Source organism: Oncorhynchus nerka, linkage group LG1, assembly GCF_034236695.1.
Source record: "Oncorhynchus nerka isolate Pitt River linkage group LG1, Oner_Uvic_2.0, whole genome shotgun sequence".
In the NCBI taxonomy this organism is placed as follows: Eukaryota; Metazoa; Chordata; class Actinopteri; order Salmoniformes; family Salmonidae; genus Oncorhynchus; species Oncorhynchus nerka.
The window spans coordinates 28422115-28545129 of NC_088396.1; the positions used below are offsets into that span (position 1 = coordinate 28422115).

The 123015-nt window shown below is 44.4% G+C and overlaps 8 protein-coding genes, 2 long non-coding RNA genes and 1 pseudogene across 25 annotated transcripts in view; 8 read left to right on the forward strand and 3 right to left on the reverse strand.

Moving 5' to 3' along the window:
* Nucleotides 1–1285, forward strand: part of LOC115128625 (2-Hydroxyacid oxidase 2-like) — a 4999-nt gene extending 3714 nt beyond the window's left edge. For both annotated transcript variants that reach the window (XM_065017754.1, XM_029658653.2), the window contains 3 exons: nt 605–763; nt 852–921; nt 1054–1285. In XM_065017754.1, coding sequence (XP_064873826.1) covers nt 605–763; nt 852–921; nt 1054–1109 — 285 coding nt within the window. In that variant the 3' untranslated portion in view covers nt 1110–1285. The remainder of the gene's footprint in view (nt 1–604; nt 764–851; nt 922–1053) is intronic.
* A 14017-nt stretch (nt 1286–15302) lies between these two features.
* Nucleotides 15303–30012, forward strand: LOC115128646 (kelch-like protein 9). Of its 3 annotated transcripts, none has more exons than XM_029658704.2 (9): nt 15303–15480; nt 16235–16288; nt 16488–16821; nt 26037–26169; nt 26477–26673; nt 26831–27653; nt 27760–27873; nt 28927–29135; nt 29367–30012. In XM_029658704.2, the coding sequence occupies exons 1-9, from the start codon at nt 15425–15427 to the stop codon at nt 29652–29654; spliced, it is 2208 nt and encodes a 735-aa protein (XP_029514564.2). In that variant the 5' UTR covers nt 15303–15424; the 3' UTR covers nt 29655–30012. The 3 variants fall into 3 exon arrangements, with proteins under 3 accessions (XP_029514564.2, XP_029514574.2, XP_064873836.1); XM_029658714.2 differs by having other exon boundaries at nt 15304–15480; nt 16212–16288; XM_065017764.1 differs by lacking the exons at nt 15303–15480; nt 16235–16288 and adding an exon at nt 19505–20337 and having other exon boundaries at nt 16759–16821.
* A 5698-nt stretch (nt 30013–35710) lies between these two features.
* On the forward strand, nt 35711–37069 carry LOC115104662 (3 beta-hydroxysteroid dehydrogenase/Delta 5-->4-isomerase-like; annotated as a pseudogene).
* A 108-nt stretch (nt 37070–37177) lies between these two features.
* LOC115128659 (phospholipase A1 member A-like) lies at nt 37178–44123 on the forward strand. 5 transcript variants are annotated; one of them, XM_029658725.2, is made up of 12 exons: nt 37178–37268; nt 37659–37731; nt 37970–38186; nt 38371–38548; nt 38671–38779; nt 39867–39968; nt 40205–40297; nt 41021–41206; nt 41871–41960; nt 42145–42253; nt 42397–42552; nt 42651–44123. In XM_029658725.2, exons 1-12 carry the CDS (start codon nt 37257–37259, stop codon nt 42739–42741), a joined length of 1416 nt encoding a protein of 471 aa, XP_029514585.1. In that variant the 5' UTR covers nt 37178–37256; the 3' UTR covers nt 42742–44123. The 5 variants fall into 5 exon arrangements, with proteins under 5 accessions (XP_029514585.1, XP_029514609.1, XP_064873842.1 ...); XM_029658749.2 differs by having other exon boundaries at nt 41039–41206; XM_029658742.2 differs by having other exon boundaries at nt 37183–37260.
* On the reverse strand, nt 43332–49378 carry LOC115128682 (popeye domain-containing 2-like). 2 transcript variants are annotated; one of them, XM_029658770.2, is made up of 4 exons: nt 48372–49374; nt 46498–46606; nt 45913–46393; nt 43332–44250 (listed from the first exon to the last, which is right to left on the reverse strand). In XM_029658770.2, exons 1-4 carry the CDS (start codon nt 48866–48868, stop codon nt 44168–44170), a joined length of 1170 nt encoding a protein of 389 aa, XP_029514630.2. In that variant the 5' UTR covers nt 48869–49374; the 3' UTR covers nt 43332–44167. The 2 variants fall into 2 exon arrangements, with proteins under 2 accessions (XP_029514630.2, XP_029514620.2); XM_029658760.2 differs by having other exon boundaries at nt 44161–44250; nt 45773–46393; nt 48372–49378.
* Nucleotides 49379–52764: 3386 nt separating this feature from the next.
* Nucleotides 52765–60432, reverse strand: LOC115128691 (uncharacterized). The gene is made up of 2 exons (XR_010463833.1): nt 60344–60432; nt 52765–52963 (listed from the first exon to the last, which is right to left on the reverse strand). It is a non-coding gene; the product is annotated as an uncharacterized LOC115128691 (long non-coding RNA).
* A 13968-nt stretch (nt 60433–74400) lies between these two features.
* Nucleotides 74401–80979, forward strand: LOC115128703 (potassium/sodium hyperpolarization-activated cyclic nucleotide-gated channel 1-like). The gene is made up of 10 exons (XM_029658803.2): nt 74401–74672; nt 74921–75107; nt 75825–75929; nt 76047–76190; nt 76388–76549; nt 76635–76728; nt 76832–76959; nt 77123–77269; nt 79076–79313; nt 79619–80979. The coding sequence occupies exons 1-10, from the start codon at nt 74488–74490 to the stop codon at nt 79792–79794; spliced, it is 1566 nt and encodes a 521-aa protein (XP_029514663.1). The 5' UTR covers nt 74401–74487; the 3' UTR covers nt 79795–80979.
* LOC115128713 (uncharacterized) lies at nt 80084–83831 on the reverse strand. Its single transcript, XM_029658815.2, has 3 exons — nt 83345–83831; nt 82665–83178; nt 80084–80998 (listed from the first exon to the last, which is right to left on the reverse strand). The coding sequence occupies exons 2-3, from the start codon at nt 83109–83111 to the stop codon at nt 80285–80287; spliced, it is 1161 nt and encodes a 386-aa protein (XP_029514675.1). The 5' UTR covers nt 83112–83178; nt 83345–83831; the 3' UTR covers nt 80084–80284.
* Nucleotides 83832–83941: 110 nt separating this feature from the next.
* LOC115131071 (uncharacterized) lies at nt 83942–88358 on the forward strand. Of its 3 annotated transcripts, XR_010463832.1 has the most exons (6): nt 83945–84143; nt 85625–85766; nt 86665–86731; nt 87171–87351; nt 87524–87612; nt 87747–88358. It is a non-coding gene; the product is annotated as an uncharacterized LOC115131071 (long non-coding RNA). The 3 variants fall into 3 exon arrangements; XR_003863880.2 differs by having other exon boundaries at nt 83942–84143; nt 86665–87351; XR_010463831.1 differs by lacking the exon at nt 83945–84143 and adding an exon at nt 84532–84674 and having other exon boundaries at nt 86665–87351.
* A 2314-nt stretch (nt 88359–90672) lies between these two features.
* On the forward strand, nt 90673–98578 carry LOC115128718 (uncharacterized). Of its 4 annotated transcripts, none has more exons than XM_029658843.2 (4): nt 90673–91106; nt 91320–91762; nt 91874–92155; nt 93591–98578. In XM_029658843.2, exons 1-4 carry the CDS (start codon nt 90770–90772, stop codon nt 94074–94076), a joined length of 1548 nt encoding a protein of 515 aa, XP_029514703.1. In that variant the 5' UTR covers nt 90673–90769; the 3' UTR covers nt 94077–98578. The 4 variants fall into 4 exon arrangements, with proteins under 4 accessions (XP_029514703.1, XP_029514713.1, XP_029514689.1 ...); XM_029658853.2 differs by having other exon boundaries at nt 91877–92155; XM_029658829.2 differs by having other exon boundaries at nt 91320–92155.
* A 159-nt stretch (nt 98579–98737) lies between these two features.
* On the forward strand, nt 98738–117951 carry LOC115128734 (serine/threonine-protein kinase LATS2-like). Of its 3 annotated transcripts, XM_029658867.2 has the most exons (10): nt 98738–98971; nt 99099–99279; nt 103685–104354; nt 108682–108814; nt 111033–112567; nt 112934–113176; nt 113314–113653; nt 113762–113944; nt 114050–114156; nt 114276–117951. In XM_029658867.2, the coding sequence occupies exons 3-10, from the start codon at nt 104001–104003 to the stop codon at nt 114804–114806; spliced, it is 3426 nt and encodes a 1141-aa protein (XP_029514727.2). In that variant the 5' UTR covers nt 98738–98971; nt 99099–99279; nt 103685–104000; the 3' UTR covers nt 114807–117951. The 3 variants fall into 3 exon arrangements, with proteins under 3 accessions (XP_029514727.2, XP_029514735.2, XP_064873872.1); XM_029658875.2 differs by lacking the exon at nt 99099–99279; XM_065017800.1 differs by lacking the exon at nt 98738–98971 and having other exon boundaries at nt 99055–99279.
* Nucleotides 117952–123015: the final 5064 nt, after the last annotated feature.

The following is a 123015-nucleotide window of genomic DNA, read 5'->3' on the forward strand; positions in this document are numbered from 1 at the left end:
CAAGGTTGCGAGTTCAAACCCCCGAGCTGACAAGGTACAAATCTGTCGTTCTGCCCCTGAACAGGCAGTTAACCTGTTCCCAGGCTGTCATTGGCTGTCATTGAAAATAAGAATGTGTTCTTAACTGACTTGCCTGGTTAAATAAAGGTAAAATTTAAAAAATTTAAAAACATTCAAGAGATAGAAGTGCCCAAAGGTTTTTGCAAAAACCCACCATACCATGAGACGTCCGTGTCCTCATCACTGGAAAAGATAAACAGTTGAGTTTGTTATCATTGAAAATCTTAAAAACAGGGTTGTCAAACTGTTCTATACTTTTTTTAATTTCCTAGCCTAGACCCTATTTTACATAATTTGAAGTGTTTGTGTTGTGCCAGCCATCAGTTTAGATACAGCATGCTCTCGAATACAGGGTGGGTGTCATGTTATGGCTGATAAATGTACTAAAAGGGAATACAATATAAATATTAACTTTCAAATGGTACCACAAAGATGGTTGGAGGTCCACACATCATAGAATGTTGATTTGAATATCAGTTGTTTTAAATGATACTTAATATTCCATAGGAAGTTTCCTCTGCTCGTTTCTCTCTCTACCACCCAGATAGATGCCCTGTCTGAGATTGTGGACACAGTGCAGGGGCGGATCGAGGTATATCTGGACGGGGGTGTCCGCACTGGTAGTGACGTGCTGAAGGCTGTAGCTCTGGGAGCCAAGTGTGTGTTCATCGGCAGGCCGGCCGTGTGGGGCCTCGCCTATAAGGTAACAATTAACATTGTGTGTGATCAACCTATTAACTTGAGATACTGAGCACAACAAAGTGTCTTGCTGCCTGTGTTTGTTCCTTCAGGGTGAAGAGGGGTTGAAGGAGGTACTACATATCCTCAACAATGAGTTCCGTCTGTCAATGGCTCTGTCTGGTGAGTAAGGAACCAAACTTCTTACATAATCATGTTTTTTCCAGTCTGAGATTAAAACCCCTTGCTTACCTATCTTTATCTCAACCTCATAACATTGCAACACTAATGTTTTGTTGGTCTTTCCTCCCTTAGGGTGCAGGAACGTGGCTGAGATCAACAGGAACCTCATCCAGTTCTCCAAACTGTGATTTAACAGCAGGGGGCGCCAGAACCAGTTTGATGAATAACGACGAAAGCAATACAGCGCTATCCATTCAATCAATAGAACTTGGAATTTGGGACAACAAAAGGAAACCTCTCATGTGAATCATAATGAACTGAAACTGAATCTGACATCAATCAAATAAATCCTGAAATCATAATACATTTGAATAGTTTTATCCAATGTGGCTGCCTTAGTTCTTGTGAAAAAATAACCAGAGATATTTAAATATAAGCATCTTCCATATGATATAACCAACAAAATACGTTTTAAACTCAGCTATTCCTAACTCTCAATGGCTACTGGCCCCCTGTCAACCCATCTTTGAGTGAGAGACGCCTGATATTTTGTCTCTGATGAACAGGGGTGGCAGAGAATATGGTGACTAAAGTACAGTGCCTTCAGAAAATATTCATACCCCTTGACTTATTACACATTTTGTTGTGTTACATCCTGAATTCAAAATGGAATAAATATATTTTCTCTCACCCATCTACACAATAATAACAAAGTGAAAACATGCCTTTAGATTTATTTTTGAAAATGTATTGAAAACTAAACAAAGAAATTGTAAGGAACGACACTGTAGAAGAGAAGCAGGTACGGGGAGTTGACATTTAATTAGGAATGGACATGTAACAGGACAGGAACAGCGTCAGAACTGGGAAACGCAAAGACAGATGACAGTCAATGCAGCACCGGGGAACTGACAAATATAGGGGAGGTAATAAACAGGTGATTGAGTCCAGGTGAGTCCAATAATCGCTGATGCACGTGATGAGGGAAGGCAGGTGTGCGTAATGATGGTGGCAGGAGTGCATAATGCAGGGCATCCTGGCGCCCTCGAGTGCCAGGGGGAGAGGGGAGCAGGTGTGATAGTACCACCCCCCCTCAAGGGGAACCACCCAGCGTCCCACCTGGGCGAGCCTGATGGGCCGGCCGAGACACGACGCTGGACAAGCCAGCTTGGGGTAGAATCCCGATGAACCAGCAGAGGCGTGGGAGCCTGGCGGGCCAGCTGAGGCATAGGAGCCTGTCTATCCCGCTGAGGCGTAGAAGCCTGGCGGGCCAGCTGAGGCATAGGAGCCTGTCTATCCCGCTGAGGCATAGGAGCCTGTCTATCCGGCTGAGGCGTGGGAGCCTGGCGGGCAAGCTGAGGCATAGGAGCCTGTCTATCCCGCTGAAGCGTAGGAGCCCGATGATCCGGCTGAGGCGTAGCAGCCTGGCGGGCCAGCTGAGGCATAGGAGCCTGTCTATCCCGCTGAAGCGTAGGAGCCCGATGATCCGGCTGAGGCGTAGCAGCCTGGCGGGCCAGCTGAGGCATAGGAGCCTGTCTATCCCGCTGAAGCGTAGGAGCCCGATGATCCGGCTGAGGCGTAGCAGCCTGGCGGGCCAGCTGAGGCATAGGAGCCTGTCTATCCCGCTGAAGCGTAGGAGCCCGATGATCCGGCTGAGGCGTAGCAGCCTGGCGGGCCAGCTGAGGCATAGGAGCCTGTCTATCCCGCTGAGGCGTAGGAGCCCGATGATCCGGCTGAGGCGTAGCAGCCTGGTGGGCCAGCTGAGGCATAGGAGCCTGTCTATCCCGCTGAGGCGTAGGAGCCCGATGATCCGGCTGAGGCGTTGGAGCCCGATGATCCGGCTGAGGCGTGGGAGCCTGGCGGGCCAGCTGAGGCATAGAAGCCTGTCTATCCCGCTGAGGCGTAGGAGCCCGATGATCCGGCTGAGGCGTAGCAGCCTGGTGGGCCAGCTGAGGCATAGGAGCCTGTCTATCCCGCTGAGGCGTAGCAGCCTGGTAGGCCAGCTGATGCATAGGAGCCTGTCTATCCCGCTGAGGCGTAGGAGCCCGATGATCCGGCTGAGGCGTAGCAGCCTGGTGGGCCAGCTGAGGCATAGGAGCCTGTCTATCCCGCTGAGGCGTAGGAGCCCGATGATCCGGCTGAGGCGTTGGAGCCCGATGATCCGGCTGAGGCGTGGGAGCCTGGCGGGCCAGCTGAGGCATAGGAGCCTGTCTATCCCGCTGAGGCGTAGGAGCCCGATGATCCGGCTGAGGCGTAGCAGCCTGGCGGGCCAGCTGAGGCATAGGAGCCTGTCTATCCCGCTGAGGCGTAGCAGCCTGATGATCCGGCTGAGGCGTAGCAGCCTGGTGGGCCAGCTGAGGCATAGGAGCCTGTCTATCCCGCTGAGGCGTAGGAGCCCGATGATCCGGCTGAGGCGTAGGAGCCCGATGATCCGGCTGAGGCGTTGGAGCCCGATGATCCGGCTGAGGCGTGGGAGCCTGGCGGGCCAGCTGAGGCATAGGAGCCTGTCTATCCCGCTGAGGCGTAGGAGCCCGATGATCCGGCTGAGGCGTTGGAGCCCGATGATCCGGCTGAGGCGTAGCAGCCTGGTGGGCCAGCTGAGGCATAGGAGCCTGTCTATCCCGCTGAGGCGTAGGAGCCCGATGATCCGGCTGAGGCGTTGGAGCCCGATGATCCGGCTGAGGCGTGGGAGCCTGGCGGGCCAGCTGAGGCATAGGAGCCTGTCTATCCCGCTGAGGCGTAGGAGCCCGATGATCCGGCTGAGGCGTTGGAGCCCGCGATCCGGCTGAGGCGTGGGAGCCTGGCGGGCCAGCTGAGGCATAGGAGCCTGTCTATCCCGCTGAGGCGTAGGAGCCCGATGATCCGGCTGAGGCGTTGGAGCCCGATGATCCGGCTGAGGCGTTGGAGCCCGATGATCCGGCTGAGGCGTAGCAGCCTGGTGGGCCAGCTGAGGCATAGGAGCCTGTCTATCCCGCTGAGGCGTAGGAGCCCGATGATCCGGCTGAGGCGTTGGAGCCCGATGATCCGGCTGAGGCGTGGGAGCCTGGCGGGCCAGCTGAGGCATAGGAGCCTGTCTATCCCGCTGAGGCGTAGGAGCCCGATGATCCGGCTGAGGCGTTGGAGCCCGATGATCCGGCTGAGGCGTGGGAGCCTGGCGGGCCAGCTGAGGCATAGGAGCCTGTCTATCCCGCTGAGGCGTAGGGAGCCCGATGATCCGGCTGAGGCGTTGGAGCCCGATGATCCGGCTGAGGCGTGGGAGCCTGGCGGGCCAGCTGAGGCATAGGAGCCTGTCTATCCCGCTGAGGCGTAGGAGCCCGATGATCCGGCTGAGGCGTAGCAGCCTGGCGGGCCAGCTGAGGCATAGGAGCCTGTCTATCCCGCTGAGGCGTAGGAGCCCGATGATCCGGTTGAGGCGTAGGAGCCCGATGATCCGGCTGAGGCGTGGGAGCCTGGCGGGCCAGCTGAGGCATAGGAGCCTGTCTATCCCGCTGAGGCGTAGGAGCCCGATGATCCGGCTGAGGCGTAGCAGCCTGGCGGGCCAGCTGATGCATAGGAGCCTGTCTATCCCGCTGAAGCGTAGGAGCCCGATGATCCGGCTGAGGCGTAGCAGCCTGGCGGGCCAGCTGAGGCATAGGAGCCTGTCTATCCCGCTGAAGCGTAGGAGCCCGATGATCCGGCTGAGGCGTAGGAGCCTGGCGGGCCAGCTGAGGCATAGGAGCCTGTCTATCCCGCTGAGGCGTAGCAGCCTGGCGGGCCAGCTGAGGCATAGGAGCCTGTCTATCCCGCTGAGGCGTAGGAGCCCGATGATCCGGCTGAGGCGTAGGAGCCCGATGATCCGGCTGAGGCGTGGGAGCCTGGCGGGCCAGCTGAGGCATAGGAGCCTGTCTATCCCGCTGAGGCGTAGGAGCCCGATGATCCGGCTGAGGCGTAGGAGCCCGATGATCCGGCTGAGGCGTGGGAGCCTTGCGGGCCAGCTGAGGCATAGGAGCCTGTCTATCCCGCTGAGGCGTAGGAGCCCGATGATCCGGCTGAGGCGTAGCAGCCTGGCGGGCCAGCTGATGCATAGGAGCCTGTCTATCCCGCTGAAGCGTAGGAGCCCGATGATCCGGCTGAGGCGTAGCAGCCTGGCGGGCCAGCTGAGGCATAGGAGCCTGTCTATCCCGCTGAAGCGTAGGAGCCCGATGATCCGGCTGAGGCGTAGGAGCCTGGCGGGCCAGCTGAGGCATAGGAGCCTGTCTATCCCGCTGAGGCGTAGCAGCCTGGCGGGCCAGCTGAGGCATAGGAGCCTGTCTATCCCGCTGAGGCGTAGGAGCCCGATGATCCGGCTGAGGCGTAGGAGCCCGATGATCCGGCTGAGGCGTGGGAGCCTGGCGGGCCAGCTGAGGCATAGGAGCCTGTCTATCCCGCTGAGGAGTAGGAGCCCGATGATCCGGCTGAGGCGTAGCAGCCTGGCGGGCCAGCTGATGCATAGGAGCCTGTCTATCCCGCTGAAGCGTAGGAGCCCGATGATCCGGCTGAGGCGTAGCAGCCTGGCGGGCCAGCTGAGGCATAGGAGCCTGTCTATCCGGCTGAGGCGTAGCAGCCTGATGATCCGGCTGAGGCGTAGCAGCCTGGCGGGCCAGCTGAGGCATAGGAGCCTGTCTATCCCGCTGAGGCGTAGGAGCCCGATGATCCGGCTGAGGCGTGGGAGCCTGGCGGGCCAGCTGAGGCATAGGAGCCTGTCTATCCCGCTGAGGCGTAGGAGCCCGATGATCCGGCTGAGGCGTAGCAGCCTGGCGGGCCAGCTGAGGCATAGGAGCCTGTCTATCCGGCTGAGGCGTAGCAGCCTGATGATCCGGCTGAGGCGTAGCAGCCTGGCGGGCCAGCTGAGGCATAGGAGCCTGTCTATCCGGCTGAGGCGTAGCAGCCTGATGATCCGGCTGAGGCGTAGCAGCCTGGCGGGCCAGCTGAGGCATAGGAGCCTGTCTATCCGGCTGAGGCGTAGCAGCCTGATGATCCGGCTGAGGCGTAGCAGCCTGGCGGGCCAGCTGAGGCATAGGAGCCTGTCTATCCCGCTGAAGCGTAGGAGCCCGATGATCCGGCTGAGGCGTAGCAGCCTGGCGGGCCAGCTGAGGAATAGGAGCCTGTCTATCCCGCTGAAGCGTAGGAGCCCGATGATCCGGCTGAGGCGTAGCAGCCTGGCGGGCCAGCTGAGGCATAGGAGCCTGTCTATCCCGCTGAGGCGTAGCAGCCTGGCGGGCCAGCTGAGGCATAGGAGCCTGTCTATCCCGCTGAGGCGTAGGAGCCCGATGATCCGGCTGAGGCGTAGCAGCCTGGCGGGCCAGCTGATGCATAGGAGCCTGTCTATCCCGCTGAAGCGTAGGAGCCCGATGATCCGGCTGAGGCGTAGCAGCCTGGCGGGCCAGCTGAGGCATAGGAGCCTGTCTATCCCGCTGAAGCGTAGGAGCCCGATGATCCGGCTGAGGCGTAGGAGCCTGGCGGGCCAGCTGAGGAATAGGAGCCTGTCTATCCCGCTGAAGCGTAGGAGCCCGATGATCCGGCTGAGGCGTAGCAGCCCGATGATCCGGCTGAGGCGTAGCAGCCTGGCGGGCCAGCTGAGGCGTAGCAGCCTGTCTATCCCGCTGAAGCGTAGCAGCCTGATGATCCGGCTGAGGCGTAGCAGCCTGGCGGGCCAGCTGAGGCGTAGCAGCCTGTCTATCCCGCTGAAGCGTAGCAGCCTGATGATCCGGCTGAGGCGTAGCAGCCTGGCGGGCCAGCTGAGGCATAGGAGCCTGTCTATCCCGCTGAGGCGTAGGAGCCCGATGATCCGGCTGAGGCGTAGCAGCCTGGCGGGCCAGCTGATGCATAGGAGCCTGTCTATCCCGCTGAAGCGTAGGAGCCCGATGATCCGGCTGAGGCGTAGCAGCCTGGCGGGCCAGCTGAGGCATAGGAGCCTGTCTATCCCGCTGAAGCGTAGGAGCCCGATGATCCGGCTGAGGCGTAGGAGCCTGGCGGGCCAGCTGAGGAATAGGAGCCTGTCTATCCCGCTGAAGCGTAGGAGCCCGATGATCCGGCTGAGGCGTAGCAGCCCGATGATCCGGCTGAGGCGTAGCAGCCTGGCGGGCCAGCTGAGGAATAGGAGCCTGTCTATCCCGCTGAAGCGTAGGAGCCCGATGATCCGGCTGAGGCGTAGCAGCCTGGCGGGCCAGCTGAGGCGTAGCAGCCTGTCTATCCCGCTGAAGCGTAGCAGCCTGATGATCCGGCTGAGGCGTAGGAGCCTGTCTATCCCGCTGAGGCGTAGGAGCCCGATGATCCGGCTGAGGCGTAGCAGCCTGGCGGGCCAGCTGAGGCATAGGAGCCTGTCTATCCCGCTGAGGTGTAGGAGCCCGATGATCCGGCTGAGGCGTAGCAGCCTGACGAGCCAGCTGGGCGTAAAAACCTGATGATCTGGCTGAGGCCTGACGTGGGATATGCGCCAGCTGTGAGTCTTTCTAGGAAGTCTGTAAGGGCTTGGCACACCTGAATTGTACAATATTTACCCAGTATTCTTATCAAAATTCTTCAGGCAGATTAAAGCCAAAACTTTAACTTGCCCAGTCAGGAACATTCACTGTCTTCTTGGTAAGCAACTCCAGTATATACTCCAGTTATTGTCCAGCTGAAAGGTGAATAAATATCCCAGTGTCTGGTGGAAAGCAGACTGAACCAGGTTTTCCTCTAGGATTTTGAATTTGCTTAGCTCCATTCCGTAAATCTTTTATCCTGAAAAACGCTGAATGTGTTGTATTGGATTTTCCCCAGACATAACATTTTGTATTCAGGAAAAAAAACGAATTGCTTTGCAACATTTTTTGCAGTATTACTTTAGTGCCTTGTTGCAAACAGGATGTATGTTTTGGAATATTTTGATTCTGTACAGTCTTCCTTCTTTTCACTCTGTCAATTAGGTTAGCATCCATCCTCCAGTTTTCTCCTATCACAGCCATTAAACTGTTTTAAAGTCACCATTGGCCTCATAGTGAAATCCCTGAGCAGTATCCTTCCTCTCCGGCAACTGAGTTCAGAAGGGCGCCTGTGTCTTTGTAGTGACTGGGTGTATTGATACACTATCCAAAGTGCAATTAATAACTTCACCATGCTTAATTTGTTTTTAAAAATTCTACAAATATGATTCCACTTTGATATTATGTGGTATTGTGTGCAGGCCAGTGACAAAAAAATCTAAAATTAATCAATTTTAAATTCAGGCTGTAACACAACAAAATGTGGAAAATGTCAAGGGTTGTGAATACTTTCTGAACGCACTGTAAGTGAATTGTGAAGGTGAATTTGCTTTTAGATCAGTGGCCAACAGAGATCCATCAGTCAAAAAAGGTTGAGGGTGAAATGATTGATCCCTTCTGGTTTGATTGTAATAACTGTTCTGGCTGGTGAGGTGGAAGCGAGAGGAGTGTAGTTGGTTGATAGAGTGATGTAACAGGGCTGTTTGGCATTCCAGTTCCTAATCCTCTGAGAACAACAGCGTGATTTGATTCAGAACCCTGGAGACACAATGAGATGAGAACTACTGTAAAACCACTTTGAGAATAAAATATATTTTAAAAAACTTTCTGCTTCCTGTCATTCATTTAGTTTTATTTGATGCTAAAATATTTGATGGTGTATGTTATTTGTTTCCTCTGACAATTTAATTGACATTTCTTTAGATATGACATCATAGTAACATGAGATCATAATGGGATTCTAAAAAATAATTGTAAGAAACTGTAGTGCCACATTTGACACTTGACACTAGAGAAATATAGTCCCCTTCTAGCAGCAGAGGAGAATAGCTGCTGAAAAATGAGCTCCTGTATATATTGAGATTTAAATGTTTTTTTAGAGTGAAGTACATCAAAAAAATCAAGAGAAAACTGCAAGACTCAATAGAAGACAAAACAAGGAACAAACCAAAAAGACAGGCTTTTGAAAAAGTAACTATTTTTCATAAAATTGTACAGTTATCTTAGCTAGCTGAATTGCTAGCTGAATTGTTTACTTGTTGCTAGGGACTCTCCTGGAAGAAGCTAGCTAGCTTACAAAGAATAACAACAAAAATATCTAGTTAACAGAAGAAAGGAAGACAAAATAAGGACAGAAGAAAAAGGAAAAGAAAAGGACAACAAAGTGAAACCTCTAAAGAAACAAGAGACCATAATACAAGAAACAGCACTATAGAGAGAGAGAAGAAATACACAACATTACTTTATAAGGACTGAATTCTAACATAATTCTGCCAAGCTTGATACAGCTTCAACTAGCACCGACGTGTCAAGTGAGAGGTGTCAAAGCCCATTAGCCCTACAATGGCAGGAGAGTCACACAGTCTACCCCAACCAAATGGAGAGGCCTTAGAAGCTCCCTCCTGCTGTTCAGAGGTAATTAAAATACAGTACACTGTGCATGTAAAGAATAATAAGGCAAGAAAAGATTACAAAATGAAGCTCCTTATGGAAAATCAAGAGACACTTTTTGCTGACTATTACAAAAATGGGAACATCAGCAACCTTATCTTCCACACAAACCATCCCCTGGCATGGCACAGTGCTATATTAGCACACTACCCCCTTGTTATGAGAGCGGGGATTAACGAGGGGTGGAAACTCAGAATACTTGATAACGAGGACTCTGAGTCAAGTAATATAAATATTTATAAGTCCGGAACAGTAATGGCACAGGGTAATCACAAACAGTTTCAGCTGGACTTTCACCTAATCAAAGAATTAGCCCAGCAGGAGAAGCTCTCCCTTGATAAAGATACCCCCCCACACCGAGCGGGTCAGACCAGACCTCTTCATTATGTAACCCCACAGACGAGCAACCCCCAGCAGAGAGTCAACCTCCCAGCACAGATTACCACTCCCTCATTGAAATGAAGGACAAATTCACCCAGCTGGAGATAAGGCAGGTGGAGCTGGAACAGCAGGTGATTACACTTCAGTCAGCACAGACCCAGACAACAGTCCAGCACAACAACAGCCCCTTAACCAGACCCGGAGAGCTGGAGGTGGACAGAGACATATCTGCACTTTGGACAGTGGTGAGACAAATACAACAGGAGAAAGAGGAGCAGAACAGAGCACTAGAGGAGAGTGTCAGACTGCTGGTGGAGGAGAGGTTGAGGGGGATGGAGGAGAGGTTGAGGGGGATGGAGGAGAGGGTGAGGGAGATGGAGGAGAGGTTGAGGGGGACGGCGTGCGACAGAGAACAACCCACTAGAGAGGTGGCTACCCCCACAGAGAAGCCAGCAGAACAGCCCACCTCAGCACCCAACAAAAGTCTCGACACCACAGCAGAACAGTCCACACCAGACCCTGACCATAGAGTCGACATCACAGCAGAACAGACAAATGAAGAACCCCAAGCCCAGCGGCTCTCACCCCCTCTGAGCACCCCCCCTGTCAGCCTGCCTGATAGCCCCTCTGACAACCCCCCCACACCCACTGAGGACAAACACAAGACACAGATTGTACTACTTATGGACTCAAATGGGAAATATATAGAAGAAAAAAAACTTTTTCCCAAACACAGTGTGTCTAAAATCTGGTGTCCAAACACCCAGCGCGCCCTAGACCTTCTGTCTGAGGCCAAACTAGGGTCACCCAGCCACATAATAATACACACAGGCACAAACGACCTGAGAGCACAACAAGAAAGAGTGGCCACAGCACTGAAGGGAGTAATTCAAAAGGCTTCTTCTACTTTCCCCAACGCACAAGTGGTTATCTCCACCCTGCTACCACGAAAAGACTTCCACCCTGCCACAATACAGCGGGTAAATGTAAGTATTTCCGTGATTGTGCCTCAAAACCAAATGTTTTCCTGGCACACCACTCCACCCTGGACTTGAACAGCCTCTATGACCAGGTCCACCTCTACAAGGCAGCAGTGCCCACCTTTGCCCGAACTCTAAAGGACATCGCTCTCAAACGTATCCCCAACACTTCACACAGGAGCAACAGATCAATAGACACCCCACCCAGACCGGCGAGACACCCTCCCAGACCTGCAGGACCCCCTGGACCTACACATAGAGGACCCACGCCAAGAGGAATTACATCCAGACCACCGCACACCCAGACACATCCACACCCCCACCCCAACCAATCAACACCCCCCACGTCAACCATGCCCACACCCCATTTAGGCCCCCTCATATCAGACCTATGCCACTCCTACCCACCCCATGCACCCCACCCCGCAAAGAGGGCCTCAACATGGAAGCCACACATACGCCCAGGTAGTGAGCGGGCAAACAGTCCCAACCCCCACTCTCACACTCGCCCAAGCCAATGGCATGTACCAGATGCTCAGCAGGCTCTGCTCACACTTACTGGCCTGAGGCCAAACCACGACCAACAACATTGGACACTCTATGGAACAAAAAGCATTCACTATATCATCCTGGAATATCCAAGGCCTGAGGTCATCTGCCTTTGGCCTGAAGAGCAGAAACCCGGACTTCACCAAAGAAATCGGTAACACAGACATTGTCATCCTGCAAGAAACCTGGTATAGAGGAGACAGACCCACTGGTTGCCCTCTAGGTTACAGAGAGCTGGTAGTCCCATCCACCAAACTACCAGGTGTGAAACAGGGAAGGGACTCAGGGGGTATGCTAATTTGGTATAGAGCAGACCTAACTCACTCCATTAAATTAATCAAAACAGGAACATTCTACATTTGGCTAGAAATTCAAAAGGAAATTATCCTAACAGAGAAAATGTCCTCCTGTGTGCTACCTATATCCCCCCACTAGAATCCCCATATTTTAATGAAGACAGCTTCTCCATCCTGGAGGGCGAAATCAATCATTTCCAGGCCCAGGGACATGTACTAGTCTGTGGCGACCTAAATGCCAGAACCGGACAAGAACCTGACACCCTCAGCACACAGGGGGACAAACATCTGCCTGGAGGTGACAGCATCCCCTCCCACATATGCCCCCCTAGGCACAACTATGACAACATAACCAACAAAAACGGGTCACAACTCCTGCAGCTCTGTCGCACGCTGGGTATGTACATAGTCAACGGTAGGCTTCGAGGGGACTCCTATGGTAGGTACACCTATAGCTCATCTCTTGGCAGTAGTACTGTAGACTACTTTATCACTGACCTCAACCCAGAATCTCTCAGAGCGTTCACAGTCAGCCCACTGACACCCCTATCAGACCACAGCAAAATCACAGTCTACTTAAACAGAGCAATACTCAATCATGAGGCATCAAAGCCAAAGGAACTGAGTAACATTAAGAAATGCTTAAGATGGAAGGAATGCAGTTTGGAAACCTACCAAAAAACAATTAGGCAACAACAAATTCAATCCCTTTTAGACAATTTCCTGGGTAAAACGTTCCACTGTAATAGTGAAGGTGTAAACCTGGCAGTAGAAAATCTTAACAGTATATTTGACCTCTCAGCTTCCCTATCAAATCTAAAAATCTCAAATAGAAAACCGAAGAAAATTAACAATAATGACAAATGGTTTGATGAAGAATGCAAAAATCTAAGAAAGAAATTGAGAAACCTGTCCAACCAAAAACATAGAGACCCGGAAAACCTGAGTCTACGCCTTCACTATGGTGAATCACTAAAACAATACAGAAATACACTACGGAAAAAGAAGGAACAGCATGTCAGAAATCAGCTCAATGCAATTGAAGAATCCATAGACTCTAACCACTTCTGGGAAAATTGGAAAACACTAAACAAACAACAACACGAAGAATTATCTATCCAAAATGGAGATGTATGGGTAAACCACTTCTCCAATCTTTTTGGTTCTTTAATAACAAAGAACAAAGAGCAAAAACATATACATGATCAAATACAGATCTTAGAATCAACTATTAAAGACTACCAGAACCCACTGGATTCTCCAATTACATTGAATGAGTTACAGGACAAAATAAAAACCCTTCAACCCAAAAAGGCCTGTGGTGTCGATGGTATCCTCAATGAAATGATCAAATATACAGACAACAAATTCCAATTGGCTATACTAAAACTCTTTAACATCATACTTAGCTCTGGCATCTTCCCCAATATTTGGAACCAAGGACTGATCACCCCAATCCACAAAAGTGGAGACAAATTTGACCCCAATAACTACTGTGGAATATGTGTCAACAGTAACCTTGGGAAAATCCTCTGCATTATTATTAACAGCAGACTCGTACATTTCCTCAATGAAAACAATGTACTGAGCAAATGTCAAATTGGCTTTTTACCAAATTACCGTACAACAGACCATGTATTCACCCTGCACACCTAATTGACAACCAAACAAACCAAAACAAAGGCAAAGTCTTCTCATGCTTTGTTGATTTCAAAAAGCCTTCGACTCAATCTGGCATGAGGGTCTGCTATACAAACTGATGGAAAGTGGTGTTGGGGGTAAAACATACGACATTATAAAATCCATGTACACAAACAACAAGTGTGCGGTTAAAATTGGCAAAAAACACACATTTCTTCACACAGGTCGTGGGGTTAGACAGGGATGCAGCTTAAGCCCCACCCTCTTCAACATATATATCAACGAATTGGCGCGGGCACTAGAACAGTCTGCAGCACCCGGTCTCCCCTGCTAGAATCCGAAGTCAAATGTCTGCTGTTTGCTGATGATCTGGTGCTTCTGTCACCAACCAAGGAGGGCCTACAGCAGCACCTAGATCTTATGCACAGATTCTGTCAGACCTGGGCCCTGACAGTAAATCTCAGTAAGACCAAAATAATGGTGTTCCAAAAAGGTCCAGTCACCAGGACCACAAATACAAATTCCATCTAGACACTGTTGCCCTAGAGCACACAAAAAACTATACATACCTTGGCCTAAACATCAGCGCCACAGGTAACTTCCACAAAGCTGTGAACGATCTGAGAGACAAGGCAAGAAGGGCATTCTATGCCATCAAAAGAAACATACATTTCAACATACCAATTAGGATTTGGCTAAAAATATTTGAATCAGTCATAGAGCCCATTGCCCTTTATGGTTGTGAGGTCTGGGGTCCGCTCACCAACCAAGACTTCACAAAATGGGACAAACACCAAATTGAGACTCTGCACGCAGAATTCTGCAAAAATATCCTCCGTGTACAACGTAAAACACCAAATAATGCATGCAGAGCAGAATTAGGCCGATACCCACTAATTATCAAAATCCAGAAAAGAGCTGTTAAATTCTACAACCACCTAAAAGGAAGCGATTCACAAACCTTCCATAACAAAGCCATCACCTACAGAGAGATGAACCTGGAGAAGAGTCCCTAAGCAAGCTGGTCCTGGGGCTCTGTTCACAAACACAAACACACCCTACAGAGCCCCAGGACAACAGCACAATTAGACCCAACCAAATCATGAGAAAACAAAAAGATAATTACTTAACACATTGGAAAGAATTAACAAAAAACAGAGCAAACTAGAATGCTATTTGGCCCTACACAGAGAGTACACAGCGGCAGAATACCTGACCACTGTGACTGACCCAAAATTAAGGAAAGCTTTGACTATGTACAGACTCAGTGAGCATAGCCTTGCTATTGAGAAAGGCCGCCGTAGGCAGACATGGCTCTCAAGAGAAGACAGGCTATGTGCTCACTGCCCACAAAATGAGGTGGAAACTGAGCTGCACTTCCTAACCTCCTGCCCAATGTATGACCATATTAGAGAGACATATTTCCCCAGATTACACAGATCCACAAAGAATTAAAAACAAATCCAATTTTGAAAAACTCCCATATCTTTTGGGTGAAGTTCCACAGTGTGCCATCACAGCAGCAATATTTGTGACCTGTTGCCACGAGAAAAGGGCAACCAGTGAAGAACAAACACCATTGTAAATACAACCCACATTTATGCTTATTCATTTTATCTTGTGTCCTTTAACTATTTGTACATTGTATATATATATATAATATGACATTTGTAATGTCTTTACTGTTTTGAAACTTCTGTATGTGTAATGTTTACTATTAATTTTTGTTGTTTTTCACTTTATATATTCACTTTGTATGTTGTCTACCTCACTTGCTTTGGCAATGTTAACACATGTGTCCCATGCCAATAAAGCCCTTGAATTGAATTGAATTGAAATATAGGAGACTCTAGGGACTGAAGGGATGAGCAAAAACCCACTAGGCACACACTGGTTGAATCAGTTGTTTCCATGTCATTTCAATGAAATTACGTTGGACCAACGTGGTATAGATGTTTATTTAAAGTATGTGCCCAGTGGGAAGTCATTGTATGCTTCTGTCTTTACAACAAATAATGTGTAAAAATAAGAGTGGGGAGGGCTAGAACAAAAAGAGAGAAAGAGAACTGACACAGGAAGTGGCTGAGGTCTTGGTTAGCTGTGAGAAACTGACTGTGTTGCTGCTTACCCCATTCTATATAACGTTTCCACTCTGCATCCAGCTGCTGCAAGGAGACATTTAGTGATCTGTAAAGAATTTAATAGATTGCTGTATGTTGGTTATATGTCAGAAGAAGGCCTTTCGGTTAAGGAGAACCTGTTGAAAAGAATAGTTTCGAGGTAGGTTCCTTCCTTTGCTATCATTTATGTTAATGCGGGTGTAAAGTTTGTACACTTGATCTAGAGTACAGTCTTGCACAGAAACTAACTGCCATGACCCAAAATAAAGAATAGAAATACAAATGATGAATACGAAGTGAAGCATAAGTTCAGTATTCAGAGGCTACTGAGTTAGATCTTATAAACACTACTGTTATCCACTTGAAACATCAACCAATGTGGAAGTATTGAAGCAACACCACAGCACGATAAATCGAATAACATTTAATTGGTCGCGAACACGTGTTTATCACAGGTGGAGTGAAATGCTTATGTTTATAGCTCCAACAGTGCAGTATACTTAACAATAGAAAACAATACACACATTTCCCCAAAATTAAAGAAATTAAGAAATATGAGATGCTGCAACATAATCAAGTTGAGGACAACATTAAAATAGAGAAGTTAATGAGTTAAGTTACAGGAGTTCAATGTATTAACATTTACAGCAAATACACATAGTATAGTAACAATATTATCAGGAAAGCCCCACATCTGCATATGTTCCCTGGGCCTGTTGATTAAGTGAGTCATACTGCCTACCAGACAACCTACATATAAAACAAAGACATACTCAACAGTTTCATTTCCCATTTTGTAGCTTGTTCAGAGTGAAGAGGCTCTGAAAAAGAAAACAGCAAATGATTTGGTACTGACAGACCAGACATCTATTTAATACTGCCCTGTTTTAGTGCTGTCTTGTGCATCTGTTTAGGAACCTTTCACAGCGGTGCAACAGGAAATCCAGCGACACACCAACTGATATGGGGTAGGCTGATCACATTTTGGGGTCATTTTTAGGTAATTTAATAGTAGAGTATAGTGACTAAATACTGTATATTTCATAACAATCAATATTAGACTGTACTTGCTTCAGTAAACTGCAATGTGAGCTGCCAAGCAGTGGACTAAACTACTACAGTAGCCGAAGATGGTACAGCAAGGACCCCTGTTATTTTGTGTTCCAGGGGCAGTGGTGAGGAGAAGGAGAGTGGGCCGGGAAGGCTTCACAGGAGACTGTCTCGTCTGGGGAGCAGAGGCTCTCTTAGAGAGCCCCCCAGACTTCCACCCCAACCTGTCCAACCCCCAGCACCATCTCCTGCCCCAGCTCCGGCCCCAGCTCCGGCCCCAGCTGACAGACCCACTCCCCCAACACCAAACCCTCCAACCCCTCCAGACCCAGCACCTAAACCATTGGAGCTTCCCCCGAAACCCCCTGATATCAACCTGAAGCCAAGCCTCCCTCCAAGGCCTCTAACCAGGATATTCAGCAGCAATGAGCATGGCACCGCAGTCCTACAGGTACAACCCAACCACACCACTCATACACCAGCCAGAGTTATGAAAGGGTTATTGGGGTTATTACTTAGCTGAGAAAGTTGTCAAGATGTATTAGGATCCTAGGACAATTATTTTTGTAATCTATCTGAATGGTGTCCAACACATGCATATATCAATAGGATACATGGGGAGATAGTTATTCCGTTTTGTACTGTCAAAACTGTGATTATATGTAGAAGCCAGGCAGCATAGTTTAAATTAAGCCTTTAAAATCGATAGATCAAGAATATCCCTAAACAAACGGGAGAGAGCGAGCGGCCTGTAATACACAACAGCGAACCAATCTGTGAGTAAAGTGACACTGAGACTCGAATCCGACATGCCTTGGCTTTCCTTAGCGGTAAAGACAAAGAACAACTTGGAGATGCAAATTAGAGCAACGAACAGCTGAATGATACCCAGGAAAACATAGCTAAAATGCTCTCAATGCTCACCAAAAAAATGAAGTAGATTTGCTTGAAATTAAAGTAGATTCTATCGTGTCAGATATGCAAATACAGAAGAGGCACGTGGACAAAGAAGACAACAAAATTGGCCTTCTGGAAACAAAGGTGTAAACTTTAGAAGATTAACTGGTTCAGCTAGAAAACAGAGACTAAATAATATGTTGTCCCTACTGGAAGATGAGGAAAAAGGGGACCTTTCCAGCTACGTGATCAAGCTGATATTGGAGGAGCTTGGTGTGGATGAATCACCAGAGAATCTGGAGCAATCCTATCGGATCTGCATGAAGCAGAAGAACTCTAAATACCCTCGCATGGTAATCTTTAAGCTGTGGAACTATCATACCAAAGTCAATATTCTGCAGGCACAGGGAGGAAAGGAGATCAAGGTCCAGGGCCAGTCCATTCGATTCGCCCAGGACGTGTGTGCTAGGCTTAGGAAAAAACACAAGCAATTAATTCCAATCAGACAGTCACTGGAGGAAAAAGAAATCAAGTCTCAACTCCGATTACCGGCAGTACCGTGAACAGGCTGCAGGAAACATTTCCAGTTGATGAGAGAGAGACCAGTGCCCTGAGGAGAAACAGAAGTGGAATAAACAGATAAGCACACTACAGTAGGTTACATACATTGATGCCCAAGACCAGCTTATCGTAAGTTGAGACAATATTCATTCCCCCTCCACCCAATACAATGAAATACATGGACACTGAAAAGACTATAAAAGTTAATAATTGTCAATAATTGTTCTATGGATGTGTGTGTGTGTGTGTGTGTGTGTGTGTGTGTGTGTGTGTGTGTGTGTGTGTGTGTGTGTGTGTGTGTGCAAGAGGGTGTGAGTGGGTGTATGTGTGGGTATGTGTTTGTCGGTGGAGGCTGCTGAGGGGAGAACGGCTCATAATAATCGCTGAAATGGAGTAAATGGAATTGTATCAAAAACATATTTTTAATGTGTTTGATACCATTCCATTCACTCCATTCCATCCATTACACGCCATTCCAGGCATTATTATAAGCCGTCTTCCCCTCAGCAGCCTCAACTGGTGTCCCATATGAATGGGCGAGTGAAGGAGGGCGCATATGAATATGTGTAGGAAGGATGTGTGCGGAGGCATCGAATATATGTTGTGTGTGAATGAAGGAGAACGGATGAGTAAGCAGACGCATAGTAAAGAATTCTAGTAATTAAATGTATAGAGGTGTGAATGTGTTTGAGAAGAAGGGTGGGGGGAAGACTGAGGTTGGGATAAACTGGGTGGGTAAGGGAGGGCAAGGAGGGAAGTGGTGACAAGCTTCGCTTGGGGGGGAAAGGGGCTAAATATGGGAGGTGGGAATAAGCTTGACTTGGGTGGGATAAAGAGAATTGGATATGGATTGGGAGAAAGAGAAGAAAGGAATTATACTACAATGTCATTGTATTTGTTGTTTTTTATAACATATAAACCTGTTGTAAAATTAATTAGAGTTCTGGATAGATTAGGAAAGGATGTCGAATCCTTATTATTCCTTGTTTGTAATTACAACTCAGATGTAATGGTGGTTATTGGTGAGAATGGAGAGGGGCCATATCCAGGAGATTGGGTGACTGGGAGGGCATCAGATACTTCTCTGAGGTGTGTGTGGGGCCTCCACTCATCCCATTTCAGTCTCTCGGAGGACCCACTCACCCTAAGTAGACCCCCACCAACCATAATTTAATTTATAACGTAATACAAACCAACCCCAGTACTTACGTAAAGTGGCAGTCTTTCTTCAAATGTATGTACAATGTATGTATCCACAGTTTTTTGGGGGTAACATTAGGAGAGGAGTCTGCGCAAAAAATATATACTTTGCTTTATGTTTTAACATTTTATTTCTGCTCAGCCCGCATGCCCACACACTCTGTATATGTAATGTATACAATAACTATGTGTTTATACTATGATCCTCCCATTCTATGGAATGCCCACCGCCTTCATATGTCATGTCTGATAAAATGTTTTAATTGGTTCTTAAATGATAGACAGAACAGATAAGGTTAACTTTGATTATATACTAGTAAAGAGCAGCATGTAATGCCCACGGGCTCAATGATGGGGAAAAAAGCATATGGTTCTCCAACACTGTTTGTTGCGTCCGTTTGCTGTTTACTCCTGCATAAATAAAGTGTGCGCCTGTTCACAACTCTCTGCTCTCCTGCACCTGACTTTGCTACCAGTACGCACACCCGTGACAGAATACTACACCATCCATGGAGTCAGCGGGAGCAGGTACACCGGGTAGAGGAGTCGAGGAACTCTCCAGCGCCTCGACCAGCACAACCAGGGGTATCTCTACCCATCCCTCCTGGATCCAATCCCAGCGGGATGAGTCACTCCCTTCCCAGGGAGTATGATGGGACGGCAGCACGGTGCCAGGGGTTCCTATTACAGCTGGACCTATACCTGGCCACCGTTCACCCAGCTCCCTCGGGAAGGGAGAGGGTGTCCTCGTCTCATGAGAGCTCTGGAGTGGGGAAACGCCGTGTGGGGAGAAGGAGATGCGGCGTTGGACCACTTTGAGGAGTTCACCCGCCACTTCCGGGCAGTCTTTGACCATCCGCCCGAGGGTAGAGTGGTGGGGGAGCGGCTCTTCCACCTGAGGCAGGGGACGAGCAGTGCCCAGGAGTTCGCCCTAGAATTCCGGACGTTGGCTGCCAGAGCAGGATGGAACGACAGGGCCCTTATCGACCACTACCGATGCAGCCTGCGCAAGGTCGCCCGGCGGGAGCTGGCCTGCAGGGATGCCACCATCACCTTTGACCAACTGGTGGATCTGTCCATCCTGTTGGATAACCTGCTAGTCACCCGCAGACGTCCATAGAGGCCTCGGTCGGTTCCATCTTCCAGCACCCCCGCTCCGGTGCCCATGGAGCTGGGAGGGGCTGAGCTTAGGGAGGCTGGAGCCTTCACATGCACCAACTGTGGCCGCAGAGGGCACACTGCCGGTCGGTGCCGGGTTGGTCCCTCTGGGAGTCGAGGCAGCAGGCAGGGCTCTCTGGCATCACCCCAGGTGAGTAGGCACCACTCTCATCCAGAGCCCTCTGTTGACCACCTGTTTGTTCATGTTTGTTTTCCTGAGTTTTCCCCGCATTCCCAGCATAAAGCGCTCGTCGATTCAGGCACGGCTGGGAATTTTATTGACAGAGTGTTCGCCCTTACTTTAGGGATTCCCATTGTTCCTGTGGTTAGACCTTTCCCGGCACACGCTCTAGATATTCGACCATTAGGGTCCGGGTTAATTAGGGAAGCCACCATCTCCCTGGCCATGGTGACGCAGGGGAGTCACGAGGCGAGAATCAGTCTCTTCCTCATGGACTCTCCTGCGTTTCTCATGGTACTAGGCCTTCCCAGGTTGGCTCGTCATGACCCCACCATTTCATGGCAACAGAGGGCTCTAACGGGGTGGTCGAGAGAGTGCTCTGGGAGGTGTATAGAGGTTTCCGTTGGTGCTACCATAGTGGAAAGTCCAGACCAGGTCTCCACCGTACGCATCCCCCCATAAAATGCTGATTTAGCTCTCGCCTTCTCCAAACAGAAAGCGACTCAATTACTACCCCATCGACAGGGGGATTGTGCAATAAATCTCCTGGTAGACGCTGCACTTCCCAGGAGTCACATGTATCCCCTGTCGCAAGCGGAGAACGCGGCTATGGAGACATATGTCTCTGAATCCCTGTGTCAGGGGTATATTCGGCCCTCCACTTCACCAGTCTCCTCGAGTTTCTTTTTCGTGAAGAAGGAGGGAGGTCTGCGCCTGTGCATTGACTAATGAGGTCTCATTCAAAACACGTGGCAGTACAGTTACCCGAGTGGAACGAGTGGAAGACAGCGTTCAGTACCACCACAGGGCATTATGAGTACCTTGTCATGCCATACGGGTTAATGAATGTTCCATCAGTCTTCCAATCCTTTGTAGACAAGATTTTCAGGGACCTGCACGGGCAGGGTGTAGTGGTGTATATCGATGACATTCTGATATACTCCGCTACACGTGCCGAGCATGTGTCCTTGGTGCGCAGGGTACTTGGACGACTGTTGGAGCATGACCTGTACGTCAAGGCTGAGAAATGCCTGTTCTTCCAGCAGGCCGTCTCCTTCCTAGGGTATCGTGTTTCCACATCAGGGGTGGAGATGGAGAGTGACCGCATTGCAGCCGTGCGTAATTGACCGGTGCAGCGGTTTTTAGTGTTTGCCAATTACTACCGGAGATTTATCCGGGGTTTTGGCCAGGTGGCTGCTCCCATTACCTCACTGCTGAAGGAGGGTCCTGTATGTTTGCAGTGGTCGGCTGAGGCGGAAATGGCTTTTGGGCACCTAAGGGCTCTGTTTACCTCGGCTCCCGTGCTGGCCCATCCGGATCCCTCTTTGGCGTTCATAGTGGAGGTGGACCCGTCCGAGGCTGGGATAGGAGCCTTGCTCTCTCAGCGCTCGGGCACGCCACCAAAGCTCCGCCCGGCAGAGCAGAACTATGATGTGGGGGCCCGGGAGTTGTTGGCTGTGGGTAAAGCGTTGAAGGTGTGGAGACATTGGCTTGAGGGGGCTAAACACCCTTTTCTCATCTGGACTGACCACCGCAACCTGGAGTACGTCCGGGCTGCGAGGAGACTGAATCCTTGTCAGGCAAGGTGGGCCATGTTTTTACTCGTTTTGTGTGTACCCTGTCCTACAGACCAGGTTCCCAAAATGTGAAGGCAGATGCACTGTCCCGGCTGTATGACACAGAGGAGCGGCTCACGGATCACACTCCCATACTCCCGGACTCCTGCCTGGTAGCGCCGGTCGTGTGGGAGCTGGACGCGGACATTGAGCAGGCGTTACTTACAGAGCCCTCTCCCCTCCAGTGTCCAGCTGTACATTCCGTCTGCTGTCCGCGACCGGCTGATCTACTGGGCCCACACGTCACCCTCCTCTGGTCATCCTGGTATCGGTCGGACAGTGCGCTGTCTTAGTGGGAAGTACTGGTGGCCCACTTTGGCTAAGAACGTGAGGGTTTCTGTTTCCTCCTGCTCGGTGTGCGCCCAGTGCAAGGCTCCTAGGCACCCTTACCCGTTCCACAACGGCTGTGGTCACACCTGTTGGTAGATTTCCTGACCGATCTTCCTCCCTCACAGGGTAACACCGCGATCCTGGTCATTATGGATTGTTTTTCTAAGTCCTGTCATCTCCTCCCTTTGCCCGGTCTCCCTATGGCCCTACCGACTGCGGAGGCCTTGTTTACACACGTCTTCCGGCACTACGGGGTGCCTGAGGATATAGTGTCTGATCGGGTCCCCAGTTCACGTCGAGGGTCTGGAAGGCGTTCATGGAATGTCTGGGGGTCTCGGTCAGCCTTACCTCAGGTTTTCACCCTGAGAGTAACGGGCAGGTGGAGAGAGCAAACCAGGATGTGGGTAGATTTCTGAGGTCCTATTGCCAGGACCGGCTTGGGGAGTGGGCAGCATTCATGCCCTGGGCAGAGATGGCCCAGAACTCACTCCGCCACTCCTCCACTAACCTCACCCCCTTCCAGTGTGTATTGGGGTATCAGCCGGTTCTGGCTTCTTGACGTCAGATTCAGACCGAGGCCCTTGCGGTGGATGACTAGTTCCGGCATGTGGAGGAAACATGGGACGCCGCCCATCTCCACCTTCAGTGCGCTGTGCTGCGCCAGAATGTTGGCGCAGACCGTCACCACACTGAGGCCCTTCGCCTGCCCTGCCGGAAGTTGGGCCCGCAGTTTGTGGGGCCATTCAAAGTCCTGAGGAGGGTGAACGAGGTGTGTTACAGGTTACAGCTTCCCCCCGATTACCGTATTAACCCCTCGTTCCATGTGTCTCTCCTCAAGTCGGTGGTGGCTGGTCCGCTCCAGGAGTCTGAAGTGCGGGAGCTTCCTCCGCCCCCTCTGGACATCGAGGGGGCCCCGGCGTACCCCGTGCGTTCCATCCTGGATTTGAGGCGTCGGGCGAGGGGCCTTCAGTACCTCATGGAGTGGGATGGGTACGGTCCGGAGGAGAGGTGCTGGGTTCCGGTGGCGGACGTCTTGGACCCTAAACTGCTGCGGGAGTTCCACCATCTCCAGCCGGATTGCCCTGCGCCTCGCCCTCCGGGTCGTCCCCGAGGACCGGTGTCGGCGAGCTGCTGGAGCCGCGCGTCAAGGGTCGGCTCCTCTCCTTGTTCGGGCGGCGTTCGGCGGTCGAAGTCACTGGCCTTCTAGCCTTCGCCGCTCCATTTTTTGTTTTTCCATTTGTTTTGTATGTTCCCCGCACACCTGGTTTACATTCCATAATCACATTGTGTATATATGTTCCTCTGTTCCCCCCGTGTCCTTGTGTGGTATTGTTTTGTGTTACGTGTTTTATGTTTGACTGGCATTTGAACCGCTTGCAGAAGGAATTAGACAGGACCCAAACGTAGCAAGTGTCAGTATTGGTAAATATAAATGAATATAAACTCATAAACTAATCTCATTTGCAGATGATCTCCTGATATACCTGACCAATATTGAAAACTCAATGCACCCTTTGCTGAAGATATTTACAGACGACTCAAAAATCTCAGGATATAAAATGAATGTGGATAAAACAAAATAATGGCAGTAGGAAAAAGAAAAAGAATAACTCTCAATCTACAGCTATTCTTTAAGTGGACCACAAAAAATATGAAATACTTAGGATGCTTAATAAGTGACAACAAACAACAAATATATAAAGATAACTTCATTCCATTACTCAACAATATGAAAGCAGATCTAATTAAATGGAATAAACTTCCCAGAAATCTTACAGGTAGAATAAACCTCTTTAGAATGGCATGGCTACCAACGTTTTTGTATTTATTTTCAGTAATACCAATTACCCCACTGAAGACATTCTTTAAAAAAGTACACTCGGTCATAACATACTTTATCTTGTCATCTCCCGTCTGGATTACTGCAACTCGCTGTTGGCTGGGCTCCCTGCCTGTGCCATTAAACCCCTACAACTCATCCAGAACGCCGCAGCCCGTCTGGTGTTCAACCTTCCCAAGTTCTCTCACGTCACCCCGCTCCTCCGCTCTCTCCACTGGCTTCCAGTTGAAGCTCGCATCCGCTACAAGACCATGGTGCTTGCCTACGGAGCTGTGAGGGGAACGGCACCTCAGTACCTCCAGGCTCTGATCAGGCCTTACACCCAAACAAGGGCACTGCGTTCATCCACCTCTGGCCTGCTCGCCTCCCTACCACTGAGGAAGTACAGTTCCCGCTCAGCCCAGTCAAAACTGTTCGCTGCTCTGGCCCCCCAATGGTGGAACAAACTCCCTCACGACGCCAGGACAGCGGAGTCAATCACCACCTTCCGGAGACACCTGAAACCCCACCTCTTTAAGGAATACCTAGGATAGGATAAAGTAATCCTTCTCACCCCCCTTAAAAGATTTAGATGCACTATTGTAAAGTGGCTGTTCCACTGGATGTCATAAGGTGAATGCACCAATTTGTAAGTCGCTCTGGATAAGAGCGTCTGCTAAATGACTTAAATGTAAAATGTTTATGTGCAAATAAAATTCATAGAATAAAAAGTAAATCTTTCTCCTATCTATTTTCAAAGGATAAAGCAAAGAACATGAACACATTTGTAGTTAAGAACATTATAACAATATGGAAGTGAATTAAAAGTATTCTACAGGAACAATATCACTCCCTAAAAACACAACCTTATGGAACAATCCTTGGATAGTTTTTCAGAATTCACCGATAAATTGGTCCACCTGGAAAGGACTTGGTAATAGGAAATACATTTATTTTCATGACAGAATTAAAAAGTAGTTTCAAATAAAAGTTCAAAGTTGGAGGGAATATTAGTTGAGTCAGAAAATAATGTCCATACGACAGGGAAGATATACAAAACCTTGTAGGGAGCTCATCCAAATACAATCTCTTAGAAAATAAATAGTATCTATTGGAACCAAGATTTAAGAAGAATGGAGGTTGGCACAAGTTGGAGGGAAAGTTGGAGCATAACTATCTAAATTACAGTTAACTAAAATGTACACTTAATCCAGTATAAACAAAATTCACAAATTCTAAATTGGCTGTCAGAAGTATTACAATGTAAACTTACTTGCATATTACAAGACATGGCATATGAGGGTGTAGTGAGATACCCAATGGCCTGGACGATTCTCTTCTCATCACTCATCTAAAAACTTAGAAATCAATCAACCTGCTATCATTGACACAATGAAGATCAGTCAATACGGAACATTTCAAGAACTTTGAAGGTTTTTTCAAGTGCAGTTGCAAAAACTATCGAGCGCTATGACGAAACTGGCTCTCGTGAGGACCGCCACAGAAAAGAAAGACGCAGAGTTACCTCTGCTGCAGAGGATAAGTTCATTAGTTACCAGCCTCAGGAATTGCGGCCCAAATAAATGCTTCACAGAGTTCAAGTAACAGACACATCTCAACATCAACTGTTCAGAGGAGACTGCATGAATCAGGTCTTCATGGTCGAATTTCTGCAAAGAAACCACTACTAATGGACACCAATAAGAAGAAGAGACTAGCTTGGGTCAAGAAACATGAGCAATGGACATTAGACCGGTGGAAATCTGTCCTTTGGTCTGATGAGTCCAAATGTGAGATTTTTGGCTCAAACCGCCGTGTCTTCGTGAGACGCAGAGTAGGTGAACGGATGATATTTGCATGTGTAGTGACCATAGATGTCAAATTAATGTTGTTCTTCCTTTCAGGGGTTTCAGTTGTTCAGAGGTGATGAGACTCTGTGTGATGTCATCCTAGTGCCTGGGGACAGCAGTGACACCTTCCCAGTACACAGAGTCCTTATGGCCTCCGCCTGCGACTACTTCAAAGCCATGTTCACAGGTTAGTGTGTGATAAATAACATTCAATGAGGTTTTTCAATATGTGCAATATGTTAATATATTTCAATATGCCACTAATGTGATTATTTGACAATGTGTGATCGAGAACAGTCATCGAGTAAGTAAGTCATATTTTGAGTCTTTTAGGGCTAAGCCTATGAAAAGTCTCTCTCTTACTGTATTTGCTCTCATCACGTCCCCTCAGACCATTTTCAAACTATGTTTGAAAATTCCTGCACTCTTACATCCTTAACTGTAACAGCATTCACCCTCTATATCTCTCACTTTTCCTCTTTTCCTCTCTCTAGGGGGTATGAGAGAGCAGGAGATGAGGGAGATTAAGCTCCATGGTGTGAGCAAGACGGGTCTGAAGAACATCATAGAGTTCATCTACACATCCCGGCTGAGTCTGAGTATGGCCAACCTGCAGGACACTCTGGAGGCTGCCAACTTTTTACAAGTCCTCCCTGTCCTCAGCTTCTGCAACGAGCTGCTCAGCACTGAGGTGAGTTGATCAGGTTACTTACTGGCACTGAAACAATGAACAGGTGGATGTACTGGATGGGTGTATTGAAGAGATAGTGAAAAGCATGGCCAATGTAAAGACAGGAGACCTGTCACAAGTTAATCCAGTCGTGTCTGTTTTCCTGTGTGTGTGGTAGATCACTATTGATAACTGTGTGGAGGTGGAGCGCATTGCCGGGGACTTGCTCCTGGAGGACGTGCAGGCCCACATTGGGAAGTTTGTCTGTCAGAATCTGTCAGTGTTGCTGCAGTCTGGCCGCTACCTGCTGCTCTCCGAGCACAGCCTAGCCAACGCCCTGGCCAGCGATAGCCTCAAGGGCTTCTCTGAGATGGAGCTGTACCGCATCGCCCGCTCCTGGCTGGACCACGACCCTCCCACCCGCCGCACCGCCGCCTACTCCCTGATGCGCCACGTCCGCTTCCCCCTCATGACCCCCACGGAGCTGCTCGAGATCTCCCAGGAGGACGAGGGGCACGACGACGGCGGGGCAGCCATGATGCGCTCGGACACGGCCTGCGTAAACCTCCTGCTAGAGGCCAGCAACTACCAGATGATGCCCTTCCTCCAACCTTCCTTACAGACAGAGCGCACGCGCATCCGGTCCGACGCCACACACCTGCTGGCGCTGGGTGGGGTGATGCGGCAACAGCTGGTGGTGAGCAGGGAGCTGAGGTTGTACGATGAGGAGAGCGGCCACTGGAGGGCGCTGAGGCCCATGGAGGTTCCATGCTACCAGCACGGCGTGGCTCTGCTCGGGGGCTTCCTCTACATTGTGGGCGGCCAGAGCACCTACGACACCAAGGGCAAGACGGCGGTGGACAGCGTCTACCGCTATGACCCGCGCTTCGACCGTTGGCTGCAGGTAGCCTCGCTCAATGAGAAGAGAACCTTCTTCCACCTGAGCGCCCTGAAGGGGAAGCTGTATGCTGTTGGGGGCAGGAATGCCTCAGGAGAGATCGGTGGGGCACTAGTGTACTGGAGATGTTTTTACTGCAATCTGTTACAGAGAAATAGTGATCTTTAAGGTGCATATCGAGTGAATTTACGTTTGTTTTACTCTTTTAGACACAGTGGAGTGCTACAACCTCAGAAAGAACGAGTGGATGTTCGTGTCACCCATGATCGACCCCCACTACGGGCATGCTGGGACAGTCCATGGTGACCTGATGTATGTCTCAGGTAAGTTTCTCAGACCACTGAGAGTTAGAATACAAACTCACCAAACAGTTAAAACCTACAACGTGAAGGCTTGAATTGACTGTGATTGCTGTCCTGATGCAATCAGCTCAGTCAGACCGGATAGGTTTTCAGTTAATGTATTCAGGCAAACAAAGAATGTGTTGTTGACCTGCTTTAATCCACTCCCGCCGCTTAACAGCTTTGATAGACTTTAACATAACATAGTAGCTCTGAACCGTTACCATTCTCATCTTGGTCGATTTCTATGATGGTCTCCTAGCAACCTTGGAGTAGAAACCAATTTCTCATGTTGGTAACAGAAGTTGTAGATATGGGATTGAGGGCCAGGAAACACAAAGACCTTTAGTTGAAATGGGTCAGAGAGTAGGTTAACCACAGCTCTCTGAAGAGCAATTGTGTCGATTTTATGCTCACGGAGACGACCAGAAAACAGCCTATTCTGAACAGATGCTTTAAAAAGTCCAAGCAGAAAATGTATAATTTTTAATCTGCATTCATTTCAGCATCCAAGTGTTACTACAAAGCAGTGGCTAAGTAGTTTGAGCCCAAGGGTGAGTGGGGATGGTATGGCAAAGAGTAGGTGGATTCCATCGGAGGTGTGGGGACATGTTGAAGATGGTGTAATGGAATAATGGTCACAGCTCTCTGCAGCTCACAGCACCAGACCACATCCTTCCTGTTTCTGTTTTTCACACTAGGGCCCTACTGCTTCTGCCCCACTCTATGCTGGTGGTTGATCATGTGGGTAGAAGAGCACCCGACCACTGCCTCACAGTTCAGCCCCCTACACCGTCACTCTTTCCTTCTCAATGTCCATCCTTTACATATGCTACAGTACCAAAGTTACACTGCCCTCCCCTTGAACTCTCTCTGACTGTGGTGTATTCCACGTCAGATGAAAATGTCATGGATGGATTGAAATATGTGTCTTATTAAAACCATAGGATATTAGTTTGTACACATAAAACTGTATTTTAGTAAACATGTTTCCATGGTATCTAATAAACCAATGTCAATCCACTGATCCAACAGGTGGCATCACACAGGACACATTCCAGAAGGAGCTGTCATGTTATGACCCTGAGACTGACACATGGAGTCACCGTGCCGACATGATGGAACTGCGTGGCCTCCACTGCATGTGCACGGTGGGCGACCGGCTCTACGTGATGGGAGGGAACCACTTCCGGGGCAGCAGCGACTACGATGACGTACTGGACTGTGAGTTCTACAGCCCTGAGGTAAGGCATGGCACAGGCCTTAGTTTTGGTCCCAACAATATGATAAGCAATTTGACCACTTTCTCAATACCATACCCTTATCCTAACTGTTCTGACTTTGATGGTCACATGTCCGGAAGTTTTAGGAGCTTTCTAGGGAGAAATTATTAGGGGAGAAAAGCAGAATTCTGTGAGGCAGCTAGCCAATCAGAGCTCCGATCTTATTATGATGTGTTTTATATCTTCCCCCAGGTGGACCAGTGGACGGTGGTGGCAGCCATGCCATGGGGCCAGAGTGATGTGGGGGTGGCCGTGTTCCAGGGCCAGATCTATGTAGTGGGGGGCTATTCCTGGAACAGCCGCTGCATGGTGGACATTGTGCAGCGCTATGACCCAGAGAAGGATGAGTGGGACCGGGTGTTCAACGTACTAGAACCACTGGGAGGGATCCGGGCCTGCACCATGACTGTGCACCTACCCGAGGGTGCCGTGGACGACGGACAGATGCATGAGTACCCGCTGGACACTGCCAAGAACTGAGAGCTGAGAGCAAGGACATATGGCTTTAGCCTCTGTGTTTGTGATGCTGAAAAATTTGACCTTTTTGCAAGCTTGGACTGTGGGAGAAGTGGAACGAACGTCTGCAGTAGAATTTCTCTAATATATCCGTACATTTGGTTGACTGACTGTTCTTTTGTAATCTTTGTGTCTTTTTCGTTTGAATTATTTTCGTATCTGAATGACTTCTGCGTTGCTCTTTAATGTGAAACACCTCTCAAAAAGCTCCTTTTCATGGATAATGTGTTTTTTACTTTGACAATGTATTTTCAAACTATAAGTTATGGAGTATTTTGTATTGTATATGAATGACTAATGAAAATAAAATGCATACTATTAATTATCATATTTTTCAATACTAAACAGACATCACACAATCTAACAAGTCAACCCACTAACTAGTCTAGGATCTCCGCCCTTCTTGGTTACTGTTGCAACCTCGGACAACCTTTTCCTGGGAAGCCCAATTCCCCATTAAACCATTGGCAAAATCCCCTCACAATGATCTCAAACTGTGTTTCTAATACACACTGGAATTGAACTCAGACTACCCATTGCTAACCAGGAAACTCTTAGGCATGTTGTGGTGGACTGTCATTACAATTGCTTCATGGGAACATAGTACAATTATGTTTGTAATATAACTACCGATGTAGGATCTTAAATTGATCACTATTTTATTGCTAATAATTTTACTGTACAGCAGCTAATGCAAACTTGTAGTGTGTTTGAGGTTTAAAAAGTATTTTAAAGTTTGTAATTTCCAATTTCAAATGACGGACTTGATTTGCCCGAACAAAAAATGTATCAACCCCTACAAAAAAATTCCATTAATTAGAATTCACATATTAATTCACATTTCCTGTTGCTGTAGCAAACTGGCTCAAATTAAGATCTTACACTGTATGGCTGAATGACTCTGAATTCACTGCCAGCAGGCAGTCAAAGCCATAACAACTTTTGGAGCTAACTGGTGCTCTCAAATCGCATCCCGATGTCTAGAGCAGATGGGAGTTGTATTCATAACTTTGCTAACTTAGCTAGCTAACACATTCTTAGAAAACAAGGGCTGCAGTCCAAACATAAGTTTTTACCCTCTCAGCCCTCTTGCCTGTCACTTTCCCTAGCGTCAATCCCCATCGAAACCAGATGCAGTTCGACTACAATATTAAGTTGAGGTCCAATTCACAAAAATTGCCCCCTCGATTTAGCTTGACGGAGCAAGTGAAGAACTTTGATAATTTTGGAGGTTGATATGACCCACAATTCAATGCAAACTGTAGTCACGTGTCAAACTCCGGTGGCCGCAAAGTGTAAAATTTAATCAACAGAGCTGCATTTTCAGGATGTCAGTTAATATGATGATACTAGCTTGCTAAAAGATATAGATGACATTGATTTTAGAGTTGGGAAATTGGCTTAGTCTCATCGTGAGGAGCCTATAATACATAACTAGCGTCATAAACATATTTTGGGGAATTATATTTTGGGGGGGAATAAATTACCACACTATTCAACGAATTAGCCAGCAATGGTTAACTGTAGCTTGCTCGGTACATCAATACATTTAGATGGATTGTTTTTAAGCACCAAGGATGTCGCCTCTCCGATCATCGCTTGGGCAAGGGACATTTAGTAAGGTACACTCGACTGTGACGATGTAAAAGGTCATTCAAGGGCTGAGGGTTTAGGGCCGAGGGCTGTCGACTTTGAGTTTGGACTGCAGCCAAGTTATATTAAATAGCTAGCTAGCTAGCGTTAGCAACGTTTGGTGGCCAATGAGACTGAGAGCTAGCTAACCAGCTGAGCTGGCAAACGATGTAACAAAAGTATAACTTCATCTACAGGCTCTGTATTTCAGTCCTCACTGGCTTTCATGCGATTTAAACGTAAGCTTTTCCAAGGTTTCGGGACTTGACAACAGTTCCTATCCATTGGAGCGGTGTGATTGTTTGCCCAAAGTTCTGGGGCGGGGCATAGTGAAGGGTCAGTTGAGTTGAAGTGATGCAGGTGGAATATGGAGGCTTTTGCATGTTTTAAAAAAAAATTTTTTTTTTTTTTTTTTATTTTTTAATTAACAACAAATCAATACATAAAGCACATGAGGGAACACAAGCATACATAGATTACAAACAATGGACAATCGAGCTAGGGGGTACAATATCACATTACAATTACACAAGGACCTTAAGGGACATGCATATACTTACTGTAAGTCGCTCTGGATAAGAGCGTCTGCTAAATGACTTAAATGTAATGTAAATGTACAATTCTAACAGCTTTTTTGTTAGTAGAGCATTTAACCGTCTTAAAATACAGTTCAATTTCTTTTTGTAGGATACGAAAATGTGGTTTTCTGTTTGTAAATTTACATTTGTGTATATGAAATTTGGCCAAAAGAATAATGAAATTAATTACATAAAAATGATTCCGCTTATTTCTATTGTATGTAAAGAATCCAAACAGTACATCTCTCCACAATAGTGTAAAATCTTCATAAATGTGTTCAATTATAAACCTACTGATGTCTTGCCACAGTTTTCTTACATGCATACAATGCCAAAAAAGATGCACAACTGTTTCTGGGTGGTCATTACAAAAGGAGCAATTTGAGTTGATGTTTTCCTTAAACTTCTTCATATAGTGGTTGGCAGGATAGTATTTATGAATAATTTTAAAGGAAACTTCCTTAATTTTGTTAACAAGTAGGTATGTTTGTGGCAACATCCAAACTTTTTTCCAACAGATATTATCAATAAATCCATTCCAGTAAGGCATGACATAAGGTATAGATACAACATCCTGCTGAAACAAGGATCGTATCGCTCTGTTGTTGAATGGACCAAAAGAGAAACAAATCTTTCCTACTGATGAGTCAACAGGGTCAATAGAAGGTAGGCTCTGATGGTCAGGTCTTGACACGTTCCTGAATAACATAGCAACACCTGAGGGAATGGCATCTAAAACAATTGCAAAATCTTTAGGTGTTACAGGGACCTTGTAAAGTGATACGAATTATTTATAACTGAGTAAAAGACCCTCTGCATTTACCAGTTGGCTCACCAATAGGATATTATTTCTGAACCAATATTCTAAAAACAGAGAGGTATTTCTATACAATATATCCCGATTATTCCATATATAATATCTGTGTGGAGAAAAATTGTGTTTATAAATTAAGGACCATGACAAGAAAACCTGCCGATGAAAAGCAGAAAGTTTCACTGGAACTTTGTCAATATTATAATTGCAAAACAACATGAAGTTAAGGCCACCAAAAGTAGAGAAGACATGATGAGGAATACAATTCCAGATAGAAGTGGGTCTTCTTAGGAATTGTTTTATCCAATTGATCTTGAAAGTATTATTTAAAGTAGTAAAATCCAGAAAATTCAGTCCACCATTCTCATAAGTGTTCATTACAACAGTTTTCCTAATGTAATGGGTACGGTTTCTCCAAAGAAAGTTGAAAAGCATCTGGTCTATCTCCTTGCTTATTTTACGGTCAAGATATAAAGATAGAGCACCATATGTTAGTCTAGAGATACCTTCAGCCTTGGTTATTAGGACTCTACCTTTTAAAGATAAGTCCCTCTGTAGCCATTGATTTAGTTTCTTCTGGGGTTTTTTAATAAGAGGGTTAAAATTTAGTAAGCCTCTAGACTTCTGATCCTTTGTAATGGTTATGCCTAAATATGTAAGTTCTTCTTTTACTGGAATACCATAATATGAAGGTGTCACACAATCTTTGACAGCCATGAGTTCACATTTCTTAATGTTAAGATATAGACCAGACGCTTTGGAAAAGGATTGTATCACATTGATCGATATGGGAATTTGGTTAGCGTCTTTCAGAAAAAGTGTAGTATCGTCAGCCAGCTGGCTTATAATAATTTCTTTACCAGCTATGGAAATACCTTGTACAGGACTATTATTTAAAGAATTTGCAAGAAGTTGGGTGATTAATAAAAACAGGTACGGAGAGATAGGACAACCTTGCCTAATTCCTCTCTTTAACTCAAATCTAGGTGAGGTGCCATATTTCAATTTGATAGAGCTGTTACCATTTGCATAGAGAGTCTTAATAGCCTTACAGAAAAAATCCCCAAAGCCAAGTCTCTCAAGGGAGTGGAAGAGAAACTGATGCTCTACTGTGTCAAATGCTTTATAAAAATCTAAAAATAATATGAAGCTATCCTCAGTTATTAGGTCTGAGTAGTCAAGTACGTCTAATAGTAGTCTGACATTGTTAGAAATATGTCTGTTCCTCATGAAGCCAGACTGTGTTTCATCAATGATTGCATCCAAAACTTCTTTAATTATTTTTGCAAGTAGTGAGGCTAATATCTTATAGTCATTATTAAGAAGACAAATTGGATGCCAGTTATCGATGAGCAGCACTTCTTTTTTAGGCTTAGGTATCCGTGTTATTAACCCCTGACTCATTGTAGGAGGGAGAGGCTTTTGCATGTTTCAGCTCTAGCCTTGTCACAGTGACGTCATCCTTCATCCTCCAGAGAGAGCAGAGAGAGAGGCCCTGGCACCAGACCAAGGACGACTAACGTTTTTGACATGTTTACAGACACCTTAATGCATACTTTTAAATTATGCCATTTAAAAAAAAAAGTGTATATACACAGTGCCTTCGGAAAGTATTCAGACCCTTGACTTGTTCCACATTTTGTTACATTATAGCCTTATACTAAAATTGATTAAATTGTTTATTTTTTTCTCATCAATCTACACACAATAGCCCATATTGACAAAGCAAAAACAGGTTATATAAATATTTGCAAATATATATATTTTTTTAATCAAACGGAAATATCACATTTACCTAAGTATTCAGTATTGTGCCTTGACACAATCCTGTCTCGTAGCTCTACAGACAATTGCTTCGACCTCATGGCTTGGTTTTTGCTCTGACACACACTGTCAGCTCTGGGACCTTATATAGACAGGTGTGTGCCTTTCCAAACATGTCCAATCGATTGAATTTACCACAGGTGGACTCCAATCAAGTTGTAGAAACATCCCAAGGATGATCAATGGAATCAGGATGCACCTGAGCTCAATTTCGAGTCTCAGCAAACGGTCTGAATGTAAATAAGGTGTTTCTGTTTTTTATTTTTAATAAAATTGAATTTTATCCATTTTAGAATAAGGCTGTAACGTAACAAAATGTGGAAAAAGTCAAGGGGTTTGTACATTTTCCAAAGGCACTGTATATATAAAAACATTTTCCTTAAAGTATTAAAGTATTTTTTTAGTACTCTTACTGTCCACACTACAACAATCAAATACTTAAATACATGTAATTTTGTCCTTGAAACATTTAATTGAAGTTCCATTAATTCCTATGGAGGACTGTGTCTGGACAGTGGCTTCAAAGCTTCTCAGTGGCAAATACATACTGTCAGCAATCCGGGGTTTATATAAGACATGTCCAGTGTGTAACCCTGGAATCTTAATATGTTCAAAACCCTACAAAACCAGCTGCAATCACATACATTTGGCAGTTTCTGAGAGGATGAAACCACTTCAACATATGCTACACAGATATAGAATAAATTACACTGTTAGGGTGAATATACTGCAGATGCTTTATAGACCACGGTGATAATCAGTGGCCAAGACTGTCAAAATAAACCCAGCCACTAAATCTGCAGCGTATTGACTCTACTCTGACGAGAATCAGTTCATCACTGTGTCAATGGGAGAGCAAAGCAAATCGTTAGTCATCTGGAAGATGTCGTCTTGACTTTCAAGTCCTTGCAAACTGTTTTCCTTGGCTGGTTTGGGGCCAGCAGCCTTGGTAGCCATCCTTGGCAGATACTGGTTGAATAAAATTTCCCTGCCCGCTCTCCCTCTTTTGCGTCTGCCTGCCTCTAGAACTTGCCTCACTTCTCGCCCCAGAGTGGCAGAGTTACCGTCACTTCCAGCACATTCCCTCAGGCTAGAAAAAGACGTTGTCGCAGAGGGGGATAATAGAGTGGGGCGAAAGGTTTGGAGTGGGGACCAAGTCCGGAGCATTGGTCATGTCCGACCACAACTCATACAGTCTCTGGAAGGTAAATACTGTACCAGCTCTCCTTTTGTTCTCGATTCCTACCATGGTTGGTGTAAATATTGATATTTTAACATTTTTTATTTGGCTTGTTTCTTCTCTGATTCGTTTTTGCTTTTCTGTTTGTTGTTAGAGGTCAGAGGTGACATTGTGGTGAGTGTGTTTGAGGGGGACATCAGGGACAGTAAGCTGCTGAGGACAGCGTGTAAGGGAGCATCGGAGGTCTACCACACTGCGTCCCTAATAGATGTCATCGAGAAGGTGGACTACAGCAAGATCCACGGAGTCAACGTCAAAGGTATGGTCAAGTTTCACTGAAGCATTGGGTTGGGATTGGCAGCAGTCCTGAGTGAAATGTCCGATACTTTCAAATACTTGAGCTGCACTTGAAAACTGAATTGACCCTGCTAATATACTCATTAATCTAATTTCTTCCTCAGGAACCCAGCTCCTTCTGTAGACTTACGTCCAGGAAAGCATGGCATCCTTCATCTACACCAGCAGCATTGAGGTGGCCGGCCCCAATGCCAACGGAGACCCCATCATCAACGGTGACGAGAACACACCCTACACGTGCTCCATAAAGTTCCCCTTACTGCAGGACCAAAAAGGAAGCTGAGCGGGTCACACTGCAAGCCCAGTGCGAGGGGCTCCACCTGCATCCTCCTAATGTACATCTACGGAGAGTGCTGGCGATTTCTGCTGGGCCACATGAGCGACGGGATTCCGAACAGGGACGTATTGTACCGTACCTCCCACCCGGAGGCCCAGGTGAACCATGTGTATGCGGGGAATGCAGCGCTGGCCCACCTCCAGGACGCCCGCGCCCGCCCTGTGAGACCCCCAGCGGAGAGGCCCCATCGGAGGGAACTTCTGCTACATCTCAGACGACACACCGCCCATCAGCTATTTTGACTTCAACCGTGTTGTGTTGTCGCCGTTGGGCTTCAGGTACCCGCCCATAAACCGGCAGCTCCTCAACATGCTGAACATGCCCTTTAGCTTCACCTATCGGAGGTCTCAGAGGGACATGGGGTACGTCCCCCGGTATAGCTGGGAGGAGGTACGCAAGTGGACCATGGATTGGTTAGCATCCCAGTTACCCAAAGAAAGAAAGTGAATAAAGGCTAAATAACTGCCCAAGGCGCTGCCTGTAAGACTGTTCCTATAACTGACCATCCCCTGGTCATGCTTATAATCATTATCACAGTGGTCTGTAAATGTGTATATTAAAGTTGCGTGACAGATTACAGTTGCAGGTCCATCTCTAGGTTCACATGGACTAGTATAAAGGTAGAATTGGTAATCCAATGCTGAAATGTAGCTTATCACCATGTAACACAGTGAGTGTCACCCCCAGATGGCCAGAGTCCAGCATGAAAACAAACAGGCATTGATCATCGGTGAGGTCATGGATCCACTGCCAGTGCCCTCCAAGCCCCCATACAGACTAAGCACTTGACCAAGCACTGGGTCCTAAGCAAAACACCGACCAACGACTGGAGCAGGAGGGGTACATGGGTATGTGGGTATGTTTTCATAAGCCTAGTTTACTGTGCCAGCTGAGTTTTACGAGAAAGCAGGGAAGGAAATTCCTCCAACCCCCCATCTCTGTACTGTAATCAGATGTTGTAACTTAATATTTCAATGCCAGGCATTGTGAAATAACGTATTTTGTTCGACTTAATTCTCTTAAGGAGATTCCTGCCCTGTTTGAGGTTACTGTTGACCAGTAGAGGATTGAATGGCATTTCTAGATCCAAAGTGAACTACAGTACTATTAAATAGTCATTGCATAACTTCAAACACTGTTGGGAGGGAAAATAGGTTTTCCAAAGCTAAGGATCTGAGGCACTGTTCACCAACCTAAGCGGTAAAGCTACAGAACAAGTTACCAATCGTGACATTCTTCTTTCAAGAGAATGGGCTGGAAACTGAAAACAGCGGTAACTTTTCTCAGTATTTTAGCATTCTACATCACGTCCACAGCAGGTAAGTACCACTCATCTCTATTGCAGAAGCTTCTTCCTAATACATGTTCATGTAATGAATAAACACTATCCTTGCTCTAAGCATATTTATTATAGCATATTCCACTTCACTGTGTGTAAATAACTCTGTTGTGAAACATGATTTTTTTGTGCAAATGGTGCATCTGTCATTGTTGTTGTTGGTGATGGTGGTGTTGTTGTCGTCAAGATTCTTTATGGATATTTCTCCTCTGAACCAGCAAGGGAGGATGAGGAGTCCAGATCAGAATGTGCTGACTTCAACAACACGACCTGGCTGGAGTACCGTCAGCAGGGCAGCAAGCTACAGGTGCAATACCTGCTTCTGACACGCAAGAATACAGACTGTGCCAGCCTCTTCAGTCAGGAGTCCCTCAGCAACAACAACTCCTACTTCAACTCCTCCCTACCCACCAATATCATTGTCCATGGATACAGGTAAGGAGAAGGGGAGGGAGGTCAAAAACATGACACAGTCATTTCATACTCTCTTTACAGAGGTGAGAGAGATAGAGAGAGAAGTTATGCTGATGGGCACATATAAAGTGCAAGGGGATCTACAAATAAAACGTATAAGCTATCTCCCTCCCTCCCCCTTCCTTCCTCCCTCCCTCCCTCCCAGGGCTCTGGGCAGTAAGCCGTCCTGGGTGAAACAGCTGGCCCAGGCTCTGCTGCGGGCGCAGGATGCCAATGTGGTGGTGGTGGACTGGGTCTATGGGGCCTCCTTCGCCTACAACCTGGTGGTGGAGAACTACAAGGAGGTGGCCGTCCAGATATCTGTCCTCATTAACCAGCTCCAGGTCAGGGCCTAATCATTTGTTTATGTTTACATACTAATAAATGCAATCTCAATGTTCACTGACCAACAGCAAATTAATTTAAAAGTAATGAAAATAACGTAGAACTGATGTCTGTCTCACAGAACCATGGATGCAAACTGGAGTCATTTCACTTCATTGGGGTTAGCCTCGGGGCACACGTGTCTGGATTCGTGGGGACCCTGTTCAAGGGGGAGATAGGGAGAATCACAGGTGAGCTCCATCTGTGTCTGACCCGGTAACAGTTTCACAGGGCCCCTACTGTCTGCAGAACAAGGCTCTACAGGGCCAGACAACGACTGGTCACCACAAAGCAGGGCAGTCACTCACTCTTTCATCTCTGCCAATTGGACTGAATGAGGCTTTCAGAGAAAGAGAGAGCACTCTCCAGAAAACAACAACAGCAGACATTGAAAAGCGCTGTGTTTGTGAACGATGGAGACGTTACCCTTCTGAGGACACACAACGGCACAACAATGCATACAATTGTCTGTCTTCACATTATCTCTGGTGTTTTTGTCTGAGTAGAGGCATTCAGCCCTGTGATGTGAAGTAGTCTGAATGTTTAGGTGCAGCAAGTCACAGCCGTGTGTGTGTGTGTGTGTGTGTGTGTGTGTGTGTGTGTGTGTGTGTGTGTGTGTGTGTGTGTGTGTGTGTGTGTGTGTGTGTGTGTGTGTGTGTGTGTGTGTGTGTGTGTGTGTGGATCAGAAGTGTGTGGGGACCAGAAGTCCCCACAAGAAAAGTAAACAAACAACAATTTGACCAACTGGGAACATTTTGTTTGTCCCCACGAGGTCAAATGCTATTTCTAGGGGGATTAGGGTTAAGGTTAGAATTAGTGCTAGGGTTAGGGTTAGGAACTAGGGTTAAGTTTTAGGGTTAGGGTTAAGAGCTAGGGTTAGGGTTAAGGTTAGGTTTTTGGGTTAATGTTAAGGTTAGGGTTAGGGGTTAGAGAAAATATTATTTTGAATGGGATTGAATTATGTCCCAATAAAGTTAGCTGTACAAGACTGTGTGTGTGTGCCATATGCCCCGTCTTTTTGCTGTAAAACTGCCCCATAGCAAAATGAGTAGAATTGCAGGAAATTAACTCTAAAACCGCTAGCAAGAGGAGGACCACTTAAATGTTTTACTCGCACGGCTCTGTATGGATGTGTGTACGCAGACCTACGAGCCACCGTGGCCCCTCACAAAGAGTTCAAACTTTTTGTGAACCCCAACCCCATCAAAGTTTCCCATCCCTGCTGTAGCCTATCACTCACTCAGTCATTCACTGCTCTGTCTGTATCTCCTCCTGTAGGTCTGGACCCAGCTGGACCCATGTTTAAGGGAGCCGACACGTTTGACCGTCTTGACCCCTCAGATGCACTGTTTGTAGAGGCCATCCACACAGACTCTGACTGTAAGAGAACACACAAACAATGTTATTGCAAAGAGATTTCTGCAATTATCTTTCCACCTAGCTTGCTGGTTATTGGGCTAGGTAGCTAGCTTGGATGCTAGTGTGTTCTGTTTTGTTGTAGGTCTAGTTCCTCTGCAATTCTGTCATAGTCACTACACAAAGGTTGGCTGCACCCCAACAACACTGCTTACCTGACAATCTCCTGATATCAGCCTTTTGTCTATATTTTCTCTCAGACTTTGGTATCTCCATCCCTGTTGGCCATGCTGACTTCTTCCTGAATGGCGGGATGGACCAGGCAGGTTGCGCTCGCTCAAGGTTTGAGTCAAGTAAGTGTGTGCTTTTGCCAACAAAATGTTTAATTGGTGTAATGTTATTTAAATTGAGAAGCACATCCTACTACAATTGGCATAGAGGCCTGTGCAGAGGCGTCATAGGGGGCACAGGGGCACATGTTCCCTCAGATTTATTTTTTAAATTTGTTTGGTTGTTTCTCTGTAATACTACTAGCCCACCTAGCAATTTTATGAAGTTGGATTTAGCTAGCCCAGATAGATTCACAATCTCCCAACCTGATAACTATCTATCTTAGCTGGCATGCCTGCTGGCAAGGTTGGTAGACTTTAGAAAAGCAATAAATAACTAAATGTACTGACTAAGACTCACATTCCTTTCAATCTTTTACCCAGATTTTAGCAGAGATGAAGAGAATGATATTTAGTTTCTTAAAAAATAAGAACCACCAGTCAGATGGATACAAACACCTCAAGAGGTATGCTTAAATATGCAACAAAAATAGACATGTTTTTTTTTATATAGAATCAATTATAACAATTATGTCTCTAAATTGCAGGAAAATCTGTTTCAGGTGTTTGAAAAAATGCTATATTCTACAGCGTCCATGATACCCCTGTGCCTGTGTATGATAGTATGATATGCCTACATAAACTTCAGACATGTCATTATCAACTAAGCACTAACATCCACTGCTAGCAAGCAGATATATTTGGTGGTAAACTGATGGCTACCTGAGCCTCTTCGTTTGTTGTCAGTTCTTGTCTACTTTCCAGTGTATGGCTATGTGATCTGTGACCACATGAGGGCGCTCCACGTCTACATAAGCGCACTGAACGGGACCTGCCCATTGACTGGCATCCCTTGTTCCAGCTATGAGGAATTCCTCAAGGGGCGCTGTTTAGGCTGCCAAGGTGTCTTCAATGGCACATGTCCACAAATAGGTAGGGTTATCAACATGACACAATTTCCTGAAAACTAAACCAACCTGTTGTCTGTGAGTACTTTGATGATTGGGGCGGCAGGGTAGCCTCGTGGTTAGAGCATTGGACTAGTAACCGGAAGGTTGCAAGTTCAAACCCCTGAGCTGACAAGGTACAAATCTGTCGTTCTGCCCCTGAACAGGCAGTTAACCCACTGTTCCTAGGCCATCATTGAAAATAAGATTTTTTTCTTAAATGACTTGCCTAGTTAAATAAAGGTAAAAAATAAAAAATTGGAATGTAAAAAATATAAATAAGCCACTTCATACATGTATAGTAGGCTATATGTCAATTATTTTCATCACGTTCATATTTTGATATTTTGAATAGGCCTAATCATATTAAAAGTTCCCAGCACACTTTCCATTTTCACCTTAATCAGATTTCACTCAATGAGAGATAGGGCTTCTGTCTGACCTAGCTAGTGTCACGTCTGGTCTGGTGTCCACTTACAGTATCACTGTGGCCACTGGCACTGCAGATACAGTTACAGACGTACAGTATACAGACAAAGAGATTAATGTAGTCTGGAGGCCTTTCATCTGTCATAGATGCGATAGGAAGGGCTACTTTACATCTCACTCTCTCTGTCTCTTGTACATCCATGTGTCCTTGTCTGTTTCAGGGTTATTGGAGAACAGCGGTATGACAGCCTCTCCTCTTCCTCAACAAGAGAAGCTTTTCCTCCTGACAACCTCTGCACCTCCTTTCTGTGGTGAGTAGCTGCATCTAGCCTTCCTCTCGTGATCTCGGACTGACTGTCCAGCCGGAGATTGTTGAATTTTCATGACACATCACCACTACTTTCACCCCACAGTTGAATGCTTAAATAAAGCAATATTTGAAGTGATGATGATGAACTTATTTTCCGTCCCCCTCCGCCACCCTCTCCCCCTCAGCCCATCACATCCTGGTGCAGCTAGAGGTATCCCCCCTGGACAAGACTGCTGAGGTGCAGGTGACCCTAAGAACCAGCGGACTTCCTGAAACAGAGCACAGACTCAGGCTGTAGGTATAACAACCTCTAACCTCACTGTTAGAGACAAAACAAATATTTAGACAGCAGCATGAATCACAGCTGTTCACTTTATGATACGTAAACATGGATTATATTCTCAGTAACAGTCATGCTGTGTGTGTGTGTATTCTAGAGAGACAGACGGTACAGTTTACAGGAGGGTGATAGCCCACCTGGTGCCACTGTGTGAGATAGACTCCATCCAGCTGAAGAACACTGGAGCACGCTTCTACAGACAGGGAGACATCCACTTTGTGTCTGTCTGTATATCAGAGTTCCCCTCTGTCAGGTATGTGTCCTTTCATCTATTTAAAACACACACACACAGTCTGTGTGTGCGTACCTGTGCGTGCATATGACACTGTTTCTCATCATTTTCTCTTTCAGAGAAGTGGAGTCGTTGTGTGTGAAGAAGATTGACATTAGACGAGGATCTCCGTGGAACCATGATTTTGTGCAGCTGTGTGGGAATGACTGAGAACCCTTATGTCCTGAACACACACAACCTGTGCACCAACATCTTTTTCTTTCGCTGTGTCAACTTCCCAATAGTTCTGAACTGGCATCCTCTCCTCGTCTCCTTTCCTTTGTCATCAATGATGTGGAATGCTTTGAGCAGTAAGGAGGAAGCCTATCCTGTCCTTATCATTAGGCATGAAGGAAAGGAAATGAGGAGAGTTTTACTGGGACGTAGTCTGTTTCCAGCTCACACAGAAACACACACACATGCAGCCAATAGCTCCTGTTGGAAATATACATACAAACACACTCACATGTTACTGATGGACCACCTACAGCCAGACTACGCTACAATTTTCTTCTGGTTACATTTGTTCTGTATTTTCTAATAGCGTTAGTATCGCTGTACATAATCATTCCGATGCAGCTGAATGTCACTTTCTTAATAAGAGCTTCTGTTGAAGCAAAACAGCTCTGAGAAGCAGGGGTGAGCAATGTGTTCAAATTGTGATGAGTTTGAATACCTCGTCATGATAAACTTGAAGACTTAATCTTATTCGGACTGAGGATGGAGGAGAGAGGAGACATAGATGAAAAATTGACAGTCAATGTATTTTCACCAAGAACTTTATGGAGAAAGATTGGCCCCATGAAAATACATGTTTATCACATTATGTATATGTAGGCCCACATTTTTTTGGGGGGGGGGACAACAAAAACAAAATAGTAGAGTCCCTGTTCTATGTTTTCTGACTAAATGTACTAAATGTACTAAATGTGTGTGAGACATCTCACCTTTACAAGCACGTAGACAAAATGCAGAAGTGTGTGTCTGCCTGTTAAATTTGGAATCATGATTTGAAAATATGTATGCAGGAAGAGAAAACCCTTTTAGCATGCTCTCAGTCAAACATTATTCTCTCAGATTATGTCTGCACAAACAAACAAGATTAACGTGCCCCTAGCTAGCCAACCCAACCCCGGCTGTTAAAACATCTAATGCACATGATTAGTTTAATGTGGAATCATAATAGCATAATCCTATCTCCACTTCAAAAGGCTTTCCATCCAGATGAATGGGAGATGTGAGTGACATAATAAAAAGACTATATGATTCTTTTCTGTGACATTAACTAATAAATTCAGTTAACAACATAATTATGTTCAGTGTCCAGAGTCTCACTCTCTCCTTTATTGTCATGCACAGATGACATCACAGGAGTGAGATAATGTTAGGTGAGAGACTGGGATGTGGTGTTGGGTGGGCCTGATTCCACCCAGGACAGTGGTGATAGTTATATCCCAGGTTGTCTTTCCTGCAGTTCCACTGGTCTTCTCAGGAAAATGCTGTAGATATGCATAAACATTTTGTGATAGTGTTATAAGCTGCACAGCATGACTGTAATAAAGACAACCTGGAACTGTTTGCACTTTTGGTAAAACTATCACAGCTTAGGGGTGTCCGTGGGAGCCAGAGGAGCTCTTCCTCTCTGGTATCGCATTGGTAGAGTCCCAGCGGTTTCCCCTCCTGTGGAATAAACAGAGAACATCTGTCAAAAAACAAGCATAACTGTTACTACGACAACCTTCCTTATGGCAGGCAAGCAGATCATATTCACCTTGTCCAAGTACAGAGAGTATTTCATTTTCACCTAAATGCTATGTATCACGCATTACAGCTGAACATATAGTATGGTGTAAGGTTGCAACATGATCTCACAACGAACGTTCCCATTGGTCGAATTACACCGGCATAGTCCTCACATTCCTGACAACAGGTTAACAGTGAGAGATGGAGGAACTACTGACCTGTGATGTCACAATGACATGGAGTGATAGGCTGTTCTCTGAGCCTGGCTGGTCTCTGCTTTCACATGACCCACATCCCTCGCCCTTCTCTCAGCCCCTGTCAAACCCTCACCCCTCTCATTCCCTTGCTTGCCGTAGCCACTGTCTAACTGACCATAGCCTGCATCTGAAGGTCAGCAGCAGCCTTTACAATGACAGCAGAGCCAGAGCCCTCCACCAAGCACCCAGCAGCTGTCCTGGAATCCAACCCCCTTCCTGCCCCCCTCTCCCTCCTCCGCCCGAAGCACGATCTGCCCTCGGTTGGGTCAGGGAGGATTTTGGGATAGGGGGAAAGGGAGGGGGTAGTGGGTAGGCATGTGGATTAATGGCATGGCACTGGATCTCTGTCTGACAGGATATCCCCAGTTTCCAGCAGGCTCTAATCATTGCTTCTGTCAGAGAAAAACACACAGATGATTGCCAGCCTCCCACCCTGCTGTCTCCCTGTCCTGGTCCAAACTACAAACCTCCAACATATATACAGATGGTACCCCCATCTGTTTGAACCAACATAAGCTATCAGAGTCACCCTCAGGTAAACTGTTGTGTACAACACTGTCTTTCATCTGGCCAAGCTTTGGAATCCAGCCAGAAAGTACAGTCTAACTAACCTAGCTAAACAAACACACTCTCCATACACACTCTACAGTACATCCAGCTACCAAGAGGGCATGCCACATACCGGAAGAGGAGTGGTGGAGAGGCTGTAATATACGGTACATACATATACAGTATAACGTAGAGAATTAGACCAGCAAGAGTTTTGGGGTTAGAGCTCCTGAGGCTTCAGATCTCCATTGAGATGGAGTGGAGGTAAACTGAATAACAACAATCCTCAGAGACAGAGTGGGTACCCAAGAGGTGAGGTGTCCCAGTTCTGCCAACTCTTTGGTCAATCTAATGTTCTTCCCTTCAGGCTCATTCATTTTGAACAAGAAATGTATTAAGATTACTAACTCACTCTCTAAACATTCATATAATTTTTAAAAAAACGAAGGAGCAAGCAGGGCATAGCCTCTGCATAAGATAGATGGAATATGTGTGAAAACAAACAGAAAATAATTGCAAAGATGTAATGAGGTTCTTTAACACAGGGCATTGCCATTTTAAAACTGGATTAGTGAGAGTGTGGACACAGCAAGCAAAACACGCACCCCCCCCCCTCCCCAGCCCACCCTCTCACTGCACACAGGTGTACTTACATGTAGCTTAAGTAGTGGCCCAGTGTGTTAGCTCCAGCAACCTGCCCTCTACCTCAAATAATCCCTCTCACTCCCATAATCCATTAAGGACCCGGTCATATCAGCGAAGTCCTCCAGGACCAGGCTGGTGGAGTCCTCACCAGAGAGCATCTCCATGTCTGAAGGCCAGGGCTGGCGCTGGGGGTGTGAGCCTTGGGGTTGGCGGGGGCTTGCAGTTGATGGGTTGGGGGACTTCTCTTGTATCTGCAGCCGTGGGGTCGGGGGTGTTGGAGGCTCTGACTTCTGGTAGGCAGGCACCGGGACCACATCCACCACTGCTGCCTCCTGCTGCTCCACTGGGTCTACCCGGTCCCTTGCACTACCACTGCCACTACAGACCTCACCCTCGCTGCCCGGGGGTGAGGGGGCCAGGACATGGTAGAGACTGGGCAGGCGGATGTCGAGGCGCACACCGCTCTTGGCAAAGAGCTTATCATTGAGTGAGTAGAGCTTGTTGGCAATGTCGCTGCCCAGCATGACGGAGAAGAGGCGGGTGATGTAGCGATCCTTGGACAGCAGCATGTAAAGGCGGCGCCGGCACCACGAGATGTAGCGGCAGTCCGTCTCCGCCGTCAGGGTCACCTGGTGGTTAGGAATGTCAAAAGTCAGGGGTAAGTGTGAAGGACTTACCCCTGGCTTCAGAAATGAATGAATGAATGAATGAATGAAGAGAATCTGTCCGGTACCTGAAAGTTCCCCTCCTCATTGGGTCTGAGAGACTCCCACTCAGGAGAGTCCAGGAACTGGAGTGGGAAGATGTAATGGAGGAACTGTCCTTCTAGAGACACACGGATCCTACCAGGGAGAGCAGGAAAGGGCAAGGTTAGTAAGAGAGGAGTGGGGGAAAGTATGGATAGGTGATAATGAGAGAAGAAAGGGAATACACACATCACTAGGTTTGATCCAAAACCTTGAAACAAGTTAACATGAATATCTATGTCCTTAACCTCAACACTCAGGGAAGTAATCCAAGTTCGACATAGACAGAGGAAAACATCTATTCTTGGTTTATAAATCACAGACATTCCAACAGTGCTCTTTCATGTCTGATTAATGTTGATGGTATTCATTTGAATCAATTGAAACTAGGAATTGCTTGTCATAAACAGATGTCATCTTATGACACCAAATGTTATTTGCATATGATAATATGAAGTTATAAACTTGACTTGCACTCACATAGCTGTCAGTACCATTAATGAACCATTCATTTTAGAGGCAGTATATGAGGAGTTAGTTAACTGTGTTGGTACACAACCTAAGGAGAGCAAATCTTTTGGATATCACAACACTTTAGCAGCTGCCAGACCTGGGTCAAATACATCGTATACTTCCAAAATCTTGAACAGCACTTGATTTAATTTGCCCGGTACAATGGAATTTATGTAATAGTCCCACATGATCTAAATCAAGCACACCTCAAGTACTTGAAAATAAAGTGTTTGACATTATGTATTTGACCCAGCTGTCTGCCGCTAAGGGGAGCAAGTACACTACAGTGAGTCAGCAACATGAATCCTCTGTGTTTTACAACGTCTGGGGCTGACATTTTAACCATACCCTCCCAATCCCAACACACTTGATACACACACTAAACCTGATATTAGTCAAAAAGCTAAGAAGTGATGGAGTCACTGCTGAGGACCAGTGTTGGGGAGTAGTGAATTACATTTAGTTCAACTAGTAATTGCATTACATTTTGCAGTAGCATGGTGGTAGTTGAACTAAATTAAAATCTTGGTAGTGTTTTCAGTAAGTAATACATTTTTTGCCATGTAGTGGTGTAGCTAACTACTGGGAATTACACAGTACTTTATTTTAGCTCAAATAGAATATGGGTGAAGTAGTCAAGAATGTCCTTTCTTTTTCAATATCAGACATGCCTAATTCTCACATGAAACACTTTGTGCCTAATATTAACTTTTTGTGTTTAATAGGCTAAATTACACATTATGTTAACATCTGACTCCAGAGTGATCTGTTCTTGCAATTTGTAGTCTATGACATTTCAGATTTAGATATGATCATTTTTCAGGAGTAGTTTGGATGTAGTGAACTAGTAACTTCAGTTAAGTAAGATATGTTTTTCTTAAGGGTAGCTGTAGTGTAGTTTAACTTCTTCCAGTGTGAGGTAATTGGTAGCTTGGTAAACTATATTTTCAGAGTAAATTCTCCAACACTGCTGAGGACACATGACCTCTTAAAAGTGTTCTGTATTTAATTATATTGTTGGTAAGTGATATATCTCACTCAGGTTTCCATAAGCCATAGTCTAAGCCATTGTTTTTTTTGGACAGACAGATCAAGAGATAAAATGCTAAGAGAAGAACATTCACTGGGAACACTAACTCTACTACCTGACAATTGCAATCTACCTACAGCAATGTAACTAAACTACAGTTGGCTATGTTCCTCCAGCAACTCAACTAAAACAAGACTCAGGTCTGTTCCAATATCTCCAGTAACATACTACCAAGAACAAACAAAGTAACGTACTATTGATCATGCATTCTAAGTGGTATGATACAGACATTAGAACTGACACCCTCCTCTCGCTCACCTCCCTGACAGCAGAAAGGATAGCTGGTTGATGGGCGTCTTGCCCTCCACTGCGTACGTCTCCTCTACTCTTAGGGCCAGCACCTTGTTCTCACAGGCCCCCACAATGTCTTTGAACACCTGTACGGGCACGTCCAGGGGCAGGTAGATGGCTGAGTAGAGGGCCAACAGCTCCTCGCTGGCCAAACCATCCTGTTGCAGCCTGTATATGAGGTGGCAGATCTGGAACACGCAGGCCACCAGCAGCAGCAGGTTCCAGGTGAACACATCCACCCCACACATGGTCATCCAGCCCCACAGGGCCAGGCAGGTGAAGGCAGGCGTCATGAAACCAAAGATGAACAGGGAGCCGTAGGCGCTGCTGCCCCCCATGTAGCCCAGGAACAAGATGGTGTTGCCCAGGTGGTAGAAGGCCCCCTCAGTGTTGTTGGTCCAGCCATCACATGGTGGATGGCCGTAGAAAACGGTCTCCAACAGGGTGGAGTTGTCTGCACTCATGGTGGAGGGAGGCTGTTATTCCAAACAAAACTGTCCAGTTGTTCAATAAGTTCCAAAAAAACAGTTACACTCAGAATATTCCAAAGTTTACTATGCTACCTGAGGTCAAAGCTGGAAGAAAAAGTTTGTCCTCCACTCAAGCCTCAAGTTGTTGTTGTTACTTTACCAGTGAGTCTGAAAAGTTGTCACTGGAGTTGTTCTATTTCTTCAAAGTTCAATCAAGGTATTGTCAAAACAGAGAATACGTTGCAAAAAAATAGTATGAATTGTCAAAAGTTGCTCTGTTGCTCTCTTACGTACAGCTGGACTACAGATTTTCTTTGTCCTGCTTCAGTTATTACACCATAAATATGATTGGAATGGATTTCTCCCTTCTTTTCCCCGTCTATGTTTTGCTGTGTCTGTCTCTTGATTTTCTCTCTATTTTACTCAGCCATTTGCTTACTCTGGAGAGCTCACAGTTGGCAGTACAGAGAGAGAGAGGGAGGGTGAGGGGAGAGAGAGGGAGAGGAGGAGAGAGAGACCCCTAGTAGGATAACCATGTTTGGAATTGAAACCCAAGGAGTAGAAAGCCACAGACAGAAAGCAGACCAACTACTTATCATAACACTGCTGGGGAGAGAGAGGAAAAATGGAGAGGGGGGAGTGAGATGATAACAAGTGACAGAGAGAGAGAGAGAGAGAGAGAGAGAGAGAGAGAGAGAGACCCTTGAATTGAATTAAGAGAGAGAGGCTATAGTCATGCCTCCAGGTAAGTCACACCAATAAATACTCTCCCTTCTGCCAACCATCTTTTAATGAACAGAATACTTATTTGGCCCCTAAACCTCTGGTTCAATGTGGGGCCAAGAGAGTGGGTCTGCTGGGTGCATATTTAGAAATACTGAAATGGTAGAATTACAGTGTAGGTCGGGTTTCAAGAATTCACCATGCTCCACCAGTTAGACACTGTTCTAAGGGGACTGTGTCACTGGAATAGGGGTCAGGGTGAAGTGAGGGGCTTTGATATCATACCACTTGGGATATATTCAAAGCCACACATGATTCTGGTGTGTGTGCGTGTTGTCTTAGAGATTCACAAACAATTAGAACTGAATGTTACATTTGCTTCAAAAGTACAGGTGCTTTGAATCACAGCCTTGTCTAATGATTCTATACAAGGTGTGTAGGCTATGCTCACATCTTTCTCGTACTGTACACATACTATCTCCTTTACTTGTGTGCATCAAAGACATCAGTCAAGCAACGGCTGTTCACATGGCAGTCCTGAGTAGCTCCCGCCCTCTGCAGCAGCAGATAAGTTGGAAAGGTCACAGTGTAGGGCTGGTTCCCTGGCATGGCATGACATCCATACAAGGCATTGGGCCAGGGAAAGGGTGCCAATGCAGAGATATCTCACTGTTCTCTCTGCTAGTATATTACAATCACATTCTTCAGCAGGACACAAAAACAAGATGTATCACAGATACTTGTCCTAAACTACCAAGAAACAAATTGTGCTGGGAAGATTTCTGCAGTTGGTACATTCCAGGTTGTTAACTGCCTAAAATACCTACGTCAATCTATTTGCAGAATTTGGGACACTGGCAACGCTCATTACATTTCCATTAAGCACTTGGCTCCTTTGCAGCTCACAGGCCATTGAATGACCTCCATATCACTGCTCATTATGTTCGCATATTTAGCAAGCATCAGGTCTTTAAAAATTCAAGTCCATTGCTAGCAAGCAGGCTTCTAAACTGCAAGGTACTCAGCACTTCACAGAACAGTGGCACCTGGGGCTGTGTGTACACAGGGAGCCCAATTAAGATATATATATTTTTTTTCACTAGCTGGTCTTTTGACCAATCAGATCAGCTCTTTTGCTTATAATTGGGCAAAAGACCAGAATTGGGCTCTGTGTAAACGCAGCCCTTGTTGTGAGAAGAATTCAGATATGCCAAGTGTTGACTTGAGCAGAAGTTATTTTAAGCCAAAGTGCATACCAGAGAGAGCAGCTGTCACAAGCCAGCCTCAAACAGGAAGGAGAATATCAAAGGACATTCAAACCAGGAAGTTTTTGCAGGGTGACAGGAAGTAAAGTCTGCCTATGTGTATATAGTTATGGCGTCAGTATGGTTCAGCATGAAATTAGGACAGTTCTGCATCCTTAAACGGCAATCCGCAGTTGAAACAAAGCTTTTATCCCGTCCCCATTTCACTAAAATGCTGAGGGATGTGGCTGGAAAAATGTAATCACTCTTAAATGTAGTTAGAACTATGTATGCAAGGACTGACCATCCATGATAAAAAAAAAATGTGTTTTAACCATGTTGAGGCTATATAAGGTTTACATTTACTTTGTTTTTATTCCAATGTTTGTAAACAATATTATACTTTTGTTTCTGGTTCAGTAGATTTCAACTAAGCTCAGGGGGCATTTATAAAGTTACAGTTGAAGTTTACATACACTTAGGTTGGAGTCAGTAAAACTCGTTTTTTAACCACTCCACAAATTTCTTGTTAACAAGCTATAGTTTTGGCAAGTCAGTTAGGACATCTACTTTGTGCGTGACAAAAGGTTTTCCAACAATTGTTTACAGATTATTTCACTGATAATTCACTGTATCCCAATTCCAGTGGGTCAGAAATGTACATACACTAAGTTGACTGTGCCTTTAAACAGCTTGGAAAATTCTGATGTTACACTCAGAATATTACACTCATTCTGATGTCATGGTATTAGAAGCTTGATAGGCTAATTGACATCATTTGAGTCAATTGGAGGTGTACCTGTGGATGTATTTCAAGGCCTACCTTCAAACTCTGCGTCTTTGCTTGACGTCAAGGGAAAATCCAATGAAATCTGCCAAGAAAAAGACCTCAGGAAAAACTGTAGACCTCCACAAGTCTGGTTCATCCTTGGGAGCAATTTCCAAACGCCTGAAGGTACCACGTTCATCTGTACAAACAATAGTACGCAAGTGTAAACACCATGGGACCACGCAGCCATCATACCGCTCAGGAAGAAGACGTGTTCTGTCTCCTAGAGATGAACACACTTTGTTGCGAAAAGTGCAAATCATCCCAACCGTGAAGCACGGGGGTGGCAGCATCATATTGTGGGGGTGCTTTGCTGTAGGAGGGACCGGTGCACTTCACAAAATAGCATCATGAGGTAGGAAAATGATGTGGCTATATTGAAGCAACATCTCAAGACATCAGTCAGGAAATTAAAGCTTGGTAGCAAATGGGTCTACCAAAGGGACAATGGCCCCAAGCATACTTTCAAAGTTGTGGCAAAATGTCTTAAGGACAACAAAGTCAAGGTATTGGAGTGGCCATCACAAAGCCCTGACCTCAATCCTATAGAACAGTTGTGGGTAGAACTGAAAAAGTGTGTGCAAGCAAAGAGACCTACAAACCTGACTCAGTTACACCAGCTCTGTCAGGAGGAATGGGCCAAAATTCACTCAACTTATTGTGGGAAGCTTGTGGAAGGCTACCCGAAACATTTAACCCAAGTTTAAATTGTTTAAGGTAATGCTACCAAATACTAATTGAGTGTATGTAAACTTCTGACCCATTGGGAATGTGATGAAAGAAATAAAATCTTAAATAAATCTATTATTTCGACATTTCACATTCTTAAAATAAAGTGGTGATCCTAACTGACCTAAGACAGGGCATTCTTACTAGGATTCAATGTCAGGAATTGTGAAAAACTTAGTTTAAATGTACTTGGCTAAGGTGTATGTAAAGTTCTGACTTCAACTGTTAATTCTTCAAGAATCAATGGGTACATCTGATTCGTTTATAAGTATAAAAATGGATGTAACCACTTCAGATTGCCCCTTTAACACTACCTATACAATTCATTTAATTGTGGTTCATCCTGCCATATAAAAACAAAGTCATTTTGCATAGGACATATATTTAATTCTAATCAGCAGAACAAGATTCACATCATTCAGAAAATCTGAGCATTAAGCCAACACATTTCACTCAGTGGAACACCATCCTTGCAGAGATCACATCTTCTATTCAGGTTGCAGTATAAATACAAACAAGAAATATCCCAGGTCTCCTTCCGGACAGCCGGCCACCAACAGCACACTGCAAAAGGAGAACAGAGGAGTGTCAACTTCAGCACATATAAACCAATTTGTAAGTCGCTCTGGATAAGAGCGTCTGCTAAATTACTTAAATGTAAATGTAAATGTAATATAGCAATCAGGCCATATGAAATGTTGTAAATCCAAATGTGACAAGGTTATGAACACTCTGACCAAAATAGAAACACTACCAATATACAAGCTTGTCCCCATCACTGCTTGCGAGCATCATTTAATAAATCACATTTAATCCAATTGATCTCCTTTAAGTCAATCCAAGAGAAAAAAATCCCTGCACCACCAAAGGTTATTTTCTCTTATCCATAAACAAACACTACAGCTGTTGACATCAGCAGCTTGATCAACTTCAGCAGAAAAAAGGCAGAAAATGCTAACTTACAGGGGACACTGCAAAACATGCAGAAGTTAGGGGCCTTATCCACAAAGCATCTCAGAGTAGAAAATGTGTTAGTTATAGAACTGTCATTCTCATTAAAAGCAGGTCTAAAAAGCGGTAGATCTGTTCCATGAGCGCGATTTCTATACTTCCCTTAAGTTTCATTTTTGCATCTTTTACTTTTGTACACCAGCTTCAAAAACAGCTGAAAATACTATATTTGTGGTTATTGAAAATATATTTCACAGCGGTTTAGACAGTTTAGATGGTTCAATGACTACCTATGCTTGTTTTGTCAAAGTGAAATTAGGCAAACAGGAAATGGCAGATGGATTTCGGAATATTGTACCTTTAACTTTATTTTAATGTAGATAAAAATGACCGAGGAGTGTTTACTACTGATTAGGGTTGGATCGAAATTCACAGATTTGGTACCTGGAGGAAAATGTGGGAGGGTCATTAAATTTCAGTCAACTGGAGGGTTTAGTATTTTTTTTAAATCTAGTCCAGGGGAGTGTCATGTAATTCGTAATTGATGAAATGTATATTTCTCAGTGCTTTAGAATGTATTGCTTATTAGAAGATGAGATAGATAGACAGATGTACTATTTATCGATGTGTGCTCAATGCCGCCCCTCATCTCTGATTCTCCACCGGGCAGGCAATATCAAGTGAGCCTACAGGCTTATTTAGTGTGGTCTAAATCAAATGAGAAATAGCCTACAGGCTACGAAGTGCATGTGCGGAGAAGCACAGAGCAAAGTTATATTTCTAAGATAGCTGCTTGGATGGTGTAAATAAAACTAGTCTGCACTACACACTGCAATGGATATTCCAAACCTGAGCCTGGACTGCTCTGGCGGATCAAATCTAATTTTATTAGTCACATGCGCCGAATACAACAGGTAGACCTTACAGAGAAACACTTACAAGACCCTAACCGAACAGTGCAGTTTAAAAAAATACAGATAAGAGATTAAAGTAATAAGTAATTAAAGAGCAGCAGTAAAAATTAAACAGCATGATCATTACACAGGTGCACCTTGTGCTGGGGACAATTTAAGGCTACTCAAATGTGCAGTTCTGTCACGCCACAGATGTCTCAAGTTGAGGGAGTATGCAATTGGGCATGCTGACTGCAGGAATGTCCACCAGAGCTGTTACCAGATAATTTAATGTTCATTGCTCTACCATAAGTAGCCTCCAACGTCTTTTTAGAAAATTTGGCAGTACGTCTAACCGGCCTCACAGACCATGTGTATTGTGTTGTGTGGGCAAGCGGTTTGCTGATGTCAACGTTGCGAACAGAGTGCCGTATGGCGGCGTACAGACAACGAACACAATTTTATTTTATCAATGGCAATTGGAATGAACAGAGATAGCGTGACCAAATCCTGAGGCCCATTGTCGTGCCATTCACCCGCCGCATTCACCTAATGTTTCAGCATGATAATGCACGCCCTCATTTCGCAAGGATCTGTACACAATTCCTGGAAGCAGAAAATGTCCCAGTTATTACATGGCCTGCATACTCACCAGACAATTGACCCATTAAGCATGTTTGAGATGCTCTGGATCGACGTGTAAGAAAGCGTGTTCCAGTTCCCGACAATATCCAGCAACTTCGCACAGCCATTGAAGAGGAGTCGGAAAAAAATCCACAGGACACAATCAACTGCCTGATCAACTATGCGAAGGAGGGCTGACCCCAATTAGTAGACTGGTCAATTGTTTGATCGATATGCTGTTGGTCGTGGCCTGTGCATTTTTAGTCGAGCAGTTGCATATACAGTACCAGTCAAAAGTTTGGACACACCTACTAATTCAGGGGTTTTCTTTATTTTTACATTGTAGAATAATAGTAAAGACATCAAAACTATGAAACAACACATATGGAATCATGTATTAAACAAAACAAAAAAAGTGTTAAACAAATCAAAATATATTTAATATTTTAGATTCTTCAAAGTAGCCACCCTTTGCCCTGATGACAGCTTTGCACACTCTTGGCATTCTCTCAGCCAGCTTCATGAGCTAGTCACCTGGAATGCATTTCTTTACTTCTTAATGCGTTTGAGCCAATTAGTTGTGTTGTGACAAGGTATACAGAAGATAGCCCTATTTGGTAAAAGAACAAGTTCATATTATAGCAAGAACAGCTCAAAAAAGCAGAGAAACAACAGTCCATCATTACTTTAAGACATGAAGTTCAGTCAATACGGAACATTTCAAGTGCAGTTGCAAAAACCAAAAAAAACTTGCTTGGGCTATGAAACATGAGCAATGGACATCTGTCTTTTGGTCTGATGATTTTTGGTTCCAACTGCCGTGTCTTTGTGAGACGCAGAGTAGGTGAACGGATGATATCCGCATTTGTGGTTCCCACCATGAAGCATGGAGGTGGTGGTGCTTTGCTGGTGACACTGTCAGAGATTTATTTAGAATTCAAGGCACACTTATACAGCATGGCTTCCACAGCATTCTACAGCGATACGCCATCCCATCTGGTTTGCGCTTGGTGGGACTATCATTAATTTTTCAACAGGACAATGACCCAACACACCTCCAGGCTGTGTAAGGGCTATTTGACCAAGAAGGAGGGTGATGGAGTGCTGCATCAGATGAATTGGCCACAATCATCCGACCTCAACCGAACTGAGATGGTTTGGGATGAGTTGGACTGCAGAGTGAAGGAAAAGCAGGTAACAAGTGCTCAGCATATTTGAGAACTCCTTCAAGACTGTTGGAAAAGCATGAGGTGAAACTGGTTGAGAGAATGCCAAGAGTGTACAAAGCTGTCATCAAGGCAAAGGGTGGCTACTTTGAAGAATCTCAAATATGTTTTGATCTGTTTAACACTTTTTTGGTTACTACATGATTCCATGTGTTATTTCATAGTTTTGATGTCTTCACTATTATTCGACAATGTAGAAAATAGGAAAACAAGGAAAACCCCTTAAATGAGTACGTGTCCAAACTTTTTACTGGTACTGTATGTAAATGTGATTTGACTTTTTTATTTCTAATAAATTAGCATCAATTTCTAAAAACCTGTTTTTGCTTTGTCATTATGGGGTATTGTGTGTAGATTGATAAGGAAAAAGAATCATCAATTTTAGAATAAGGCTATAACGTAACAAAATGTGGAAGAAATCAAGGGGTCTGAATACTTTCCGAATGCACTGTATATACCAACTAGACTGACTGATGGGGGGGGGGGGGGGGGTTGCTGTGTTGATGCCACCATGTCTCCATCTTGGCAATCACCCACCACTGTTAAAAAAAACGTGGGAGCTATATAAATGCATGTAATAATGTCTACATTCGTTTGTGCAATATTAATTGTATTACAGGCTTAATGCATACTTTTAAATTATATTGTGAGATTATTTTTCTTCCTTTTAGTATAACTTGGAGACTACTAATGCTGCTGTCCCCACTACAACAACAAAAATACATGAAAACTTTGTCCATGTAATAATTCATTAAAATACTGTAGAATTCCATTAATTCCTATGCTCCCACTGTGGAGTGTCATATGGCCTACCAGTGGCTTCAAAGCCTCTAAATGGCCAATACGTTGAATCAGCAATCCGGAGTTTATATACAGTGCCTTCTGAAAGTTCAGACTCCTTGACTTTTTTCTGCATTATGTAAGGTTACAGCCTTATTCTAAAATGTATAACTTTTTTTTATCCCCCTCAATCTACACACAATTAGCCCATAATGACAGAGCAAAAAAAGTTTTTTTGATAATTTATTAAAAACTAAAATTAATCTTACATAAGTATTCAGAACCTTTACTCAGTACTTTGTTGAAGCACCTTTGGCAGCGATTACAGCATTGAGTCTTTTTGGGTATGATGCTACAAGCTTGGCACACCTGTATTTGGGGAGTTTCTCCCATTCTTCTTTGCAGATCCTCTCAAGCTCTGAAGGGTGGATGAGGAGCATTGCTGCCCAGCTATTTTCAGGGTCTCTTCAGAGATGTTCGATCGGGTTCAAGTCCGGGCTCTGGCTAGGCCACTTAAGAACATTGAGATTTGTCCCAAAGCCACTCCTGTGTTGTCTTGGCTGTGTGCTTATGGTCATTTTCCTGTTGGAAGGTGAACCTTCACCCCAGTCTGAGGTCCTGAGCGCTCTGGAGCAGGTTTTTAATCAAGGATCTCTCTGTACTTTATTCCGTTCATCTTTGCCTCAGACCTGACTAGTCTCCCAGTCCCTGCCGCTGAAAAACATCCCCACAGCATGATGCTGCCACCACCATGCTTCACCGTAGGGAAGGTGCCTGGTTTCCTCAAGATGTGACGCTTGGCATTCCGGCCAAAGTGTTCCATCTTGGTTTAATCAGACCAAAGAATCTTGTTACTCATGGTCAGAGTCCTTTAGGTGCCTTTTGGCAAACTCCAAGTGGGCTGTCATGTGCCTTTTACTGAGGAGTGGCTTCCATCTGGCCACTCAACCATAAAGACCTGATTGGTGGAGTGCTGCAAAGAAGGTTGTCCTTCTGGAAGGTTCTCCCATCTCCACAGAGGAACACTAGAGCTCTGTCAGAGCGACCATGACCAAGACCCTCCACCAATTGCACAGTTTGGCCGGGTGGCCAGCTCTAAGAAGAGTCTTGGTGGTTCCAAACTTTTTCCATTTAAAAATGATGGAGGCCACTTTGTGCTTGGGGACCGTCAATGCTGCAGAACTGTCATGTTCAATCAATTGAATTTACCACAGGTGGACTGCAATCAAGTTGTAGAAACATCAAGGATGATCAATGGAAACAGGATGCACCTGAGCTCAATTTCGAGTCTCATAGCAAAAAAAATATATATATATATACACATTTGCAAACATGTCTAAAAACCTGTTTACACTTTGTCATTATGGGCTAGTGTGTGTAGATTGCTGAGGATTTTTTAAAATTCCATTTTAGAATAAGGCTGTAACGTAACAAAATGTGGGAAAAAATCTAAGGGTCTGAATACTTTCCGAAGGCACTGTTCATCATTGGTTATTCCCCATCATTTGCAACTTGGTCAATGAGCGTCATCACCAGCTTTCCTTTGTTGTACCTTACTCAAACTGTTGTGATTACCAGTTGAGAAAGTTTTGATTTATTCCTGGCTCAGTTTGTGTCTGAGCAGTGTCTTAACATCATCCTAAAACCTACACAGAGTTTTTCTTATCTGAAAACTGTCTTTAACAGGATTTCTAGGACATTTGAGCCATTTTGAGGATACGGGACACATCTCGGGCAGAATGTTATTTTCACAACATAGGCACTACAAGTGAGGCTAAATTATGCGTCACGACATGCAAGATCAATAGACATATTTGAGACTCACCCACCACTTATTATATGGAGTTATATTAAATCTTGAATCCAAGCACCCTCATACAATCCTTATGTGCCTCGATGAGATCTGTGCAACTTTCTTCACCCTTCTCAATTATGCTGAAACAGAGGAAATTGTCATCAGCAACTGCATCAGTGGAAGCTCCTCAGAGAAGGAAGGGGAGGACCATCCTCCTCAGTGAATTTCATAAAAATGGTAAAACATTGAAAAAGATATCCTTTTTAGATAAAACTATACTAAATATATTAACGTTACCAAATAATTTATTAAAATACACTGTTTTGCAATGAAGGTCTACAGTAGCCTCAACAGCACTCTGTAGGGTAGCACCATGGTGTAGCCGGAGGACAGCTAGCTTCCGTTCTCCTCTGGATACATTGACTTCAATACAAAACCTAGGAGGCTATTGGTTCTTACCCCCCTCCATAGACTTACACAGTAATTATGACAACTTCCAGAGGGCGTCCTCCAACCAATCAGAGCTCTTGTAGCATGAACTGACATGTTGTCCACCCAATCAAAGGATCAGAGAATAAATCTAGTACTGAAAGCATAAGCTACAGCTAGCTAGCACTGCAATGCACAAAATGTGGTGAGTAATTGACTCAAAGAGAGAGAGAAAGACCATTTGAAGAGTTAACAAATGTGTTTCTTCAAAAATGAAGGAGTTTTTTTTATCACTTTCAGTTTCACTTACTTAGCTAGCAAATGCCATGTTAGATAGCTGGCTATGACTATCCAAAACAACACTGGAAGTATGCCAAGTAGAGCTGTTCTTGGTTTTATTTATTGCCACCGGGGCCCGCCAGTGCAATTGTTTACTGACTATACACTAACGTTACTGCATGATTGTTGAGCGTTTAGTAACGCATTAGGTCTATTAGCTATGTTGACTAGGACGTTACTTTAGCTAAAATGGGGACAACGATGTAGGCTGTGCGTAGCGGTTATGAAATGGTTTGGCTTGTAAAGGTTTTTTCACCTGGTCACATACAGATGATGTGTTGTTCATTGAAGTTCACAAACGAAGGGAAAAGGTGAGAGGAGTAGAGTATATAGAGGCAAGAATGAATACAACTTGGCTGCTATGAAAGTGAACTTTGTTTATGCGTGATCACGGGTGTATTCATTCCTCTGATTCTTTTGGAAAAAAAATCTTAAACGGAAGAAAACGAAACAGGGATAAAAATACTAATTTGTCCAATAGAAACTCTTGTTTGCAACTGTTGGACTAGAGATTACACCCTAGATAATCTAGAAGCAGGCAAGAGTGTGCAAGGTGGTATTTAATGTGTCACTGTCTGTCCATGTGTCACTATCATCTCAAATTTCTCTCTCAACCGGTGTACATTGTAAACTTTCCTTCATAAGCCAGGTTGTAGCAACCTCATAATGGGTATAGGGAACATTTGACTATCATGTTACATTGAACTGGGTGAATGGAATATGAAAGACAGTCATCCAACATGATGTAATAGAAATAAGGCCATGCTCATGTAAAAACAAAATCGTCCTCCCTCATCATAAACGGCACAGACCGCCACTGAACTGCATACTACAGAGAAGACAGTCCACGAGAAACGTTCGCTTTACAAGTATAATGCCATTCAAGTTCCAATACATGTAAGCCTACCAAACATCCCTGACTTTCTTCGTCTCAGGGCACGCACAACAGGGTTTCAGTGGTTTCTTCTCTGTGCCCTCAATGGCCCTCAATGGCCCGACGCTGGCAGCAGACATGGAGGACATTTTTCAGGCTGTAAAATAAACAGTGTAAGCGATTAGCTGCATGGCATCATCATAAAACGGTCAATGTTATCTCATATCCTTGGAACGTCACTACCCTTAACCATAATAAACGCCAACTTCAAAATTGGGTATGGATGTCCCAAGGATCCCGGATATAACGGACCATCATAGAACGCAGAGTGAAAATGGAGCCAACTTTACACGAGAAGATACTCTGCTACATGTGTTACAAAGTGACAGTTCTCAATATATTTGCTAGCTTCCCAAATTGATGGCAACATTGTGATTGATTGTAGGTAGTTATTTAACTAAAGACAAACAGTTTCCTATAGCTGATGTCACATTATAGGTAACTTAATATCTCGTAGAAATTCCATTTGCAAAACCAAAACCACACCATCTGCTAGAACCAAAACTATATGTCTTGGCTAGTTATCTAGCTAACGTTAGCTTACATACAAAGCTATATTTTAGAAAAACATTAGCTTGTAATACTGTATGTCAAGATCACTCGTATTGAATTATTTAAGAACAGTGCACAATTAAACATTCAGTAGAGAAGATATTTAACAACACACTAGCAAAAATAATCCTTATGTAACATACTTAGCTAGCTAGCTGTTATGCCTTCATGCGCATGGACGCCGATTTATGTGTCCTTCCTTATACAACACGGTGTAGCCAGTTATGTTTTTGATGGTTACGCTAAGATTTCTGGGACATTAAGTTTTAATTTCCAAGCTGCAACAAATTGACAAGTGTAGGTCATTCCAATCATTTTTGCTTCTACCAGGGGCGCAACTTTCACGGGGGGAGGGGGGCATGATGCCCCCACATTCTGAAATTGCATATTTGTCCCCCCAGTTTTATCATTACACTGTGATACACAACGCAACACCGGTGTGCTTTAGGACCATCCAATTTTATTGATCACATACACATATTTAGCAGATGCTACTGTGGGTGTAGCGAAATGCTTGTGTTCCTAGCTCCAACAGTGCAGTAGTATCTAACAATTCACAGCAATACACATACATCTAAAGTAAAATAATGGAATTAGGAAATATATAAATATTAGGAAGAGCAATGTCAGAGTGGCATTGACTAAAATACAGTAGAATAGAATACAGTAAACTGTAGCGACCAGCACAGACAGCTGTGTGTTATGTGTTAGGCTAGTAGGTGTTTGTGTTGTACTTACCAGTACCCAGAGTTCAACCTGCTATCTGCCAATCACGGGAATGCCTGGAATGTTCTGATGCCGGGCATCCTGGCGGTGGCGGAGTGGCGTGGAGGGGGGTTGGGCAGGGGGATGGAGCATTGGCAGTTAAGACCAGGTTAAGCCTTTGTTCTCTCTCACGTCTGGCCTTCACAAGAGAAGGTCACGGGTTGGCTTGTGTGTTATCTTTCATTTATTTGGTGTGGGCTACGGCCAAACAGTATCCTGTGTAAAGTTGGGTTAATAAACCGTCAATTAGTAAACTCAAACCTCTGTCTGGACAATTTTTCCTTTATGATCTAGTCAGGTCATTACAATACATATGAAATGAGTAAAGCAGCACGGTATGTAAACATTATTAAAGTGACTAGTGAGCCATTATTAAAGTGACCAGTTATTCCATGTCTACATACAGTGGGGCAAAAAAGTATTTAGTCAGCCACCAATTGTGCAAGTTCTCCCACTTAAAAAGATGAGAGAGGCCTGTAATTTTCATCATAGGTACACTTCAACTATGACAGACAAAATGAGAAGAAAAAAAATCCAGAAAATCACATTGTAGGATTTTTTATGAATTTATTTGCAAATTATGGTGGAAAATAAGTATTTGGTCACCTACAAACAAGCAAGATGTCTGGCTCTCACAGACCTGTAACTTCTTCTTTAAGAGGCTCCTCTGTCCTCCCCTCGTTACCTGTATTAATGGCACCTGTTTGAACTTGTTATCAGTATAAAAGACACCTGTCCACAACCTCAAACAGTCACACTCCAAACTCCACTATGGCCAAGACCAAAGAGCTGTCAAAGGACACCAGAAACAAAATTGTAGACCTGCACCAGGCTGGGAAGACTGAATCTGCAATAGGTAAGCAGCTTGGTTTGAAGAAATCAACTGTGGGAGCAATTATTAGGAAATGGAAGACATACAAGACCACTGATAATCTCCCTCGATCTGGGGCTCTACGCAAGATCTCACCCCGTGGGGTCAAAATGATCACAAGAACGGTGAGCAAAAATCCCAGAACCACACGGGGGGGGACCTAGTGAATGACCTGCAGAGAGCTGGGACCAAAGTAACAAAGCCTACCATCAGTAACACACTACGCCGCCAGGGACTCAAATCCTGCAGTGCCAGACGTGTCCCCCTGCTTAAGCCAGTACATGTCCAGGCCCATCTGAAGTTTGCTAGAGGGCATTTGGATGATCCAGAAGAAGATTGGGAGAATGTCATATGGTCAGATGAAACCAAAATATAACTTTTTGGTAAAATCTCAACTCGTCGTGTTTGGAGGACAAAGAATGCTGAGTTGCATCCAAAGAACACCATACCTACTGTGAAGCATGGGGGTGGAAACATCATGCTTTGGGGCTGTTTTTCTGCAAAGGGACCAGGACGACTGAGGAAAGAATGAATGGGGCCATGTTTTGTGAGATTTTGAGTGAAAATCTCCTTCCATCAGCAAGGGCATTGAAGATGAAACGTGGCTGGGTCTTTCAGCATGACAATGATCTCAAACACACTGCCCGGGCAACGAAGGAGTGGCTTCGTAAGAAGCATTTCAAGGTCCTGGAGTGGCCTAGCCAGTCTCCAGATCTCAACCAGTCTGTGACAACAATTTATTCCCTCTGTGCAGCAAACACTGGACAAGCAAGAAACTATTTTAAAGCAATCTGACAAACCTCTGAAGTTAATTTACAAATTGTATTAAGTGTTGATAGAGGCTTTTCCCGATGGCACAAAAATGTGAGGAAGACCTGGGAGATGCTATTGATGATGATGAATGGATACAGATATGATAGAATGCCCAGCCATGTTCATATAATCTCAGACATAAATTACTGCAGTTTAAGACCACTCATAGAACATACTATATGCCAGTGAAACTGAATGTCATGCACTCAGAATTGTTATTCTTCTGCTGGAGGTGTAAAACACAAAAGGGGCCATATTTGCATATTTTATGGTCTTGTGAACTCTGGCTGAATTCTGGCAAAGTCTTTCAAAGAGTTCTGGCAAAGAGTTATTTTATCTACATTTACATTTACATTTAAGTCATTTAGCAGACGCTCTTATCCAGAGCGACTTACAAATTGGTGCTTTCACCTTATGACATCCAGTGGAACAGCCACTTTACAATAGTGCATCTAGGTCTTTTAAGGGGGGAGGGGGAGAAGGATTACTTTATCCTATCCTAGGTATTCCTTAAAGAGGTGGGGTTTCAGGTGTCTCCGGAAGGTGGTGATTGACTCCGCTGTCCTGGCGTCGTGAGGGAGTTTGTTCCACCATTGGGGGGCCAGAGCAGCGAACAGTTTTGACTGGGCTGAGCGGGAACTGTACTTCCTCAGTGGTAGGGAGGCGAGCAGGCCAGAGGTGGATGAACGCAGTGCCCTTGTTTGGGTGTAGGGCCTGATCAGAGCCTGGAGGTAGTGAGGTGCCGTTCCCCTCACAGCTCCGTAGGCAAGCACCATGGTCTTGTAGCGGATGCGAGCTTCAACTGGAAGCCAGTGGAGAGAGCGGAGGAGCGGGGTGACGTGAGAGAACTTGGGAAGGTTGAACACCAGACGGGCTGCGGCGTTCTGGATGAGTTGTAGGGGTTTAATGGCACAGGCAGGGAGCCCAGCCAACAGCGAGTTGCAGTAATCCAGACGGGAGATGACAAGTGCCTGGATTAGGACCTGCGCCGCTTCCTGTGTGAGGCAGGGTCGTACTCTGCGGATGTTGTAGAGCATGAACCTACAGGAACGGGCCACCGCCTTGATGTTATTTGAGAACGACAGGGTGTTGTCCAGGATCACGCCAAGGTTCTTAGCGCTCTGGGACGAGGATACAATGGAGTTGTCAACCGTGATGGCGAGATCATGGAACGGGCAGTCCTTCCCGGGAGGAAGAGCAGCTCCGTCTTGCCGAGGTTCAGCTTGAGGTGATGATCCGTCATCCACACTGATATGTCTGCCAGACATGCAGAGATGCGATTCGCCACCTGGTCGTCAGAAGGGGGAAAGGAGAAGATTAATTGTGTGTCGTCTGCATAGCAATGATAGGAGAGACCATGTGAGGTTATGACAGAGCCAAGTGACTTGGTGTATAGCGAGAATAGGAGAGGGCCTAGAACAGAGCCCTGGGGGACACCAGTGGTGAGCACGTGGTGAGGAGACGGTTCTCGCCACGCCACCTGGTAGGAGCGACCTGTCAGGTAGGACGCAATCCAAGCGTGGGCCGCGCCGGAGATGCCCAACTCGGAGAGGGTGGAGAGGAGGATCTGATGGTTCACAGTATCGAAGGCAGCCGATAGGTCTAGAAGGATGAGAGCAGAGGAGAGAGAGTTAGCTTTAGCAGTGCGGAGCGCCTCCGTGATACAGAGAAGAGCAGTCTCAGTTGAATGACTAGTCTTGAAACCTGACTGATTTGGATCAAGAAGGTCATTCTGAGAGAGATAGCGGGAGAGCTGGCCAAGGACGGCACGTTCAAGAGTTTTGGAGAGAAAAGAAAGAAGGGATACTGGTCTGTAGTTGTTGACATCGGAGGGATCGAGTGTAGGTTTTTTCAGAAGGGGTGCAACTCTCGCTCTCTTGAAGACGGGAGGGACGTAGCCAGCGGTCAGGGATGAGTTGATGAGCGAGGTGAGGTAAGGGAGAAGGTCACCGGAGATGGTCTGGAGAAGAGAGGAGGGGATAGGGTCAAGCATGTCCTAAGATTCTCCCTTCTCCCTGTTTTTGTTTGCTTGGAAATGTTGATAGTGGAGACTGTTAGGCAATCCTTAGCTGCTGGGCTGCTCATTCCTGGCCCTGGGGGTCTGCCGCACTGTTGGTTGTCACTCTGGCCTTGGCCTAACACACCTGAAACCAATAATGAATGTTTCACTAAGATCCTAAAGCTGAGTGAGGTGTGTTGGGTTGGGGCGCTGCATGGCAATGGACCCCTAGGGGCAAGACGGGATGACCCAGCTATATTGTGTGCAAGTAAAAAGAGGTCTACAGTACTATTAGGCTTATGATAGGAATTACACTGAAAAAAATATAGTTATGTCATCAATCCCTTAAACATATTTAATAATGATCTCTTACTTAGCTTGATGAATGTGGGCATTTTTGCTTACTTTTTGTTGTTCTAAATAGAGATGGCTAGAAGGGCCATGGGTCATATTAGATTGTCTATAAATGCAGGAAATTAGCTCTAGATGCCCCCAAAAATGGGAGGACCCCCAGACCTCCCCACCAAGTTGTCCCCTCACGTGTTGTTTTTAATGATTATAGATAATTTAATCTAATGTCCATGTTTTTACCTGGCGTGTGTGATTCTACAACTTGTTGGATGCATTTGCTATTTGTTTTAGTTGTGTTTCAGATTATGTTGTGCCCAATAGAAATTAATGGTAAATAATGTATTGTGTCATTTTGTAGTCACTTTTATTCTAAATAAGAATATATGTTTCTAAACACTTCTACATTAATGTGAATGCTACCATGATTACGGATAGTCCTCAATGAATCGTGAATATTGATGAGTGAGAAAATTAAACGCACAAATATCATACCCCCAAGACATGTAAGACATGCAAACCTCTCACCATTACAATAACGGTAATTTTGCATTTTTGGGGTGGTATGATATTTATGCCTCTGTAATTATCATTTTTTAAATGTTACCTTTATTTAACTAGGCGAGTCAGTAAAGAACAAATTCTTATTTTCAATGACTGACTAGGAACAGTGAGTTAACTGCCTGTACAAGGGCAGAACGACAGATTTGTACCTTGTCAGCTCAGGGGTTTGAACTTGCAACCTTCCGGTTTCTAGTCCAATGCTCTAACCACTGGGCTACGCTGCCACCCCTTAAGAAGCTGTACAGAAGGCCTCTGTCATTCAACTGTATTAGAGCAGAATTGTGGCGTGTCAGTGGAATGAACCTATCACATTTTGACTTGCAATAGGTGGGACCTATAAATTATTTTTTTTAAGTGATAACACGTCACTCATTAAAGCACAAGAGAAAATAAGTGGTGCAAGCAGTAGTTTCCCATACTAAAGCTAGTAACGTTTTTAGTTAACCTTTATTTTTATCAGGGAGTAATACTGAGACCAAGGTCTCTTTTACAGATGAGCCCTGAATTACATGAATTACAGAAAATACACAAACGCAGGCAGGAAGAAAAACATGGTCATAAAAAAATTTAAAAAATTCATCAGTAGTAAGGTCCTCAAATCAGCTTTCTGAATTGCCCTGAGTGCACCAAAACATACATTTAAAAACATTTTGAAGATAGTTCCACAAATAAAGTGCAAAAAACCTAATAGCTGATTTACCTAATTCAGTAGAGATCAAAGGAATTGCAGGAGTTAGCCATCCATGTGATACTTGTATGTCTAAAGTTTAGTAAAGATGTTAGGTACAGGGGGACTTTTTGTAAAATGACTTTATAAATTAAAACATAGCAATGTATCAACCTACTTGCCATCAGAGGGCCAACCAACTTTCTGATAGAGAATGCAGGGATGAGTACTAAAATTGTCACCTGTAATAAAAACTGCATTTAACGGCTTTAATGAAGTGGCACCTGTGTTCAAATAGATGGTGTCGCCATTGTCAAGGACCGATAAGAACGTCGCCTAAATAATATGTTTTCTACTATTTAGCAATAAGCCAGACCTATTTCTATAGAAGAAGCCTGTTTTCATTCCCAGCTTGATAACTCATCAATACGCTTTTTAAAAGCCACCTTCAAAGAAAATCACATTTCTTTGTCCATTAAAAGAACATAAAATTGATCAGAAATACAGTGTGGACATTGTAAATAACTATTGTAGCTGGAAATGGCTGATTCTTTATGGAACATCTACATAGGCGTACAGAGGTCCATTATCAGCAACCATCACTCCTGTGTTCCAATGGCACATTGTGTTAGCTAATACAAGTTTATAATTTTAAAAAGGCTAATTGATTATTAGAAAACACTTTTGTAATTATGTTAGCACAGCTGAAAACTGTTCTGATTAAAGAAGCAATACAACTGTCCTTCTTTAGACGAGTTGAGTATCTGGAGCATCTGCATTTGTGAGTTCGATTACAGGCTCAAAATGGCCAGAAACAAAGACCTTTCTTCTGAAACTCTTTAGTATATTCTTGTTCTGAGAAATGAAGGCTATTCCATGCGAGAAATTGCCAAGAAACTGAAGATCTCGTACAATGTTGTATATTACAATAATGTATACCTTTCTAAAATTATCCGCAACCATTGTTGCAATCCCTTTTACCAGTCTGTTCAACCTCTCTTTCGTATCGTCCGAGATCCCTAAAGATTGGAAAGCTGCTGCGGTCATCCCCCTCTTCAAAGGGGGTGACACTCTAGACCCAAACTGTTATAGACCTATATCCATCCTGCCCTGCCTATCTAAAGTCTTCAAAAGCCAAGTTAATAAACAGATCACTGACCATTTCGAATCCCACATTACCTTCTCCACAGTGCAATCCGGTTTCCGAGCTGGTCATGGGTGAACCTCAGCCATGCTCAAGGTCGGGCCAATTGAGGTAGTATGTACTGTATGTGTGCCATTCAGATGGTGAATGGCACACACATACAAAAGAAAGACAACAGTTAAATATGTCTTTGAACAGGGTATGGTACATTAGTAGGTGCCAGGCTCACCAGTTTGTGTCAAGAACGGCAAGAATGCTGGGTTTTTCACACTCAACAGTTTCCCACGTGTATCAAGAATGGTCAACCACCAAAAGTACATCCTGCAAATTTGACAACAGTGGGAAGCAATGGAGTCAGCATGGGCCAGTATCCCTGTGGAACCCTTTCGACACCTTGTAGAGTCCATGCCCCGACGACTTGAGGCTGTTCTGAGTGCAAAAGGGGAGGGCAACGCAATATGAGGATGGTGTTCCTAATGCTTGGTATACTCAGTAACCTAAGCATCAGAATAAGCTGCCTCAATATTTGCAGCCATAGTTGATAATATATCGTTCTAGGAGCTGATCCATCATCAGTATTGTGGAATAATTACAATTTTAAGGTAAGATCTAAATGGAGAAAGCTGATCCGAGAGCAGTGCTGCCTTTCTTTTGATCATATCAGTATCGACACATGCCTCAACGATGCACTTAGCAAATGTTCTCTCTGCATGGTGTTTTGGGAAACGCATGTTACATCTTTTGCCATTGTAGGAAAGATGCATGTTAAAACAAGACTGTTCCATGACTATCGAGAAACGGGGCCCAGTACAATAGCCTACACATGGAGAGGAACCTAAAGGCACATACAGTATCAACCAATACTACTCACCCGACAGACTGGGCAGGTGTGGACCAGTGCTGCCTTGGCTTCAGTCTTCTGGTCTGCCGTTTCTCCCTTCCTAGCAGCCACTGCCAGAGCATCAGTCAACAAGTGAAAATTCAACTTGAAATTTGCATTTTATATCAATGCTCTCTAAATTTGTTTACATCCCTATAAGTGAGAATTTCTCCTTTGCCAAGATAATCACCTGATTGGTGTGGCATATCAAGAAGCTGATTAAACAGCATGGTCATTACACAGGTGCACCTTGTGCTGGGGGCAATAAAAGGCCAATTTAAAATGTGCAGTTTTGTCACACAATACAATGCCACAGATGTCTCAAGTTTTGGTGGAGCGTGGAATTCACATGCTGACTGCAGGAATGTCCATCAGAGCTGTTGCCAGAGAGTATAATGTACATTTTTCTACCAAAAGCTGCCTCCAACATAATTTTTAAGAATTTGGCAGTACTTCCAACCGGTCTCACAATCACAGACCACGTGTAACCACGCCAGCCCTTGATCTCCATATCCAGTTTCTTCACCTGTGGGATCATCTGACGGGGGGTGGGATTGCGGAGGAGTATTTCTGTCTGTAATAAAGTCATTTTGTGGGGATAAACTCATTCTGATTTCCTGGGCCTGCCTCCCCAGTGGATGGGCCTGGCTGCCAAGTGGGTGGCCTCTAAGGCCCACTGATGGCATCACAAACCCCAGGCATCTTCCTTTTCAATTGCTCCACCTCCACACTACCCCAGAAATCACTCCCTTTAACTGTGCCCTGTATCTAAGTGCAAAGAAAGATACAGGTCTTTTCCCAAGTTGCTGCGCCCTCTGATCTGAAGAAACACAAACAAACCACTTTGGGTTACCTTCACCGACACAAAAGCACCCACCATATTTTCCAACAAACCTGAAACCACCCATGAATGAGCCAGAAGACATGGTTCCACCCTCTTCATTAATCTCTGGACTAAACGTATCTTTATCATAACAATGTCCATCAATGCAAGGCTCAGAGCTCCACACAACACCTTCTAGCCCTTCCATTTCACATCCAGAACTCGAACTCACTCTATTTGAACTTGACACCAATATTGCTCAAAGCACCCTCTCCCTTGTTATTGCTAGCTTCAACAGATTCACACCCATCCTCTGCCTTCCACAGTCTTTTCAACCTCTTCTCTTTCCCTCCAATCCTCCTCCCTTAACCCATTGTCTCAATGAAGAGTTTGGCATTTGACTAGCTACTTGCACTCGCAGTTACAAGCCTGTTAGAGTTAATGGGGGCAGACAAGTAATATCCACCGTCGTAGGACGGATGAAGCCTGAGCTGGAATGTAAAGCTAACTGAAGCTGGCTAGCTTTATAAAAGCCTGAGTAGATCTAGCTTTCTTTGTATTATACCACACTGATGTTACACTCATCACTGTTGATCCACCCACTGATGTTACACCCATTGCTGTTGATCCACCCACTTCTTTTGCAACGCCCACTTTCAGACACACTCCAAGTATGCAGTTACCCATACCAAAGATTATTTATTGACCAGATAGTAGAGTGACCGCTCTAAAAATGGAAATACATGTCCTCAAAGATGGAATGCAGGTGGGAGAAGGCAAGATCAGGTGGGACCATTATAGCAAATGAGAGAGCAAATACGCTTGAGAACAACAGGCACAACTCCGATATCACGTTTTTTTGTGCGTCCACTTATATCAGTGCATTCGTAACAACCTAACCATTACGAAACTTATATTAGATCAAATAAGCCTGACGTAGCAAATTATCAATTATATTTTTCATTGACCAAATTGACCTCCATACAAACATTCCTCACTTTGTGGTCTTATTTTCGTGAACAGATTATGGCTTGAGTAAACCCTCTTGCCTCACCTCTTCCTCTCTGCCCAAACTTCATAGGCCTGATTTTGGACACAGTAATTGTAGAATAACTGTAATCTTTTTTTGTATGGTTTGGCTGTGATTTGTCTTCAAAATGTTGGCTAACCCATTTGTGTTTATCTTTACAGGCATTATTACGTCATATTCATGGTGTTTATCACATTCGTGAACCTCATTTCCATTCCAATAGCAATGGCCTTTTCCGAAGACCCTGATAGCCCTTGCTCGTCCGGGTGTGCTTAAAAGTTGAATGTATTCTCAGACACCCTGTTCTTAGTTGATGTCTGCAGACATTAGAATGGTGGGCAGAAAATGCTATGTCGTCAGTTATATGAAATGGGGCCAAATTTGTACTGTCACTAAATATAAGAATATATACACTGCTCAAAAAAATAAAGGGAACACTAAAATAACACATCCTAGATCTGAATGAATGAAATATTTTTTTTCTTTACATAGTTGAATGTGCTGACAACAAAATCACACAAATTATCAATGGAAATCAAATTTATCAACCCACGGAGGTCTGGATTTGGAGTCGCACTCAAAATTAAAGTGGAAAACCACACTACAGGCTGATCCAACTTTGATGTAATGTCCTTAAAACAAGTCAAAATGAGGCTCAGTAGTGTGTGTGGCCTCCACGTGCCTGTATGACCTCCCTACAATGCCTGGGCATGCTCCTGATGAGGTGGCGGATGGTCTCCTGAGGGATCTCCTCCCAGACCTGGACTAAAGCATCCACCAACTCCTGGACAGTCTGTGGATGGAGCGAAACATGATGTCCCAGATGTGCTCAATTGGATTCAGGTCTGGGGAACAGGCGGGCCAGTCCATAGCATCAATGCTTTCCTCTTGCAGGAACTGCTGACACACTCCAGCAACATGAGGTCTAGCATTGTCTTGCATTAGGAGGAACCCAGGGCCAACCGCACCAGCATATGGTCTCACAAGGGCTCTGAGGATCTCATCTCGGTACCTAATGGCAGTCAGGCTACCTCTGGCGAGCACATGGAGGGCTGTACGGCCCCCCAAAGAAATGCCACCCCACACCATGACTGACCCACCGCCAAACCGGTCATGCTGGAGGATGTTGCAGACAGCAGAACATTCTCCACAGCATTTCCAGACTGTCACGTCTGTCACATGTGCTCAGTGTGAACCTGCTTTCATCTGTGAAGAGCACAGGGCGCCAGTGGCAAATTTGCCAATCTTGGTGTTCTCTGGCAAATGCCAAACGTCCTGCACGGTGTTGGGCTGTAAGCACAACCCCCACCTGTGGACGTCGAGCCCTCATAACACCCTCATGGAGTCTGTTTCTGACCGTTTAAGCAGACACATGCACATTTGTGGTCTGCTGGAGGTCATTTTGCAGGGCTCTGGCAGTGCTCCTCCTGCTCCTCCTTGCACAAAGGCGGAGGTAGCGGTCCTGCTGCTGGGTTGTTGCCTTCCTACGGCCTCCTCCACGTCTCCTGATGTACTGGCCTGTCTCCTGGTAGCGCCTCCATGCTCTGGACACTACGCTGACAGACACAGCAAACCTTCTTGCCACAGCTCGCATTGATGTGCCATCCTCGATGAGCTGCACTACCTGAGCCACTTGTGTGGGTTGTAGACTCTCATGCTACCACTAGAGTGAAAGCACCGCCAGCATTCAAAAGTGACCAAAACATCAGCCAGGACGCATAGGAACTGAGAAGTGGTCTGTAGTCACCACCTGCAGAACCACTCCTTTATTGGGGGTGTCTTGCTAATTGCCTATAATTTCCACCTGTTGTCTATTCCATTTGCACAACAGCATGTGAAATTTATTGTCAATCAGCGTTGCTTCCTAAGTGGACAGTTTGATTTCACAGTGTGAATGACTTGGAGTTACATTGTGTTGTTTAAGTGTTAAGTGTTGTGTTCCCTTTATTTTTTTGAGCAGTGTATTTTACAGTTATAAGAAAGGTGAAATCTTATAGTAAGCTGTTTAAAATTAGATTTTTACTAATTTGATTGTTACTACTTAGAAAGCATTACAGTTATTTAAAGCTACATTGAAAATATAGATTACCAAGCTACCAATTACTTCACACTGGAAGAAGTTAAGCTAGAGCTACCCTATTAAAACATACAGTATAATTGACTTAACTAAAGTTGCTTTGAAAAAGTAGTTCACTACATTGTGAAAAATTATCATATCTGAAATGTCATGGACTACAAATTGCAAGAACAGATCACTCTGGAGTCAGATGTGTAATGTAGCCTATTAAACACAAAGACTACGTTTCAAGTAAGAACTAGGCAGGTCTGATGCCAAAAAAGGAAATCTTGCCTACTTTACCCATATTTTCTGTTCTTTAAAAAAAATAAGTAATGTATAGTTCCAATAGTTAGCTACACCACTGCATGGTGTACACTACCAATAATTACATTTTGTTCAACTACCACCAAGCTACATCAAAATGTAATTAAATTACTAGTTGAACTGCATGTAGTTCTTTACCCCAATCACTGTATGCTACAGTATATACATTTTTTTATAGGTGTCTAATCCCAATGTTGAGGCACACCTGTTAAAAAATGCATTCCAGGTGACTACCTCATGAAGCTGGTTGAGAGAATACCAAGAGTGTGCAAAGCTGTCATCAAGGCAAAGGATGGCTACTTTGAAGAATCTCAAATATAACATGTACTTTGATTTGTTTAACACTTCTATGCTTACTCCATGATTCCTTATGTCACTTATGCCTGGAGCCGGCACTGTGTATGGCAATAAAGTTCCCTTGTGTGTAACTCTATTCCCTCATTCCCATCTTACTGGAGGAGGTGCTGGTGGGTAACAGATCAGACCAAAAGGAGAGTCGTTATTTTTCATAGTCAATGGTCAACTGTTACAATTACTAAACTTCTCATCCTGTGCCCTCCTAGTTATCTAGTTCAGATGATAATAATTGTGATATTCAGAACCAGCTATTGTATTTAGTATTAATGTCATCCAGACTCGTCTTTTGATTGGGCTTAATTCATGCTTGCATGGTGGAGATACTCAATAGTTTATCAGCCGGGAGGGAGGGAGGGAGAGAGAGACATATTTCCTTCAGATTACACAGACCCACAAAGAATTCGAAAACAAATCCAATGTTTAAGAACTCCCATAGCTATTGAGTGAAATACCACAGTGTGCAATCACAGCAGCAAGATGTGTGACCTGTTGCCACAAGAAAAGGGCAACCACTGAAGAACAAACCATTGTAAATACAACCTATATGTATTTATTTTCCCTTTTTGTACTTAAACTATTTGTACATCATTACAACACTGCATATAGACATAATATGACATTTTAAATAATTGTATTATTTTGGAACTTTTGTAAGTGAAATGTTTTCTGTAAAAAACATTTCACTTTTGTTTATCTATTTCACTTGCTTTGGCAATATAAACATATGTTTCCCATGGAGGGAGGGAGGTCTGGCATCCACTCTCCTCCCACTACACCACCTCAATAAGCCCCGGCCACAGGAGCTGTGATGGAAAATTACCCTGTGACCAAAAAGACTGAGTTAGACGCGACTCTTCAGCAGCCCAGGGAAGGATGGCCAGCTCGGTCGGCTGAACAGAGGAACTGTGTGCTCCTTCTGGGATGGAGAACTCCCAAGCCCCTGTCAGCAGACGCACAGCCAGCACCTGTGGTTGGAGAGGTGTCTTTCTGCCTCAGCTGAACAGGCAATCTCTATCTGTGTACGGTAGCGAGATAGCTGTGGAGAAGGAATGTATACGCCAGCTGCAGAGTGGAGTCTGGGTCATCCACCCATTCAGCCCCATAAGGTATTCTTCTCTAACTACTGTTTGTGCTGCCTTGGCATTTTGTCTGTCCTAGAACAACAAGTTAGACCTTGGGGATGTCTTGGCATTTTGTTTGCCTGTCAAAGCACAACACAGCAAAGTTTGCAAAGACAGCAAAGAGCTTAGGTATATGCCAAAGAAAACACTAAAGGGTGTTTAAAACAGTGTTTCTAAGAACTGCGTGTCTGCATGTCTTTAATATGCAAACCCTTTGTTATTGTGTCTTGTAGGAGTTACTACATCATGTGTATGGTTGCCATCACATTCCTGAATTTGATTGGGATCCCCATGGAGATAGCTTTCTTAGACGGGTACAGTGGAGTGGGCTGGGAAGGTTTCAATGTCTTCTCGGACACTCTGTTTCTGATGGATGTGGCTCTGAATTTTCGAATGGGTATCATCTCTGAGGACAGTGAGGTAACGTGGCTCTGACTTTACTGTATTTTCAGACCAGTCCCAATCTGTGATAGTTTTATAATCCCCTTCCACGAGCATGCAATCCTAATTTGCCCTATCTGTATTAGTTTCAATACACAGAAGGGGCCAGATTAACAGAACCCCTGGCGCATGTGCTAAGCCTGCAGCTGTTATTTGCAAGAGGGAATTTTCCAAATTTGGAAGATAAAGATTCTGAGAAGTAGATTCATTTACAGATAACTATTTATAGATTAGGTTTCCTTTTATCTTAAATTCTCTCATGAAAATAACAGGCACAAACTTTACCTAGGACCAAGATGCTTAGTAAATATGTCCTGAAGTGCACCGGTAATGAAACATAATGAAACATGGCTGTGGATCATTGTTATTTGATAAAAAAGGAAATAGGAAAATAAGGGTGCTGATCAAGAATCAGTTAGTGCTTTATGCTGTTTCAGTTTCAGGCCAAGTTGGTTTCAAATATTAAAGTGAAAGTTTGGCCAATTGACTACCCTGTCAAGTTCATATTAATGCACTTCTCTATTAATAGCTTATGACGTACATTCTGGATGGCATCACTGTCTCGTTTCATTTTGGCCAGAATCCCAAAACATTTAGCTTCCGTTGAATGGTTGAATGATTCATTTGTCTGAAGCATGCTGCCAATCATTAATATCAATCATCTGAACATCTACTGTCTGTTATTCAATTCCGCAGGTGGCTATCCTGGATATCAAAAAGATCAGTGTGATTTACCTAAAGAGTTGGTTCATACCAGATGTGATTGCAGCATTCCCAATTGGCTACATATTATTAATTGCGGTAATGATAAATCACTCCAACTGTTCCAGCATCACGCTGTTATACAGTAGTTCCAGTCTAATGTAAGATCATTGAATTAAAATATGTATTTGTATTTGTGTATTTTTATTGTGACAGGAGTTACAATCCCACAGTGACACCTCCACCTCAGGTTCGAAAGCCAGTAGAATGGTCCGGATTCTCATGTTTGTCCGAATCATCAGCCTCGTCAGGCTCCTCAGAGTCTCCAGGCTTGTCCGCTTCTTCAACGAAGTTGAGAAGGTAAGTTCTGATATGTATGCTGCACATCCCCACAAAGTCAAACCTTGTACTACAAATACATTTGGCCAAGAAGCAATACAAACATGTACAGGGGTAGTGCTTTTGATTGGCATACACATCTAGGTTATCTTTGCAGTCCAATCAATATTTTTAGTGGCATCATGTTTAATAATTTGCCTTTGTTTCTTTCCTGATAGGTTTCAAATGCCAACTTGGAGTATGTTCAACTGTTCTTCCGCATACTGTCTTTGTTTATGATGATGTTCCTGCTGTGCCACTGGAACGGCTGTATCCAGTACTTTGTCCCGATGCTGGAGGAGTTCCCATCAGACTGCTGGGTCAGACGAGAGAAACTGATGGTAAGCCCCACATATACTGAAATGTAGGTCTCAGCTGCGTTGAAAGGGTTAATTCACCCTATATAAACAATGTGGTATTTTCCAGAATGCCACGGTTGGTGAGAAGTATTCCTTTGGAGTGTTTCGGGCTCTCTCTCATATGATCCAAATATCCTATGGCTCCACGGAGTCACCAACAAGTAAGAACTGTTCATAATCTGGTGATATTCTATTAGACTGATGCTACTCCAAGACTAAGATTATTACACTGTATTTGTGTGTACTGGGTTTTCTGCTCCATAGATGAGGTGGAGCTGTGGGTGGTCATGACCAGTATGCTGTCTGGGGCTCTAATGTACACTGTACTGGTGGCCAACGCTGCTGCCATAATAACCAACGTAGACCAAGCAGCAAAGGCCTACAAGAACAAGGTATTCTAAGTGTAATGGAGATTTAATGCCTGGGCTTTAGCTCATAAAGCTAACACAGATGACTCAGGTTCAAACTTGATCACACAAGAAAGGAACTCTATTAACATGTCACTTAACTGTAATGGCATGTCATTCAAAGGCCATAATGTCTGATAATCTACAGATGAATCATCTAGATGACTACATGACTTTCTTGAAGCTTCCTAATGACCTTCGGCTTCGCATCAACAAGTACTACGGGGCCCGCTATGGGGGGAGATGGTTTGACGAGAAGAATTTTCTAATTTCAGTCTCCTCAGCTTTGAGAGAGGTACTTCAGTCATATTCTATTTTATACAACTTCTCTGTATTCACTGTGTCTTTAGGTCCCACTTTACATTGGGTGGCAGGGTAGCCTAGTGGTTAGAGTGTTGGACTAGTAACCGGAAGGTTGCGAGTTCAAACCCCCGAGCTGACAGGGTACAAATCTGTCGTTCTGCCCCTGAACAGGCAGTTAACCCACTGTTCCTAGGCTGTCATTGAAAATAAGAATTTGTTCTTAACTGACTTGCCTGGTTAAAATAAAGGTAAAAAATATATATATAATAATGTACAAATGTAAAAAAAATATATACATTGAACAAAAATATAAACACAACATGTAAAGTTTTGGTCCCATGTTTCATGAGTTGAAATAAAAGTCTCGGAAATGTTCCATATGCACAAGAAACGTATTTCTCTCAAATTTTGTACACAGATTTGTTTACATCCCGGTTATTGATCATTTCTCCTTTGCCAAGATAATCCATCCACCTGACAGGTGTGGCATATCAAGAAGCTGATTAAACAGCATGATCATTACACATGTGTAAGTTGTGCTAGGGACAAAAGGCCACTATAAAGTGTGCAGTTTTGTCGCACAACACAATGCCACAGATGTCTCAACTTGAGGGAGCATGCAATTGGCATGCTGACTCCTGGAATGTCCACCAGAGCTGTTTCCAGATAATGTAATATTAATTTCTCTACCGTAAGTCACCACCAACGTTGTTTAAGAGAATTTGGCAGTACGCCCAACGGACTCACCACAACAGACCACTTGTAACCACGACAGCCCTTGATCTCCACATCCAGCTTCAAGCACGCACATCGGCGTGCTCATGGTCCTCAATCAGGGTCTTGACCTGACTGCAGATCGGTGTTGTAAGGGACTTCAGTGGGCAAATTCTCCCCTTCGATGGCTACTGACACGCTGGAGAAGTGTGCTCTTCATGGATTAATCCCGGTTTCAACTGTACCTGGTATGATGTCAGACAACGGTGTCGTGTGGGTGAGCGGCTTTCTGATGTCAACGTTGTGAATAGAGTGCCCCATGGTGGTGATGGGGATATGGTATGGGCAGGCATAAGCTACGGACAACGAACACAATTGCATTTTATCAATGGCAATTTGAATGCATCCCGAGGCCCCGTGTCATGCCATTCATCCACCACCATCACTTCATGTTTCAGCATGATAATGCACAGTCCCATATCGCAAGGATCTGTACACAATTCCTGGAAGCTAAAGGATTTCCCAGTTCTTCCATGGTCTAAATTCTCACCAGACATGTCAACCATTGAACGTGTTTGAGATGCTCTGGATCGCCGCGTACCACAGAGTGTTCCAGTTCCCACCAATATCCAGAAACTTCACACAGCCATTGAAGAGGAGTAGGACAACATTCCACAGGCCACAATCAACAACCTGATCAACTCTATGCAAAAGAGATGTGTCGCACTGCATGAGGCAAATGGTGGTCACGCCAGATACGGACTGGTTTTCCGAACCACGCCCCTACTTTTTTTTAAAGGTATCTGTGATCAACTGATGCATATCTGTATTCCCAGTGAAATCCATTGATTAGGGCCTAATTTATTGATTTATTTATTTTAATTGACTGATTACCTTATATGAACTGTAACTTAGTAAAAATCTTGATGCATGTTGCACGTAACTACATGAAGTACATAGCTACATTCTACTTACCTGTGATTTCCTTAGGTTATTACAGCTGTGTTTAATAGTGGAATCTGTCTGTCTAGTTGTGAAACTTTATTATGAAACAATCTGAAGAAAAACTTTGTGTGTTATACAGGAGATTCTGACGGTGATGTGTTCGAGCCTGCTGAACAACGTACCCATGTTCCAGAACCGAGATGTCAACTTCCTGAACACCGTCCTCCTCCAGTTTCAGCACGAGGTCTTCCAGGAGGATGATGTCATCTTCCACCAGAACGCGCCCGGCGACCGCATGTTCTTCATCGAGCACGGCCAGGTCCTGGTGGAAACAGACTCCTTCCCGCAGGAGCTGGCTGACGGCGACTACTTTGGAGGTCAGGCTCACATTTGAGTAGCTCATTTCAGCATCATTCATTCATTTGTTCAGACTATCATTCTATTCAGGCCATCACACAAGAGATTGGGTAATCTTGAAATTCTGATAGTCAAACATCCTTCATCCATTTCTTACATAATTGAACAAGACCCAACCCCCAACACAAGTTATTCTTATTCTCCTGTTCTACAAGGTTGTGCTGATTACATCCCTGGGACTATGCAGGATATGACAAGGAACAGTGGGCATATCTGATATGCATTTTAATAAATGTATATTGTGTTCTGTGCCTTACTGGTTTAGAGACCTGCCTCATGACCAAAGGAAAGCGCTTGGCCACGGTGCGAGCTCTGACCACGTGCCAGCTCTTCTCCCTGTCCTCAGATCGCTTCCAGAGGGTTCTACAGAGCTTCCCTGACATAAGGAGGGACATGGAAAAGTATGCACAACAGGACAAGGAAGATGTGATACATCTCTAGTGCAGTGTGCCCATTTATGTGACCACTTATGTATAGTGTAGCTCAGACTTGGTACTGTGTAGACTGGTCTAAAATTGTATTATACTTTATGTATAAAGATTTTATGAATATTTATTTCTTCAAATTTAGCAAATCCACAATACATGTTTAGCTGTGCATCATACAACCCATAGTCTAATAGTTATACTCTAGATCTGGGTGGATCCCAAACACCACACAATATTGTTTCTTTAACTGAGAATGTATTCCAGGACAGGCAATGATTAAAATAGTTGTTTTGTTTTTCTAATCGTTTATTGTGAAGAAATGTCAGTTACATAAAACAAGGTCTATTTGGTTATGAAACAGCTGAAATAAAAAGGGAAACATAGTTTCAGTTGACTGAACATCTGGAGGTTTTTTTAAGTAGTGTATTCATTCATGTGTGCCCAGCCCCAGCAGATGCAGCAGCTGAACCTAAGCCTGCAAGACTAGCCAGCCCCCCTCTCTCTTATCCAAACACACACAAGGTGCCCGAGGCCAGCCTATGTTTGTACTCGTACAGGTAGTAGGAGGCTTGGGGGAAGTTACACTTCATCTCCATCTTGCCCGGCACCACATGGACAGCCACCGCTGAGCCCAGCCCCTCCTGCAGCTTCTTCAGCATGCGAGAAGCCAGGTAGCGTCGGGCCTTCCCTGGGTCCTCCTCGATGGCAGCGTACACCTCTGGAGGTGGGTTGGGGATCTTCCACTCCAGGTCCACGATCAGCTGGTGGATGTGGTTCTTGTCCAGCGAGGTGGGCGCGTCACGGTAGCAGGCCACCACATGAGGGCATGGTGCCTCAGATGACACGGACAAGAAGTGGTTGGGCTGTAGTGTGTTCCCCAGGCCCTCCCCCCCATCCTCCTCCAAGGGCCCCGTGGCAGGGTGCACCATGACGGCCCAGCGCAGCCAGTCGTAGTTCTTCTCCAGGGTCTTTAGAATGCCGGCTGCCGCCTCCTCGGGAGCTGAACGGCTTTGCATGGCCTCCTGCAGCTGCTGACGCACGTCCTCCTCCGCCTGCTGTAGGAAGTAGCCCGAACAGCGACCCCCAGTGGTCTTCATCTTCCTATAGAGGGCACCCATGCGCTCAGACCAGGTCTTCATCAGCAGGGCCTGATCTCGGCCCGTAAGGAAGGCCTGGGTGAAGAGGCACAGCAGACCTGTGCCTAGGACAAAATTCACCTGCAAGAGGAAGGAAGAGAGGCTGATATAACAAAACCCAAGTTCTATGCTATGACTATGTGACTCATGTTCAGGAGATTAAATAATAGTAGTGTTGCCCCCCTTAGTTAACTGGTGGTCTACTTTACTGAACAGACTGCATCTTGAAGAATCAGCATTTGGAGAGGCATAGCATAGAGCTATACACAGTGAGCTCCAAAAGTATTGGGACAGACACACATTTGTGTTGCTCTCTACTCTAGCACTTTGGATTTGACATCATACACTGACTGGGGTTAAAGTGCAGACTGACAGCTTTAATTTGAGGGTATTTTTATCCATATCGGGTGAACCATTTAGAAATTACAGCAGAAATCACCCCATTTTAGGGGACCAAAGATATTGGGACAAATTCACTTGTGTATTAACTTTTCACTACTTTAGGTGTTTGATCCCATATTCAGAGACCGCAATGACCACTTCAAGCTTGTGACTCAATTTGTTGGACGCATTTGCAGTTTGATTTGATTGTGTTTCAGATGATTTTGTGCCCAATAGAAATTAACAGTAAATAATGTATTCTTCTTTACTTGTATTGTAAAGAAGAATAATGTTTCTAAACACTTGTACATTAATGTGGATGCTACCATGATTACAGATAATTCTGAATGAATGTGAATAATGTTGAGTGAGAAAGTTAGATAAACACATCATTCCCCCAAGACCTTCCACCATTAGAATAAAATGGGAGGTTACACTGGGGGGGCGGGGGGGGGATATGATATTTTTGTGTCTAACTTTCTCACTCATCAATATTCACGATAATGTATATGATTGAAAAAATCTGCTTCAACAGCAGGGGCTGGGACGATCCTTCAAGATCACACAGTGCCCAAAATAGCTTGTATTTAATCAGTCTCATACATTTTGCTGCAATGTTTGCGACTGATAAGTTATCCAAGGTTAACATAACAGATGTGTTTGTATTTCTCGCAAGGTGAAATAAGGTTGTCTCTCCACATACATTTTCTGCTCACTAGCAGAGGAATACATTTTTCAGTGTGACGTACCAAGTGTTGGAAAAGATAGGGGTGAACTTTGTATATGCAACTGCATTACAATTATCACTATCTATTTTGAATAAAACACACAACTAGTAACTTTGACTATTTTTGTGTAAAATGTTTAGGGATAAAATAATTTGGCTGAGTGCCAGATCTGGAAGTAGGCTACACTCTTAGAAAAAAAGGTGCCATCTAGAACCTAAAAGGGTTCTTCGACTGTCCCCATAGGATAACCTTTTTGGTTCCAGGGTAGAACTCTTCAGTCCCATGTTGAACCCTTTACACAGAGGGTTCCACATGGAACCCAAAATAGTCCTACCTTGAAACAAAAATGGTTATCCTATGGGGACAGTCGAAGAACCCTTTTGGAATCCTTTTTTCTAAGAGTGTAGTAAAGGATTAGCTTCATGTCTATTTACAAACTGTTTTCGTCTGACAGTCAGATAAGGCATGGTGCCCAGGCAAGCAACTTTGTTCTTTGAACTTCATGGATAATTTTGGTAAACCAAAGAATGTGATTTACACATTAATTGGTTAGAGAAATTTAGAATGGAACATGATGACCTCTGTTGCCTGTTGAGAATTGTGTGTTGATGGCTGACCACTCCCCGACCCCCACTGACCTTGACACAGAACTCCCTCATCTCCCAGCGCTTGGGCTTGCGGCTCTGGACCAGCTCTTCCAGCAGGGTCGGCTGGTCTGTCAGGACCGACACCCCCATCAGCCGGCTGTGGAGTGCCGTCAGCTGCCTCTCCAGCCGGTGCTCCTGAACATACTGGAGAAACACCTCTGTCTCCCGTTTGGTGAACTCAGACTGGGCCCTGACGACCGCGCCCAGCTGGTAATAGACCACGGCCAGGTCATCCTCCAGCCGATGGACCTCCTGGTCGGTCAGCAGGCCTGGCCCTGCAGCAGCCAGCTCCTGGTCTATGTAGTCCAGGTTCTTCCTGGCCAGGTCTGTCTCTTCAGCTGAGGCACTGCCACCCAGGTAGGTACAGATGCCCTCCACCAGAGTCCTCATGGTCTGCATGTAGCCCACCGGCTCCAGCACCTTGCCGAACATTGCCATCGCTACAACTAAATGGTTTGACTTACTAAATATCTGTTAAGTGTGAAATAGCCGGATGATTCTGGTGCTGAGGAATCAAGAGAAATAGATCTAATTATAGGCCAATATGCCAGTGTAGTTAATAAAGAAGCAGTGTAGTCAATACAGAAGGCCAATATCTACCAACCATAATCTTCTGTAAATACTTATGCTATTCAGATTATAGAACGTTTACATGTTACTCCATTACTCACCAGTCAGAATGTTTCTTCGTCAGGTCTGTGGTGACCTTCACTGTTTCCTCAGTATTTATACACTCTCCAGCATAATCAGCCATCTGATAAGGTTCCTCCACCTCCTAGCTCTATTAATCGTCCTCATGCTAAAGGGGGTTATAAGTAAAGGAAGTGAGCTTATTGCAAATTAATAGATGGATAGACATTTTTTTTGTCATGAATGTTACAAATGTTCATATTGAAGTGTGTTATGAACTCTTGCCTTTGAAGTTTTTCTTCATGATGATATTGTCAGTCCACCACAGAATTCTTCAAAAAGTATCTTGCTCATTTCTCATTTTTCAGTCTTTTTACTGTTTTTATTTCTTTACTTATTGTTCACCTAATACCTTTTTTGCACTATTGGTTAGAGCCTGTAAGTAAGCATTTCACTGTAAGGTCTACTACACCTGTTGTATTCGGCGCACGTGACAAATAAACGTTGATTTGATTCTGTAACTAAATGTATTTAATCGTGAAGCCGGTAGGTGGCAGTTTTGCATTTAGCTCGAGATGCATTCTCTTCTTCGGTGGTGAAAGTCCTGAATAGTAAATACTAAAACTATTTCCGGAAGTGGCGCCAAATTCCTGTGCCAACTTGTATGAATTTAAACAGACAGCGAAAGTTGTATAAATTGCAGTTCAAGATAACGATACTACTTTTAGAAACACATCTGCTAACAAATTGACTCGTAGGCACTTTTTTCGCTGCGAAACCTAGCGGCGAAGATTGAAACTGCCGGTCTTTAGCAGGCACACCAGAACTACGACGAAGAATGTATGAAACATACTTACATTTACATTTAAGTCATTTAGCAGACGCTCTTATCCAGAGCGACTTACAAATTGGTGCATTCACCTTATGACCTCCAGTGGAACAGTAGTGCATCTAAATCTTTTCAGGGGGGGGGGTGAGAGGGATTACTTTATCCTATCCTAGGTATTCCTTAAAGAGGTGGGGTTTCAGGTGTCTCCGGAAGGTGGTGATTGACTCCGCTGTCCTGGCGTCGTGAGGGAGTTTGTTCCACCATTGGGGGGCCAGAGCAGCGAACAGTTTTGACTGGGCTGAGCGGGAACTGTACTTCCTCAGTGGTAGGGAGGCGAGCAGGCCAGAGGTGGATGAACGCAGTGCCCTTGTTTGGGTGTAGGGCCTGATCAGAGCCTGGAGGTACTGAGGTGCCGTTCCCCTCACAGCTCCGTAGGCAAGCACCATGGTCTTGTAGCGGATGCGAGCTTCAACTGGAAGCAGGCGGTCTGCCAAAAGACCTTTGAAACTAGATGTAATTTATGAATGTTCCACTGGGTAGAGGTGAGGCCAAATGTCGGATCAGAACCATTTTGATAGGTGTATGGCAGAAGAAGAGTCAGTCCACCTCTACCGGATTGTCACTTTGTTGTGCAACGCGCTGTAAAACTGTTTCAGATCATAGCACTGAGGGTGCAGTGCGAGTTCTGCATGAGCAGCACTCGGAGGTCAGCGGCCTCAATGTAACCCTCAATGTGGTACCTGATGAGCTGCTTGTAGTTAATAGCCATGTGACTCATTAGTATACATATTTAGAGAATGATTTACATAACTGGCTTGTTGTGAAGGAGCAGCTAATGCGCCAACAGGCAGGTAGCCTAGAGCGTTGGTCTTGCAACCGGAAGGTTGCAAGATCGAATCCCCGAACTGACCAGGTAAAAATCTGTCGTTCTGCCCCTGAACAAGGCAGTTAGCCCACTGTTCCTAGTGTAGCCGATGTGAAATGGCTAGCAAGTTAACGGGGGTGCGGGGATAAAAGCGTTTCAATCGTTGACGTCACTCGCTGACACCTGAAGTAGTTGTTCCCATTGCTCTGCAAGGGCCGCGGCTCTTGTGGCGCGATGGGTAACGATGCTTCAGGGGTGTCAGTTGTCTGTGTGTGCAGTTGTCTGATTCGAGCCCGGGGCTCAATGTATACTGTTACATTGATGCTGTTGACCCGGATCACTGGTTGCTGCGGAAAAAGAGGTCACAAGTGTGACTCCGACTAGACCATCAGCACCACTCTCAACCTTTCAGGTTATGTCGATATAGGGCTCGTTTTACTGTGGATACTTTTGTACATGTTTCCTCTAGCATCTTCACAATGTCCTTTGCTGTTGTTATGGGACTGATTTGCACTTTTCGCGCCAAAGTACGTTAATCTCTAGGAGACAGAACGCGTCTCCTTCCTGAGCGGTATGATGGCTGCGTGGTCCCATGTTGTTTATACTTGCGTACTATTGTTTGTACAGATGAACGTGGTACGTTTGGCGTTTGGAAATTGCTCCCAAGGATGAACCAGACTTGTGGAGGTCTCCGATTTTTTTTCCGAGGTCTTGGTTGATTTCTTTTGATGTTCCCATGATGTCAAGCAAAGAGGAACTAAGTTTGAAGGTAGGCTTTGAAATACATCCACAGGAACACCTCCAATTGACTCAAATGATATCAATTAGCCTATCAGAAGCTTCTAAAGCCATGACATCATTTTCTGGAATTTCCCAAGCTGTTTAAAAGCACAGTCAATTTAATGTATGTAAACTTCTGACCCTCTGGAATTGTGATACAAGTGAATGAAAAGTTATATAGTCTGTCTGTAAACAATTGTTGGAAAACAATTACTTGTCATGCGCAAAGTAGATATCCTAACCGACTTGCCAAAACTAGTTTGTTAACAAGAAATTTGTGGAGTGGTTGAAAAACGAGTTTTCATGACTCCAACCTAAGTGTATGTAAACTTCCGACTTCAACTGTATATAAGGACTCCCACATCACTGTAGTCGGCTGCTACAGACCGCCCTCGGCTGCTACAGACCGCCCTCGGCTTCGGGAGACGCAACTCTCTATTGTCCTACAGAAGCTAAATGACTCTGAATTCATTATTTTATGAGATTTGAACTGAGACATGTATCGGACTCTTTTAAAGTACTGTGACTCTCGCACAATTAATTAATGCTCCTACAAGACCGAATCCCAGAGCACCTAAAAAATCAACACTATTGGCCATTCTAACGAATACCCCTCACAAATACACATCGACTGGGGTATTCTGTAATGATGTGAGTGATCGCTATGCAAAAGCTTGTGTTAGAAATACATAAACTACCAAAGCCAAACCCTGTTATATTTTTTAAATACATTTTAGACAGTTTGATGAGCAAGCATTCTTACTCTATCAATACTATGGTGCAGATCATGTAAGTCTGACTCCCGATGTTGACACTGCCTGGGACTATTTTTGTGACATTTTTGTCCGTTTGTGATAAGCATGTGAATACATTTTATTTCACCCCAGGTCTGAAGATCAAAGCCCATCCACGTCCCCTTTTCTGCAGGGAGAGAGTGACCCAAGCCGCACTGAGGTCCCAGTATTTGAGATCCCGTACATCAACAGGCTCCTTAGCAACAGAAAGATGTGTATTACTGTCAGTCTGTCAACATGTCTGTTTATTTATGGAGGCATGGACCATAGACATAACTACAAATTGCACTCAAATATAGTGAGTAACTATGTTGCAGGGTGAGACATACACAGGCAGATGAAGAACAAGATCACTTGGAACTTCCAACCTCCAATAGAGGCGCCAATCAAGCCTGGTTATATAATGTGCCAGAGATCTCGATCATTGGATGTACAGTGGAAAAAATCTACACCAGACATGCCAAGCATAGAGTCCTTTTTGGGCAACTTTGCCCTTTGTAAGCTGTAACTGCTATAAAGTGACTTGAGTGCTTACTTATAGTAATAGTTAAGTTGGAGTATCTATTTTGCCTCGCTGTCCCTTCTCTCCCTGACTGTAGAGGGGTGGTGGTGGAGCCCGTGGGGAGCAGAGCATGGGGCAGGAAAGCCGCCTCTCAATCGTGGAGCCGGACGGTTCCACCCAGGCATCCAACCTGGGTACCCTGCGGGTGAGGGGATTACCCCGAGCCATTCGGTCCCGAGATGCCGGACCTAAGCTCTGTCACACAGGACCTCTTTAAGGTGATTGCACTGGAGACTTGTGGAGTAGAAGATGTGGGAACTGCCTTTCCTGTGCACAGATAGGGGTGCAAGGGCTTCAGTGTCTGTACTACCAAGTGGGCTTTTAGAGAGATGTTATTTTACCTTCTGTGCTGACTGGTTCTGATGATGGGTTTTGTCTTTCATCTCACAGCTCATTTCCCAGAGCAAGAAACTCCCCACAGCAGTAGTTCAGCCACACAACATACCTTCAATCCTCCACACAGCAACAGGGAAGAACAGGTAAACTCTGATAATGCCAACAAGAAAGTAGTATAGGTTTATTAATAACATATCCTTAAAAAGTTACACCATTACCAATTCCAATAGATTTACTTACTAGTCAAACCTCTGCTCTCTTTTTGTCATTCCTCCAGGGCCCAAATCTTCCCTCCAGGGCGGTGTCAGTCTTCTCTCAGGGCTGTGTCAGGCCATGGTGTCAGAAAGTCTTCCCTCCAGGGCGGTGTCTGGCCATGGTGTCAGAAAGTATTCCAAGCTACGTGAGACAGATTCATCTGTCCAGCCTCAACCAGGCCATTCAGAAGATCAACAGTGCCACAGAAATGTATTTTGGGACTCTGTTGCCTCAGGTGGTCATGCAGGGTTTCTGATGGAGGAGCTGAAGAGGATCACGGGGGTGGGCATCAAAGCCCCCATGTACTTTAGGTGTCTGACTGAGCTGAAGAGGTTGTAGCATGTGCAGGGAGTAGGTACCAGCGCCATGTATAAAATCCTGTCACAGACGCATACCTGATCGGAATTAAAATGACATTCCCTACCTTCTTAAACCTCCCAAATGACTCGACACTACTGAGTGAGGTCCCATTTACTGACCATCATTTGAGTAGGCCTTGACTTTTTGTTGTTACATTACAGCCTTATTATAAAATTGATAAAATGATTTGTTTTCCTCATCACCTCACAATACCCCACAATGACAAAGCGAAAACAGGTTAAAATAAAACACTGAAATAGCTTCTTTACATAAATATTCAGACCCTTTACTTTGTTGAAGCACCTTTGGCAGCGATTACAGCCTCGAGTCTTCTTGGTTATGACGCTTCAAGCTTGGCACACCTGTATTTGGGGAGTTAATTTTATTCTTCTCTATAGATCCTCTCAAACTCTGTCAGGTTGGATATGGAGCATCGCTGCACAGCTATTTTCAGGTCTCTACAGAGAAGTCCGGGCTCTGGCTGGGCCACTAAAGGACATTCAGAAGCTTGTCCCGAAGCCACTCGTGCGTTGTCTTGGCTGTGTGCTTAGGGTCGTTGTCCTGTTGGAAGGTGAACCTTCGCCCCCAGTCTGAGAACCTGCCCCAGAGTGCTCAGGACTTCATCAAGGATCTCTCTGCTCCATTCATCTTTCCCTCAATCCTGACTAGTCTCACAGTCCATGCTGCTGAAAACACCCCCATAGCATGATGCTGCCACCACCATGCTTCACCGTAGGGATGGTGCCAGGTTTCCTCCAGATGTGACACTTGGCATTCAGGCCAAAGAGTTCAATCTTGGTTTCATCAGACCAGATAATCTTGTTTCTCATAGTCTGAGTCCTTCAGGTGCCAAAAGTCCAAGCTGGCCATCATGTGCCTTTTACTGAGGAGTGTCTTCCGTCTGGCCACTACCATAAAGGCCTGATTGGCGGAGAGCTGTAGCGATCTTGGTCCTTCTGGAAGGTTCTCCCATCTCCACAGATGAACTCTGGAGCTCTGTCAGCATTACCATCAGGTTCTTGGTCACCTCCCTGACCAAGACCCTTCTCCCCCGATTGCTCAGTTTGGCTGGGCGGCCACCTCTAGGGAGAGTCTTGGTGGTTCCAAACTTCCTCCATTTAAGAATGATGGAAGCCACTGTTCTTGGGGACCTTCCAATGCTGCAAAGATCTTTTGGTAACTCTCCCCAGATCTGGCAACTTTCATAAATTACGTGCATTACCACCACCGTTTGAGTGATGCCTGCCACTAGTGGTGGTGAATACTCTCAGTAGAAGTGGACACGTCTGTAGGCAATCTTTTTTACACACATTGATTCCGACACAATCATCAGAACTCCAATACATGCAAGCCTGCCGCTGCGTACAAAGCCGTAGGCATTTCTTTATGCCTCCCACTGTTTGAAAAAGTCACGGGTGGCCAATCTTCCACCTAAATCTTCCACCAAGCCCCTTCTTTTTAATGGTATCTGTTGCTTTTATACATGTCTTACTCTCGATCAAAAGACTCGTGGCTTATTTTTTTTAATTGGCATGTTTCGTTTCTAAATGTCTGCGCAAGACTGAAGGTTTCACCCACGAGAGAGTAATGGTTAAGGTGATTGGATGTTCATTATTTGACTAGGCTAACTGTATTTGACAGTGTTGTTATTTCACTGGTTTAATTTTATTTTTGGCAGTGAAACATGGCTAGTCAGGTGACAAAAAACCCTCACCCAAATGTATAGCCCCCTGGAAAATATAAATGGACTGTTTGAAAATGTGAAGAAACATTTTTTGAAAAAAATTCAATAAAATTATTTAAAAAAAAAAAAATGTGAATCACATTTTTATTTGGCGTACCCGTGGGGGAGGATGTCTTCCTTAATTGACCCCCCATAAATGTAACGGACATATACCAGGAGCTGTGTCAGGCCCACACCACGTCTGTTGACTCATCCAGATGTACCACATAGAATTCACTGGCTTCGCGTACCCCAGTTTGGGAAAACCTGGTCTAGCTAACAGAACAGCATGGCATGAGTGCCTCAAAACCAATAATGTATATAAACCATGGATTACTGATGCTATGTATTGGCCATCGAGAGGCCATATTGTCACTCCCCAGTGGGAGCAGTCCTCCATAGGGATTAATGGAATTCTACAATATTTCAATTAATGTTTTAAGTACAATTACATGTATCTTTGTTATAGTGGGGACAGTAAGTATTAAAACGTATACTTTAAGGAACATTTTATATATTTAGATGTTTTTGTTTACCATGTTAAATGATGCATTAGGGTGTCTAATATAATAAATGTGGCAAAAACGAATGTACGCATGAATAAATCAATTTCTATAGGTTCCAAAATATGTTTTACAATTGTGGGGGAGCACCAAGATGGTGGCACCGTGGCTTCAATTTAGCGGCCCCTATCGGTATTCTAGTGTATATAAACCACTGCTCAAAACCTAGCTAACCAGCAGCTAGCTGTAGCTAACGTTCCGAACTAATATTATCCAAATGCAGTTGGTTAGCTAGTAGCTACCTTCTTTTTGTCAACACGTTTTTCGGGTTCTTTCTTAAGTTCTTATTGTGTTACTCTTGATTCCAGAGCCATGCTTGACAGCGTTTGATAATCTAGCTAAATTGTAAGTGGAACTTTCAACGAGTAGCAGCAGAAATTAAATACTAGTCGCGTGCTGATGACGTCGGGGAAACTGTATAAAACAGAGCCTCCTCGACGAATCACGCCACTGGAAAATTACAACGAGGCCACAAAAAGTCCCTTTACTAATTTGCCAACAGCCACCATTTTGGGAGTCAGAATTGTATTGGAAAACCACCACCCTTTGGGCCTTATTATGGTACACACGTGCGTGGTGGCTGGCTGTCGGAATAGAAGAATACCAGGCACATCATTGTCTTTTTACCGTTTCCCACGCGATCCCGACAGAAAGCAGCGTTGGATAGCTGCTGTGAACCGAGAAGGCTGGCTGCCAAATGACGGGAGCAGGTTGTGTAGTACTCATTTCATCTCAGGTGCGCAGCCAACGTTGTCAATAAAACAGTCCATAAATGAGCAATGTGCCATTCAATTCACTTTTGAAGTTTTCCCAACCAGCACCTGACCACCATATTAAACGTTACTGCTATTCTTAACTTTTTTTGTACTAGAAATCACTGCAGCTGTATGTTCTAATGTGATTGTGCATGATGCCTCACTAAAGTTTCTCCCTTTTTCTTCAACTCCAGGTAAACAGGTGAAGAATCCACGCTCGCCGGACTATGTTCCCTCTGTATTTACATCAGCTCCCCTATCCCCGGAGTCAGAAATTAAGGAAGAGACTGCTGCCTTTGAAATCTCAGACAAGCAGGAAGCCCAAGTGGAGGCTGCCAACGCCTTGCTCTTCCTGCAGGGCCAGGGCAGGTCTGTGGTCGACCAGAAGCCGAGCCAGGTGGACCATGACGTGGCCCAGAGTGCATCCTCATCCTCTAGCAGTGACAATGGTGAGGAATCTGAACCCGTGTCAAGCGACAGCAAAGACAGGGGAGGGAAGCCCGGCAAAAGGTCAGCCGCAAAGCCCGACAACTATGAGGATGTGCTGAAGATCTTGAAGAAGGAGAACCGGGCTCTCCGGGAGTCTGTGGATAAAATGTCACTCTCAGAGACCTCATTCCGGAATGACCCAGAGAAGGTCAGGTTTTACACTGGCTTGCCCAACTACTTTGTATTTGAGACCGTCATGTGGCTCCTCGCACCACACATGAACGGGACCAATAACATGGTCAAACTCTCCATGTTTCAGCAGCTGCTGCTGACACTAATGCGTCTCCGGCTTGACCTCAAGAACCAGGACTTGGCCTACCGCTTCGGCGTGAAGGTTGGCACAGTGACCAGGACAGTGCTCAGAATGGTTAACGTCATGTCCACCACGCTGGTACCCACGGCTGTCTTCTGGCCCTCCAGGGCTGAGCTCCGCAAGAACCTCCCGGCAGCTCTCCACTCGACGTACCCTGACTGTGCCGTGATCATAGACTGCTTCAGGGTGACCCTGGAGAAACCCGGGTCAGAAGTAAACTTGTTGTGTGTGAGTATCTGTCCTGTCTAATTTGGTATATATGATATATGCCGTGGTAAATATATGCTGTTATACAGTACCAGTCAAAAGTTTGGACACCTACTCATTCAATTTAAAAAAAAGTTATTTGTACTATTTTCTAAATTGTAGCATAATAGTGAAGACAAACTATGAAATGATACATATGGAATCATTTATTAACCATTTTATATTTGATATTCTTCAAAGTAGCCACCCTTTGCCTTGGTAGCGTTGCACACCCTTGGCATTCTCTCAACCAGCTTCATGAGGTAGTCACCTGGAATGCATTTCAATTAACAGGTGTGGAATTTCTTTCCTTAATGGGTTTGAACCAATCAGTTGTGTAGTAACAAGGTAGGGGTGGTATACAGAAGATGGCCCTAATTGGTAAAAGACCAAGTACATATTATGGCAAGAACAGCTCAAATAAGCAAATAGACAGTCCATCATTACTTTAAGTCATGAAGGTCAGTCAGTCTGGACATTTTCAAGAACTTTCAAAGTTGCAAGTGCTATGCTCTCATGAGGACCACCACAGGAAAGGAAGAGCCAGAGTTACCTCTGCTGCAGAGGATAAGTTCATTAAAGTTACCAGACTCTGAAATTGCAGCCCAAATAAATGATTCAGAGTTCAAGTAACAGACACATCTCAACATCGGCTGTTCAGATGAGACCGCGTGAATCAGGCCTTCGTGAGTCCAAAATTTTGAATTTTGCTTCCAACCGCAGTGTCTTTGTGAGACACAGAGTAGGTGAACAGATGATCTCCGCATGTGTGGTTCCCACCGTGAAGCGTGGGGGTGCTTTGCTGGTGACACTGTCTGTGATTTATTTAGAATTCAAGGCACACTTAACCAGCATGGCTACCACAGCATTCTGCAGCGAAACGCCATCTCATCCAGTTTGCGCTTAGTGGGACTGTAATTTGTTCTTCAACAGGACAATGACCCAAAACACACATCCAGGCTGTGTAAAGGCTATTTGACCAAGATGGAGTGCTGCATCAGATGCCTGGCATCCACATTCACCCGACCTCAACCCAATTGAGATGGTTTGGGATGAGTTGGACCACAGAGTGAAGGAAAAGCAGCCAAGTGCTCAGCATATGTGGGAAGTCCTTCAAGACTGTTGGAAAAGCATTCCAGGTGAAGCTGAAGATAATGCAAAAGCTGTCATCACGGCAAAGGGTGGCTACTTTGAAGAAATGTAAATATAAAATATATTTAGATTTGTTAAACACTTTTTTGGTTACTACATGACTCCATATGTGTTATTTCACATGTCTTCACTATTATTCTACAATGTAGAAAATAGTACAAATAAAGAAAAACACTTGAATAAATAGGTGTCCAACCCTTTGACTGGTACTGCCTGTCATAATTTAAACCCAGAAACAATTGCTCCTTGAATTTACTTGAACCAGCAGGGGGCGTCAGCAGGGAGCAACACTCTGAAATACATGATAGGCATGGCCCCGCAGGGCGTGGTCACTTTCGTCTCCAGGGGGTCGCCGGGGAGTGTCAGCGACAAGAGCCTGGCAGAGGGGTGTGGCTTCCTGGGCAAGCTCCTTCCAGGAGACGTGGTCCTGGCCGATAAGGATTTGGACATTGGTGAGTCGGTGGCGGCTCATGGTGCCCTGCTGAAAATCACTGGCTGCGATGGCGGAGAGGGGTCTGAAGGTAGTGAAGGTGTCTCGCTAACAGACATTTCCCCAGAGAGGCTGAGTGTGCGGAGGCATGTGGAGAGGGTTGTGTCCATGGTGAAACTAAGGTACTCCATGCTGACTGGCCCAGTGGAGGTCCCCTTCACGGCCGCTGAGCGGTCATCCAACATTTTCACTTTTGATAAGATTGTGCAGGTTGCCTGTGCCTTAAACAACCTGTGTATATCTGCTGCACCCCTAGAGTGACTCATACTAGTGCTGCTCCATACGAGCATTGATAGCCACTTTAATGCTTGAACACTTAAAGAATCTATATTTTGGATGTAAATGGCATGTTGAGAAGTGCCCAGACACATTTCTTGCAAAACTTACCCCAACCAGCGATAGATGTTCTCATGCTCATTCTGCAGTGCCAGTGCGTGAAAAGAAAACATGAACAAAAGCCCCAAAATCACCCAAATATGTCCTTTTACTTGTTTTGTAATTTATGTACTTCAGAACTTTATCCGCAACGTTTAATTCCTTTTTGTACGGCACGAGAGATACTTCTGTGTGTGCATGTGATGGCTAACATGGAGCAGCCAGGTGGATAGGTTTACCACATCCTATGGAATACAACGTTGTGGTTAAAGTTTGAAATGACACAATTGCATGTGTACAACATCTAAAGACCTGCATCTGAATGCATTTGTTGCTTTTATCCACACACTGGCACTGCAGAACGAATATGAGGTAGGTTATCACTGGTTGGGGTAAGGTCCTCAAAAACAAGTGTCTGGGCATTTGGTCATATGCATCCAAAATATAGATTTAGTTTAAAAAAACTTTTTCTTCAAACATCCTAGCTCCATTCTACAATTCCACTCGTAGATGCTGGAGAGGGGAACTTTTTATTTGTATTTTCTCAACAGATAACTTTCAGAGGGATATTTGACGGATCCATTTATCACAATATTTTCACTGTATTACTATTTTTGCCCCTCTGGATGTAACTGAGTGAGAATTTGAATTACTGAGCACATCAGCATTTTTTAAATGTGGATATATTTCAAAGGACATTCCAACAGTTCCAAGTATTCTATGATTGAATGTACATTGTGGTTTTCGACCATTACTTGGTTCTCAGAGACATTTGCGTTACTTACAATGGATCAAACAGTAGCCTACCGTTTTCCTCAGGTGTTAGTGCTTTAGTTTGAAATGCTGGTACTGCTGTAACAAAACAGATGTTTTTACGTGACACAATGCCTTCCATTTCATATGAATAACCACGTTTCCATCCACAGATTTTATGCGAGTAAAATCATACTGTCTAAAAAAATTCATGACAGTTTTGATGGAACGGGAAGTTTCGGTACAATTTTATAAATGCTGACAGATAATTTGTTAGTTCGACATGGTGGGATCTTTTAGTGTCGGTAAAATGAATTATGTGAGAAATGGCGGCGAAAACGCCTTTGTGCTCAAATATTGATATAATAAACATCAAATTGAAGTAAATTTGGAGTCACGTGATGATATGGTTTGTGGTCCTCCCACTATGATTCGGGAAACGATGCCGTTTATTAGGCTACAGATTAAATCAATTATGAACTTCACAGGGTAGTGGAAGTGCACTGTGATCTTGATGCTCCTTTCCAATAAATATCGAGTCTTATTCTGGTGACATGATAGCCGAGGCTTGACAAATATATTTTTCCTGCTCTTATCCTTAATAATCTCATCACAGCCTACCCACACTTGATCTGCGAGCTGTTGTCTAGAGCGCACGTGTCAAAGGCCAGAATAGGCACATTTGCTATTTAAAGCCACAGTTTTTGTGACACAATTTTTGCCAGAGTTGACAATGCGATGGAAACATTGAACTTTAGATTTGTATTCAGTACATGAAAACATAAGCGAAAAATTACATTTTGTGTGTACATCACGCACTGATTTTTATCCGAAAAAGTACATTTGGTGGGAAAATGTGTATATTTTAGTTATGCAGATTCTAGAGTTATTCGTATGAAAATATGTCGCCAATTGGATAGAAATATAGATAATGTCAACTGTCCTCAAAAAGCACTGTAATGTAGGCTAAGACTTTGTCACTTATGTTGTGGTTTATGCATTCTCTGAGCATGAGTTAAGTGTGTTTCTTATTTTTTCACGTCTAGTTTGTTCATGTTAATAGTGCTGACGAATGTCAGTCTGCAAGGACAGTCTGTGTATGGTCTTTGGTTCTGTTGATTGAGAGGTGCTGGGAATTTAATGGTGCAGTTTAGGTACCTCTTTGTAGAATCTGAGAGTTAAATACTTTTCCACTTGTCTCTAACATGTAGGCTCAGCATTCCCGAACAGTCCCATTACATCAGAATGTTGAATTTTTTTAACTTACATTTACTTTACGTGTGTCTAAGGTAATCTGATACAAAATCCAGAGGGAAGTGTTATAAACCCGACATTCAGTACGCTGGTCTGTATATCGGTTGAATTTTTAATACCGATGCAATTCGCATGTGACAAACGTTTGGACAATATGGTGGCGAACACTTACCGCAGATTGCGAAGAAACGTGCTTCGGACTCCTACATTTGGTTACATTAGGCTATTGTTTACATATTGTGCATCACATGCAATTGCGTCAAGAGAGAGATTATTTTTTTTTAAATCGCGTAAACAACACTACTGTGGATACCCCTCCGACTCCCAAAATACGCTAAAACGGATGCGCGCACATACACCACCTCATTGCGGAGTCCTACTAGGAAGACTACATTTACGTTCAAGAGGACTGCCATGAGCATGATGCTTCCCATTTGCCTATAAAGTAGCTATTTTGTTTGAATATAGAAGGTGATGTGTAGGAACTTGAATATTTGAGTGATATTTCTGCTGTGTGCATCCTTGGGATGATGCGGCGCACTCTACGCTGATAAACCTATTCTTTGCCATGTTTACAGCCCTATTCGGACGGGTATTACTAGAGACGTTGGTTTTGTAATTATCCAAGCATGTGCATTATTCCAGAGAACGATTCACACAGGATTAGTTTTTCCAAATTGTCCCCTGTAATTCTTAATTTTTTCCAAAGCCAGTAGGTTTTTATTGTAGGCGAGAATGTCAACGTGATAGATATGCGACACGTGATTGGCTGCCAAATGTATAGGTCTCCCCATAAATCTACATGGATTTTCTGTCTGTTGCATGTAGAATAGTTTATCTACTAATTGATATCCCCTACTATAATGAACATGCGCAAGCCAAGAAATTGCGAAATACAGCATTGCGATAGCCTAAATCGTTTGATTACGGATCTGACGGTTTGCCTATTGGCCGAGATGTCTGGCTGTGCACCTCCACCATTCGCACTCATGCTAGCTCGCTCTTTCTTTATTTTCTGTGAAAGATGCGAGAGTTTGTTCTCGAAATAAGACTACGGAAAATAGTTTCCCCCGTTGCAAAAATACTGAATCTTGAGTCGATTTCGAAGCTTGACACACAAAAATGGGAGTCGACTCCCTACCTAGGTGTCAGAGACATGCTATAGCACAACATGCCTTCTTCTCATTGCTTAAATGCACATTTCATTGTTTTGCTTACATTGTGTATTATAATAAGCTGATGTGCTTTTCTTCACGATGACGGGATACTATATAATGTTGTTGTGTCTATAACCATGTTTGCCAGTGACAGTCTCTTCCCAATTCAAATATTTTTTTAAACAAAAAGTTCAGTAACAGACCCATGGATGCGCACAGCATAGGCATGTATTTAATGTGCTATTCATGCATTAAAGCTCTGACGCACTGGTAGGATTGTCAACCGTTTGCCTGCGGACAGTATTTAGCACCTCAGAATGGTGTCAGCAGTCAATCTCTTTTTTGTGTTCACACAGCAAAGACCTTGAAAGTTGTCAGCCACTCAATCATATTAAAATACTCCAAACCAGAAGTTGGCGATGCTTATCCGTGCATATTGCTTATGGTCTCGCTATCTGCGCTAATGTTGCTAATTTGTAGAAAGCCCTTGTTGATACTAGCTAGATGACGAAAACACAATTTATTTCCCTCTCCATAATCCCGTAGCCAAATTGTTTTGCTAGTTAACCTTGGCATATTCACCAGCTAGCACAACGAGCTAGCTAGCTAAGGACGCTGGACTAACTAACTCTGCAGTTAATTCAATCACAATTGATTAGCTATGTCAATACTAGTTAGTGGTTAGCTATCTTGGAAGTATTTAGTGTTGTGTGCATTTGGTTAGCTAGCTACGCTACATTCCCATAGCCTACATTGCATATGAAGTGTGACTGGCTTGTCCATGGATGTAAGGAGAAAATGCCCTATTTCACCCCCCTTTTTGGCTCGCACACTTGGGGGTTCATGCTCTCTACTTGGCTCAAAGTGAAGTTGTTGGCCACTGACAAGCTTATCTATTCTACAAGTACAATCATTAGACCGGGTCGTCATGCAGCAGGTACAGCTTTTCTGTAAACATAAAGAACGACATCCTACTGTTATGTGTACCGATCGGCAGTGAGATTCTCGGTATTTCATTCTTTACAATTCATTTCAAAAGATGAATTTGTTGCACTACTCTTGATTGTTATTTACCTGTGCAATGTTCTTGTGTATGAAAAGCATGTAAGACCCATAGCCTGCCCTATTCCATGATGCAAATGATTATCAGCCTCCTTTTGATGTCAAGGGTTATTTGTTGTTCATTATTTGCCTATGAATATAAACCAAATATTAATATCTTGAGTGTGGTTCATATTATTCTTGTACAGAACACATTTAGTTGGTTTTGCTAAATGCAAGAATCAATTTACAAGTTGTATTATTATATAGCTAAATGCATGTAGGAAGCACCGCCTATAATATGTGTGGCGCTGACGTGCATTTGTCACTCACGTGACTCCTGGAATGTTAACAATGCAGTAAGTGTCGTCCAATTTTGTACTGAATTCTAATTCTGCCTGGAGTTGGGAGAAAATGGAGTCTCTTCATGATATTTACTCGGGCCTACCGTTAAGAGAAAGTTCGATAAATTATCGTATGTGTTGTGCAACAAATGATTGGATTTAAAGTTTCCCGAAAAGTGTATTTGGTTGGATTCTTTATCGGATTAAATCTGAATGATACATCTATCTCATGGTAAGTTAACAACTTCATATTTTGGGAAAGCCTAACTATTTTGATGACACAGAAATACAAGTTATTATTAGTACTGCATTTTATTTAAATTGAAGATAAAGCCTCGGATTTCTTCCAACGCGACCAGCTTTCGGCCAGAGAAAGACTGCTGGGACTGAAATTCTCCCTTCATTGGAATGTCGGGCTGCTCCAGGCTGTGGAGTTGCGTTGCTTCCAGCGCTAAATTGAGAAGGCCCCACGTTCTTTCACTCTCGAAATGTTAAACTAATCACGACCTCGACAAGAAAACCCACGAAGTGATCAATATGGTAAGAATATTGAAACAACCATTTTTTACTTTTCACTGTGATGGACGGGGTTCATATAGTGGCGATTTTAGCATGTAAATCTTGGTGGGACAAACTCGACCAATTATTTTTTTAGATGTATGCCAGCAAAGCCACTACACAATATTTTATAATGCCTATGTGGTCTAAAAAGTAAGGGAAATACAACCAGGAGGATCCACTTTTATAGACAATATAACGACGCGCAGACAACGCATTGCGCAAACAAAACAACCCTCGCAATATCAGCTGGAATTACATGGGTCTATTACTGAATTTATTGTTAAAAATATATATATTTGAATGGGAAGAGACTGTCACTGACAAACATGGTTACAGACCCAACAACATTATATAGTATCCCGTCATCGTGAAGAAAAACACATCAGCTCATTATAATACACAAAGTAAGCAAAACAATGAAATCATTCCGTCATTGCCAAAAATGATGAATAAGATACTGATACCTATATAAGCAATAAAACAATTGAATGTACAAACTATCGCATAATGTAAGGATGAGCATATAAAAGGCAAGCCATAATTTCGATTAAGACAATGAGCAAGTAGTCATAACTATTTGTTCAGCACTTTTGAAATGTACAGCGTCAGAATTCAGAATATGGGCCATTATTACAATATGCTCCCAGTACACCAAGTCAGAACCACAGGATAAATAAGCAGACAAGGAAAGCTCTTACAATATTCAATGATGACATTTCTCTACAACAGGCAATAGGCTACATGTGCACCACCAAGTCAGAACAGTAGGTTAAGTACTGAGTGGGAGAAGGACCAAATAATTAGGGTGAGACACATTGGCTACTAGCAGCTTACTACACATCATATGCTTAAGATAACGTTATTAGCTACTGACATACACTATATATACAAAAGTATGTGGATTTAAAAATATATATATTCCAACTTTATTTAACTAGGCAAGTCAGTTAAGAACAAATTCTTATTTACAATGACGGCCTACCAAAAGGCAAAAGGCCTCCTGCGGGGACGGGGGCTGGGATTAAAAATGAATATAAAAATAGGACAAAACACACATCACGACAAGAGAGACAACACTACATAAAGAGAGACCTAGACAACAACAGAGAAAGGCATAAACACTTGACAACACAGCATGGTAGCAACATTCTGAATTCTGTCACTGTACAACATGGTAGCAGCATAAAACATGGTACAGACATTATTGGGCACAGACAACAGCACAAAGGTTAAGAAGGTAGAGGCAACAACACCCCTTCAAATGACTGGATTTGGTTATTTCAGCCACACCCATTGCTGACAAGTGTATAAAATCGAGCACACAGCCATGCAATCTCCATAGACAAGCATTGTCAGTAGAGTGGCCTTATTGAAGAGCTCTGACTTTCAACGTGCCACCGTCATAGGATGCCACCTTTCCAACAAGTCTAGAGCTGGCCCGGTCAACTGTAAGGGCTGTTATTGTGAAGTGGAATTGTCTAGGAGCAACAGCCGTGAAATGATAGTCCACACAAGCTCACAAAATGGGACCGGTTTGGTGGATGCCAGGAGAACGCTACCTTCCCGACTGCATAGTGCTAACTGTAAAGTTTGGTGGAGGAGAAATAATGGTCTGTGGATGTTTTTTCATGGTTCAGGCTAGGCCCCTTAGTTTCAGTGTAGGGAAATCTTAACTCTATAGCATACAATGACACACTACAGGATTCTGTGCCTCTAACTTTGTGTCAACAGTTTAGGGAAGGCCCTTTCCTGTTTCAGCATGACAATGCCCCTGTGCACAAAGCAATGTCCATACAGAAATGGTTTGTCGAGATCGGTGTGGAAGAACTTGACTGGCCTGCACAGAGCCCAGACCTCAACCCAATCGAACACCTTTAGGATGAATTGGATCGCCGAATGCGAGCCAGGCCTAATCGCCCAACATCCATGCCCGACCTCACTAATTCTTTTGTGGCTGAATAGAAGCAAGTCCCCGCAACAATGTTCCATCATCATCTAGTGGAAAGCCTTCACAGAAGAGTAGAAACTGTTATAGCAGCAAAGAGGGACCAACTACATTTGAATGCTCTTGATTTTGGAATGAGATGTTTGATGAGGTGTCCACATACTTTTGGTCATGTAGTGGATCTTCCTGGCATATTACATTTATGCAGCAGTATACAAGACATATTTTTGGACTCACCATTGCTGTGATCACTTGAACATGGCGGTCCTTCTTGTGGGCAAACTTTGTCATCAAAGTCTGGCAATCTATCGATTTATGGTGCTTTCAAGACAACTGGTAACTCAGAGTCATGACGTCAGTGATCTTAAGGTCGGAGCTCTAGAAAGAGGCCAGAGTTCCAAGTTCCGAGTTGTCTTGAACACACCAATGTAATTCAACCTGTTTTGGCCCATGGTGTTGCTTGTGAATGTTCATCCTTTTAAACTTGGAAAAGAGACCCTTTCAGACCGATTTTAAAAAAAAATCCATAAACACAGACTTGGACCACACACCCTCTCCACCTAATAGCAGGCAGGGGAAGCAAAATAGTGATTGCTTTTCAACTCTTGCAGTTAGCCATCGATACCTTCCAAACCACTCATTGTTGAATATGCGATTTCAGACTTGTTGAGCAATGTTTTGTCCAATGGCCCAATGAGCACCGATAGGTTTAATCTATCATTTCTCTTCATATGACAAGGATTGAAATGGATTTGCCAGGAGATTGTCATAATTCATGAGGATGACTGCTTGCTAGCTAAGATTGTGAAAGTATGATGTTGACATGATCAGTCCAATCAAAGCTACGGTAGATATAACGTGATTTGAAGCCATTTTATCTGTGGCCAATGACCTTGAGTGTTCTTGGACAGGCACTTCTCATGTAAATCTATGGCAGCCCCCAAGGGGGCCTGAACTGTCTAGCTGTCCCTGTAGATTTGGTGGTGACGTAGTGTCCCCATGAGTGACACAACACTGAGCCAATCACGGCGCAACTGGAGTCGATTACCAACACCTACACTCTGTATTTCCGCTGCCTGTCCCTCCACCACAGAAAGCACTGAGCTAGGCTGAAACACCTGCATTTTGGAGCTGCCTTACTCAAGAAAGAGACCATGTTTGTATGCAGCTTTTTTAAATCAAGGAATTTTTGGGGGGGGGACATTGTTTTCAAACTGAGATGTGACACAAATTTTTTTGTTCGTTTTTTTGCTCAAATGGCCGGGCTCACTTCCTCCTTGCTGTTAGATTCATTATAAGTGTGCATGATGTTCTGTTGGGTCAAATGCAGTCAACAGATTGTTCCAAACAAGCACGATGCTGTGTTCCCCTTTGCATCTTAATAAAAACCATTCCAGTTCTTTTATATATTTTGCATGTCAAATCTCAATATTTGGAGAGAAAAAAAATCACAATTAGATCTTTTGCCGAGATCAGATAGGTTGATAAGATAATTACTTTATTATCCCGTGGGAAAATGTTGGTTGTGGCTCAGTGTATACATAAAAACACACAATCAAACATAGAAAATGACATTATACACATAGAAAAGCGATCACTGATTCATCTGTACACTATACACATGAGTACACTCTGTCAACTGCAGGCCAGCCCACTGTTCCTACTAGTGGGTTTAAAACATGTATGAGCCTTGTAAGTAGGAGCCCCTGTCTCTACTCTCCTCTGTTGTTTTTCAGTGGAAATCTATTTTTCTGTTGTTTATTTTGGTCCGCTCTGCCCCGTGATGCAATGGTATGAGTTTTCTTGTCGTCACTTGTGGAATGGAATGCTATGGGTCAGATGTGGCACGCAAAGCAAGAATGGGAGCGAAGGTTAAATCTTCTGGAGATTGCTATGGTGCTTGGCACTACCATCCTAAATATGTGTTTGTTTAGAAAAACTACACTCACAGTGAGTGCTGTGTTTGTCAGAAAACGCCTCAAACACTCTAAGCTAACCACCTATATTTTAATAATTGTCATAATTGAACATGCCTAAGTTACACAGGTTCAACACATTAATAAAATGTTATACACGATCATACATGAATAATAGGGTTTTACACCACAAAAGCTATGTTACACAATTACACCGCAATAATACATTGTTGTTGCTATGTGACTATTCCACGTGTGCACAGATAAATATTCTTCCTTCACACCTATTATGCCCCAGAGAGTAGCACTGCCACAATAGAATGTAGACAATGTTCTTGGAGATAAAACTGCAAAGGGGTGTTAATATTGGATCACACAGGAGAAGTTCACACACAGTTGATGAGATGTGTGTGACTAATGTAACCCTAGGCCACCATGACCACAACCCGACCACACACACATCTTGACCTTACCCATACAGTGACATTTTAGTAACGTTTTCTGCTCTGGTCTTGCTCCACAGGTACAGAAGGGAGCCAGAGTGGTTTGGGCCAAGGGCATCCTTGTGACCCCTCACATGACTTGGAATAGGAATGAGTGTGATCCCTAAAACACACAACATGGAACGCCAGTTGGAATCCTATCAGTAGGAGCCAGCAACACAGAGATAAACAAAAACCTTGACCAAGAGAAAGAGAGGAGGAAACATAATCTCTCCTACTGGAGGGCCTTATCTATTTAGGTCACAGAGTTCCAGAGCAAGCTTACGAGTGTTGTCAGTTGTGGGTGTCTGTTTGGGTGTGAGTTCCCTAGGCTAGATACTAAAACAGGGGAGTGTCATGAGGCCCAAGACGTTCCCCGCTGCTCCGTATGTGGGCAACACGCGCCAGCGCCTCCAGGAGATCAAGGAGGGGCTGAAGCAGCCAGCCAAGCTGGTGAGCCAGGCCCTCCATGGGGGCAGCTCCTGGGGTGAGGGGGGCCGCGGGACCGAAAGCAAGGGCAAAGACCCCGGGAGTCGCCAGCAGCAGCTCCGGCCCCCTCAGAAGTTCAACAACTACCAGAACGCTTTGAGAGAGATCCGCAGGTCCCTCATGCCCTTTGCCAATGAGTCTGGCCCCTCTGGCTCCGCCCACCCTGCTGGAGACGTCAACCGACAGATGCTGCAGGAGTTGGTCAATGCTGGCTGTGACCAGGTGAGGACTGGAGAGTGAGTGAGTGTCTGTGCACTTTCAAGTGGGAGAATCTGCTCTCGTCTGTATCAATGTCTCAGCTTAAATGCTGGTTCTATAATCATGTCCTGTAAGTGCCTAACATAACTCACAAATGTGGATGTTGAAAGCGCCATTCAATGTCATAATATCCAGAGTACAGTACAATGGTTACATAATGTGGAACGCAGAAATGTTAAAATATCAGTTGGTTTCTTCATCCTCTTTTGGAACGAGTGAATGTCTTGTCCACTCCAGAGAGAGATAGAAGAGGAGAGCGAAGGTTTCTGCAGGAAATTGTCAGCTCACACATGCTCACCTTTCGCCTAAAGAAATAAAGCCTACTATATTTCCGATATGGATAGCCTTATTACAGGGATGCAATTTCTCTGAGTATTTCTAAGTAATAAGGGTCAGGCTGTTCAGTAGAGTTCAGTCTCTTTAAACACCAATAACTGGCCGAAGATCAGGGCATTTTAAAGGGCTCTGTTACTATAATCAGACTCAATACTGTGGTTGAAGTCTTCAGGACAGGCCTGAGGACAGGCCCTGTGATGGCAACACTCTCATTTTAAAGAATGCTTAACTCAAGTCTGTGCTAGGGAAAAAAACGCTCCTCAGACCTCGGCACAGTAGAATTATAGCTAGTGGGGCGAGAGGGAGGGAAGAAAGACACAAGCCAGATAGATGCAACTCTTTTCCTGCCTACTGACTTTGACTGTCTGTCGTCTGGCTTTCACCATCATAGTGATGGATTGTAGATATGGTGTCTCAGTGAGCGAAGCTGCGGTCGCCTGGCACTGTGTTTGTCCTAGGACGGCCTCCTCAAGTTAACCCAGTCGGACCGAGGAACGGGTCCAGTAAAGACATTAACAACAACATTACGACCATTTAGCAACTTCATCAGTCCTCAGCCCTTTACATAAATGCTTTTAGTCTTCTGGGCCAGCCACCAGGCGTGTCGTATGATGGACGGTCCTGGTCTTTTTAGGCGACTGTAACCTAGGGGCCACTGAACAGACCATTGAGTGTGGGCCCGGGCCTGTATTTTCCTACACATTCCACAGCCATAATGGCCACTGTAGTGAGTGGCCTCTCTAGTCTCAACCCCCCTCCATCCCCAAGGGCCCTCTGGCCTTATTCTTATCAGCAGCCTCTCCTCCTCCAGCCACAAATTACACAGCGCTGTGGCAAGTTACATAATCACAGTAAAAGAGGAAATGTTTTGGTGGGGAGCGAGGAGGGGCCACTGGGAGGGGTGGAGTGTGGAGGAGCTCTTTTCCTCTCCTCCACCTTCCTTCATGTGCACAGCGGCTGCACTATTACTGTACGAGGGGCGGGCCAGGCGGAGTGGAGGGGAGACAGGAATCTTATGCACACTAAGCATATTAAACCTCTGACATATGAAATGATGTGGTCGCTGCCTTTATGTAATGATGAGGTTAACAGGATGTGACAGAGGCCTTGTGTGTGTGTGTGTTTGAGATAACTCCCTGGCTTGTTGCTGTAACCATTATAACAAGGATGCAAATGTGGTTGAGGATATTTTAGGTACATGAGTCTAGTAGACAAACATAGGGAGAAGTTGAGAGTATGTGAGAGGGAAGGAGAGCAATGGGAGGAAAAGACACCCAAAAATACAGATTTCCAAATAGCTGGAATTCTTTACTTCCTGGCCTGTGGAAGTGAGTGTTTATTTTCGGTTTCCTGTGCGTGTACGCTAGTATGTGTGTGTGTTATGCGTGAGGGAAAGGGAGGGAAAGAGTGTGTTTTGGTTCAGTGATATGGGCAGGCCCACTCTGATGTACACACACATTGTGTAGAATATCTGTGGCTCCGTTGTTTCCTGGTTCTGAGAGCTGATTGTGCTCTGTCGCTATGCAGCCCTGTTTTTAAACCCTTAACTTTCCTCCCTGCAAATGGAAGCACCCAGTCTGTGTCAGAACCTGTGAACACACAATGGCTGCATTAGTCTCTTTAAACTACTTCAGTCCTTAAAATGTGTTTAGCCCTAGTTATGGTTGTTGCGGTGACTGCCATGACTGCAGTCAAATTCTAAGTGACCGTTGAGTCATCTGTAACCTCCTCTTATGCACTCTGGATATGCGTTAGTAGTACCCAACTCGCTAACAATCATCAGGTCGCAAATGGCCTGGTAGTCAGGGCTCTATTGACCCTCTAACCACTCTGACATAAACACAATCTAAAACTATATCTGCTTCTAAAACTCACCTCACTGTGATGATCAATTTGAAGAAAGAAATTCAACAACGGGTTGAAACTGAGTGGAAAACATGGTTGTTGTGGATATTGCTTCAAAGTCTAATACAAAGAAATAGACAGCACTTTCTAAGGTAATGATTAATTCAAAACATCCATATGCATATTAGAACTTATGCATATTCATAGGCCCAAGCCGTAATGAGTCGAAGACACCCCCCCCCCCACCCCCCCCAAAAAAACAGAATTAACATTTCTGTGCTGTTATACAATACATATTACACAAAAATACTGATTTTAAGATATCTTTGGTATATAATTGGTCTATCCTAAATTGAGTTAGTCTACAGTTTGTAGTGAATTTGATTTTGAATAGCCTAGTAATAGGGCATTTTATTTATTTTCATAGTTAATAGGCTGACACATGACCTTATAGCTAGAGAATATCTCACTACTGTGCATTTCCATCTCCTCCCCTCTCTACTTCATTCCTTTCTCCAGCGCACAGAGAGAGGGGGTGGCAACAGTTTCATGAAATGTTTAGGTGTGAAAACATGTTACTATCGATGTTCCCAAACAGATTTCACTTGGTTTCCCAACTGAAGCACTGAGTAGCTGTAGAAACAGGGTGGGAACAGAGCCCATGGCATACAGTTTGGGCAGAATATCACCAGTTGCGCGTGGTGAAGTAACGAGTAGCCTAAACAAACCAGCGGAAAAGTGGCCTCAATTTCTGCCCATTTGATAATGGGACATTGTAAATCAAAACTAATTTGACATATTAGTAAAGACAAGATTAAACTTAGTCTATATAGTCTGATGGGTTAAAATTAGAACATATTTTTGCGACTTTCTAAAGTCCTCTATCCTATAGTTTCATCATGCAGCCCATATATCTTTTGATTTCTAAGACATTTTAAGGTTTGTATCATTCTCAACTACAGTTGACCAAATAAGTCTAAATCTAGTGAATAGGACCTGTTTCAAATGATTACTTTTACGCTCAACATAGCCAGATAACATACAGTAGGCCAACTCACATTTTGTTCTTCTGAAATACATTTTCTTCAAATAATAATGTTTCTTTAGACCTGCTGAAAATACATTCATTGGTGATGGTATATATTCAATTGATTTGTAACTTTTCTTTCATGCAGATGTTCCAAAGGCGCACATCAGCAGCTTGTATGCGTGGAGGCCTGGAGATGCGAAACGTGTTTATGTTAATTAACGGTCAATTACCTTGAGACCGGCAGTCTTATGTATGACAATAACCGGCTGACAAAAATGAATGACCGCCACAACCCTAGCCCTAGTTTATTTTCTGTCAAATGTAATATTCATATTCAACATCATCAAGATTAGTATTGATTCTATGTTTTAAACAACAACCTCCAGTGGTTCTTTCAGATGAGCAGTAGGATTTGGTTGAAGTTCTCTAATTTACCAGCGGAGGCAGTGTGGGGCTGAATGCCTGTGTTGACTGAGGGCCACACTGAGGTATGGGTTGAATGTCTTTAGAGTGAGGTCATATGACATTAAGGGGTATTTCCTCATGTAGGTGTGGGTCGGCTAGTTAAAGAACGGTCACAGCTTGTGTCGTTTTTATTTTCACGTCTCACTCACTGATGTTTAATGGCTGTTGTTGTTTGTACGCTGCCTATCAGCCAGTATGAAAATAGTAGGATAACCTGCATGATCTTTATATAAATCCTAAAATATGTACTACAGTATGGTACAGGACTGTCACCGTAGAGGTCCTTTTCATAAAAATAGCGTGCTGTTGAAATGTTGAAAGAATGTAAAAGGGAAGGTTCTCTGTTGTGTGTGTGTGTGGCTCAGGAAGTGGCTGGTGCATGACCCCAGGAGAAGAGGATGCAGGTGCAAGGCTTGCTGAGGGGCTGTTTAGATCATCATGTCCTTATGTGTGCATGGTTGACAATAGAAGAGACAATGACAACAGAAGGGGCTATACACTATCTGGCACTAAAATAATGCAATCTGTTCCACAAAATGAGATGGATGAGTGTCATCAGTCACAGTCTCTCAATGATTTATCAGTGTCTTTTCAACACCGTTGTTTTGCCACTAGGAAATGGCGGTGCGGGCTCTGAAGCAGACGGGCAGCAGAAACATTGAGGCTGCTCTGGAGTACATCAGTAAGATGGGATACCTGGACCCCCGCAATGAGCTCATCGTCCAGGTCATCAAACAGACCTCACCAGGTAATACAACTCATGCACATACATTGCATTCGGGAAGTATTCAGACCCCTTTACTTGTTCCACATTTCATAAATGTACAGTCTTATTCTAAAAAGGATTAAATTGGTGACAAAGCTACAACAGGTTGATAGAAATGTTTGCAAATGTATTAAAAGTAAAAAACGGAAATATGACATTTACATAAGTATTCAGACCCTTTTACTCAGTACTTTGTTGAAACACCTTTGGCAGCGATTACAGCCACGAGCCTTCTTGGGTATGACTCTACAAGCTTGGCACACCTGTATTTGGGGAGTTTATCCCATTCATCTCTGCAGATATTCTCAAGATCTGTCTCCAGAGATGTTCGATCGGGTTCAAGTCCGGGCTCTGGCAGGGCTGATCAAGGACATTCAGAGACTTGTCCCGAAGCCACTGCTGTGTTGTCTTGGCTGTGTGCTTAGGGTCGTTGTCCTGTTGGAAGGTGAACCTTCATCCCAGTATGAGGTCCTGAGCGCTCTGGAGCAGGTTTTCATCAAGGATCACTGTACTTTGCTCCGTTCATCTTTCCCTCAATCCTGACGAGTCTCCCAGTCCCTGCAGCTTAAAAACATCCCCACAGCATGATGCTGCCACCACCATGCTTCACCGTAGGGATGGTGCCATGTTTCCTCCAGATGTGACGCTTGGCATTCAGGCCAAATAGTTCAGCTTGGTTTAATCAGAGCAGAGAATCTTGTTTCTCATGGTCTGAGAGTCCTTTAGGTGCAAACTCCAAGCAGTCTGTCATGTGCCTTTTACTGAGGAGTGGCTTTTGTTTGGCCACTACCATAAAGGCCTGATTGGTGGAGTGCTGCAGTGATGTTGGTCCTTCTGGAAGATTCTCTCATTTCCACAGAGGAACTCTGGATGTCTGTCGGAGTGACCATGGGGTTCTTGGTCATCTCCCTGACCAAGGCCCTTCTACCCGATTGCTCAGTTTGGCGGGGCGTCCAGCTCTTGGAAGAGTCTTGGTGGTTCCAAACTTCTTTAATTTAAGAATGATGGAGGACACTGTTCTTGGGGACCTTCAATGCTGCAGACATTTTTGGTACCCTACCCCAGATCTTTAATAAAGGTAAAATAAAAAATAAAAATCTGTGCCTCGACACAATCCTGTCTCGGAGCTCTACGGACAATTCCTTCGACCTCATGGCTTGGTATTTGCTCTGACATGCATTGTCAACTGTGGGACCTTATATAGACAGGTGTGTGCCTTTCCAAATCATGTCCAGTCAATTGTATTTACCACAAGTGGACTGCAGAAACATCTCAAGGATGATAAATGGAAACAGGATGCACCTGAGCTCATTTTTGAATCTCATAGCAATACTTATCTAAATAAGATATTTCCAGTTTTTATTTGTAATACATTTGCAAAAATGTCTAAAAACCTGATTTCACTTTGTCATTATGGGTTATTGTGTGTAGATTAATGAGGAAAATGATTTATTTAATCCATTTTAGAATAAATCAAATCAAATCAAATGTTATTTGTCACATAACACACATGGTTAGCAGATGTTAATGCGAGTGTAGCGAAATGCTTGTGCTTCTAGTTCCGACAATGCAGTGATAACCAACAAGTAATCTAACTAACAATTCCAAAACTACTGTCTTATACACAGTGTAAGGGGATAAAGAATATGTACATAAGGATATATGAATGAGTGATGGTACAGAGCAGCATACAGTAGATGGTATCGAGTACAGTATATACATATGAGATGAGTATGTAGACAAAGTAAACAAAGTGGCATAGTTAAAGTGGCTAGTGATACATGTATTACATAAGGATGCAGTCGATGATGTAGAGTACAGGATATACGTATGCATATGAGATGAATAATGTAGGGTAAGTAACATTATATAAGGTAGCATTGTTTAAAGTGGCTAGTGATATATTTACATCATTTCCCATCAATTCCCATTATTAAAGTGGCTGGAGTTGGGTCAGTGTCAATGACAGTGTGTTGGCAACAGCCACTCAATGTTAGTGGTGGCTGTTTAACAGTCTGATGGCCTTGAGATAGAAGCTGTTTTTCAGTCTCTCGGTCCCAGCTGTAATGTAGCAAAATGTGGGAAAAGTGAAGGGGTCTGAATAGTATCCGAATGCACGGTACATTCTAAATATATGCACATAAAGTTTGAAATGCAGTAAGGATATGAACTCACTCCCCACTATGATTTCTGTCCACAGGCAAAGGGGGCATTCCAAACTCAATGGACCACAGACCACCATTGGAGGGAACAAGTGAGGGCGCCATGCCTCCCTACCACCAGATGGGGGCGCCGATGTATGAGGGTGCTGGTTATGGGCCAGAGGGCGCCTACATGGGCACCCCTCCTGTCATGAACTACATGATGCCCCCCTCGGTCGCGGTACAGGGCCCTGCCATAGGTAACCCCATGGGACGCCCTCTCAGCATGGGAGCCTACACTCCAGCCATGGCAGCCTACCCTCCAGCCAATCCAGGGAACCCCATGTATACCCCAGGCACCACGCAGAATGCCTATCCAGGCAGTATGGAGCAGGCCATGATGGGCTACAGCGTACCCAGCCAGCCCCTGCAGCTCCAGCCCCAGGCACCAGGAGGCCCTGTCCCAGGTCCCCACTACGACTATGGCCACGTCCGGCCTCACATGTTGGAGCCCTCAAGCTACGGCGTGCAGAGGAGTGCCTCCTTCCAGAACAAGATGCCGCCGCTGGCACCCGACAACTACGTCAACATGCAGGGGAAAGGGGTCATGGGCCAGAATGGGGGAGGGTACCCTCCTAACATGTACATACCGCCCCACCCCCAGCAGTCCAGCCCAACCTCACACCAGGTCCACATGATGTCCCGCTCACCCGGTGGAGCCGCCGCTGCCCTGGGTCCAGATTTCTCTGACCTGCTCACACCCTCTAGAGCCAGCCTTAACCTGGACCTGTACGAGCAGCACCAGCACCACTGGGCCGGTCCCCAGGGGCCTGAGGGGGCCCCTCCAGCCAGGCAGCCCCAGCCTCAGGGGCCCTTCCGGGGAGAGGTGCGGGTCCCCAGTAGGACCAACTCCTTCAACAACCGGTCAGTGCCCCCAAACAACGTCCGACCCACCCTGGTCACCCCAGCTCCCGGCAAGCAGGACCCGTCCCTGGGACAACCCAACACCATCACAGCAGTGACTTCGCCCCCCATCCAGCAGCCAGTGAAGAGCATCCGAGTAATGAGGCCCGAGCCGAAGACTGCTGTGGGGCCATGTCACCCTGGCTGGTTGGCTGCTCAGGAAGCATCTGAGCCCCTCGCCTACATGCCTGAAGAGGCCTACTCTCTGGAGCATGCCCAGGAGACCCGCTGTCCACCACCTCCCTACCCCAAAACCCTGCACATGTCTGGGGCTGCTTCAGAGGCAGGGCCCCTGGAGGGACCAGGAGGAGCTATGTGTGGAGCCCCAGACCTCAACACTCCTTCTAGGCCACATGGTGGTAGTGGAGGAGGAAAGGCAGAGGAGAGCCAGGTGAAAGAGAAGACCAAGTCTGGGAAAGGAGAGAAGGCAGTGAAAAACAAGAAGCAGATCCAGACATCGCCGGTGCCGGTGAGGAAGAATGGACGTGATCAGGAGAAGAGGGAGTCGCGCATTAAAAGCTACTCGCCCTTCGCCTTCAAGTTCTACATGGAGCAGCATGTGGAGAATGTGATGAAGACCCACCAGCAGAAACTGAACCGCAGGCTGCAGCTAGAGCAGGAGATGTCCAAGGTGAGACAGAGAGAGACCCAAAGGTTTTGAGGACCTGTGTTGTCCTCAAGACCCTACACCTCGAAAACCCTACATGCCTAGAATGGGAGTCAATGAGTTCATGGCTTTATATGTAACAGCTTGTCCAAAACATTTAGAAAAACAATTACTCAGGGTTCAGTCCTTTTGATAGAATGTTATGAAATCATACAAACATAAAATGGCTTTTACTAGTCAAGTAATACATTAGATATTTTTTTCCCCTACATTCACAGTTGATTGAGACATTAGCAACATCAAATATAATATAATTGTGGTAAGGTATGTATACAGTATTTTACCAAGGCAACTCAACCTTTTTTATTCTTCCCCTCCCCCTTCCTCCAGGCTGGCCTATCAGAGGCGGAGCAGGAGCAGATGAGGAAGATGCTTAACCAGAAGGAGTCCAACTACAACCGGCTGCGCCGTGCCAAGATGGACAAGGCCATGTTTATCAAGATCAAGACGTTGGGCATCGGGGCCTTCGGTGAGGTGTGCCTGACCCGCAAGGTGGACACGGGAGCCCTGTACGCCATGAAGACGCTGCGCAAGAAGGACGTGCTCAACCGCAACCAGGTGGCCCACGTCAAGGTAAAGCTGAAGGCAAATTATCATGATGACGCGTTGCACCTGGTGATGTTTCCATGTTATTGTGATGCCAAAAGCACATTTCAGCGTTTGGTGTGGAATGGACAATAAAGTTTTTTCTTATTATTTCTAACTCCAAGGCTGAGCGTGACATCCTGGCGGAGGCAGACAACGAGTGGGTGGTGCGTCTGTACTACTCGTTCCAGGACCGGGACAGCCTCTACTTTGTCATGGACTACATCCCCGGTGGAGACATGATGAGCCTGCTGATCCGCATGGGCATCTTCCCCGAGCCGCTGGCATGCTTCTACGTGGCTGAGCTGACGCTGGCCATCGAGAGTGTCCACAAGATGGGCTTCATCCACCGCGACATCAAGCCGGACAACATCCTCATCGACCTGGACGGACACATCAAGTTGACCGACTTTGGCCTCTGCACTGGCTTCCGCTGGACGCACAACTCCAAGTACTATCAGAAAGGTGAGCAGGGGACAAGACAAAGGACAGGTTCTTTCACTGCGTAGATGCTTTTGTATAGACGGCTTCCCCTTGATATGATCTATATGTAATATCCTCTCCTCTCTCCAGGGAGCCATATCAGACAGGACAGCATGGAGCCCAGTGACTTCTGGGACGACGTGTCCAACTGTCGTTGTGGCGACCGGCTGCAGACCTTAGAGCAGCGGGCGACACGGCAACACCAGCGCTGCCTGGCACACTCCCTGGTGGGCACGCCCAACTACATCGCCCCTGAGGTGTTGTTGCGCAAAGGTGAGGGCAACACCGGGCATGGTGGAGTAGTTGTATGTTTGATATATGAAATAAAGAAGTGTATTATGATCTTGTTAGTGAGCAGTTTTGGTGTTGTCCTTGCAGGGTACACCCAGCTGTGTGACTGGTGGAGTGTGGGAGTGATCTTGTTTGAGATGCTGGTGGGACAGCCCCCCTTCCTGGCCCCGACACCCACCGAAACACAGATTAAGGTTAGTAGTCAGTCGACTCACGGCTCAGTAAAACTACTGAATGTGGAAATACCATATCACTCCTCAATTGCAGCTCTGAAACATACTGTATCCTCACGGTCTCCCCCTTTCCTCTTCAGGTGATAAACTGGGAGAGCACGCTGCAGGTGCCCCCGCAGATCAAGCTCAGCTCAGAGGCTGTCGACATCATCGGCCGTCTCTGCTGCTCCCCAGAGGAACGTCTTGGGAGCAACGGCGCCGGCGAGATCAAAACTCATCCCTTCTTCGACCAGATGGACTTCTCCAGCAACCTGCGCACCCAGCCCGCCCCCTACCGGCCCAAGATAGCCCACCCCATGGACACTTCCAACTTCGACCCAGTGGAGGATGAAGGGGGTCCCGGGGCGTGGAGTGATAGCGGAGACAGCACCCGGGCCTGGGAGACCCTCTGCACCCCACACGGGAAACACCCGGAGCACGCCTTCTACGAGTTCACCTTCCGCAGGTTCTTTGATGACAACGGCTGCCCCTTCCGCTATCCCAAGCCCCCAGAGACCAGCCACAGCCAGGGCCCTCCCAGCCACAGCGGAGCCAGCAGCATGGGCCCTGAGGAGGAAGAGGATGAGGAGGAGGAAGAGCAGGGGGAGGGCTGTGAGCCTGTGTATGTGTAGAAGAGCCCAGACTGTTGGCTTTCTAAACCATGCCCCCCTCTCTCTTTCTCTCTCGCTGTCTCTCTCCAGCAAATCAACACTCAGCACCTGGGACCCTGTCTGCCAACCTCCCATCTACCACTGTGAATGTATGTTCATGTGTGTGTGCGTGCCTCTGTATATGTGGTTTTGAGAGACTGAGAGCGAGTGAGATATTGAGAACAGGACGGCCTGACATCTGTTCAACAATTCAAGCACTACTGTGTGGAATCTACAGCGTGAGCAGAGACTACAGTAAGAACCCCTGATCTGGGACCAAGAAACAACTAACTGTACAAGGGCTAGGCATGGGATAATGATGCCAGAGGACTGTTATGAAAAAAGACTCATCAGAACAGGTAGTTCTTCTAAAAGGCTCCCACTGCACTGTAGAGGTTTACAAAAGTGTTCAGATAAGAGTTTGACACTGGGACCGTGACCATGCGTGTTTCTAGTGGTCATAGTGCTCTATCCCATTCCTTCCGCCCTGGATCTTACAGAGATCACTTCTTCCAGGTTGACCTTACCCCATGAAGTAAACACAAACACTTGCTGTTTCATGGGTTGCTTGTCTCTTCCTTTCTGAGACTTAGGCACTAGAACCAGTGTGTGCTTTGGAGACTGAGCTGGACGTTAGGTTGGACTGGACTGAATTAACTAGCGGGAAGAATCAAAACGCAACACTTCTCACACAGCTGTGACAAAATAAGCTACCAAAATACACATACACATGCACACTTTGCAGGATGGTTGAACTACACAATCTAGGAGGGGGCAATGAGGTTGTCCTCTGCAGCTAACCACCTGAAGTCCTCTAAAACCACAGGGTTATCTTACACATTTCTATCAATGTTGTTTGGATGTCTGACATGGCAGTCTAGAGATACCCCAAGGTTAACTAGCTGTGTGTCTCCTACCTTCAACTTCACACACATTCTTTTCTCCAAATAGGTGATGTGGGATGCCGCCATCTTGTGGTTAGAGAGCCACTATGTTGTTCCCTTACCACCCCTAAATGATTCTGTTTTGAGTGTCAGACCCAGGGGAATGGATGTGATGGGGAAATACTCGTAGGAACAACAACAAATTCCTTTGGTTGAAGTGCCAGCTCCCAGATCCATGAATGATATTGTTATTTGAGTCAATCAATTCCTTTCTCGGTATTATTATGATGACTATGTTTTATTGAGCTAGTTCTGAGGAAGGTGAACTACAAGTGTGAATCATTGCATTGTTGTGGATATGGATCTTGTGATTACATACATGTTTGGTAAGCAGTCACACGCCTATCCATGTCTCAACACAACACATACAGTACACCTGCTCTAAGACTGTCATGTACTGTTTGGTAAGCAGTCACGCCTATCCATGTCTCAACACAACACATACAGTACACCTGCTCTAAGACTGTCATGTACTGTGACATTACTGATGCCGTGCTTTTTAGCCACATTGACATTTCAAAGTCCAACCTGCTAGTGCACCACTTCCACACGCGCAGTATTATAGAGTTAACACATCCAAGTGTCCACACAGTCTCCTCGGTCCGTCTGGAGACATGGCGGAAACATGTGATAGTATGACTATGTGCAATACATAAAATACAATATATCCTTTTGTAAACACTTACAATTATCCTTTTGATTTTTTTAATACTGAAACACGCTATGTACAAATATATATTATATTGGTTTATATATTTTCCGTATAGTTACATGACCCAATGCTGCTTATTATTGTGATTAATATTATTATTTGCATTTTTATCATTATTTCATGTATACGTACTTCTTCCCTTTTTGTATAAAAAGAAAAGTGTGGGTTTGATTGCCAGTGTGTTTGAGTTTGAAAGTGCTTTTTTCAATGAATGTTGGTGCATGTCTATCCACCACAAGATGATGTTGATGATCAGTGTTTGTGCAGAATAACGACAGCAGCATTCCTGCTCTCTGCAACTGGGCTGGCCCTGTGTGTAGGAGAGTAGGGATGGAAGAGGGAGAGAGACAGACAGTGATAGAGAAAGATGTGTTTCAGAGACAAAAGGAAAGCTGGGCAGGATTGGTTATAAAGTGTCAAATATATGAATAAATAGCCTCCTTTGTATTACAAGCCCAAGTATGGTAAATGACAGACTATTATTGGTACATTTTAATGCATCCTAATGACCACAGGTTAATTTGACCATTAATATTATGCTTGTGTTACAGAATTGTTGTTATGCAGTGGAGCACTGCTCAAAGCAGGAAATGCTTTATTTTCTCCAATATCTCCATATGCTTATTGACAATCAACCATTGACACAGTCTTGTATGTCCAACTGAATAACAGTATTCCATATGTGATTGCATACTGACGGAAGGGTCAAGAAGTTGCAAGTTCTGCCGTAAGTCAATTCCCAAACATTCTAAGTGCACCAATATGGATCTCAAAGATCAAATTTGTGACATAATATGAGGGAAATATTTTAAACAATGACAATTGTTTAAACGTGCCATTAATGTTTTTGCTCACTTGCATGACAAAATGAATTGAAATGGACATGTTTTTCATAATATGCCTCATGTATTCAGGATTGGGCATCAAATTCACTTAATTTGATCATCGTTGTCAGCGCAAGTGGGATTGCCAATCCACCAGGATGGACTACTCAGTGAAAAATAGCTTTAAAAAGAAACTGCTCACCGAGGCAAGTTTTCTCGTGTGTATGAGTGTTTTGTATTAGGTGTGCTGTGGATGATGTGTGGTTTCCCTGTATCTGAGTTTTGAAAGTGATTACTGACAATCTTTGACTGATTTGAGATCTTATGTAATGACTCATGATGGGATTTTTAAATCTATGTACCTTTTTGTATTTTTACTCTCGGGAGTTTCTCATGTCTTTGATCCTCCTTAATGTATAGTACAATTTTGTTACTCTTGAATATATATTTATACAGATATACATATTTTTTGGTATCTATATTCTTTTTAATTTCCTCTGAGCTAATGTTCGAACCTCTTTGTCTACAGTATTATAGACTATATCATTTGGACAGTATATCACCTTTTTTTACATATGTATGAATTTGAAAAAATGCTTTCACTGTCCCCACGTGTAAAATAATATGTATAAATTTAAATTAACCAGCTTTGACTTGTGTTGTAATTCCAAAGCCTCAAACAATGTTATGTCTGGATGAATAATATGATTGAATCTTGTTGGCTTTGAATATTAGATTTAACCAATTTTAGCAGAAAATTGAGAAAACACTGTTGATGTGAGAAAGGTGAAAGATGGGGATCAATTCAGTTAATTTATTTGGACTTCTACAGGAACTTGTCTGGCATTGAAGAGCACTGAGTTTAGACAACATTAAATCATCAAAATTTACAGACATGACAGATGACAAATACAAACACAGAGCTACAGTGCATTTGGAAAATATTCAGACCCTTAAACTTTTTCCAAATGTTGTTACGTTACAGCCTTACTCTAAAATGGATTTAGGAAAAATGTCACACATTACCCCATGATGACAAAGCAAAAGCAGGTTGTAGAACTGTTTGCAAATGTATATAAAACAAAATTAAATTATTTACAGAAGTATTCAGACCTTTTCCTATGAGACTTGAAATTGAGCTCCGGTGCATCCTGTTTCCATTGATCATCCTTGAGATGTTTCTACAACTTGATTGGATCCACCTGTGGTAAATTCAATTGACTGGACATTTGGAAAGGCACACATGTCCATGTAAGGTCCCACAGTTGACAATGCATGTCAGAGCAAAAACCAAGCCACGAGCTCGAAATAATTGTTCCGTAGAGCTCCGAGACAGGATTGACCAATAATCCAATGGTAACTCTGACAGAGTTCAGAAGTCACTACTCAGTAAAAGGCATACAACAGCCCGCTTGGAGTTTGCCAAAAGGCACCTAAAGACTCTCAGATCATAAGAAACAAGATTCTCTGGTCTGATGAAACCAAGTTGAACTATTTGGCCTGAATGCCAAGCATCACGTCTGGAGGAAACCTGGCACCATCCCTACGGTGAAGCATGGTGGTGGCAGCATCATGCTGTGGGGATGTTTTTCAGCAGCAGGGGCTGGGAGACTAGTCAGGATTGAGGGAAAGATGAACAGACCAAAGTACAGAGAGATCCTTGATGAAAACCTGCTCCAGAGTGCTCATGACCTCGGACTGGGGTGAAGCTTTACCTTCCAACAGGGCAATGACCCTAAGCACACAGCCAAGACAATGCGCGAGTGACTTCGGGACAAGTCTCTGAATGTAATTGAGTGGCCCAGCCAGAGCCTGGACTTGAATCCAATCGAACATCTCTGGAGAGACATGAAAATAGCTGTGCAGCAACGCTCCCCATTGAACCTGACAGAGCTTGAGAGCATCTTCAGAGAAGAATGGGAGAAACTCCCCAAATACAGGTGTGCCAAGCTTGTAGCCTCATACCCAAGAAGACTCGAGGCTGTAATTGCTACCTTAGGTGCTTCAACAAAGTACTGAGTAAGGGTCTGAATACTTATGTAAATGTGATATTTCAGTTTATTTCTAATAAAACTGTTTTTGCTTTGTCATTATGGGGTATTGTGTGTAGCTTGAGGGGGGGACTATTTCATCAATATTACAATAAGGCTGTAACGCAACAATGTGGAGAAAGTGAAGGGGTCTGCATACTTTCTGAATGCACTGTATATACAGTTGAAGTCGGAAGTTTACATACACTTATGTTGGAGTCATTAAAACTCATTTTTCAACCACTCCACAACTATAGTTCTGTGCCTTTAAACAGCTTGGAAAATTCCGGAAAATTATGTCATGGCTTTAGAAGCTTCTGATAGGCTAATTGACATAATTTGAGTGAGGTGGAGGTGTACCTGTGGATGTATTTCAAGGCCTACCTTCAAACCCAGTGCCTCTTTGCTTGACATCATGGGAAATTCAAAAGATATCAAACAAGACCTCAGAAAAAAAATTGTAGACCTCCACAAGTCTGGTTCATCCTTGGGAGCAATTTCCAAATTCCTGAAGGTACCACGTTCATCTGTACAAACAATAGTACGCAAGTATAAACACCATGGGACCACGCAGCTGTCATACCGCTCAGGAAGGAGACGAGTTCTGTCTCCTAGAGATGAATGTACTTTGGTGCGAAAAGTGCAAATCAATCCCAGAACAACAGCAAATGACCTTGTGTGACCTTAGATGCTGGAGGAAACGGGCACAAAAGTATCTATATCCACAGGAAAACAAGTCTTATATCGACATAACTTGAAAGGCCGCTCAGCAAGGAAGAAGCAACTGCTCCAAAACCGCCATAAACAAGCCAGACTACAGTTTGCAACTGCACATGGGGACAAAGATGGTACTTTTTGGAGAAATATCCTCTGGTCTGATGAAACAAAAATAGATCTGTTTGGCCATAATGACCATCGTTATGTTTGGAGGAAACGGGGATGCTTGCAAGCCGAAGAACACCATCCTAACTGTGAAGAACGGGGTGGCAGCATCATGTTGTGGGGGTGTTTTGCTGCAGGATGGACTGGTGCACTTCACAAAATAGATGGCATCATGAGGATGGAAAATTATGTGGATATATTGAAGCAACATCTCAAGACATCATTCAGGAAGTTAAAGCTTGGTCGCAAATGGGTCTTCCAAATGGACCATGACCCCAAGCATACTTCCAAAATTGTGGCAAAATGGCTTAAGTACAACAAAGTCAAGATATTGGAGTGGTCATCACAAAGCCCTGACCTCAATCCTATAGAACATTTGTGGGCAGAACTGAAAAGGCGTGTGCGAGCAAGGGGGTCTACAAACCTGACTCAGTTACATCAGCTCTGTCAGGAGGAATGAGCCAAAATTCATCCAACTTATTGTGGGAAGCTTGTGGAAGGCTACCTGAAATGTTTGACCCAAGTTAAACAATTTAAAGGCAATGCTACCAAATACTAATTGAGTGTATGTAAACTTCTGACCCACTGGGAATGTCATGAATGATATAAAAGCTGAAATAAATAATTCTCTCTACTATTATTCTGACATTTCACATTCTTAAAATAAATGTGGTGTTCCTAAATTACCTTAGACAGGGAATTTTTACTAGGATTAAATGTCATGAATTGTGAATAACTGAGTTTAAATGTATTTGGCTAAGGTGTATGTAAACTTCCGACTTCAACTGTAACAGAAGCTATGGGTTTATATGTTATAGCACATGATAAATACAGTGCAAAGAATAGTTATTGCAAAATACATGATCATGATTAATACAGAGCAACGTGTCCACAGGACTCTGCTTTTAATCACAGGCTTCTTTAAACTGCTAAGTGCATGTTAAGCATTTTAATGCTTCTATGAACAAAATATTTCAGAGTGCTGTTTGTACTAGCTGTGGACATAGAGAAACTAGGACTAGTTATGCAGTTCCTGCAGAATCTGAAAGGTCCACACACATCAGCAAGATCAAAAGGCCATATGTGCAAAAGAAAAGAAGACAATATTCAGAGTAGGTTGTAGTCAGACCTTAACCCCATACCTTTAAAGTGAAGAGTTTGGGGTTTTGTAGTAGCCTGGCTGACACGACTCACATGGTACACAGCATAATGGAGAGCTGTGAAACATTGGCCTGGACAAGAGTCCGTTCTTGGTGCAATATTCACACAAAAGTTGCTTGAGCTTTGTTTGGTTCTCTCTTTTTTTCCCAGGGGGTTTGACCTGTCCTTTGGATTTAAAAATCCAACAGTTGTGTTGGTAGGGGGCGGTGCTCGGGGGCTGTGTGTGGCTGTCCATGTGGGTATTTTAGTGAGAAAGACACATAGGAGAACCAATCTGTTAAAAAATCCCCCTTCATTATCCACACGTTGTGCCTACAACATCAAGACTTCGAGTTTGGTGTCAGCCAGGCTAGTTTGTAGGGTTGTTTTGGCCATTGTGGGTTGTTTTCGGTAGGTTTGAGGTAGCTATTTTGGGTAGCTGTCCATTGTGGGTTAGTTGTGTTTTTTTGGGTGGTAATTGTGGGGTTGTTTTGGGCATTGTGGGTAGTTATGGGTTGTTTTTGGTTGGTTTGAGGTAGCTGTTTTGGGTAGTTGTTCATTGTGGGGTAGTTTGGGTTATTTTGGGGGTAGTTGTGGGTATCTAGTGTTGTTTTGGGTGGTTGTTTTGAGCATTGTGGATGTTTGTGGGTTGCTTTGCTTTGGATAATTGGAAGATTGTCCCCAGAGTTTGAAATTGTATACAGTGAGCTATACCAATATCAGCATTCTGGCTGTACCCAATATTATTTAGCTCTATTTTCAATGGTACTGATACAAGATCATTTTCATAACATTAATGAATTCAGATGCCATTTAAACTGTTCATTTCCATCAGATGGAGACATAGAATGTGAACTGCATTTTTGTCTTACCATAATATTTATTTAGAAAGCAGTATAAGGACGAGGGTGTTCAAATATAGACCTGAACATCTTTTTATTCAGTATTCTATTGAAATGCAACACTTAGAAGGTGTTTTGACATAAATTGTAATTTTTTGTAATTTTTCTCAAGTCTGTCATTTCACTGTGTGGGCTACCTCTCTGAATGTGTTAAAAAGGTTGCAGAATATTTTTTGATGCACACGTGAACTGAAACTTGGGTTCCATTTAATCAATGGTAAGATGAGCAATACAGTGAAATATTGAAATGGGGGGTTGATTACAACTTAAATCTATGCAGGTTATTCATCTTGGTTGAAAGAGGTTTATGTGTGGTAGATGGATGAACATGTAGATTATGATACACTTTTTACCAGTGGAGGAAGTCCAGCACACCATCTATCCTAGACAGCACAGGCATTGTATGTATTCAGGAAGTACTAGTTATCACGTCACCAATAATTATGTACGAATTGATGACATTTTCAAAAATAAATATGGTAACCCTACCATGAAGTGTCAAATATTTATCTTACAGAAGGAAACAATGAGATAGAACAATCAGAAGTACAACATACAACAGATGAAATCAAATGACAACAGATGATGTTGTGGGCTCAGATTTGAAGGACACGCACACACCATTTAGACATAACTGGTAGGCTTTTATCTGTCACTTAGTTCTAAGAAATGTGGCTGCATATTTTTTCATAACTGACATATCTCTTTAAAGTCATTTACATCATAATTTGAAGCTATAAAATCACATGTAAAACAA

What these genes read in the sequence shown, in the direction of transcription:
- LOC115128659 (XM_029658725.2), top strand. An exon ending in TGGCACATGTCCACAAATAG is followed by an intron (nt 41,207 to 41,870) that starts GTAGGGTTATCA and finishes TGTCTGTTTCAG; the next exon opens with GGTTATTGGAGAACAGCGGT. An exon ending in CTCTGCACCTCCTTTCTGTG is followed by an intron (nt 41,961 to 42,144) that starts GTGAGTAGCTGC and finishes TCTCCCCCTCAG; the next exon opens with CCCATCACATCCTGGTGCAG.
- LOC115128713 (XM_029658815.2), bottom strand. Translation starts at nt 83,111, where the DNA reads ATGGCAATGTTCGGCAAGGTGCTGGAGCCGGTGGGCTACATGCAGACC. An exon ending in TGAGGGAGTTCTGTGTCAAG is followed by an intron (nt 80,999 to 82,664) that starts GTCAGTGGGGGT and finishes TTCCTCTTGCAG; the next exon opens with GTGAATTTTGTCCTAGGCAC.
- LOC115128682 (XM_029658760.2), bottom strand. Translation starts at nt 48,868, where the DNA reads ATGAGTGCAGACAACTCCACCCTGTTGGAGACCGTTTTCTACGGCCAT. An exon ending in TCCTTTCTGCTGTCAGGGAG is followed by an intron (nt 46,607 to 48,371) that starts GTGAGCGAGAGG and finishes TCTCCCTGGTAG; the next exon opens with GATCCGTGTGTCTCTAGAAG. An exon ending in ATGAGGAGGGGAACTTTCAG is followed by an intron (nt 46,394 to 46,497) that starts GTACCGGACAGA and finishes CCTAACCACCAG; the next exon opens with GTGACCCTGACGGCGGAGAC.
- LOC115128646 (XM_029658704.2), top strand. Translation starts at nt 15,425, where the DNA reads ATGTCAGAAGAAGGCCTTTCGGTTAAGGAGAACCTGTTGAAAAGAATA. An exon ending in ACGAGCTGCTCAGCACTGAG is followed by an intron (nt 26,674 to 26,830) that starts GTGAGTTGATCA and finishes TGTGTGTGGTAG; the next exon opens with ATCACTATTGATAACTGTGT. An exon ending in GAATGCCTCAGGAGAGATCG is followed by an intron (nt 27,654 to 27,759) that starts GTGGGGCACTAG and finishes TTACTCTTTTAG; the next exon opens with ACACAGTGGAGTGCTACAAC.
- LOC115128718 (XM_029658829.2), top strand. Translation starts at nt 90,770, where the DNA reads ATGACGTCGGGGAAACTGTATAAAACAGAGCCTCCTCGACGAATCACG. An exon ending in TAGTACTCATTTCATCTCAG is followed by an intron (nt 91,107 to 91,319) that starts GTGCGCAGCCAA and finishes CTTCAACTCCAG; the next exon opens with GTAAACAGGTGAAGAATCCA. An exon ending in CAGAAGTAAACTTGTTGTGT is followed by an intron (nt 92,156 to 93,590) that starts GTGAGTATCTGT and finishes TACTTGAACCAG; the next exon opens with CAGGGGGCGTCAGCAGGGAG.
- LOC115128734 (XM_029658867.2), top strand. Translation starts at nt 104,001, where the DNA reads ATGAGGCCCAAGACGTTCCCCGCTGCTCCGTATGTGGGCAACACGCGC. An exon ending in TAGAGCAGGAGATGTCCAAG is followed by an intron (nt 112,568 to 112,933) that starts GTGAGACAGAGA and finishes CCCTTCCTCCAG; the next exon opens with GCTGGCCTATCAGAGGCGGA. An exon ending in ACCAGGTGGCCCACGTCAAG is followed by an intron (nt 113,177 to 113,313) that starts GTAAAGCTGAAG and finishes TCTAACTCCAAG; the next exon opens with GCTGAGCGTGACATCCTGGC.
- LOC115128703 (XM_029658803.2), top strand. Translation starts at nt 74,488, where the DNA reads ATGGAGAACTCCCAAGCCCCTGTCAGCAGACGCACAGCCAGCACCTGT. An exon ending in TCTTCAACGAAGTTGAGAAG is followed by an intron (nt 76,191 to 76,387) that starts GTAAGTTCTGAT and finishes CTTTCCTGATAG; the next exon opens with GTTTCAAATGCCAACTTGGA. An exon ending in TGACGGCGACTACTTTGGAG is followed by an intron (nt 79,314 to 79,618) that starts GTCAGGCTCACA and finishes TTACTGGTTTAG; the next exon opens with AGACCTGCCTCATGACCAAA.